The following is a 144,179-nucleotide window of genomic DNA, read 5'->3' as shown; positions in this document are numbered from 1 at the left end:
AAAAAGATAAAAATGTGAATACAACTGAGAGCATCACTAGACTAAACTTTGGATAATGTAAAGTATACGTAAGCAACGTGCAGCCGCTGAATCCACTCTTGCAATGCCAACGAAGCAGTATAAAGTTGATGCAATTTCTTGCGATCAGCCAATTTTCTTGAGTGGATCCTAGCAACAGGAGCGGTCTAACAAATCTTTTCTTTTTCCCTTAAACTACGCCTGGAAGTCATAGCTTAGAGGTGCAACGTCGCACACCTCGCTTACCACGTTTCTTTAATCTTACTTTGACTAAGTCACTCTTCGTTGAACCAACTTGACTGCGTTCGCTAGCATAGGAAATTTGGCGATGATAGTTGCCAAATGCACACAAGCTACAGTTAAAAAAGTTTTGTGCTTGCAAAGAAGAATGTGGCCTTTTGCGACCGAAGTAGTAGTGACATTGTACAAATACGGATAGAACAAATGAAAGTTATGATTGTGAAAATAACGAAAAGTTAAGTGCTTGCGGCGTTCATTTTCGTGTAAGAAGGTTCTGCAAAAATACTACAATTACTTTGAAACTTTTTAACGAATTATCTAAATTTTTATTTAACCATTACTTTTCTCGACAATGTTTTATACTCTACCCAACAAACCTTAATAAGTTGAAAAGTCAAACGAGTTGTAGAATACTTTTTTTGTTCACTTTGAAGCTTGGACAGTGTTAATTGTCTTCAATAAGCAAAGCGTTACAAACAAAACTCTGCGAACTTCGCAGGGTATCTAACTGAGATTTCAACAATACTGCAATAAGACTCATTACGTGTATTTTCGAACATGGAAAGGAACTTGATGAACTTATCCGAAGTGTTTTTATAATGCGATTGAAGGTGTATTAAAATTTATTTCGTTGTAATTTGAAAAAAAAATCGGAATTTATTTCCAACTGAATAAGGACATAAAAATCTCTCAAAAGTGGAGAAAAGCCCAAGAAATAATATTACAGCAAGTTACAAGTTAAATTAACGCAGTATGAAATATAGGAAACTCGCACAGCTTACTTTATGAAACGCAAAACACGGACTAACTCACCTCGAATCAGCGAACTGTCAAAGCAGTCCCCTAGTCGCCGCCACTGCGGGGTGACATTCATTGGGCCCTGTTCATTGGTCCCTGTATTCCGCTCACAATTGGCCACGCCCATCAATTTTCCGCCTTTTCTCTCTCATTTACTCTCTCGTTTGGTTTAGTTTATCGACCTAGAACTGCCTTTTCCCTAACTCTATCCGTACCTAGACAATCACCCAAAATCCGGAAGCGTACTTCTTGCGGGATCTGACAGCCTCCTGAAGCCTCCAAGAGCAGGATAGTGTCTATGCGCTCGTGCACGTTTAAACGTCGAGCTTCGAGAGATAAAGGCCAATCATAAACCTCGCCCACTGATAACTTTTACATTGTATAAGAGCGCACGCATATATTTTATGATCGCACGAAGAAAATCCAAGACGAGCTAACCACATATATGTATGTGTGTGTGTGTGTGTATGTACATTACGACACAAGTGTGGGAAAATAGATTCTTGTCTCGTTTACATTTCTACCCTCGCTTCGCTCAAGCGTAAACACCACACGAGACAAGAATCTACTTTCCTGCACTTGTATCGTAATATACTATTTTTTTCTATTACTCCCGAACACGTTTGCAGCACACATGTGCCACATCGGGCTTTTCTCAGTCGGTCATAGAGATAGATTTTCCCGGCAGCCGACAGCGTGTCGGCACCGGTCCAACAGACCCTTTTTTCGACGCACAAGCCTAAGCTACCTGCTTTTCGACGTTCGGAACAAAAACGTCAATGCAAATTGATGTCAATTTAAAAATAGGAATTTTCCTTAAAAAAATGAAATTCGTTATCTATAATGCATTTAAAAACTTTTCAGAACAGATTGTAAACGTCAATCATGATTTTACATATTAATGATTTTTGTAAAATTTATATAAAGTAATAAAAACTGTGTATTGAAACTTAAAATAGTGATTTTCATTAATTATTGTATAAATATATTCTGATTCTGGTGGTTTGGAACACACTTGAAACTGTAGGTCTAGTCATAAAGTATATTCTTGTCCCAAACCCTTCCGAAAGTGGTAGGGGATTCTGGTTGTATATCTCCTATGACTATAGGAAACCAAGAGTTATCCACCTAGCGTGGGAGAGTAACGGTCAAGGCGGACGCCCCGATGTATCTAGGGATGAGTCGTAGCAGCATATTCTCTATGATAAAAGCATACAAATTCAGTTTGAACGCCACACCCGCAGCGATAACAGCAAGTGTAAATCACCTTTGTTTGTTTTTGTCGGCCGGTTTACGACTTTCTACATGTAAGAAAATGTATCGATTTTCTGGTCTAATATTTGAAATATTTTGAAAATAGTATAGAGCTACTATATTAGTCAGTAGTTAATTAATCTATTGTCTAAACTAGTGGTTAATTTTTTAACACTTGTTACACGCAAGGCGGACACCACTTAAAATCAATTTTTTGTTTAAATGTTCATTTTTCTTTAAGTTTCAATAGTTTTATGTACAATTTCGAAATATAATTTGTTTGTCAGCTTTTTATTGTTTAAAATGGTGGACAAATGTTTTTTTTATTGATTTCCCGCAATATATCAATTACTTTCGGTAATTTTTTAAAAATTTCAGAATTTAATTAAAAACAAACTTTTTTACTTTATCGACTATTTTTTAGTGTAATAATTGCATCCTATTTGATAATTTGTACGTTTACTTTGCACTAGAAATAAAATAGATTTTTTTTATTGGCATTTAGAACATATTTTCATGGGGTGACCGTCTAGTCCGACGATTTTTGGAGCACTTAAAATTTCATTACACTATTTATCGAACTTATTGTACTAGATAAAATAATTTTTCAGAGTTATAACTATATACACATGTTGGTTTTCATGCTAACTTTGCATTACCCATATAATTTTATGGATATTTTGTTATGTAGAACCTGATTGTTGTATTGTTCCTTAAAGTGTCCGTCTTGCCCGAGTCTCCCCTACATTTGCAGCGTTAAAAATGAGTAAGGTCTTGAAATAACAATTATAAAACAAATAAAAACAATTAAGTTATATCTTGAGCTATATAATTCAAAGTAAATTCAAAATAAAATTTAAAAAATTATCATCGCCACTTCTATTAACCCTTTCAGGGGCAGTGTATCATATATGATACACCTAAATTTTTTCGGTTTTTTATCTATACCGCGACCGATTTGAGCTCCATCCCTCTCGAATAAACTTCTATACCATCATTAATACTTCGGCTTCGTAATGCTTTGATTAAAAATTTGAAAATTTATTTATTCAACTATATATAAATGATTAAAGACGGAATATTTTCAGTTTTTTCGAATAAATTTGGTCTTGGACAGGGTTTTCAAGATAATTATATGAAAATTTGTATAAAAGGGCTTTTGAAGGCACTGATCACCAATCTGGTATCAGAATTTGAAAAATCCAATATGGTGGCTATTTTAGGTTAGAATTGCGGTTTTCTGAATATTTCACTTGAAAGATGGTATAAGGGTATTTATAGGCTTACTCAATATGAATATAAATTCGGAATTGAAAAATTTCAAATGGCGGACCTAACATGGTGACTAATTTCGGTCATGAAAACCCAAGTATACAAATTTTAATTCATATAAGCTTCAGTTTGAAATTTATGTCTACCATATTGGATTCGCTATTTTAAATTTTGAAAATCGGACTTCAGATTCGTAAACAGTGACTCCGGAAACCTTTATATACACTTTCGGGTTCGGGATAAGTGCAGCAAAAAAAATGCCTCTGAAAGGGTTAAACATACAGATTGACTATAATTTTGTTTAAAGCTGTAGAAGTGCAAGTGAACGTTACTGTAATCATATATACACGTACGGCTGATTCAAACAAACGAGATCATCTTTGTCAAGGGCTATATATACGGAGAGGGATAAAGAGGTTCCGTATCTTGTGTGTACCATACAGAGCTGTAGAACATTGAACTGTCTAACGATGTGAGCTTTGCCTCTTCGTCAATCACAACGTGGAGAATATGTAATTTCCAACCCAGTAAATATGTATTATACGTATTCAAGTGCGAGAAATGCGACTAAATTGTTTTGCTGTGGAATGCTGTAGGTTTGTTTTACGTGATTTGCTTTTGTTTAAGTTGAACAATACCTGTTCATTACCAGAATGTTATTCTAGATAAATCACGCTGTTAATAGGAGTTCATCACCTAACTAGTGCAGGAAGGTAGATTATTGAAAAAGCAGACGAGATGAGAATCTCTTTCCTGAACATGTTAGATACGTTATTTTTCGATACTCATGCGCAGTCTTTCCCACATGCTCGGAATAAATAGTACATTACGATACGAGTGCGGGAAAGTAAATTCTTGTTTCGTGTGGCGTTTACGGCCGAGCGAAGCGAGGGTGGAAAGGTACACTTCGCTCAGGTATAAACGCCACACGAGACCAGAATCTACTTTCGCACACTTGTATCGCAATGTGCTATTTTGAATGCACGTTTTTGGCCAAGTGTGCGGAAAGTACATACTTAAAATTAAATTACTTATGTAGCTATTATTATATACGATTTTTTATACTATAATTGATTCTTTTTTTCATAAACTCGAATAAAGTAGTTTCGAATTTATTACTGTATTTACTTATTGTTGAATAACCTATTATGGAAACATTTGTATTCTTAATTCAATTTAACTAGATATATTAAATATCCCGTTAATAAATAATATAACAGTAATCAAAATAATCAAACTTGCTTTTGTTTAATTCATAAATGAATCAAAATTATTAATTAAAATTTTAATTAGTAATCATTTAATTACATTACACACTTATATTTACCTTGATATAATTCTAATTTGCTAAATAATTTAACTCTCAATTCCTATGTCAAAATTGTCTTTATTGATCAGATGTAATATAACTCTTATAAATGAGACGGCATTTAATGGTGTGTTGCAGCCTTTCTCATTTGAACCAAGATGTTACCAAGCTCCTCACGCTTCCTCTTGGCACGAATGTGAGTTCCCAACTATAAAATAAAAGAATATTAATGAATTAATAATCAAATTGTTTGGAATCTCTTTAGCTGACAAATAATATCAAAATAATTTTAAGAATAAAATTTAAGTTTATTCATCTGTTATAACATGTATTTCAACCTACCCTCCTTTTCAAGAATTTCAAAGCACGCTTATCTTTCGATACTTTTAATAATTCCATTGCCCTCTTTTCGTATGGAGCATGACCAGTGACTTCACGGATTAAATCACGTATAAATTTACTATGTTTTGTTTGGCGCTAAAATAAAATGATATTAAATTACTATCATTGAGCATTGAGATAACTTTAAATAATTATTCTATTTATGTTTAGTCAGCTTTTTAATATGGATTTAAAAATAATTTACATATTATAAATAATTAATTAATAAAATATTGAAACTTATAAAGTTATTAAAACATCAAACATAAATAATATTTGATGACAAAAAATAAAACGGAAAAATTTACTTAATATCTTAATAACAAAGTAACAATATTTAATTAATTTTTCAAGCTTATTTTTATGTTAAGTGATAAATAAAGAATAACAGAACGAAATAAATGTAAAAAAAGCAAAATAATTCATAAGATTACACTATACTGTTATTAACTACTGTTCTTCGTTGACTTACCCCTTTCAACCTAGCGGGCCTAAGAGCAACAGTCTTATCCTTTTCGGTCTTGTTCTTTGCCACGCGAATTTTGGTCGTTTTATGACCCTTATTGAGGCCGACGGCCAACTCGTACCTCGGTGCCATCCTGGACGAAAAAGAATTAGAAGTGAAATTGGAGGTTATGTTTTCCACTTATTTTTGAAAACAATAACAAATTAAAGAATGTTTAACGATAAAAACTATACGTGTAAATAAGAACTCCGGTAATAAACAAACAATATTCGAAGAAATGACGTATTAATTTATCGCAGATTTTTTAGATTTTTTTGGATCTTTGGAATTTGACAAACCTGTAACGCTGAGAACACGCGAAAAAAGGATAGTGTCGATGGTGGCTGCTGGGTAGCCGATAACTTTTATAACCGCATGCGCGGTACACAAACGCCATCTTTAATAAACGCGGGATTTCGATTAATTTTGAAATTTTGAAAATACGTACTTCACTCGTTTTAGAAGAAATTACACTTTCATTCTAAATAAACTTGTTTTTTTATCGAATATTTTGTACAAAATATAACAATAAAAATATTTATTTGCCAATACAAAAATTCTTAAAAATTGTGTCTAATACTTCTTCTGTACTAATATGTCCAGTAATTTTACCAACTTCTCGAGCTGCCTTACGAATTTCTTGACTAGCTAAAACAATGTCGTATTCTTCTCTAGATATTATGTCAAAATAATTCAATAGGCATTCGTGGCAACGCTCCAAGTGGTTTCTATGCCTCTCTTGACTTATTGTTGGATTTTCTGCACTAGGATTGCCACATCTACAAAACGAAAATATAAATTATAATTGTAATAACATTAATATCATTAACGGTCATTATTTTTGAATTATTAATATGATCATTCAACATACATTACTTCAAAACGTTCTCCCATTACCTCTAGTAAATTTTGAAAACCCTCCTCATCAATACATGAAATTGCAACAACGTTTTCCTTGTTTAAAGTCCATTTTTCCTCTTCAGTTAATAAATCTGTCTTATTTACAACAACTATACAATTACCACCAAGCTCTCCATCCACTAAAATTAAATCTTTTAATTCCAAATTCTTTATATAATCATTTAGATATTCAGAAAACTTTTTTCTACTTCTAGTATATTCTAGTGAATTAATAACTAGTACTACAAAATCAGCTTTGCTAGTTTGATCCCTAGCTCTTTTAATGCCTTCAATTTCAACAATATCATTAGGATTTTTATTCAAACCAGCTGTATCAGCCAATAATATAGGATAACCAGCAATGTTAGCAGTCAACTCAACAACATCTCTAGTTGTACCAGGTATTGGCGTAACAATTGCCGCATTTCTTTGAACTAAACGATTCAGTAAGCTACTTTTTCCTACATTAGGTTCTCCTATAATCACAGTCCTTATTCCATTTCTTAAAATTTCTCCTTTTCTCCCATCTCTCAAATGTTTGTTGATGTTTTCAGCTAATTGTTTTAAATTAATATTAGACTGTTCAAAAACATCAGTTTCAATATTCTCTTCTTCTCCAAAATCTATGTAAGCTTCAATATGAGCTAAACTTTTCAACAGCTTTGCTCTCCAACTACTGTACAGAGAACTCAAATTGCCATGAGCTTGAAGTAGAGCTTGTTTTCTTTGTTGCTCAGTTTCAGCATGAATCAGATCAGCTAAGCCTTCAATTTCAGTCAGATCCAATTTATCATGGAAAAAAGCTCGTCTAGTGAATTCTCCTGGTAATGCAGGACGAAATTTTAATTTTGACAATGCAGACATTAGTGCAGAAAGTATTGCTGTTCCACCATGAATTTGGAATTCTACACTGTCTTCTCCAGTAAATGAATTTGGTCCTAAAGGAATTTTTCTTTTAATGTAATTTTATGATTTGATTTTGCTTAAAAACTTAAGATTTAATAATTATATCATGATAATATTCAAACAAGCTTACCTGGAAACCAAAGGCATAAGCCTTTATCAATAATATCACCAGTTTCAGAATTTCGAATATTCCTTAAATAGGCTTTTCGAGGTTCCAGTTTGGATATATTGGTCATTTTATCCAGAGCTAATTTAGCTTCACTACCTGATATTCTTACTACCGCAACTCCACATTTCCCTTGACCTGGGAAGCACAATATTATTTTTGTATAAAATAAAATTTTATTAATAGATTGAATAATTCTCATTACCAGATGAAAGAGCATAAATTGTTGAACCTTCTTTTAATTCACTACATAACAATCTTTGGTGTACTTTGATAAAACTTTGCAAAACACTTTTTCTTTTTATACAAAACTGAATAAAAACCATTTTTATTTATAGTATATTATTTTCATATTATATCTATCTTCCTTATTTAATTTACCTGGAACACATAACTTTGTGTTATCAATAATTATATATTTTATTAATATTTTATTTAAAACTTTGAAATCATTATAAAAAAACTTATTTTAATTTTTCAGAACTCTTCATACTTACATAAATAAAATAACTATTTTTAAAAGATTTCAAAATAATATAAAATAACGAATATTGTGTATATATTCATTACAGCGTAAGAGTATTTAATAATTACATTCGATTCAGATGGGTTATGTATTACAAAGTCATGCGTATTTTTTTGGAAAAAGGGATGAATGAACTCTAGATCATGTACGCAGAGGATAATTGAAGCGTAAACTGCGCAAGTGCGCCTGCGGCAAGTACACAAAACAAAAGAAATACGCCCGTGCCGTGCATGAAAATGACACATGCAGTAGTGTATCAGTAACAGTTTGAACTTTGTAGTAAGTTGTTACGGAGATTTTCATATTTTTCAAATGTTACAATCACAACGACTATCAATATCTGTTTGGTTTCCATTTGTTACTACCAATCATCATCAATTTAGGTAATAATTAATTAAAATATTAACGCTTACAGCAGGCAAGTGATAACAAATAACCCCACTCAAGTGTTTACATTCATATCCTCTTCATGATACTTTTATTGCTCTCTGCTGTCTTTGGAATGACAGTCTCGATCGGGTTATGCAGTTGATAAGAACTTATAAATTTCCATGAGAAATTATTTCTGGAATTGTTAGTTAGTTAAGTAGCACAAATTTACAGAAATGGTGAACTATGTGGAATTGATACAAAGCAGTATTTTATTATGGCTCTACTTACAAACAGCCTGGGTTTTCTTCATTAATTTTCTATACTTTACTATACCATGGCTTATATGGGGGGCTATTATTATTTTCTTCGTTATGAGATTTGGAATCAGAGTTCCTCCTCCTAATGATAGTGCTGTGAAGAAGGTACTTGGAGTTAATCCAATGGATATTGAAGAAAAGCATGATTTCATTTTAAGCAAAGAAGAACCTGAAGAAAATAAACAGTATTGTATGAAAGTTGTAGCACATAGAGGAGGGGGATTTGATTATCCTGAAAATAGTATGTCTGCTTTCCGTAATGTATGTATAATTTCAATTTATCAAGTTAATACAAGTCAGCTTTTTTTATTTGATTAAATATATTAATAATTTATACTATTACAGAGCTATAACAGAGGCTGTGATGCAATCGAATTTGATTTGGCTATGACAAAAGACAATATTCCTATTTTATTTCATGATGTAACTATTGATAGACTAACTGGACTGAATGGCAAAATCAAAGACATGACATGGAACGAATTAAAGGATTATGATATTTCAACAACTCATCCTCTTCGGTAAGTATTATTTCAATTTAAGCGAGTTATTTCCTATGAAAACAAAGTTTATATGAAATATTTTTTTCTTAATAGACCTATGTTCAATAATGAAAGTGAAAAAATTGCATTATTTGAAGAGGTATTAGTAGAAACATTGAAAAGAAGTCAACGTATGTTTATTGACATTAAAGCAACAGGCAATGAAGTAGTCGAAGTAGTTTTAGATGCATATAAAAGACACCCACAACTTTATGAAAAGGCTGTCATAACAAGTTTTAATCCTATCACTATTTATATGGTATATTTTTAATAAAAATTATATTATAAATATCAATCAACTTTCAAATTAAACTTGAAGTTACTTTTCTCAGATAAGAAGACAAAATCCTCGTATTGTAGCAGGTATGGCATGGAGACCTCAATTTTTGACCATGATAAACTATAACGGAAATAAAGGACCACACAAACCTCGTTTTAGAAATATTTTCAAACACATTCTTGCTATGATAGTGGATGGTTTTCACGATTGGGCCTTAGGAAGAATAACTTATTATATCCTTGGATTATCTTTCATATTACTACAAAAAGATGTCATCAGTCCGTAAGTAAAAGTTAATTTTTTTTATTTAAATTTCATTTTAGACTTAAAAAAAAGGTAAACCCCAAGTTCAATTTTGTATTAGAAATTTTTAATTCCATAAAAATTACGAAGTTTTCTACATCTTTTCTGGGAACATCGAAAACTTTATCTATCAATTGTTTGTTGGGATACTTCTATAACTATTTACAGGTTCGTTACAAAGATGGATTTGTCAAATCATAATTTTTTAATAACTCTAAATAATTTGGGAAATGATTTTCATAATAGCTTCTTTTATATTGAAAATTAATATATATTTTGAAGCTTAATTAATAATAACAATTATGAAAATTGAATTACTATTATATTTTACAGTGTGAGAGTATATTTTGAAACTAAAGTATATTTTAATCATTTTTATTATATTTTACTAATGTATATAATCCCTTAGATTGCATGTCTTAAGATAAAATATTTAATCAAAATAGAGTTTATTTTGTATTTTTCTAATGCACATAAGTTTTAATTATTTTTAAAATTATTTAATTTCTAGTAGAGTACAAAGTTTTTAATTCTAATTAAAAACATCTGATCTTAATTTCAGTGATGTAATACGAGAATGGAATGAAAGAAATGTTCGAGTTATTGCTTGGACAGTCAATTTACCAACAGAAAAAGTACATTTTACAAAAAATCTAAAAATTACATATTTGACTGACACTTTGTTATCTTAAAAAGATAAGATTGCATTATATAAAATAATGAAGCTGCCGAACAATTCTTGTGCATAAAGAACAAATATTTAAAGCTATTTATATTGCCCAGTATCTTTTACAAAGCTTTTATAATCAATATTTGACATTCAATGTAAAAATATATTAGTCAGTATTTTATAAGAAACATAATAACACTGAGAACTTGAATCATCTACCAAATTTTCATAAAAATAGGAGAAAAGAAACAATCTTTGAACTAACAATAGTAAATCTTATTTCGAAAAAATGTAAATATATACAAATTTTTATATAGAATATGAGATTATCATTTTATTAATAGTTTTAGTTGCAAATACATGCAAGTCACACGTTTATATATTTATATATTTAAAAAATGTAAGATGTATAATGTATTCTTATCATTAACTCAACATGGAAAAAACCACCAACACTTTTTACACGATCGTGGTCAATTTTCCTTTACGAGATTCCATGCCCTCTATCAAACCAGTTAACAAATCTTCCATTTCTGTAGCCGCTCGTTTGAGTTCACAATTGTTATCAGCACTAAATGTATCTGCAATCATTTCAAAATTTCAAAACCGATATAAATATAATAAAATTTATATTTGGTAAATCCTAATAATCAAGATACTGATTCTAACAAATCAAAATGTGATGAAAACTTACCTTCTAGCAAACAGTCGTTAGCTACCATATTTTGTAATCTATCTAAGATATCATTCAAATCGCCTTGAATATTTTGTAGACTACTGTGCTCTGAATGCTTATCAGTGCGCCGCAAAGAGGGTAGCACATTATCTCTACTTATTGATGAATAAGTGGAATAAGTAGAATTATCCACTTCAACATTCTCATAGTCATTATTTTTTTCTTTATTTTTACACAAACTATCTCGTGCATTTAACCATTCAGAAAATTCACTTTCACGTGACGTAAAATGAGTTTTATGGCCTACAATTTATAGAGGATGCATCAATAAACTGTTATAAAATGACTTTTAAAAAAGTTATTTATTTTCTTTTCGTTGTTATCAATATATTACCTCCTATCCATGTACTCAGTTCAATCTGAGTACTTGTAGGTATACTGAAATTATCAGTTGAAAACAATCTTTCAACACTCGTTTTATTTGTAGTATTATTTTTGGCATCAGTCGTTTCACTAATATCTAAAGTGTTTGAATTCTTATAATCTTGACTATTTTGATGAATAATTGGACTTAGTTGAAATGCCATTGGTAAAGCTGATATTCGAGAAACACCAGGACGTACCATGGGTGTACTTTGAATAACATTGACATCGCGAGATCCTTGGGATCCTTGCGTAAATAAGTAATTCTATAAAAAATTTATTTAATTAGTAAAATATTATTACAACAATAATATTAAGGTAGTGTGATATACTTTTAAAATTTTTAACCGGTCTAGTTGAGATTCAATGACAACTCTGTGCTGTTGTAATTTTTCAACCTTACTATCACTAATTTGTCTTAATTCTATTTGCAAATGTTTATTTTCTTCTTCAAGATGACTTATAATACTTTGTAATTCTTTTTGAGGGTCATTTAAAATTCGTCTTTTGATTGTACTTCTTACAGATATTGTATCTAAATGTTTCGTTTGTTCACTAGAAATAAAAAAAATTATTTTATAAACTATTATATTATTTGAATCATATTAATATCTATTATATCTTACAGCTTAGTTGTTAAAGACGAATCATCCAAAGAATTATTTATATTTCTTGCGGGACATAATCTAAGTTTATTGCGTAAAAGTTCAATTAGAAGTTTTGTTATTTCCTTATTATTTGTCTAAAAAATAAAAAATAAATTCATGTAATTTGAACTGACAACTGCTATTTATGAATAAAATAGCGATCATACCTTCATGCAATACTCTCGAACTGGATGTTTTAATTTATGTTTTGCCGATATCTTACCATACAAAAAACATGCTTGACATTGATTGTAATTTGTACATTTCAAACAAGAATATTTTGGTCCTTTTATCGACGTTATTTTACACGAAGAACATTTAATATTATGCGTAACTGAAAATTATATAATTATATTGTTAATGTGTTTAATGTTCAATATAAAGTTTACAATAATGTCAGTGCAAAATTACTTTGTTCTCCCGATTTCATACGATTTAGAGTTGTAATCCACATTAATAAAGGAGGCTCTTGCATAAGCCAAGCAGCAAATTCAGCTTCAGTCACTCCAAGACATCCTTGAGACTGAAACAATTCATATGAAAAATATAAATACTCAAAGCCAATAATAATCATACATAAATTACCCAAATATTGAAATAAACTTACTACACTGAAACAATTGCCAATGCTTGTTTGTATCAAATGCTTTCCATAAGCAACATTTTCTCCTAACATTTCAGTTATTTTACAAATATTTGTTAACAATGTGCTTAGAGCAGCCTTGGTTAGACATGCATTATGATCAGCTAATTGATGAAATAAATAACCATATTTTTCTTCCAATCTGCCACAACATATTAAAGTTAAAGCTACCTTTACAGACAACACTGAAATATTATCATCTATTTTTCTGAAAAATGTATAAGATAATAATTTCATGTAATTATGACTTGACAAATAAATTATACTGTAGTATTAATTATACTTGTTGAAGGTTTTAAAAATGTAACTTAAAGCTAGCTTTGTAGATTGTTCAACATCAAAATTAACATTATTTTCTTTTTGGGCTGCAAAATAAATATCTGACAATACATCTTCAATTTCATTAATATCCAAGTTAACAGAATTTTCTGTTACTGATAATCTGTGTCTTTCAAATATTCCAGCCACAAGTTCTATTTGAACATAGTGCACTAAAATAAAATGTAACATAGTATTATATTTTTCTGAGTAAAGCAAACATTACTTATTTTTATAAAATGAAAGGAAAACTTACTGTTTAAAACTTTATGAAAAAGTTGCATTTTTGATGCAGTCCTATATGAGGCATACCTAATTGTATTGCACTCATTTACTGACTTCATTATATCTTCCATTGTGGATTTCACAATTGTTTGACTGAAACAACGATTTTTATTTAATATTGACAATGTTTTACTAGAATATAACACAAGATAAATAATCTATTTTGTTAAATTTATTATTAGTAGTAAACATAATAATAAAATAAATTAAAATTAAACTGCTAATTAGAACATAAGTACACATTTTCTTGTAATTACATTAAGAAATTTCACATTTATTTAAACTAAAAGAAACTAGTACTTATATTATTCTCCAAGCTCTTTTCTTGGCAACTTTCTAAATTATTTAAAATACTCACTCAAAAAAACGTGATCTATTTTGACTAGCATTACATGTGTCACTTGTAGGATCTGGAATGAATGTGATAAACAGCATAAAATAAATATATTTTGCATACATTTTACTGACGCTTAGGTAAGTACTAAAAACTAAATAAAACTTGCCTTCTGCCATTTTAAATCTGAACGCAACGAAATTACTCTTGTAAAGAAAGGCTACAAACTACAGAATCTGATCGCTGATACTATCATCTACAACGCCCACTACATACATAGGTACATAACTCATGAAATTGTAGCGTGTACGCTAATTTTTGCAGTGATAATTTCAAATTTCACATGGTACTAACGTTAATTAGTCCATGAATTACGCGATTCTATGATACGTTAAAAGTACTCAGATTCCAAGGATATTTCATCATCAGAACTCTTAGTAAATGATGCCGATAGCTGTTTCGTTCAAACGTCGTTTTTTTTAAATACAATGGACGCCACCACAGAATGACGCGCTATGTTATAAACATAACCTATAAATCAACTTCCAGTCAGGAAGTTCGCACAACGAATGAGTACTGGCCGCTATAGTGTTGCACAGTACGCGAAACCATGATGCACAGGTTGCTGCAGGTGCGATATAGGCGCTATACTACAGTAGCACTAGCCGTTTTTTTCATACTGCAGGTATACTGGTGTGTAGCGCTATTAGTGGACGAATGCACGGTAGAAAAAAACCTTATGGCAGCATATGTAAACCGGCCCAGCTTGTTATACCTTCTGCCTGCAAAACCGGCGGGAAATGCAACTGCCGTTATATTAATATAGATCGCCATAATTCGAAGTAAGAAAATGCTAATTAAATTAAGATGAATCAGTTTGTACAATAAAAGAAAACTTAATATACGTACCTAATATTTTACTGTCATTACATATTCTTTTAATTGATTTAAAAGTTTTATTGCATAATTTTCCTAAATTGTTATTTCAGCAACTATCATATAAGAACACGTTTAACAATGAATTAGATACAATTACGCAGCTAACGTAAGACCCAAATGTGTATGGAAATTTAGTAAAATAATTGAAAATGTTGAATATTACGAAGTTCTTCAAAAGACATGTGTAGTTATATAAAAAGCAGGACAAAATGTTCGTAGATTTGTAATTGTATTGCATATTGTAAAATGCGTTCCATGATTATTTTCAAAAATTGCTTCGATAAGGTAATCATATAAGGATATCATTTTTAAGTAATTTGTGATGGCAGGTAAATATTTGTGGAAAATTTTATTTTTAGAATATTATTAGAGGAGAGAATCTTTTATTTTTATTCAAATCTAAATTTCATCGCGAATTTGCGTAGACTTTGCGGCCATCTTAGGGTCAATCTTAATTTTAAGCAGTTTCATGGGAGACGTAGCTGTGCGATGACAGGGAATTGCTCTAAATTTTCCATCGTTACAATATCTCTAGCCTTGAACCTGCAATATTAGACATCCAGCATTTGAGCCTTATATTAACATTGAACCTATAGCATTACAGCTCCAGTGCAGGCGCTCCAGCGTTGAAACTTTGGTGTTGGAATTAAACTAGATTAGATTAGACTTTGTTTTCATCCTTGAGGTAAAATCCCGTGTGATTACAGTACTGTAAATATAGCCTACGAAATACATAGTATAAGAGAGCGAATGATATCTTAACGACGCATAAACAATTGAACGACGGAAATAGTAAAGCAAATAACAAAATTATAAACGAATATACCACAAGTAGACAAAAATAAAATAAATAAATAATGAAACAGACGCAGCAACGGATCAGTGATTATAACGCACGCTAGTAATACGGAAGGTAAGAAGTAGATAAAATAAAAAAATACAGATACAAAAATGCAGGTGCATATAACAAGGAGAAGAGATGAGGAGACGAGAGAGGCTTGAGCATTCAAAAAATCTGAGCAAGCTTTTATAAATTTTCTTTGATATGCGTATAATGAATGCTATAATGAACGACATTGAACGAGTGATGCACACTGCAGAGAGAAGTGTAAACGCGTCAGAGTTTGCAAATAACGCTTAAGCACAAACCTGGGCTCGAGTTGTGCAGTCTTCAGTAAATTAAAGAGAGAGAAAGAGAGTAGAGGTACGATTTGAGTTCCCAAGTCTGCCCAGGAAGAAGTCCTAAACAGACAACTAATTTAAGAGATCTACACCATGTACGACGAATGAGCGCTTCCAGGCCTAAATCCAGAAGGCACGGATGTGGAAGGCAATTGGAGAGTTTCTTACGAATCTGCGTGCCACAACGTTCCTCAAGAGCAGAGATTCGTAGGCAGGTAGGAGAAAATACCGATATCTATAGACAGCTTTGTAGAGGAGAATAGTCGGCGTAAGGTGCCTACAAGAGTTTAAGGTTAGTAAACCCAGTTTTAGTCGGTGAAAGAAGATATAAGTAGTAAGGTTATTGCTTGGGATGAAGGTGATGAAGCCGTCCATGAAATTGAAGCAGGCGTTATGAATAAATTGTAGCTCACCGAGATGAGTCCTGTCAACATCCATGTAGATGATTGAAGTATAATTATTATGAGGCAGAACCAACATCTGAACAAGGTATTTATTAGCTAGGTAGAGAGAGCCTTGCTATAAAATTTTAATGACGGTGGACTTCCAGATCACCTCAACAATGTGTTGTTTTCACTGCAGGGTAGCTGACAGCATGATTTCCAGACTTTTAACGATGGTCAAGTACGGGGTCCCTCTTGAAAATATTCAGTAAGTTCTTATATAAGAATTTACTCGATAAGGTGAACAAAGAATTTCGTAGGTAATATCTTACGTAAAAACTTACTCAACGAGGTAAACGAATAATTGCGTAAGGAATTTTTTAAATAAGTTATTGCTTAAGAACTTATTCGATCGATAAGGAAAGGTCAAATTTTTTAAAAATACAATATCTTCGGTTAAAAATTGGACATCGCACTTAATTTATCAGTTGATTATATAAAAAAAGTTGTTTTTACTTCAGTTTTCTTTAATAATTTCTTACTTACCTAAAAAATTACCTACACAATTTTTCGGATACACGAAAATAAGTAAGTTCATACGTAAAAACTGTATCGAAATACATACATAAGGAGTTACGTAAGAACTTATTACTTATGTTATTACGTATGAACATGAAATTTTCAGGATGAGTGAAACTTCCTTTGATCATAATCCTTAGAATGGTGCCGAGGTTAGTTGAGGAAATGTAGAGTTCGCAGTCCAGGATGATGACCTTCGTCTTCGTAAGGTTAAACGCCGTAGTCCATTCGACGTCAGCTAAACAGCCACGCTTTGAGCATACCGTTGCGCCCTATCGATGCCATCAAGAATATCATAGGGGAAACTATGAACGTATATTTGAGTATCATTAGCATAAATCATATGTTTAGAATATAATGGAGGACATTTAAGAGGTCTTTGATGTATATGACGAATAAGAGGGGACCAAGGACGTTGCCCTAAGCCCCTCAGCCACTAGGAAATGGTACTTGCCCCATCAATGATTGTCTAAAACCTACCCACTAGATAGTTAAAGAATCAAAGAGAGAAAGAGAGAGAGAGAGAGAGAGAGAGAGAGAGAGAGAGAGAAGAAAACTTCGTGGAAATAACCAATCGTAGCAGCTGTACGTACCAGCAATTTATTTTCTCGTACTTTGGTACCAAAGTGGGTACGGTCAGAAATTGTGTCGGATAAAGGCTCGGGTAATGTCCCTCAAAGTAGCAATAATATCGTTTTCAAAACGCTCTACAAGAATAACCTAGAGGGTTGGGTTGCTGGTACGTTGTTGGATTCGAACTTTAGTAACATGCTGTTTGTTCATCAGCTGGTACAATTTAAAAAATTAATTTAATAAAATAATTTTCATTGAAAATGGTCTAAATTTCTAGAAAGTTCCTATAAGGTTCCGATTAATTTATTCAATAGATGGCACAGTCTTTCTCGCAAGTGGTAGGAAATTATTATAATTAGTATATGTACAGTTTTCAAACGATATATTGTAAAAAGAAATGCGAAGAAGTTAAATATTTACAGTTACACTAGGAACTATAAATATCTTTTCATATACGTAGGTTTATTAAAAAAATATTTTATTTACTAATTATATTTTGATATATACCCGCATAGTTCCAGCTATGTACCTAACACATTTCCAAAATTTGAATCTGGCAACGTACGGACAACCGTTTAGGCAATTATTGCACAATGTTCCGGCATCTTTTTGCTACTTCAGAAGACATTGTTTGCTGTTACTGTTATATTGCTCATACATTGCTCATACTGTTACATATATAGGAAAATTTCTGACCATACCTATTTTGGTACTAAAGTACCAGAAAAAATATTGCCGGTACATAGCACTGAGACTGAGACGCTATAGAGCTCAACTTACTTTGTTAGATCATATTATAATTAGTTGAATTATATGTCTTGAATAGGAATCACCCGTAACCCACTGATAAGTTCTAACGATTGAAGATGGGTTCGCAAAGACTTGAGCGATAATGACTGATAAATACGCTTAAATCATTGCAATGGGAAGGTAGAGTATGTTAACTTTATCATTAGAGCACGTGTACATTAAGAATTGAAAAAGAATCGGCGCACAGGAAAAAATGTAATGTTGCAGTCTTAGTATTAGATTTCCAGCATTGAAACTGTGAAGTCAAATTAAAAGGCTAAACGTTATTTTCATGCAGTTTTATACTCTTGCCTCTATCCAAATTTTACTTAAAAAAAAACCCTGAAGAAAAAGAAGACAAGTTTCTATTATTACATTATTGTAGCACCAAAGATTAGAGAGACTTAAAAACTTGTCGCATATGAATAACGTCGGCTTTTCGCCTTGACTTTATAAGTAACCAGTACACGTGCATTCCAATGCTACAGCTCTAACGCCGAAGCTATAATGCTATTCATTCAATGTTCGATCAAATGATAACATTTAATCCTGTAATGCTGCAAGTTCTGTAGAAAACATCTTCGGCGTAGACTCTCATTCTCGACGCGAACCGAAAGCGTAAGTAGCGAGACGAAATATAGTTCACTGCCGGTCACGTACTTTTAAACCCCCAATCCCTAGGCAAAATCAGACAAATTTGTAGTTTTTTTATCTCTGGAATGACATAACTTACAGAAATGAGCCAGGATTTGTTTGAAAGATGTTTCCAAGAGCTTTCAAAATATGTACTTCACCACTGCATAAAATTGTTAATTTAATTTTTACAAGCGATGTTTTGATATTGCAATTTGAAAAATTTTGTTTTTATCTTTGAAATTATGTCGGACGTGGGATAAAAGTGATAACAAAATTTGACAAAGTGCATTTTATAACTCATTCCAAGCTCTATCCGAAACATTCATTACAAAATTTTTTTCATAACATTTCCGTTTTTTTAAATAAATATCTTAAGTGAATTTACAACGTCTACTTATTGTTTTCTGCGAAGTAATAAAGTTTTCCACGTCAAAATTTGTTTATATTTTGTAATTTTAATTATAAAAATTTTTATTTCAGAAAATAAGCAAAAATTGTTTTTTCCAAACTGTAACATTTACGATGCATTATTGTAAGAATAAAAAAAAATATTTTATATAATTTTGAAAAAAATTTTTTGCGCACCGGATGGAGGAAAAAAGTTAAAAAAATTTTTTTAAACAAAATCTGAAAAAATTTAGCAGCATTTTACATGAAAAAACAAACATTTTCTCTTATATAAATTTTTTTCTATTATTGGAATTCATGGAAATATAGTATGTTGAAAAAAACTGTCAATGTAAGGAAAAAATGCTCGTACGCGCGTCACAGTTGATGAAAAAAATTTCTTAATAAATGATTCGGATAAGGCTTGGAATGAGTTACAAAATGCACTTTGCCAAATTATTTTATCACTTCTATATCACGTCCGACATCATTTTAAAGATAAAAAAAATTTTTCAATTTACAATGTCAAAAAATCGCTTGTAAAAATTAAATAAATAATTTTATGCAGTGGTAAAGTACATCTTTTCAAAGCTCTTGGAAAGATTTATATTATATAAATAATATAAATTATATAAATATAAATTATATAAATTCTACAGCTCCAATGCTGGAGCTACTTCAAAGCTACATTTGTAACACTGCAGGTTCGATTTCGTTTTTTCCATCGGTTTTTCCTTGCAAGCAACAACTTCTTTCTTGCAATAAAAAGAATCTTTAAATGTATAGTCTCTTTCTGTCTTACTGTTTTTGCTCAACAAGAATCCACATATACAAAAGAATACTTCATCTTTTTCTTGAGCATTTTACTCGTCTTCTCGTTAAGCACATCTTTCTAAATATCTCATTTCCTTGGACAACCGTCTTTTCTTGAAACCATCATTTTCTATAAGCTTCAGCTAGTGCTCTAACCGAACCATTGAGTTCAATTTTATTCACATTTTGAGGATGCCATATTGTATGCTACATAGTTTACCTAACTTTTTTATGAATACAAAAACTCAAAAATTAGAAGATTAACAACTTTTGTCGATGCCAGCTATTCTTCAGTTGTCAAATCATACATCAGAACGGAAAAGACTCGAATTTAGTTTTCCAAAATATTTATAAAATTTCCCTAACTTACTCTAAATCATTCTTCGTTTGATCTCTGAGAAAAACATACAACAAATCGTCCACTCAATAAAGTACACGATGGCATCCAACTCGGAAAATCCCTCATGGGAATTATATATATAGGATATATATAATTATATGGGATCTCAAACAGAATTCCATATAAGATTTCAAAATTCTAATATAATTCTCGAATATTTTACTCAAATTTACTCGTTGCAGTGTAATACACACTTATATCATTTTTGAAATATGTCATTCTAAAATAAAATATTTTTTATTTGAAATAGCATATACATTCATAACACCATCCTTACATAAATAATACAAGGAAGATTACTTAACGTAAGCGGGATTCATTTATTATTTAAAGAAATAGAATTTATAATATATAATATGTAATTTGCTTTTGTAAATTTACATTTTTAATTAGTGACGGAAAATATGTATCTTTAATGTATATATCTATCTAATAGAACCAAAACTTACTTATTATGCTTAAATACAAATATATAAACTTAATATTATTTAAACAAGATATTAATAATTCAAGTTATTTGGTACAGAAGTAATGTATTAGATTTTTTTACCGACAATTACAATGCAGATTTTGTTAAGACTCGCCGTTGTCGTTATTCTAACTTTTGTACAAATCTTATTTATTTCATTTAGTAAAGAACATATTTCAAAAGTAGTTATATCTATGCGTTTATACAGGGTCAGTTTCTTTTTTGAAATTGGGCTAACTAAAAATAAAATGGATTTCGATGAATCTTTTGTTGTCCAATTGCGCATAGTGATTAATTGAACACATATTATATATTTTGTTAGATGTGTATAATTTATGATTTTAACAACTCGAAACTATTTTAAGGCAGTATCTCTATTCAATTGTAATTTTGTTGAAATAGTTATTCCTGGGTAGGTTATAGATGAAATTCTAAGACCATTTAGTAATTTAGTGTTTTCAACATCACAAAAAATTTTTTAAATTTGAGATGTTTTATTATAAATATAATTAGATAAAATATTTTTACCTGGACAAAAATTTACAATAACGTATAATTTGTTGATTTATACCATTAGCAAAGTGTACTGCATGAAGCAAAGCATGATTAATTACTTCAAATGCGTATGCCGAATGAGCCCACAAGACCTTCAATCTTTAATACTCATTACCAGGTGTAAAAGTTGATAGATATTGAAGGTCATAGCATTTTTTGAATACCACTCTTCTGTTTTAAATAAACATTACATGGGTAATTTTGCTGTTTTCTTAATTTGATCCACTGTTATGATTTCTTGATTGAGTAATTAGATACTTTCCACAAATAGAGACTAGTATTGGTAGAAAAATGGATTTTATGCCATGCAGCGGTAAATCATTGCACATTTATGTAAAGTAACACTCCATCATTAGCACATCGATGCCCGTTGCTCCAGGATCCATCTGACGGAAAACAATAAGACGAGAAAGTGCCGCTCTCTTATTTTCACTTATAGCTTTCTTTTATAGGGCTTGTAGAATAATCGGTATTGATGCGCTAATGATGGGCTATTGCTTTACATCGAAGGGTCGACAGACTGGCGTTGATGCATTTAAAATTATTATAATACGTATATTATTATAATTATACACGTTGATTAATGTACACCAATTAATAAGTTCAGTATTTTGTACACGTGGTTGCATTAATCGTGTACTAATTTTTTAACAGACAAAAAATTTACAAATCCGATAAATCGTCATGAACGTACACACGTTAATTAATTTGTATTCATAAATACGTCCAGTATTTCGTACAGGACTATATATCGTGTATATCGTGCACAAAAAAAAAGTTAGCTCATTTATTACATTTCCAGTGAGTACAAGGGTGGTCCGATAAGTACTTAGCCTCACCGCCCGATGGCGCCACTCTCGCAAAAGAAATATTCTATCACGTACTACAACCTTCTCGATGGTTACTGTCAAGATTTCACCCGGATCGGAGTTGTAGTTTATTTTTGAGAGCGTGTGAAAGCAAGTGTGTTCGTTGATTTTTGAAAAATGGTAAAAGAGCAGTATCGGTCGGTGATTCGATTCTTGTTTTTGGAAGGTAAATCGCGCAGCGAAATCAAAAAGCGCTTGGATGCTGTGTACGGTGACTCTTCTCCTTCGATGGCGACCGTCAAAAATCGGTTTAACGAGTTTCAACGTGGTCGCACGTCGATTTTTGAAGAGCCACGTCCAGGTGCTCCGAAAACGGCTACCACGGAGGATAACGTGACAAAAATTCACGATCTCGTATTGGCAGATCGACGATTGAAGGTGCGCGAGATAGCTAAGATCGTAGGCATCTCAAAAGACCGCGTGGGTCATGTCCTGCATGAAATTTTGGGCATAAGAAAGCTGTCGGCGCGATGGGTGCCGCGTTCGCTCACTCCGGACAACAAGCGCAACCGTGAGACAACTTCAGAGCAATGTCTGACGCTGTTTAAGCGCAATCCGAAGGAGTTTCTGCGTCGTTTCGTGACAGTCGACGAAACATGGATCCACTGGTATACACCAGAGACCAAGGAACAGTCGAAACAGTGGACTTTACCCGGCGAAAGTGCTCCGAAGAAGGCGAAGACTTCCCCATCGGCCGGAAAGGTGAAAAAGGTGAAAGGCCAGAAAAAACGGCCCCATTTGGCGAAGAAAAAAGTGCTCTTCCACCATGACAACGCACCGGCTCATACTTCCGCCGTCGCCATGGCCAAATTGGTCGAATTAGGCTACGAACTGCTGCCCCATCCACCGTATTCTCCAGATTTAGCCCCGTGCAACTTCTTTTTGTTTCCAAACTTGAAAAAGTCACTCGCCGGGCAGAAATTTGAGTCAAATGAGGAGGTAATCGCTGCCACGGAAGCCTACTTTTCAGACCTCGAGGAAACGTATTTTTCAGACGGGTTAAAGAAGTTGGAGCATCGCTGGGCCAAGTGTATCGAACTAAAAGGAGACTATGTTGAAAAATAAAATGCCACTTTTCCAAAATTTTCGTATTTCTTTTGTAGGCTAAGTACTCATCGGACCACCCTCATATATTTCTTCTGTCGATACTTGTTCTATCACAGAGTTTATAACTTTTAACAATTTTATTGAGAAACCTGAGTCTTCTGCGTATTTTTTTTAATATGATAAACACATGCTTTCTTGCTAGTAGTCAACTTGCTTTCATATAGCTGTTCATTCCTCATTCAAAATACAATCTTCATCTCCAATTCGAGAATTCAATTTTAATGCTTTGAAATTTTTAAATATTTCTAACTAATCCGGTATTATAATTATTTATTTGATAAGTTTATTATTAATTATAAACTTTTACAAATATTTAGATTTTATTGTATACAATCGAGATGTTTATGTATAATTCATTTTCTCTCCCAGATAAAAATATTGCAGGTATTAATATTAGGTATGAATAATAAAATAAAAATAACATTATATATAATAATTATATGTTTTTTTCAGGACATGAAAAATATATTTTTTATATAGATGTCCTGAAAGTTATAACTAATCCGGTTATTATGATTGTTTACATGATAAGTTTGTTATTTTGCGACCATTTTTCGTCTTGCCGGATATAGGGGACGAAGCGGGCAATGTATTAAAATTCGTTCATAAGACATTTATTAAAAATGATTCCATATTCGTCATGTTATTAATTATAAGCCATGAATAATTGCTTAACGAAACTCGTGACCATTTTTCGGCATACCGGAATTCGTAGACGCGATAGGGCATATTACTGAAATTTGCATTTGCGATGTTACTCAATGTATCAATCGTTTTATAGTCCTACTTTAATTAATTATATGCTATTAGATGCTATTTATTGGCTACTTTTTTCATTTTTCGTTTTACCGGATTTAGAGGACGAGACGGGCAATGTATTAAAATTCGTTCATAAGATAACTCAAAAATACTGATTGTTTTATAGTAGTAGTGTTTGTAATTATAAGTCGTCAATGGCTGCTCAATGACACTTGTGACCATTTTGGACTAGTCTTTTCTTCATCGTTGCCTTACTTGTCTGCTGGAGCACACGAGCAGTGTCCAAGGAGCGGCACAAAGTCGCACACAAAAGACTTTTGTCGCGAAACGCACCGGAAGTTAACTAACTGTAATGAGCCGCTATCCCCCACCATGGCTAGCCGTCTCTCTCTCTTTCTTAAACTACTGTTGCCCTTCTTTTTGTCACTTTTTGCTAAACAAACCCAAAGTCGAGCATAAGCAACACCCCGTTTTGTTCGACTCTGGCTATTGGCATATGCGTCGGACTTATGAGAAAGAAAGAGGCATCAATAAGGCTGGCTGCTGTAAGCCGTGGCTCTTATCACAATTTGAAGCAAGGGTACCGTGTGCACAATATACAGCACGCGATAAGGAATTTCGAAAAACAGAAAAGATTGAGATCATACTTTTAATTGTCATTCAACTAAAATATGCCATATATGTTAATGCGCCATTCTTTTTTAGAATACCAACTTTGCTATGGAATTTCAAAAATCTAGAACCTGAAACCATGCAGTCATCACTTCTGCATAACATATGTGCAGAGCTTAATACCTCGTTATTGTCCCTTTTTCCGAAAATACATCCAATCATATTTATTATTCCACTCTCCAAATGTAACATATAAGTTGTAAATAAATAAACTAACTAACATATTTATTATTTTAATTAATGGGTGGTGAGAAAAGGAACAATCGTATTCTAGAACAGCTTGATTTTGAGTTTAATTAGATCTTACTGAGAGAGCTACTGAATAGGCAGCGAGAAGATTGTCAAGTGGAGACGAACTAAATTAGATATAAGAAAATATTAATCTTATTCTTAAAAATCTTCAGCAAGTCTATGGTTAATTACAGTCACATCTATACATATATTATTTATTTAAATAATATAAGTATCATATTATCCAGGCTAGGTTAGTTTGACGCAGTAATTGAATTTTTCAAGGTTCACTTTCACAATATGTCAATATTGATTCATTTGAGTTGAATATTAGCAATATGCGATAAATAATATGTGCTAGAATAGTTTGATTACTTCATTGATTGATTGATTCAAAATAAGTTTGGCTGGATACCACTTTATGCCTATAAAGGGTGAGGCTGAACAGGATAAAAAATTAAACTGACAAAGTAAATCAAACAAAATTGAAACGTTTCCCTTTATTATGCACACACAGACAAACTTGAAAGAAAACAAAAATTGTAAACGCTAACTTAAAGTACAGGCTAAGTCGCAGCGCTTGAGGAACAAATGCGGACTCGCCAGCGCTAAATAGCCTTTTCTATCGCGGCGATCAGGTGGATCACTTGCGAGTTAGTTTTACGAATCCGCCGTTAGTTACATACAGAGGATTTAGCATAGTCGAAAGCGTCATCTTTTGTACACAGCGCACACCTCGACATTCAGCTCATTACACACATGTTTTATTGGATGAAGTATGAATGATTTTCTTCAACTTGTCTTTTATAAGTTTTTCTATCTTTCATCTTCCATACTTTATTTCCAGTCCTCTTTACTACATCAAATTCTTCTTTCCAAAAATGAGTGCACAATGTATTTGGAATAAACAAATTTTGTATCAAAACTCTATCTCCAGGACGAATATCAGAAAATCTTGATCCTTTCGTAATATCTTCTCTCTTTTTCCTTTTTTGTTTTCGCATCAAATCATTATCTCTAGCTTCTTCATCCACAGTATCCAAAATAAGATCGTTGATTGACGGAATTCCATCTCTTATATTTCTTCCAAATATTAGAGTTCTGATGGAGATTTACCATTCGTACCGTGTGGTGTGACGCTGTACATTAGAAGAAATTTTTTAATTTTATCATATAAAATTAGTGTTGGGGTGAGGTGCACAAGAAATAACAATTTTTTTTTTTTTTATTAAGCATTTCAAACCATTACAAGGGTTGCCTCTTAAGGCTTATTTCTGCTAAACATATTGAAATAATTAGATTACATTGAATATTTAGATATATTGTTACAGAGTTTCTTTTTTTTTCTTTCCTTGTTAATACCCTCTTTTTTTTTTATTTTTTTATAGGTAGACTAAAGTTACAATTTCAGGTTACATTTTTTTTACAAATTCTAAGATATATTGACAGACATCAATGTGCGGTTCCGTAATGAAAATTTCTATGCAGAAAGGAGGATCATAATGTAGTTTCTTTAATTTTCTATAAAGAGTGCACCTATGTTTTTCAAATAGGTCGTATTGCCACAAAATATGATTAATGTTTTCATTTTCCTTTCCGCATTGGCATTCAGGTGAGTTGACCACGTTAATTTTATTTAAAGATTCTGCCATATGGTAGTGTCCTGATCTGACACGGTTGATTGAAACTATTGACTTTCTAGGTAATTTGATGTTATAAAACCAGGGCTTGGATTGGCTCGCCGACCGTCGTACCGAGTAGACGTATTTGTAAACGCGCTCCAGACCTACGAAGTGTAGTGAGTTAGTGTTGAATAACGCGTGTAAATTTCTGACGATGGAACTTTGGGCAGTGAAGAAAAAAAAATAAACTTACAAATAAACAACATCTAAATACTTTTTGTGCTCGCGTTCAGTCTCTGCGCGGGTGCAACCTCAAGAAAATGAATGAAACCGTAAATATGAATAAGCCAAACACATCGTACTCTGCGTCGTTAACGACGAAACATGAAAAAGTTCTATCTAGAGAACAAGCAATTATTGTTGACTATAGAAGAAAACACCGTTGAAACATACGCTCTCGAATTAACAAAAATCGTAAATGCAAAAGACATCTTATACGCCTCTCGCATCAACAAGAACCGTATATGCTTCTACCTCAGCAACAAAGAAATTGTAGATAAGCTTATCGAAGAAAACACTGTGCTAGTAATAGATCAGCAAAAACTAAATGTTAGGCCACTTGTCTCAAAAGTGAAAAGAGTTTTAATCTCTAATGTGCAACCTTGTGTACCCAAGTCATTGATAATCGAAGAGCTGAAAAAAATTGGAGTAACTCCAGTCTCACAGATCACCACGGTCAAAGTAGGCACACAACACCAGTCGCTAAGTCATTTGTTAAGCTTCAGGAAACAAATGTATGTAGATCCGGATGACATTCCCAAAATTCCTAGCAATCTACGCGTCACGCACGAAGGCATCAACTTTTGGATATACTTCTCGACTGGGAAGCTTATATGCTTTGAGTGTAAACAAGAGGGCCACATTGCTAAACACTGTAGAAACTTGGACAACGACAACAACATATACGCCGTGCCTGCAAATACCGACACCACAAGCAGTCAAGAAAATGCTGAGCAGATAGAAATGATTCAAGAGAATAACGGGATAGAAGAGGATAACAACGCAATCATCGATATAACTGCAGAGCCACAAGACTTCCCGCCTCTGGAAAAACCACCCTCTTTCAAAAGACCTCACCCACCCAGCGTGGGCTCGACTGCTTCCAGCATAGAAGAAAATTCATGTAAAATAACAACTAAAAAAACGAAAAGGAAAAAAGAAGCACCAAAGGTACAAATTGATTTTGAAAACGAGTTAGAAAGCGCAAAGAAAACTGTTGATGATCCGAAAAACAAATACCCGGTCAATCACGATCAGCTGATCGCATTTCTAAAAAGCTTAGATGAAAACCCAAATGTTTTTGAAGCAGCGAGAGTCTATACGGCTGATTTGTCTACGCTCTCGACTTTGTTTGGTGACGTGTATAAATTTGCGAAAGGAAGAAACGCAAAGACACGCCTTACCCGCACTCGCAATATTAAATGGTCCGGAAGACGCACCCAACACGAAAAAGTTTATTGACACTAGTGAAGACTCCAGTTCTTCTGACTTTAACGAGAAATAATATGTATCGATCTAATATCTTGTTACAAAAAAAAAAGAGAAAAAAAAATATGCAAACAAAAATAAATAATAATAGTCTCAACTCAAACAACTGTAACGATAACTCGAATATTAAGATCTTGTATTGGAATGCACGTAGCATCACGCAGCGCAAGAGTGACTTACACGATATGCTAGCAAATGTAGATGTATTTGTGTGTGTGGAAACATGGCTAAAACCGAAAGATCAAATTAAAATGACAGGATTTGTAACGATTAGACAAGACAGAAACCACACTAGGGGTGGCGGCATTCTTTTTATGGTAAGAAAAAACCTACAATTTACGGAATTAAAACACATTAGTAAATCAACAGCAGAAATAGAAATAGCAGGTATACGAATTGAAAATGCGAATCCTCCAATAAATGTTATAGCCTGTTATAGAATCCCGGGAAACACTAGTGTTAGTACAAACGGACTGGAATAACATAATCGACCTCGGCACTCAAAATCTAAATACAATTCTACTTGGCGATTTTAACGCTCACAATATCAAATGGAACTGTAAAAACACGGATGTCAATGGAGATCGTATAGATCATAGTATAGAAATTAAAGACATGTTTCTACATAACACAAATACAGTCACACATATAAATTCGAAATATAAAACCGAAACTAACATAGACCTTGTACTATGTCTTTATCAGATAAAATTAATTGCGAAGTATATGATGAACCATTCGGTTCTGATCATTTTCCTATTTTTCTTAATGTAGATGCAAAGAAACAACAATATCAACGGAAAACTTTTAAAATAACTTCGCTAAAAACTGAATGGTCTCTTTTCGAGAATTATTTAAACAGCGACTTTGAGAACTTTTTTACCTGGGAATATGACCTCTTATCGGCGACACAGAAATACGAACTATTTGTAAAAACTGTTACAGAAGCAGTCCAAAGAGCTACTCCACGAAAAAAAATCTATAATAAAAAGAAAATTAAGAACCTAGCTCCTCGGTGGGACGCTGAGTGTAATAAAATCAAACGCCTTAGGCGCGCTGCATACAAAAAGTGGGAGTTTACCCGAAATTTATCAGATTATATTGAATACAAAAAAAATTGTGCGATAGCTAAAAAGTTCTTCAAAGGAAAAAAAAAGACTACTTTCGACTATTCGCGGAGACCATTAACTTTCAAACGAACCGAACATATGTCTGGAATAAATGCAAAATTCTAAATAAGAGTTGGATAAAAGTAACTAACCCTCTAGACCCTAACAAAATCAAAGAACAATCGGTCCACTGCATAAACAAATTATGCCCCCCCCCCCCTGGGTTAGCACCGATTCAAAATAGATACCGTCTTGTAATGAAAATGACATTCTTGACAATCACTTTTCTTTCGCCGAATTTAATAAAGTCGCAGACTCGTGCAAAATGAAAGCTTCACCAGGACTAGATGCCATTGATAATGAAATAATTTGAAAAATTCCGCTAAAACATAAGCTTATTCTCCTTGACATCTTTAATGAAATGTACCAATTAAGCGAATTTCCTGACGATTGACAACATTCATATGTCCACATGATAAACAAACCCGATGGCAAATCTGTCAGACCAATAGCACTTACATCTTGCTTATGCAAAATTTTTGAAAAACTAGTTAAAAACAGGCTAGAGTGGTGGCTCGAATATAATAACTATTTACCTGTAGGTCAATCGGGGTTCCGCAAGGGCAGATCTTCCTATGATAACTTAGCTTACTTGACATCGCAAATTGATGAAGTCTTTTCGCAAAAAAAGGAAGTTCTCGCTGCTTTTCTTGACGTATCAGACGCATTTAATAATGTACTATCCGATCGCTTCCTCGACAAACTCGCCAAGCTCAAATGTTCAAAACAAGTAATACAATTTGTAAAATTTTTAATGTATGAAAGATATGTACACACTAACATCGAAGGTTTTGAATGTATGCGCACAAACAAAGGCGTCCCACAGGGAGGGGTTCTTAGCCCTCTTTTATACTTAATCTATATATCGAATATCACCGAAAATATCAAACAAGAAGTAACAGTTCTACAATTCGCAGACGACATAGTCATGTTCTCTAAAGGTCACTCGGCTAAAGAATGCACCAGAATCTTACAAGAATCGGTAAATATAATGCATGCAAATCTTCTATCTCTCGGCCTAGAATTGGCTCCCAGTAAAACTATTGTAGTTCACTTTAATAATAAAAAAATATTACCAGGATTAGCAAAAGTGATACTCAATGGCACTGAAATTACATCCAGTGAAACCGTGCGGTTCTTAGGTCTTATATTTAACTATAAAATGACATTTACTTCACACACCAACATGGTTCTTACCAAATGCAACTCAGCCTTAAACATCATAAAGTATTTATGTGGCACGTGGTGGGGGGCCGACCCATCGACCCTCATCACGCTGTACAAAAGCTTTGTGCGATCGATTATGGAATACGGATGCTTCATCTACTTCCCTACTCTTAAAAAGCTCAAAACAAAACTAGAAAAAATACAGTATGCAGCTATAAGACACGCACTGGGATATAGAAAGAGTACTCCAACAAATGTCTTAATTGCAGAATCAAAACTACCGTACATCCAAGATCGTGCCAAACTTTTAGGCTCTAAATACTTAACTAAGATTCTATCACTAAAAAACAACATAATGTATGGCCAAATAATTTACTCAAAAGAATCTAAGAAAAAAAGAAAGAAATTACTGACAGAATGTATAGAAAATGCATCTTCCTTCTCTGATCATATTGCAGAGCTAGAATCATGCGTAAACTACTGTCATGAGTATAGCACTAACACAATATCGATCCCATTTAACAAAGATTTAGGGCAACAGCTAAAGAATGAAAGAGATCCTAATAGCGAGCTTCACCGATTTTTAAAAGATGCAAACTCATTAAACATATATACAGATGGTAGTAAAATAGCAAACAATAATCATGTAGGGACAAGTTGCGTAGTACCTACCCTTGATATAAAAATTTACAAAAGTATAAATAAAAACGCTTCCGTCTACACAGGAGAATGCATAGCTTTGAACCTAGCAATGGATATAGCTCTGCAATATGATAATCAAGACATTTTCATTTTCACCGATTCTCTGAGTGCTCTCCAAAGCCTCCAATCGAAAGATGACAGTCCCTCTATAAATCCTCATATTTTTTATATAAAACAAAAATATGAATTATTTAAACGTAGAAATAATGACTTCAATGTGAAATTCTTTTGGATCCCAGCTTATATAGGCATCGAAGGAAATGAAAGTGCAGACGAAACAGCGAGACTCGCCACCGATAAACCTTATATAAACTTTCTCAAAGTACCTTATACGGATATGTTTAAAAATCTTAAAAAAGAGGCTACCGAAAGAACCAGTACTTTAATACGAGAATCAGGTCTTACAAAAGGGAAGATATATTTTCAACAATACCACAGTAAGAGTAATAAACCTTGGTTTCATGGGAAAAACTTGCCGAGACAACTTATCGTCTCAATTAACCGCATAAGGGCTGGTCACTATCACATGGCCGAATCTCTCAAAAAAATAAATGTAATTACAACAGACATATGCGTTTGTGGAAAAGAAAAAGAGAACATCAATCACGTATTATGGCAATGTGAACTTTTCGAAAAACAAAGACTTCTATTGTATAAAAAACTAGCTAAACTACAACTGTACCGCCCACTCTGCGTCGAAATGATTATTTCCAAACCGGATATCGAAGGTTGTAAATGTATTTTTGACTTTGTTAAGAACTGTGGCTTTAAGATGTAACAAAAGAAAACACTGTAACAAAAACATTTTGTAACTGTTATGTATGTATAGCAGAAATAAACCTATAAGGTAATCCTTTGTACAGGTTTCAAATGCTAATAAAAAAAAAAAAAAAAAAACCAGGGCTTAATTCTTTCATTAAAGAATATTTGACAGTATTGTCTCCCTTTTGTTTGTCCTAGTTCCAGGGTCGTGGCATTTGTTTTTTCTATAGCCTTTTTTTATATATTCAAACATATCAGAGAAAGGAACTTTTTGTATATTAACGTATGGTTTATTAGTTGCTTTTCGCGCTAGAATATCAGCTCGTTCATTGCCTTCAATACCTATGTATGAAGGTAACCAGAAAAAGAAAACATTAAAGTTTTTGTTTTTGGTCTTAAATAATTCGTATTTTTGTTTTATGAGAAGTATATAAGGGTTTATGTTAAATTTATCATCTCTGGACTTTAGACTTTGAAGGACACTTAAGGAGTCAGTAAAAATAAAGATGTTATGATCATCATAGTGGAGCGCAATGTCCATTGCTAAGTTAAGGGCAATGCATTCACCTGTGAAGACAAATGCATTTTTAATGACACTCTTGTATATTTCGATAATGAGTGCTGGAACTACGCAAGCCGCACCTACGTTGTTATTATTTACAGTTTTACTACCGTCAGTGTATATATTCAAGGAGTTGTAGTTAGTCAAGAATTCATTCAATGCATTATTAGGATTGTTTTCTTATTTCAATTGGTAAACTGGAGTTTTATTGTACGGAATCGAAATCATATTAGTTTTGTAGTCATGGCTATAAATGGGACAATTGTTGTGCTCAATTATATGAAAAGCATAGTCTGCAACATTTTCAATGCATTCGACCAAAAGTCTTTTTTTTCCTTTTGTTATTTACTTTTGAATAAATAATGTGGCTGTGCATTACATTGTTCTTGCGTGATAGGGCTTGCGTCAGGTACTTTTCTCCTAAAAGTCTGGCACGATCCTTTATATATGGCAGTTTCGATTCTGCTATTAGAATATTTGTTGGAGTACTTTTTCTAAAGCCAAGAGCTGCCCTTATTGCTGCATACTGAATTTGTTCCAGTTTTGTCATATATTTTTTTAGTGTTGGATAGTATATGAAAATGCCATATTCTAAAGTCGATTGCACAAAGCTTTTATATAGTGTAATGAGGGTTGATGGATCAGCACCCCACCACGTGCCACACAAGAACTTAACTATGTTTAGAGCCGAGTTACATTTGGTGAGAACGATATTGACATGTGGAACAAAAGAAATTTTGTAATCAAGTATAAGTCTTAATAAGCGGACCGATTCGGTAGATTTAATGCTGACACCGTTTAGTGAAATTTCAACAAGCCCTGGCATTATTTTTTTATTATTAAAGTGAATAAAAGAAGTTTTGACTGAGGACAGTTCCAGGCCTAGAGAGATTAGATTTTTGTGTATAATATTGAGCGAATCTTGTAGAATTCTGCTACATTCTTTGGTAGTATGCCCTTTAACGAACATGACTATGTCATCCGCGAATTGAAGTATTTTGACTTCAGGAAGAACACCACTGGTAATATTCATTACATAAATTATATACAGGAGAGGGCTAAGTACTCCTCCTTGAGGGACTCCCTTATTATGTCCTCCTTCAATGTCAGTGTGTAAAAATCTTTCGTACGTTAGAAATTTTACGAATTTAATGAGATGTGCTGAGCAATTTAATTTAGAGAGTTTTTCGAGAAGACAATCAGAAAGTACGTTATTAAATGCGTCCGAAACATCTAAAAAGGCAGCTAATACCTCTAATTTTTGAGAGAAGGCTTCATCAATTTGAGAAGTCAAATATGCCAGGTTATCGTAGGAAGATCTACCTTTGCGGAAACCCGATTGAGCATTCGGAAGGAGATTATTTTGCTCGAGCCACCATTGTAGTCTGAATTTTATGAGTTTTTCGAGAATTTTACACAGACAAGGCGTTAAAGCAATAGGTCTAACGGTTTTTCCATCAGGTTTGGTTATCATGTGAGTAAAGGAGTGTTGCCAGGCTTGGGGAAATTCACTTTTTTGATACATTTCATTATATACATCTAGCAATAGTAGCCTATATTTAACCGGTAACTTTTGAATGATCTCGTTGTCTATGCTATCTATGCCCGGGGAGGCTTTTACATTGCAAGAGCTCAGTACTTTGTTAAGTTTAGCAAGGCAGAAATAATTGTCAAGAATCTCATTGCTTTTGCACGACGGCAGCCAGTCTGAATCAGTGCTGACCCACGAAGGGCATAGCTTGTTTATACAATTAATTGATTGAGCTTTAATTTTTTCTGGATCTAATAGATTTCCGTTGCTAATTTTCACCCAACTATTGTTCAAAATTTTACATTTGTTCCAGACGTATGATCTATTAGTATTAAAGTTCAAGGTTTCAGCAAAGGTTCGGAAGTATTCTTTTTTTTTCTTTTAAAGAGTTTTTTCGCGAGAGCACAATTTTTTTTGTATTCAATATGGTCATTTGAATTTTGTGTGAACTGCCATTTTTTATATGCTGCTCGTTTTAAGCATTTAGTTTTATTGCATTCTGAGTCCTACCACGGAGCTGGATTTTTTGCATCTTTCTTTTCATAATTTCTTTTTCAGGGGGTGGGTGAGTGAACTGATTCCGTTATAGTGTTAACAAAAAAATCGTATTTTTCAGACGGGCTGAGTTGATCGTACTCATGAGATAAGAAAAGATCTAATCTATTTTCGAGCAGGGTTTCGAAACGTCCCCAGTTAGTTTTTAGTGATGTGATTTTGAACGTTTTACGCTGGTAACTTTGTTTGCTCGCATCTACATTCAGTAATATAGGGAAATGGTCAGAGCTGTATGGCTCGTCATATACATCAAGTGTTATTTTGTCAGCTAGAGACATTGTTGATATAACAAGATCTATGTTAGATTTTGTTTTGTATTCTGTGCTTATGTGAGTTGTTGTATTTGTGTTATGTAGAAACATGTTATTTAAGGACGTTTCCCTGTTTATGTAAATAATAATAGATCTGCCTGAAACTTAGGATTATGATAGTTTAAAGTATTCTGAACTCACACACGTTTTTTGAGCATACGTTATAATGCTAAATACAGAGAAATAAACAAAAATCAAAATGCATTTTAACACGTGGCCTTATGGGACCGCACTTAAAACGGTTAACCCTTAAACACCCAAAACGCCACTACCGGTACACTGCTCTTCGACGGCCAATAACTAATACTATTCGTAACTAGAAAAAATTGAGATACATACATTTTTATTGCTAAAGATCTCCTCTATCCGATAGTGTGAATAAAATTTCCCCCAAAAATGATTATTTATTGAAAAATGCAGTTTAAACAAAAAAAAACGTGATTTTTTGTGCGTATTTTTTTTTTTGTGATCGCTTTTTGAAAGGTTTCCCAGTCTGCAGAATACCTAGGACCTCACTAACCGGTGGAGTAAATGTCTAAACTTTAAGAATCCATGATTCAAAAATCGATTTTTCGTTTTCCTATTTCCAAAATGGCCCCTTAACGGCAATTTTTTTTCAAAATATTCATAAATTTTTTTGCTAAATTGGGTGCACTTTTCGAAAAAACTCTCAAGAGTAAAAAGTTCTTAGAATCAGCTGAAAAATACGTCTGAATTTTTTCAAAGAATTTATAGCAAATTTTTTAATTTTGCATATAACTAATTTTTGCAAAATTTAAAAAATTGCACAAAACGCTTCGGGAAAATTCGGGCGTGTTTCTTGGCTGATTCTAAGAACTTTTTACTCTTGAGAGTTTTTTCGGAAAGTTCATCGTTTTTTAGTAAAATATTCCCAATGATTCAATAACCTTTATCTCACTCTGACATCCACATCACACCTTCACCGGATTTTCATCCTAAAATTTTTCGAACACATCGAAAAAAAAATGCCTAAGCGCAGGGCCACAGAAATTTCAACAAATGTTGAATCCGAATCGGATTCAGATGAAAATGATGAATGTACCATCATACCAAATCCTGATGACTCTGGCTCTGATGGAGACTCCTCGTCGGATGACGAGAATGAGGCCTTGGAATATTCCATACCAAATGTTTCATATAGATCTACTTTTCATAATTACTCAGAATCTGAAAAACAATTGGAACCAGATCACGTTTTTTCTTGGAAGGCCGGGGAAAAAGTTCGCTCTGGTAATGTAGATGATCAAATCTTTCTGACAGATGCAACAAGGAAAAAAATATCATCTATGACACCTGTGGAAATATTCGAAATGTTTTTCTCCAGAGAAATAAAAGACTATATCATTGAAGCTAGCCGAGAAAATGGCTTAGAAATATCCATACAAGAACTCAACACTTTTATCGGTATATTAGTGCTGTCATCATACAATATCCGAAGTAATCAATCAGAGTATTGGGAAACTGACCCTCTTGTAAAATGTTCTCCTGTAGCTTCAGCCATGAGCCGTAATAGATTTTGTGAAATCAAATCACAAATAAAATTTTCAAAAACTCAAGATAGAAATGATAAAGATTAGGCATGGAGAGTGCGTCAATTATTAAATTTATTCAGGAAAAACATTCAACAATTTGGTTTTTTCTCAACAGTTCTTTCAGTTGATGAAATGATGGTTCGATTTTTTGGTCGTACCAGCCTAAAACAGTATCTGCTTTGTAAACCTGATAGATACGGGATAAAGCTCTGGGGTTTATGTGCAGCCAATGGATATCTTTTCAATGTAGATGTTTATTGTGGCAAAAATGATACAAGTATTGGAATAAAGTTAATGGCATGTGCACTTGGCTCGAGAGTTGTCGTGCAAATGATCAATCCCCTTCTGAATGGCCTGTCAATAAGAAAGTTATCTGATTATCATATCTACTTTGATAATTTTTTTACCAGCCCAGACTTACTCATTCATCTGAATAAATATGGTTTACGATCAACAGGAACTGTTCGTAAGGATAGAGTGAAAGAAAAACATGAATTTGAAAAAAAAGATCCGCGAGGATCGTACAAAGTAAGTCATGATAGCAACAGTGGTATGAATTTTATCAGTGTCATAGACTCAAAACAAGTCTCTATTCTTTCCACAGCTGTTGGTGTCACTCCCATAACACCCGTGAAAAGATTTTCACGAACTGCTCAAGAGAGAGTAGAACTAGGATTTCCTCATGCTTTTTCTTTGTACAACAAATACATGGGAGGGGTAGATTTACACGATTTCCGTTGTAAAAAAGCTTCTCCATCTATCAGTTCGAAGAAATAGACTTTTAAAATTTTTTCAAGAATAATAGAATCATCAATCACAAATGCTACAGTAATTTGGAAAATTTGCAATAAGAGTACTAAAAATAAATTGAAAACAAAAGATTTTTGTAGAGACATTAGCAGGAAATATTTGTTGCAATCGAAATTAGGCGATTTTAAAACTCATAGATTCGAGTCAAGAACAAGATTATTATGTAATTTTGAAAAATGTCGTCAAAGGACTACAAGATTTTGCATTGATTGCGATATGTATTATTGCTTGCTGAAACAGCAGGATCAAATTGATTTCAATTGACGAATACTTGAAATTTTCAAAAATCTCTAAAAAAAATATTAAAAAAAAATTAAAAAAATATAAAAATAATAAAAAAAAAGAAAAAAAAAGAAACTATCGAGATTCGTCGACCTCCACGTTGGTGATAGTTGGGCAACGTAAACTCTGTTTGCGGCAGACAGACGATAGATATACATATGCACATCAATCATCTTCAACACCTTTAGATGATACCAGAAACCGCGGGAATTTTTTGCTAAATTGGGTGCACTTTTCGAAAAAACACTCAAGAGTAAAAATTTCTTAGAATCAGCCAAGAAATACGCCTGAATTTTTCCGGAGCGTTTCGTGCAATTTTTTGAATTTTGCAAAAATTAGTTATACAGGGTGAGTCATTTTAATTTCCCCAGTCTAATAACTTTTGAAACAAGCAAATTACGCAAAAATGTTTCAGACCAAAGTTGTAGGGGTTCAAGGGGGACATCTAGGGGTGACTTTGAAATTGACCTTGAGCTTGACCTTGACGGCTTTCTCAAGGTCAAGTCTATTTTTTTATTGGGAACCCCTATTTCTGACCTCGGAATCGGAAAGAGCGGGAAATTTTACATCCAGATAACATCTTTTAACATGGGTCAAAATAAACCCTTAAGGTCATGCTAAGGTCAAAACTATCCTGGAACAAGAATCGAACAATGTAAGCAAAATACGAAAAAATGACTCAGAAAAAAGTTGTAGGAGTTCAAGGGGGACGTCTAGGGGTGACTTTGAAATTGACCTTGAGCTTGACCTTGACGGCTTTCTCAAGGTCAAGTCTATTTTTTTATTGGGAACCCTTATTTCTGACCTCGGAATCGGAAAGAGCAGGAAATTTTACAAGATTTAAATTTTTTAAATTTAAAAATTTTTTAAATTTAATTTTTTTAAATTTTACGGGACTATTCTTGTTTCCGTTCCCTATCCTTTTTTATTTTTCACCGGACTGTATGATTATTATTAATAAATTTCAAATATTGGAAGTTGTTGCTAATAATTTGCTATTACAAGTCTATTAAATTAATGAAACTATTTCATGTTCAATGAAGAATCTATTACATTTGGAAGTCGTTTAGAAAGTAATCGCAATACGTTCAGTCGTGATTTCAATTTTGAAAAAGCTTTAAATATTACTTTTGTTTTAACCATGCTTGTGTTCATTGTATCACTATCATTATTTCTTCATATTTGAATAAGAGACCTTTCTTATTGCCATCGATCATATGAAATCTAATTTGGACAATATTGCCTCTGTTTTCAGTAATATTTAATTTGTATCATCTTTCTATGATCTTTGCCTTTGTTGATTTGTATTGAGGTTTTTTGAAAAAATCTTTTAAATATGGCTGATTTTACCCCAACAGAGATAGTTGATATGATTTGGATTTTAGGAGAATGTAGAGGTAATTACCGTGAAGCGTCAAGGTTGTATCGAATTCGATACCCACAAAGGCGCCATCCTGATCACCGTACCATTCATCGTCTTGAAGAAAGAGCTCGACAAGGGCATCTATGAAGAAGTCGACCAAGACATGAGTATGATGATAGAGATGCTAGGGTTTTGGTTGTCTTAGGATTGGTTCACCTAAATCCTCATATCAGCAGCCGACAAATAGAGAGAGAAACAGGAATACCTCAGAGAACCGTTATTAGAATTTTAAGAAGTAATAGATATCATCCGTATCATATTACCTTAACGCAAGCATTAAACGCTAATGATATGAGAAACAGAGTAAATTTCTGTCGGTGGGCTCTACAGATGATTTTGCAGGATCCGAATTTTTTTAATTATGTCCTTTTTCCTGATGAAGCTACGTTTCATAGTACTGGCCAATTGAATCGTCACAACAGTCATTATTGGTCTGATCAGAATCCTCACTGGTACAGACCAGTCGATAATCAACATCGTTGGAGTGTAAATGTATGGTGTGGTTAATGGTCATCTCATCGGGCCATTCTTTTTTGAAGAAAACGTCAACGGCAATGCTATTTTAGAACTTTTAAGGGATCATCTCCCACTTTTACTTGAAGACGTAGATCTTGAGACTAGACGTCGAATGTGGATACAACTGGATGGTGCAGGACCGCATTTCGCTTTAATTGTACGAGAGTTTTTAAATAGAAATTTCCAACAAAGGTGGATTGGAAGAGGTGGTCCAGTTGCTTGGCCTGCACGATCACCGGACTTAACTTCCCCAGATTTCTTCCATTGGGGATACTTAAAAAATACTGTGTTCGCCGAAGCGCCCACAACAAGGGAGAATATGATAGAAAGGATTAGAGTTGCGTGTAGACAAATCTCTAGAGATATCTTACTGCGCACTATTGAAAGCTTCGAACAGAGGCTCAGGCAATGCATCGACGTAAATGGTAATAATTTCGAGCAAAACCGATAGGAAATAAGTTTATTCTAGTTTCATCACGAATTGTGAGAGGCAAGGGGACTCACATTAATAAAGCACCCCAAATCGTGAGAGGCAAGGGGATTCACGTTAATAAAGCACCCCGAATCATGAGAGGCAAGAGGACTCACGTTAATAAAGCACCCCAGAGGGAACATAATCCTATTACGTCCACGTCGTTGTTCCTGGGTAGTGCTAAAGATAGGAAGTTTATGATCTTAAACATCAGCATCGTTAGTACATGGCCAGTCCCTTATTCTTTGGAAGTTTATTTAACAACGGTCATATGCGATAAAAGCTTCGCCTCGAAATGTAACAAAAATAAGAGAATTTTCAAGAATTTGACCTTTGCTTCACATTGAGAATAGAAGTACGACAAAGGTCTTCGATGCTCGTTAAACCTTTTGATGTTTGAAAGCGGCTTCAATTTCTTAAGTAAAAACTGAAATATTGTTTATGTTCTTATGAAAAAAAACTAAATAGATACTTGAACGTAAAATTTCCCGCTCTTTCTGATCCTGAGATCAGAAATAGGGGTTTCCATTAAAAAAATAGAAATGACCTTGAGAAAACCGTCAAGGTCAAGCTCAAGGTCAATTTCAAAATCACCCCTAGATGTCCCCCTTGAACCCCTACAACTTTGGTCTGAAACATTTTTGCGTAATTTGCTTGTTTCAAAAGTTATTAGACTGGGGAAATTAAAATGACTCACCCTGTATGCAAAATTAAAAAATTTGCTATAAATTCTTTGAAAAAATTCAGACGTATTTTTCAGTTGATTCTAAGAACTTTTTACTCTTGAGAGTTTTTTCGAAAAGTACACCCAATTTAGCAAAGAAATTTATGAATATTTTGAAAAAAAATTGCCGTTAAGGGGCCATTTTGGAAATAGGAAAACGAAAATTCGATTTTTGAATCATGGATTCTTAAAGTTTAGACATTTACTCCACCGGTTAGTGAGGTCCCAGGTATACTGCAGACTGGGAAACCTTTCAAAAAGCGATCACAAAAAAAAAATACGCACGAAAAATCACGTTTTTTTTTGTTTAAACTGCATTTTGCAATAAATAATCATTTTTGGGGGAAATTTTATTCACACTATCGGATAGAGGAGATCTTTAGCAATAAAAATGTATGTATCTCAATTTTTTCTAGTTACGAATAGTATTAGTTATTGGCCGTCGAAGAGCAGTGTACCGGTAGTGGCGTTTTGGGTGTTTAAGGGTTAATTGGACCTGTTACAAATAACACATGCAGACAGTTTTTTGATTATAAACAAAAAGATTTTTTTATGATGCAACCCTCAAAGTTTTGACCCATGTTATAAGGCTTTTCATTAAGATATTAAATAAAATAATAGCAAAATAATGCATGATAAATAAACATGGCAACACCGCATCATATAGTGGTTATGAAAGCGGTCATGCGCACGCGCACCCATCGGCGCTGTTACCACTGTTTATTTACATGGTGTGCTCAAGCGCGACGTTGCCAAGTTTCAAGAAACCGTCGGTAATATAGGTTACTTCACATAGAAAAAAGAAACAGGGAAACGTCCTTAAGTCGATGCTATGATCCATTCTGTCGCCGTTTACATCTGTGTCAGGAAAATTCCATTTTTTGTTGTGTGCGTTGAAATCACCAAGTAAAATTGCGTTCGGATTTGATGAGCAACAACCAATAGTGTTGTTCCAATCTATTTGTGAAAGTGTGGAACCCGGGATTCTATAGCACGCTACGATATCAATTGGTGGTAATGTGTTTTCAATTCGAATGCCCGCTGTTTCTAGTTTAGTTGTTTGTTTGGTGATATCTTTTATTTTATAATCTATTTTATTTTCCTTCGAAATATTACTAATCTCATATACAGTGCCGGTCAGCCACTTTTACCCCCCCCCCCTGGGCAAAATCAGTCTAACTTCAAAGTTTTATATCTCTGGTAGAAATTAACGTACAGAGACGCGCGTGGGTGCGTTTGAAAGGTCTTTCGGAGAGCTTTCAAATGATATGACTCACGGTTGCCATCGATTGTTTTTTTAAATTTTGCAACAATTATGCAAAATTGAAAATTCCGAAATTTTTTTATTATTTTTGACAATTAGCCAATTTTGGAAAAAAAATCGTACGAAAATTTGAAGTACACCATTTTTTAGCTATTACCAAGCCCTATCTGAATCACTCATCAAAAATTTATTTTCGTCAAATATGACGCGCGCACGGGCATTTTTTCCTGGAAGTGACAGTTTTTTTCAACATTTTTTATCTCCGTCAAATTGTAACAATCGAAAAAAATTTATAGGAGAAAAAATGTTTGTTTTTTCACGTAGAATACTGCAATAATTTTTTTTTCGGTTTTTCGAAAAATTTTTTTTTTTCGGTTTAAATTATTTTTCAAGGTCGAAAAAAAAAGATTTTTTTTTTATGTAATTTACGATACTTGTTATGTAGTATTATTGAATGGGTGGAAAAAAATTTTTTTTTGTGGTTTCTCATCTTTTTAGCGTACCGACTGTGAGAAAAAAAAAATTGAAAAAAACCGAAAAAAAAAAATTTTTCGAAAAACCGACAAAAAATTTATTGCGGTATTCTACGTGAAAAAACAAACATTTTTTCTCCTATAAAATTTTTTTTGATTGTTACAATTGGACGGAGATAAAAAATGTTGAAAAAAACTGTCACTTCCAGGAAAAAATGCCCGAGCGCGCGTCATATTTGACGAAAATAAATTTTTGATGAGTGATTCAGATAGGGCTTGGTAATAGCTAAAAAATGGTGTACTTCAAATTTTCGTACGATTTTTTTTCCAAAATTGGCTAATTGTCAAAAATAATAAAAAAATTTCGGAATTTTCAATTTTGCATAATTGTTGCAAAATTTAAAAAAACAATCGATGGCAACCGTGAGTCATATCATTTGAAAGCTCTCCGAAAGACCTTTCAAACGCACCCACGCGCGTCTCTGTACGTTAATTTCTACCAGAGATATAAAACTTTGAAGTTAGACTGATTTTTTCCCGTGGGGGGGTAAAAGTGGCTGACCGGCACTGTACAACGATGGTTAAGGAAAATCCCTCATGTAATTAAAACAACAATCTTGAAATTTCAACGTTTCGCCATAAATTCATGGTCTCTTCAGGAAAACTTTATGAAAAATTATAAACAATTAAAAACTTTTTTAAACAATCGACATGATCATAACACTACAGTACACATCAAACAATAATAACAAAATCATTCGTACTCATAATTATAGAAAACTTAAGTCATAGTAATGTAAATTTATAAAATATTTACTATTCAAAACAACCTGAAAATTCAGAGATATAAAATGAACTGTGAATTTCAAAGTGTTACTCATCATGGTACAACTGTCTATACTAGAACTGTCAATATAGTAAGCAATTAAACATCCAATCAGAGTCAAGCACGAAACGGAGATGCCCGAACTATTCGAACAACACAAACAAAAATTCAATGACAAGAGCGCATCCCTTTTACAATATTTACAATCTGACAGTATTGTTTATTGAGAAGCTTCACATCTTCTTTTCTGTTAATCGTGTTATCACTAATATTAATATTAATCATCTCAGATGTAATTCTTTTTTTGTAATTTGATTCTCTATCCAAAATAACTGTGTTTTCCCAATCAAATTCATGGTTAGGAAAATTCTCTATATGAGAAGATACTGGTAACTTATTTTTTCCTATTGAATCTTTGTGTTTTTTAATTCTCTTTTTTAAACTACGTTTTGTTTCACCTACATAATTCGCTAGGCATGATTTGCAATTGAATTTGTAGACGACTCCAGTTTTTTTTTTTTTTATTTAAGCATTTGAACTGTCGTGAGACAGTTATTTGGCTTTACATAGATATATTACATATATTTATACATACATAAATAACTTTAAATCTGTAGTTTACATTTTTTTAGATAGTATAAATAGCTTTACATATACGTGTATTTGGGTTCGCTAAAAGTGTGGCGCAAGATGTAGGAAGGCTGAATTTAAGTTTTTGCAGTTTTCTAATGAATGGTTGACGTTCTTGATCGTATAAGGAACAATTCCATAGAATGTGATTGATCGTTTGATTTTCGTCGCCGCATTCGCAATGAGAGTTATCTTTGACTCCTATTCGTGCTAAGGAAAAGGCAAGGTTGTAGTGACCAGCTCTACATCTGTTGATGGTAGATATAATTTCCCGTGGTAGATTGATTTTGAAGTACCAAGGCTTAGAACTGTCTTTGTAGTAGTTTTTGAAGTATTCAGTGCCTTTGATTTGTCCTTGAGATTTGACTGAGTCAAATGTATTTTCTATTGATTTCTTTTTTGCTATTTCTTTGAAATCTGTAAATGGGATCTTATAAATGTCAGTAGATGCAGAGTTGGCAGCTTCCTTGGCGAGTTGGTCTGCTTTTTCATTTCCATTTATTCCTAGGTGAGCTGGTATCCATACAAGAACAATTTCGCAATCTTTGTGTGCTTTCTTTTGAAATTCATAAATTTTTTCTCGAATTTCTAGGAGGAGGGGATTAGTTTTGACGTTATTTTTGTAATTTTTGAGTGACAGAAGAGCACTAAGTGAGTCGGAGAATATAAAGCATCTTTGGTTAGGATACTCGAGCGCGATGTCTACGGCATCGTTAATGGCAAGGCATTCGGCGGTGAATATGGAAGCGACTTTATCGATGCTTCTTACAATAAATTTATTTTTATTTACGTGGAAGCAGGCACTACCCACTGATATTGAATCAGCTGATTTACTACCGTCGGTAAATATGATATTTGCGTTCCGATTTTCACTTATTATTTTGTTGAGTACTGAGTTAGGGTCGTTGCTTTTTTTTAGTTTTTGTCCTATTTCCGTATTTACATTTACATTGATTGTTTGTACTGCATAGTTTGTTGTATATATTGGAAAATTATTTTTGGAGTAAATTTTATTTTTGGAAGGGTAGGTGTTTTCAATGCAGGTTTGGAAAATTCTATTACTAAATTTACGATGACTGGTGTCTTTATTTGTTAATAATCTATTGAAGTTGGTAATTGTCTGGTTAAGTGAAAGTTCCTTATTTGAATATATTTTGTTTAGATAACTATGACATAAGTATTTAGAACGCTCTATTAAAAGGGGTAGTTTTGATTCAGCTAACAGAATATTTGTGGGAGTGCTTGCTCTGTATCCTAAAGCTAATCTAATTGACTTGTATTGTATTCGTTCAAGCTTTAGCAGGGCGTCAGCTTGAGTGGGGAAGTAAATAAAACATCCATAATCAATGATAGATCTTACAAAACTTTTATAAAATAGGGTTAGTATGTTGGGATGAGCGCCCCACCAAGTACCTCGAAGGAATTTAACGATGTTTAAGGCTCTAGAGGCTCTGTTAATAATTAAGTTGGTCTGTTGTTTGAAAGACAGTGTATAGTCAAAAGTGATACCCAGGAATCGGGCCGTTTCACTAGATTTTATGGGTGTGTTATTTACCGTTATTTCAGTTTCGCCTGGTTTTATGTTACGACGGTTGAAATGAATGAAAATAGTTTTATGTGCAGAGAGTTCAAGTCCTAAATTGTTTAGGTTTTGGTTAACTTTTTCAATAGCTTTTTCGAGTAGACGTTTGCTAGTGCTAGTGGATCCTCTTTTGCAATACAGGGCGATATCGTCAGCAAATTGAGAGACAGTGACAGTTTTAGGTAGATTTTCGCAAACTTGGGCAACATATATGTTGAACAAAAGAGGACTGAGGACGCCGCCTTGTGGAACTCCCTTGTAGATAATATTAAACTTTTTTCCATTAATTTCAGTAAAAATGTACCTTTCTTGTGTTAGGAATTTGATAAATTTGACCAATTTAAGATGGCAGCCAATTGTTGCCAATTGTTGCAAGAGAATATTAATATTCACGTTGTCAAATGCGCCTTGTACATCCAGAAATGCAGCAAGGAGGTCTTTTTTATTACTAAAAGAATCCTCTACATTTAAGGTTAAACCGGTCAAATTGTCTGTAGTAGATTGCCCTTTTCGAAATCCAGTTTGGCTCTTGGGAAGGATGTTATTAAATTCGAGCCACCATTGCATCTTGTTTTTTACCATAGTTTCAAAAAGTTTACAACAGCATGACGAAAGACTGATCGGCCTGACATTTTGGCCGTCTGCTTTTTTAATGAAATGAACATAAGATTTAAGCCATTGTTCTGGAAATGAATTAGTTTCGAGTATCTCATTTAATATGTCAAGCATAATTAGTTTATATTTTAGTGGTAATCTTTGAAGTACGTCATAATCTATACCGTCTAGACCGCAGGAAGAATGATGATTTTTTGATTCAAGGGCAACGTTAAATTCTAAAAGGTTGAAGGGGAGTCAAGGAAATCGTTATTATTGCATTCTGGGAGCCAATCTGGGTTTGTCATACACCACGGGGGGCTGATTTTATTTAAGGCTATGTCAATTTTTTCTCGTTCTTGGTGGTTCTCGGATACGTGTTGAGGCTTATTTTTAATCCATGAATTTTTTAGTATTCGCGATGTTTGCCATACATAATTAGGATCGGTTCTAGCATTGAGTTGTTCTGCAAAGAGTATCAGATTTTCTTTTTTTTTTTCTTTTGAATTCTTTTTTAGCTAGCGCGCATATCTTTTTATATTCAATGTAGTCTTTTTGAGTTTTTGAAAAATTCCATTTCTTAAAAGCGGCTTGGCGTAGTCTTTTAATTTTGTCGCATTCCTGATCCCACCACCTAACTGGATTTCTATGAATTTTTTTGCTAACAATTCTTTTTTCGGGAGTGCTAAATACAAGAGCATTGGAGACTATGTTTGTAAATACTGAGTATTTTTCTTTTGCGATAAGATTTTCGAATTCGAGTGAGAAGAATTGGGAGAAATTATTTTCGAGTTCTTCGTGGAATTTTTCCTAGTTCGTTCTTTTTGATTTTAGGTTAAATGTTTTTTTGTAAAAAAAGTTCTTTTGAATGGATACGTCGATTATAATCGGGTAGTGATCAGAGCTCAGGGTATCTTCCATTACTTTTGTATTTATTTTGTACCCAAAATTGGTTGATGAGAAAATAAGATCTAAATTGGAATATGTACAACTGTGTGGAGTGACGTGGGTAATTGTGTCAAAATTATGTAAGAACATATTTGAGTTGCTTAGACTTTCATGCAGTCTTTCTCCATTAAGATCGGTTTTATTGCAATTCCAAATAGTATTGTGGGCGTTGAAGTCCCCCGAGAAAATGGTAAATTTATTTTTATCAATTTTATCAAATATTTCATCCCATACAGTTTGACTGAGGGTGATGCCCGGAGCTCTGTAACAGACTAAGAGGTCAATTTGAGGTTTGATATTTGTAAGTTTTATACCTGGTAGTTCTATGGATTGTTCAGAGCAGGTAAGCTCTTCTATTTCTTTGTAGGCAATATTGTTGCGTATTAAGATCAGAATTCCTCCTCCTTGTGCGTGTTTCCGATCTTTTCGAAATGTCTTGAAGCCGGGGAAGTGGAGATGGTTTGCTTCTGTCAGCCAAGATTCGACACAAGCAAGAATGTCTACTTGATCGAGTAGGGCGTGGAGATCTTCCTTACGTTGGTTTATGCTACGGCAGTTCCAGAATGCTATTTTAAGATCCTTATTTATTAATTCCTCCATTTTTATTTATTTATTTATTATTATTATTATTATTATTATTATTTTTTTTTTTAATTTATTCAGCGTCAGATTGGCTAGGTGTGTCATTGGGAGTGATAGAGTAAGTGTTGTAGTTGTTTTGGATTTTTTTTAGAAGCAGTGTACATCTTTTTTTAATACTACTATTTTTAACGTTGGCGTGTATGTCGTCTTTTAGGAATTTAGAAAATGCTTTAAAGTCATTGCTGTATCGGGATATAATATCTAATGGATTTTGAGCTTGTTTTATTTCTACTAGTAAAGTTTTAAAATCGTCGTAGTTCAATAATGTATTTCCTTTGTTCAGATATTTTTTAATTGAGGACAGCTGTGTGTCTAGGCTATCTGCGATTTGAGACTTCATTTGGTTGTCTTGATTTGCAGTTGAGTCTTCAGATTGAGTTTTTTTGCCTTTTTTAGCCGTATTTTTGTCAGTTGAGAGTATGAAGCTTGGACTTGGAAAAGTGATTCCTTCTTCCGAATCGGTGGAGCTTATTACTGAATGGTCGCGTTTGGCAGAGCTCCTGGTCTCTCTTGTATGAACCAGGTTGGTATTAGAATTAGTTACGTTGTTAGTCTTTGCATTATGTTGAGTAGACACATCGAATGTTTTTGAGATAGACGGAAAATTTTCTTCTCGATCTATTTGTTGTGGTTGCGCGAGGGCTTGTGTACTAGAGCTTGGGCAGTGTTTCGCCAAGTTACCTTCAAGATTACAGGAGAAACATTTAAGGAATTCGGGACCGGCAAATATGTAGTAGTCTATTTCGTTAAAGTTTATTTTAAATAGCTCTGGAATTTTTAATACGTCGTCTGGATTAACATATACGTGTCTTCTGAAACTACCAACATGTCCGTATCCTTCTTTACTGATAGACGCTTTTAATGTAGAAACAGGAGATTGGCGTTTGACGGCGAGTTGTTCTAAAATATTTTCTAGAATATAGTTAGGAATATCTGGAGACACGTTGGAAAAGATGATTCTTTTACTTTTAGTTATTAGTGGTCTGATGGTTACGTTTTTGTCGTGAATTTTCAAGGAACTATATTTGTTCGTGAATGAGGAAGCGATTTCTTTGTTGATCAAATAGATACATACTCGATTATTTGATATGCGTGAGGCGTAAATGACATTAGAAGGTTGAACTAGATCTCCAACGGCGCAGGTGTAGTCAGTTAAAGTTAATCCTTCCACGCAGTCCAACAAGATGCCTTGATCCTTTTTCAGTAAATTTTGAGTAGCATTGGCGTACGTTTTTTGGTTCGGTATGACAAAGGTAGGTAGATTTTTTACAGTTGATTGAGATTTGTCTTGGTTTTCCATTTTAATTTAGTTGATTTGTACACTATCACGTGCACACAGTTCGCGATACTAATTACACGATACGCGAAGACTTGGGCTAAGCCCGTGAACGATTTTGGAATTCGTGCAGAAGCGGAGCGTTTGTAAACACGTCTGCTCTCTAGCATCTCCCGATTGGAACTGACGACTCCAGTTTCATCCCACTTTAACAACTTGTCTTTGCCTAGTTTAATTATATTATTGAGTTTTTTGCTTAAAATAGGAATACATGTTATTTTAAATTTCTTAAAGATAGAATTATAATTATAATAAAAATTCTCACATAACGGCAATGGTAGTATATTGTCTTGATTATATTGTTTATTATTCTGAATTGATTCAATAATACCTTTGATTTGTTTGTATCTATGTTGTCTTAGTCTACGATTGATATTTGAATTTATGAAATTAATCGGATAATTATTTTGTAATAATATTTTTCTTATTTGTTCAATATTAGCATCATGAAAGGTCGGGTCCGATAAACGTACTGCTCTATAAACTAAATTGGAAATAATATTTTCCTTTTGTTGAATAGTGTGATTAGAATTGAAATTCAATAGTCTGCCTGCCGAAAGTGGTTTCTCATACCAATTAGTATAAATAGAATTGTAATTTCGGCAGATAGTTACATCAAGAAAGTTTATACTGTTATTTTGTTCTATTTCATATGTGAATTTCAAATGTCGGTTATAGCTGTTAAAAGTGTCTAATATTGATTTTACATGTTCTTTTTTTATACACAAAATCGTGTCGTCAACATAACGGTAATAAAAAATTGGAACACAGTCAAAATCCTTTTCAAGTTGATCCAAACAATAAATTTCCAAGTCATCCATGACTAGATCTGCAAATAATGGCGATATTGGGGATCCCATTGGAGAACCAAACATCTGTTTATATATTTTATTATTTAAACAAAAATAAGTATTATCAAATATGAATTTGGTAATGTTAATTATTATATTGAATAGAATTTTTGAGTGTGATTTAATTCTATTGTAACGTTTGTCTAAACTCTTGATAACCAAATCACAGGGAATGTTCGTAAAAAGGGAACTTACATCGAGCGAAAGTAAAATATAATCATCCGGAATATATACTTTTTTAATCTTATCTATCAATGAAAAACTATTTTTAATATATGATTTGGGTGGCTCAATACATTTTTTCAAATTTTTATCTAATACTTTTGAAAGAAAATAAGTGGGGCTATTTATTAGTGAAATAACTGGTCTAAGTGGACAACCACTTTTATGTATTTTAGGTAACCCATACGCTCTCGCTAAAGATGTATTAGTTTGTGTGAGACTGAGTCTATTATATCTCTGATCCAAGAATTCTTCCTCATTTAATTGTGATAATATCTGATAAACGTTAGATTGAAGAATTTTTAACGGATTTTTTGCAACTATTTTATATGTATCTTTATTGACCAACAATAATTCCATATTTCTCATGTAGTCATCCTTATTCAAACATACCGAAACATTACCCTTATCTGATCGTGTGAAAAATAAATTATTATTATTTTTTTTAAATTCTTGAGTTTTTTTGTAATTTTAGTAATTTTTTTCTCGTATGTACTAATATGATTTGTTTGTCTACAAGCGAATTCAATATTCTTAATTAGAATGTTTCTCAATTTTGAAATGTTATTTGGTTCTATGTCTACGTTCTCATCTATTATCAAATCAGAATTATTATTTCTTTTACTAAATTTACTAACTGCATATTCGAAATTTTTTATACTATTTATAATGTCTTTTCCCGATAATCTATTTTTCAAATTATGTCTCTCACCTAAAGAAACAATATTTGTAACTTCTTGTGGAAGGCTAACTTTTGACAAATTAATTACCCATTTTTTATTGTTTTGGGGATATACAACTAAATTTTGTTTATTAATTAATTTATTTAATTTATTATCTAACCTCTTTTTTTGTATTATTAAATATTTTTGTACTTTTGTTTTCTATGTATTTTCGAAATTAAATTATCATGTACGAATAACTGTTAAATTCTTTGAAAAGAGAAGCCAATGCATTGAGACGTTTTCTAAGAAAATTAATATGTATGAACAAGTTCGTGATTTCTAGCTTAAGTACACTATTCGAGTGTGAACGAATGAAATTTTCATGATGTTTAAAACTAGAATTACTGTGATATGAATGCATCCTTCTAAACATGTTACTTATGTGTGAAGGCGTTACGTCATTCTGACGGCAACTAATAAGAAACTGTAATCTTGCGTTAGAATTGGCCAAATCATATCGAAACTTAGTCCACCTTTTTATAATATTAGCCTGTTGATAACCATATCTAATGTTACATATTTGAAAAAATTAACTCTCCCCTGTGGAGACTAATTATAATTCCATTGTAAGTCGTAATACATTATAATCTATTTTATTTTCCTTCGAAATATTACTAATCTCATATACAACAATGGTTAAGGAAAATCCCTCATGTAATTAAAACAACAATCTTGAAATTTCAACGTTTCGCCATAAATTCAAGATGTTGTTTTTTTAACAAAATTTTTAGCTGAGATTTACTGTTACAATTGATAGAGTTTTGAGTGTTTTTATTTGGATCCAGTGACATTGTGGAAATAGAGAGAATAATTATTCTACAGTAGAGTCAGTTAAAATTGATTCGTCACTAAATCCGAGTAAGTTGTTCTGAGTCTCGAGAGACTTTGTCAACGCATTGCGAATTTTCGTAAGACAAATCTTAGTGTTGCGGTTCGGTGCGTAAACATATACATCAGATAGTAGAGAGACTAAGTCTGTAAAGTTGTGAGTAAACAGTTTCGCAGTTTCTAGTACATTCTCATTTTCTTGTACGCTTTCTAAGAACTCTATAAGCTACTCATATTTGATCGGATATTTTTCGTTATTATCGGAGTTAAATAGTTCTTTGGCTTGATCTAGTTGCTGTGTAAAGTCAATTTTAGGAGCCTCTTTCTTTTTTTTGTTGTTTGTTTACCTTCTTTATTTTCCGAAGTTGTTGAATTTGAATCCGTGCTGGGAGGATGAGGTCTCTTGAAAGTTAGTGATTTATTCAAGGTTGGGAACTCTTGATTGTTAGGCGTAGAGCTGAAGCAAGAGTTTTGTTCATGTTCATCTATTGGTTCTTCATCGCTCGAGACCATTTTTTCTTGTGATGCATTTGGCTTATGAGTGATGTTGATACTATCTTCTATTGAGCATGAGACAGTGCTTGCTGTGTTGTTTTTGTTCTGTTGGCAGTTTTTGGCTAAGTGACCTTCTTGGTTACATTGAAAGCACGTAAGTTTGTCGGCGGAGAAGTAAATGTTGAAGTTGATGTTTTCGTGAGTGACTTTTAGACTACTTGGAATTTTAGGAATGTCGTCAGGCTGTATGTACATTTGCTTTCTAAAGCTTAGAAGATGACTGAGTGCGGCATGTTGCGTTCCCATTTTGACAGTCGTTATTTGCGAGACTGGTGAAATGCCGAATTTTTTTAATTCTTGAAGTATAAGGGTTGTGGGTATGCAAGGTTGAACGTTGGCGATAAGGGCCCTTTTAGCTTTAGAGATGAGTAACCTGATATTCAGTTTTTTTTCGCCAATTTGTATAGTTGCCTTTTCTTCGATAAGTTTATTGACAAGTTCTTTGCTGCTCAGATAGAAGCACACACGGTTTTGATTAATACGGGATGCGTATAGAATTTCTTTTGCGTTCATAATTTTGGTAAGTTCGATGGCATATTCTTCCACGGTGTGTTTGTCAATTGAGTCGATAATTATTGCTTGTTCTCTAGACAGGACTTTTTCTTGTTGCGTGATTTGCGAGTACGTTTCTTTATTCTGAGGGGTGTCAACGATTGGATTCATGTTTAAATGCACTCGCGCAGAGACTGAACGCGAGAACAAAAATAATGATTGAGTGTCACATGTATTTATTTAATTTTCACTGCTCCAGTAGCCATCATTTCACAATTCAACTGACACGTGTTATTCACTATCACGAACTAACGACACTTCGTATGCTTGAAGAGAGCGTTTGTAAACACGTCTTACCAGCACAACGGTTCGTGAGCGAGTCCAAATAACAAATTTGAAAAGAGGATCGGTTAAATAAACTGAATCCACTTTACAATATAAACTTTATGTTACAATTTTTAATTTACTTCGATAATGTACGCTCGCAAGAAGTTAAAACTAACGCAGGAGTTACAGATTAAAAACGTTCTGATAAATGCGCGAGACCGTCCGACCTGTTCAAGTGTCGAAGGCAGACTGACTTGATCTTTTCTAGGGTACACCCCCTTGCTTCAGGCCCGGTTGGCCGTGAGCGTCCCTTTTCTCTTTTTTTTTTTTTTTTTTTTATTTACTACGACTTAGCCTTAATAGTGGTCTAAAGGTGCGAGTTGAGGGAAACTCTCACCTCACGGTTGCTCGCGGGTGCGAATGAGGGAAACTCTCACCTCTTCGCTTGCGATGGTGACCCGCGGGCGCAAATGAGGGAAACTCTCACCCCTTCGTTCTCAATGGTGACCCGTGGACGCGAATGAGGGAAACTCTCACCTCTTCGCTTTCGATGGCGGGTTGTGAGTACGATTGAGGGGAACTCTCACCTCAATCATGCTTTAAATTGCAAGGCGCCTCGCGTTTCTTGCACCCGCGTTCGAAAACCGTTAGGACAAACAACTTGTCCTTTTTTGACGGTTCAGGAGGAGGGATAATATACGCACATGCAATTCCAGGCAATTTTTCGCTTACCTTCACAACTTAAACTAATGACGCTCGCTTTACAAATTTTATGGCCTTTTACTACTTGGCCGCTGCGCGTGCAGCTTACAATGGACACCGCTTGGGCTCTTTTTTTATTTGGAGAACCAAGCGGTTCGGGTGGACAACGCGCACGTGTACTTCATCTGGTTAGTTATTGCTCACGCCCCGGCGCGTATTACCGATCATCAAATTTCTTTTCCCTTTTTTTTTACAAATTTTACTGCGCTAGACCTTTAGCTTTCTCGCTTGCTGAGCGTTCGTAACAATTAGACCATTAGCTTGAGCAATTATGAGCCGTTTCTTGAGTGACTTATTCATGTTTTCTATTTCCCCGTTAGCTTGTGGCCAATAAGGTATTGTAATATGCGTTCAATATTATTTTTTTTCGCAAAATTCTATGAATTCGTCGCTTCTAAATTGTAGTCCCTTATCTGTTTGAATACTTTTTGGGAAACCTAGTCATGAAAATAATTCATTTAAAAATTTCACTATAACTGCAGAAGTTGTGCTTTTAAGAAATTTTATTTCTTGATATCTTGAGTAATAATCAATTACTACAAGAACCATTTCACCATTCGTTACTGGTCCTGTTAAATCAAGTGGTAAACATTGCTAAGGGCCATCTGGAAATCTATGCCTTGACGTTTGTGATGGTTTATTTGGCTGTGATAACAACAAACAATCTCTACAATTTTTTACATGTTGTTCAGTTTGTTTATCAACTGTTAGCCAGCCAACTTTTGCACGTATACGTCGTTTCATAATGGTTTCTTCTGGATGACCTTCATGAGCTAATGCCAATATTTGTTTTTTTAATGACTCTGGAATAACAATTTTATTGCCTTTCAGTAAAATATGACTAAAAGTAATTAGTTCCATTCTAAATGGATAGTAAATATTTTTGTCAGCTGTTGACTATGATTGGTTATTAACTTTAGACACTGTATTAGTTGTATTGTAATCTTTTTGACTTTCTATCACAATCTGAGATATCTTCAAAGCTTGTGGAGTATTTTGTTCTATAATTCTAAAAGTATGGAATTCAGCTTCTGAATGAAATGAATTTTGTTTTTCAAAAATGCGTAGTCTTGATAATGGATCAGTAATATTATTTTTACTAGATTTATAAATCACTTTGAATTTGAAAGCTTTGTAACCGTAGAAGCCATCTCTCTATTCGAGCTGGTAGTTTGGATGAAGGTTTGAATATTGCTTCTAACGGTTGGTGGTCAGTTTCTAATTCAAATTCTAATCCATATAAATAGTAATAAAATCTTTCAACCCCCACACCAAGGTCAAGCTTCCTTTTTCAGTTTGTGAGTAATGACGTTCTACATCTGTGAAGCTATTACTTGCAAATGTAATTACTTTTGGATTTGATACCTCATCAAATTACAACAATACAGCTCCAAAAGCAACTGGACTGGCATCCGCTATAAGTCTCTTGCGTTTTGTTGGATCAAAATAAGATAAAGTAGGAAGATTTGCTGAACATTTCTTTAACTTGTGAAAATGTTTCTCGTGTTCTTCTCTCCATTCAAATTTAACATCTATTTTCGTTAATTTTCTTAACATATGGTAACGTTTAAGAAGGATATTAGTAAAACAAGTTGATATATAGACAAATAATGATTACTTGGAAAGAGGCTTATCCCTTTATTTATTCTTAAGATCGTGACGCAATATCAATTAGTCTGACGGTAAACAAGAATTCTAAACATTTCGAATTCGGAGTTGGACGCTCGATAATCGAAATAACACGAAAGGATGTATATTAATTCAACAATGCGCGTTGCAGCCCGAAGCCCGTTTATCGGTACTTATCTCCCAGACGCAGGGAAGGTGTACGTTAGCTCCTCGCTGGGGGCTTCCTCGTTTTGGCTCCCCCTGAACCAAGGCGTGGGGCGTGCTGACCCACAATCTCCTTTGCCGGTCGTCAGGACGAGGAAGTACCTGTTACTTCACCTGGCCGCGCGGGAAGTCGAAGTTGAGCTGCCCGTGGCGAAGCTGAGAGCACGGCGACATCAGGCAAGGTGTTTGCGTAGGACGTAATAAACAAATTAATTTAATGATGATGAAATTAGGTGAGGTAAGGCAGCGTGTATGGGTTGTGCGAAATAATAGGATAAAATTTTAGTAAATTGATTTTGTTTAATGGCATAAAAAACCTCCTCGAAGTGAGAAGGAAAAAAGCCGCAAAGGCGAAGCAAATTATAAATACAGTAATTGATAAGAGATTGGAATTACAAAATAATGCACTATTATTATTACTATGATGAGTGAGTAAAGCAAATTGATTACGCTGATGCGAAGTGATAAGGCTCGCAGAGCCTTTACAAACGTTGCGGTGGAATGGCCATTCACTTATTAGAATTCGAGAGCTCTTTTACCTTTGGACGACGCACACGCACACAATGATTGAGCGAGCGAAGGGAGAAGGTGCTGCCAGGTATGAAAGGTGCATGCAGCTCCAATGCCTTGGACACGGGTACAGCCCTTACTGCGATGTCACCGAGTTGCCGATCTGAGGGCGCGGGGTTTGACAGCACCCCAGAGGAAACTGAAGTCACCTCTACTAGCGCAGCGAGTTGATTCGTCGCTAGTCTCTTTGCGGTGGTCGTCAAAGGGGTACACACACTGCGGTACAACACACGCGTTTTGCTCGAAGCACGCGAGCACACACAAGAATATAAGCGGTCGAAGACGGTGCGACACAAATGTGTTAGCGATCGCGCGTCGGTATAACTGCAGAAAAAGAGATGCGCACGAGAAGGAGCGTAATAGTTGGCTACCGTTCCGGTCGAACTCTTTTTCCAGACTAAGTTCTGACGTGGCGTCTTCTTGGGGATGCCACTATGGCGAAAAGCGCGGAAAGGCGGGAAAACTACCCTCTCTCTTTGGGTCCCTTTCGCAGGATCCAATCAGAGATTAGCGGGAGCGTAGCGAAGAGAGTCCGCGCGGAGTTAGGCTACTCGAGGGCCAGCGGCGAGCGAGAGAGAGAGTCCCCTTTTTTTATTGCCCAACGCTGCGGGCGGAGCGGCCCGGGCAATTAGGGAAAACCCGGACGTGCCGAACTCGTTTATGATGGGATTAGCGTAACGGTACGATGGAAACAATGAACACATGTAGAGAAGACTCAACACGTTTATTTTTGGAAATACCCAACACGTTTTTAGGGTTGGAAGGCGCACTTCAAGGCTTGGAGAACGTGCTCAACTTTTTCGACGACATACTACTCTTTACTAGTAATTTTGAAGATTTATTCATTATAATTGATGCAGTTCTGACAAAATTACAACACAGACTTCGTCTCAATCGAGGAAAATGTATTTTCATAGCTCGTTCTGTCGAATTTCTAGGTCACAAGAGCAATGCTTTTGGTATACATAAGTCAGATAAACTCATCAAAGTTCTTCGTGACCCACCAAAGTCATCCACTGCTGAAGAATTAGAGCTTTTCATCGGAAAAGCTACTTATTACACAGCCTTATTCCAGATCTCGCCATAATCGCTCGTCCGCTCCGAAACTTGCTTCTTATCGAGCCGCTCTAATGGACTCCTGAGACTGACGAGGCACATGCTCAACTCAAAAGTGTACTGATATTGCCACAAATACTGATGTCATAAGATCCATCTCTGCCGCTACTTCTCGCTGTTGGTGCAAGTAAAACAGGTCTTGGCGCTGTATTATCATACAAGATAAAAATGGACAAGAACGTCCTATTGCTTATGCTAGCATCACGCTGACAGCAACTGAACAGCACTACCCCCAAATAGATAAAGAAGCTCTGACTATCGTTTGGGGCGTACAGAAATTCTTCCATTATCTTTACGCTAGAAAATTCACACTAATTACAGATCACAAACCGCTTACACAAATTTTGCACCCAGAGAAATCTTTGCTGACTCTTTGTATCAGTCGAATGTCCAACTATGCTGATTACTTAGCATATTTCAACTACACTATTGAATTCAAACCAATAAATGCAAATAAGAACGCTAGCTATTGTTTTCGAGCTCCGTTACCAACCTCATACGACTCTGTTGACAAGATATTATTGCTCAATAAGAAAGAAACCGTAAAGAGCGATTCATCTTTTGGCGAACTCGACGGGTTTGATATTTTCATCCTAAATCAAATGAATCAGCTTCCAATTAATGCTGCTGCTATTGCGAGAGATACTCGAAAAGATTATCTACATTTGAGGGTTCGGATAAGATGGTACAATTACTCGAAGAAGGAAAAAATCTATCAAATTACGGCTACAAAGCTCCAGAAGCTAATTACATTCTCTTTTCCAATTGTCTTACTTTTGAGCATCGAGTCGTTATTCCCCCGACTTTCAGACAGAACATCTTGAAAGACTTGCATACAGCTCATTTGGGAATTGTCAAAATGAAGGGCATCGCAAGATTATTTGTCTACTGGCCAGGAATAAATACCGATATTGAAACTAAAGCCAGATCTTGCACTGCATGCGCAAAAACTGTTCACCTACCAGCTCTGTTCTGCCAATATCATTGGGAGTATCTAAAAGGACCGTGGGAGAGAGTGCACACCACTGCACATAGATTATGCCGGTCCAGTAACAGGATCAATGCTCCTAGTTGTTGTCGACGCATACAATAAATAGGTTAAAGTTAAGATAACCAATTCTACTACAAGTTTCTGCGACCATTGCGCTGCTTGAGGATTTGTTCTCTAATTATGGTACACCAACAGCAATCGTTTCTGATAACTGTAAATAGTTTGTTTCAGATGACTTTGAAACCTTTCTGAAGACAAGTAGAGTCAAGTACCACAAACTGATTGCCCCGTATCACCCGTCAACGAATGGACAAGCCAAACGTAATGTTGGGACAATGAAAGACGCGCTGAGCAAAATGAAAACAAGGCTAAGCACTTTGCATCACGACTTAAACGTATTTTTACAGCATTACCGGAAAGCTCCACACTCAATGACTGGGTACACTCCTGCACAGCTATTTTTAGGTCGGAATATTCGCACGCGACTCGACCTTATTCGACCAGACTCCCCGCATCAGAAAATTATTGAAAAGCAGAAGAACTGTTTCAACTCAACTTTCCGAACGCTCTCACCCTTTCAGAAAGTGTACTTTCTTTCTCGTAATCCTGGGATGGAGAAGTGAATTCTGGGAACGATTATTACCCGCCTAGGAAATCTCCATTATGACATCAATCATAATAATAAAACCTTTAAGCGACACAGTAATCAAATTGTTTCAGACAAATCTCAAAAAGAAACTCACGATAAAGTCCCTTCGGTTCAATCTCAGCAACTAAAAGAAAAAGGCCATTAACGAGTTCATTTTTATGAAACTGAGATTGCTCCCCCTGTTATTCTATTAATTCCGGTCATAATCCCGTCGACTCCAAGATATCAACTTCGTTCATAAGCTACGACTCCGTAAATACTACCTTCTTTTAACCAGTTGAAATTCGTCCCTCATTGTGTTTACCAGATGTTTTCAGCACGTCTCCAACTAAACAAATGACACAAAATTCACCTGTTCAACTGCCACGTTCCTGTAAACCCAAGAAGCCAAGAAAGCTCGATTTTCCTTAAAGGAGGAAGAAGATATCATGTGTTTAGTCGAAAACGACTAAAAATGAAAGCCGTTTATTTTCAATATTTATATAGAGTTTCACTTAACTCTATATAACTTGTAACGGAGAATTCCGGCCGTACCCGACTGGGTTGCTCGCGACCGTCCGCACAAATTATTTATTCGGGGATTCGGGAAGCAAAAGACGTACCCACGACTGAATAACGTGTCGAGCATGACCACGTTACACGCACAGATTCGAGATCGGGATGAGGAGTGATACAGCGGCGAATTAACACAACAGTGGATTAACACACTAGTTTTTTAATTGTCAACAAACAATTACAATACGGCGACCTCGGACTTATACACTACGAGCGGCACAATAACAAACGCGAACGCGAAGATGAATCAGTGGCTGGTCAGCCTGCCGATTCCCTTGTGAAAACTAAATATTATAATCAATGCCCGACAAACACTTTCCGTCGATAGACTACCAACGGGTAGCCAGCAGATTTGCCGTGCTACCAGCCATAAGCTGGCGCCCAAACATGCAAGAGAGAGAGAGAGAGAGAGAGAGAGAGAGAGACAAGAAAAAAACACGGCACCGACCTCGACCTTCTGTCTCTCCGATGGTTAGAGCGCTCTGCACCGTGACGTCACTGGTGTGCTCCCCGCTGACCGTCTCGCTGACGTTTATTGTCGTCGCTATTTTCCTCCTTCTCGTTCCCTCGTTCGCTCCACAATACTGCTACCTCAACTCGTAACTCGCTCGTTGATTGTTATTGCTGTTGTCTCCGCCGCCTCTTTATTGTTCGGTACTGCAGCACGTCAAAACTACACGCGCGCGCACCCGCGCACCTCGCCGGTTACCCACACGCACCGGGTCGCGTGTCGGAAGGGGGATAAAGGTTGGGTTTACTTCAGTTCAATTTCAGTACCGAGCATTTTCGGACTTGTTATATTCGCTCTCGAATATATTTCGTAATCAACCAGCAGTTTTCACTGCTATTGTAAACGACGGTCGAATATCGCTTCATATCTCTCTCTCTCCCTCTCTCTTTCAATCTTTAAGAAAGGGAAAGGAAACCTAATGGCAAGACAACGAGCGGGCGAGCGCGAGTAAAAAAATGGTTCCGGCGTTCCGCCGTTAGCCGTACGAGAGGGTTGGCGGGCCGCATCTGTACTACATGTGTGCCGCATCAACGCTGACCGAACCAATCGAATAAATTACTTTGCATCTACTCTCGCCTTTTGTCGGTTTATTCTGTTCTGCTCGTCGCAAAAAGAGGAGCAAAGAAAGCCGCGGAAATTGTAAACATGTACGACAGATACCGAACACATGTAAACTAAATTGCCGGAAATTGTCCGTTTGGGCCTTCTTATTTCAGCACGTCTTTATAAATCTCACTCTCGTCAATAACCGCGGGCGTACGCAAGGTCTGTGTATCGTCGCCGGACGCCATTATACCACTCCGAGGGATGAGTCCCTGGAGGTCGTTAGACCCCACGGGAAACCGATAGTCTTGCCAGAGGTTTTCGGGTATTGTCGGGTCGTCATAAAACAGACAGAAAGGGCCAGCACAGAGGCTCCCCTAGGCTAACAGGCTGGCGAGAGAGAGAGAGAAAGACAGAATATGAACGAGAGGAAAACAACAAGAAAGCGGAAGACAGAACGAGGGAAGAAGGGGAAACGGGGGCGTGAACCATGCTGCGTCAACCAGGCATTGACGGTCAGAAAAAGATTTGGATTCGAACGAGCAAGTCGCTCTGCAACCGCTGCTAGCCACGCCAAAATCTAATTGTTAATTCGAATTCAAATATATACAAGTCTGTACAAATATCGAGTCTAACACATAATTATTATTGTTCCTCATACTCACCCCTAATAGCTATTATCGTTCCACCGCATTTAAATTTTCCTTTATACGTGAGTGCAGTATTGTTGTGTCGTGCAGTTTTCACCAAATCATATAATTTCAAATAAATCCAAAGAAGTATGTATATGCGTGAATTGTCTGCGTGCGCGGTCATGATACGTACATTTCCCAATTCGCGAAATCTTCTCAAACCTCTTCATCTCGATCTTTCTATCGCTATTTCATTCATTCCTAAAGCTATTTTCTTCTTTAACTTCTAGCGTGGCGTGCTAACATTCACTGCATCAACCCGTTTAAACGCTGCCTGGCAGCCTATACCTAACATTCACTGCATCAACCCGTTTAACCGCTGCCTTGCAGCCTATACCTAACATTCACTACATCAATCGATTCAACCGCTGCCTCACAGCCTATACCTAACATTCACTGCATCAACCCATTCAACCGCTGCCTTGCAGCCTATAGGAATAGACGCAACAAATACAAAATCACAAACACAGCACTATCACATAATATTATCTGTAATCTTTTTTTTTTTTCGAGGGAGTTTTCCCTGGCGACAGGCTTTCTTCCTTCGAGTCAAAATTATATTTAATTTGGTTCCTAAATGGTTTTTTATTTGTTACTTCCTCTGTCGTTCCTTCATTTTTTATTAAGTCCTAAATATAATTTATGCACAAAATTCAAAAAAGAAAGAGTTCTTTCTCCTTTGCGTTGAAGCGAAAGAACAAGGGACAGGGCTTTCGGGTCATACAAACATCATGTATTGAATTTGTTTCGAATCCAACATAAATTTTTTTCAGGGTCTGCTAACAAACTTTCAACTTTTTCTATCTATTTAACCTATTCGACCCGAACCTAAAACTGTCATATTGTCATCAACTAGCAAACTAAATAAACCAATCTTTCTAATATAAAGTCTTTCTCTCTGTAAACCTACTTATACAACAAATTCTATTAATATCATACAGGCTAGAATAGAAGCAGAGAATTTGGCAAGACGACATGCTATGTGGCAAGAAATAAATCAAAACGATATCATAGAATTCCCTCAATATGATTTTGATTTTCTTCATCGAATAACATTGGGTGTTTATCAGATGGAAATAGCACCTTCGTATGTTCAGGATTATTTAGACTATGAAAGTACTGATATTTTTCAGTTTGATAGAAATCGGCTTGAGCAAGGATTTTTACATTTTAGAATCTTTTCAAGATTTAGAAACGCTACTCGATATCAGCTTTAAATAAGCTTTACAGCAAATGATGAAAAATTGTTGACCAGGGAATTCGAAGATGGGCCGATATTATTTAAGATTTTTTTTAAGAATTTTTTTCGATCTTTTTTAAGTTTGCTCTTAAAAGACTCTCAAACACCTATAAAACAATATTAAAGTGATCTTAAATGATAAAAACTAAAAATATCTATTTCAGCAATCTAAAAAACATTATTCTTTTTTAACGATCTCAACAACATACTATACATCATATTTTTCATATTTTTCCGACTGTTTTCCAAGTTTGACCTTTAAATGTACCTATAACTACCTTGAGGTAACCGTTTGAATTAAAACAATTACATAATCATATTTAGCAACTGTTCGCGATAAGAGTAGTGTGAATAAAAACAATTATTACAAAATTATATCTAATTTATTATTATGACAAATAAAATTATTAGTATTTATTAATTATAAGTAAACAAATGAAATCAAATTGTAAAATAAATAATGTCTTTAGACGATCGGAAATTATAAGTGCGCTTAAGTCGAGTTAATAACGAAAAGACAACTTGCCTCGCTGATAGCCAAGAGCTTTCTGACCAATGCTTGAATTATGCCTGCCGAACGAGCCGAGAAACCAAAGCATTATTCTCCTCCATCCTTTTCTTCCCCTTAAAGGGATCTAGAGGTGGAAGGCGTCAGTTTTCGTTTTTAGCTTATCATTTAGACTATACGCGTAGCTAAGCGCACCATACTGCTCGCGCTCTATCAATTGATCGTGTGCCTTTGCACGGCCTTTTAAACGTTCAAATGATGGTGTAATGTTACACGCTAAAAATGCTCAAATGAGAGTGTGCCTTTGCACGATAAATATTCAAAGGTGGTGTGCCTTTGCACGATAAATGTTCAAGGTCGCATATATTGCGGTATGCATGGCTCCCATCCGATCTATGGATGTGCATGCGATTCGAATTGTGAGCTTGAGAGCAGGTGGCAGTAGCTTTTTGTATTTTTTTGTTTAAACATGACATGTGGCAATTGTACGGTTCTCCTTTCGATCAAATTCTACTCTATGTTTGTTATAATTCAGCTCGCGTCGGCTGGTATCATTCTGCATAGCTTTCATCGCTCGGTTTACAATAATTTTCGCCAATAAAATTATGATTGCGTTCACTCATTCAGCTTATATCTAGATGATTAATACTACGAAGGTTACAAGTTACAATCGCAGAGAAAACGTGAAACGGTTTAAAATTAAATAAAACTTAAATAAATGGCCGGCATAAAAAACCTCGCCGTCTGAGAGGAAAAAGCCTGTCATTTTACAAGCCAAACTTAATCTAAAAAAGCACAGAGACAATATTAAAAGATGGCATAATCGCGTACATTTCGTTGCAATTTCTTTTTCTTCTCCGAAGAATTTTTCGAGTGTCGGCTCGGCAACACTTGATTGTACGGTCGTATATTCGAGAGCGAAGGCTTTATCGGATTTTGTATATGTATACAAGTTGTATTGTATATCGGCTGTTGCGGATGGCATTGTCATAAGAAACCAAAGAGAGAGCGAAGCATGGGTCGCGTGCTTCCCATCTGCCAAACAAATGCGGCCGCGATAATCATGGCAGGAAACCTTTCGGTTTCTAGCTAAACGACGATCCTTGTCGGTCGTAAACTGGCGGGCAGAGGTATCAGACGTGCCCGTCAGGAGGTCGACATATGTACGTGACAAACGGTCGAGACTTCTCGGGTTACTTAGTTTTTAAAAAAAGAAACAACGTGCTATACGCACAAGATATTGAGGGTCTCCTCGCAAACTCGGGCAAAAGTTTAATTGGAATATGTTTAATAAAATTAGAAAAATTATAAGGAAAATTGAATGTTGCGTGCGGCTTGCCTGGCAGAGTAAAGTAGGGTCTGATTAAAACATCGTCTGGTCGGGAGTCTGGGGTCAGCTGGTGATTCGCCCTTCAAATTGTTTGTATCGAGGGGCAATTGTTGTCGCCAGCGTCGTGACCGTGATGGCACCTTTAGCCATGGGCACCTCGGCGCGCGAGATCTCTAATCTACTCTCTGCTTGACTCGTCGAACGTGCCTGGTTGATGCTTCGCAGTAGCCAGGGCCGTACACGCTAGCAGCTCAAAACAATTGTTGTTTTGAGGCTGTTATAAGACTACTACAGATGGAAATTCAGTCTAACGGCTCGGACATAACACGTGGGTTAATCCGAGGCTATTCAGCGCCCCGCGAGTAAAAGCAGAGAGAAAGAGAAAGAGATAGAACAAAAAATGAGACACCGAGATTTAGCAACGGACCCTATAGGTCGCACCTACTTCCGACCGCACGGAAAAGCGTGGGAGAAGGGGTAGGGGCGCGGCCTCTACTAGAAAATTTTTAAGCAACGTCAAACGGACCTCAGGGCTTGACCAGGCAAGTCATTAGCTTTGGCTAATTAGCGCGCGTGCGATTTAAAGATTACCCGAGTTTTTTGTATCGTTCGTTGTTTGTAAAACAAAGTGTATGCATGTGTGAATGTTTACTTTTTATTGTTTAATTTTTTGTATTGGTAATTTGTGTTTGTTATCATCTATCTACAATTAAAATGTGTTTGATATATAAATTTGTATTTAAATTCAATTCCTCGTTACTTTGCTCATCTGTCCCCAACATCGGCTATGAATCATGGGACAAAGAGAGAAATTTGAAATAGAAACACACTATGACAATTAAGACGTTCAGGTACACGTCATCGTCGGCACGAGTTTCGATTTTGACACAAGCATCTTGATTTCATTGCAAGCAAACCACGGTTAAATTATACTCGGTCGTACGGAACAGCGACCTAAAAAAAAATTAATGTAATTTTTTCTTTCTGCATTGCTGGAATTACCAAGCCAATAATCTTTAATAAATGTTTGTCTTTTCTTAAATGATCTATTTCCTTCTGGGCTATTTCTTGGTTTTTTATTTAGCACTATTTTTCATTTTGTTGTTTCTTTACTTGTTTTCTCTATATAATTTTTTGCTGGTGTTATTTGCACTAATTGAGTATTTGTAGCCATGTTGGCTGGGTTTAATTTAAGTATGTGTTATGTATGTTATTTTCTTGTTATTATTTAAACTGCGTAAAAAGTTTACTTAGAAATACTGGGATTTTCAACAGCATTTCATCAAACGTCTGTACAGGATGAGCTTAACAGAACGATATGAGCGCACGTTTTTCGTAATCGTCTAGGTTTTGTTCGTAGGTCGCGCTAACAGAACATGTTCTGAATCTCCATTAATTCGAATTCTCATCAGTTTATCAGTTTGGAATCATCGCTGCTAAATGTTCGAATTTAAATCTTATCCATTTAAATATCGGAAATTTCAAAAATCGAACAACGAAAATTCGAATTATAGAGATCCGAGTTCGAATTATCGGATTTTATTACATGCATAAATGTAGGAATGACAAAGAACCGACACATGAGTTCGAATAATCAAGAAATTCGAATTATTCGTGTTCGAATTATCGAGGTTCGACTGTATACTTTTGATCTTTAGCGTACTCGAGTCAACATACACGACCGTCAAGATATTGAGCTGCTTACCGTTCGTACCTACCTACCTATACCGCCTAGCTTTACACGCATACAACACACACACGCGCACATATATATATATATATAATGTGCAAGCGGGTGCGCGTGTATGTACTACTGTCCCTGTGCTTATTTCGCTCTCCCCACTCCGTCGAAAATAAAGCGACTTTAAATGAAAAATAAATCCCAAGTTAGTCAATTTCAAGCGAATTTTATATGATATTTATTAATACTGTTAATTATACCTGAGAATTCTACTGTATATGTAGAAACTTCCAAACATAACATCAATAAAGTAGAAAGCTTACATTCATAAATTAAATGTTATACTAAATTGCTCGTCCATTTCTCGATAGGAAAAGTTACCAGAGTACTTTATGAAATACTACAAAAAAATTAACTACATTCCGATATCCATTGGAGAACCAACATACTGGCCTACAGATATAAACAAGCTTCTGGATTTGATTGAATTTGCTGTAGTAAAAGGTATAAACAAAAATTATTTTGAAGTGTCACCAGGCTTAGATTTATCATCAGATCATTCGCCGGTACTAATTACTCTATACCACCAAGTATTTAATAAAATAACAATAACAATAACATCGACTGGAAAGATTATGCTCTTTACATAGAGGAACGCATAATGTGCAACGTTCCTCTTAGAACGGCTTGTAACAGTCGGGTAGACCGACTTGGGATTTGACAGAAGAGAGGGGATGACAAAGGCGGATACCCTCTCCACTGGAGGAACCTGGACCGAACAACACCACGCGCCTCATGTGAATTGCGAACTTGGCACGGCACTCTCGCTTGGTCCTCCTATCTGGTCGGACCTTGGAAATCTCCGTGGATATCTATACTGTACTGAGACTCCAACGGGACCAAGATTCTGACAAAATCCCAATTCCCTCCCTTGACCAAACGAGAGTTCGCTAGAGAACTGAGTTCCGCGAGAATAGGCAATGCGCCTATCTCTTCAACGAGCGACATTGATTGAATCTTAAAAATTTCTCACCTAAATGATTGTCGAACTCATTTTCGAATCGAGTACGCAAGGCGGGTGCTCAATGCACGAAAGAGACAACAATTTCCTTTCTACAACTCCAACGAGAACTTTTCCGCGAGAGCGTCGAGTCTACGAACTCGACACTAAACCAACGTGCCACAAGCTAATAATGTAGAAAGTATCATCAACTCACTCAACGTAATTCTAACTGAAACTACTAACAAATGCTCTACTACAATAAGTATAATAGAAATAGAACACAGCAAATCACATCCACTAAAATAGCCTACAAAATAAAAAAGAGATTATTAAGAATAAGGTATCAGGTTTTAATATCTACACCCGTGTAAGAAACGCCGAGAGTTCGTGCACGGTTGTTTAAAATTAAGGAACCGTGATGCTTGGATGCACGTGCCTCGTCTTTTTGCCGCTCCTTGTCTTGCTCATGGACGTGCGCGAGCGCTTTGAAGGCGTACTCGTGGCCGTGATGCCCCATCAGCTATGAGGAGTTATCTCCTGGAGGCTGAAGAGTTGAGCATAATCAGCGTTACGTAAGTTGCGTAAATACGGAAGAAACTCGCGTCCGGATTGAGTGTAGAAGGGTAGAAGGTTTCCGCGGTTGTTTTCAAAAATCTTTCGTTCGGTAAGCGTGCTGCGACCCAAGCGACAACCATATGCGCGACACATGAACCAGGGTATTAGATAAGATATTTAGTGAAGTAAATTATGTAAAAAATTGAGCGACATGTGTGACTGCTGGCAGATCTTATCATCTGTTAGTTTCCCCAACATTTCCTGCCGAAGACCTGTAGCGCCTCTAGCGGAAGGATTCCGCCGTGCGAGGCAGAGCATGAAAGAACCAACACTGTTGGTCCAGCCAGCAAGCGCGCAAGTCGTTCATTCTTGCTCTCGGGAGTTGATGCTTGTAAACCGAAATAAAAAAAAAAAAAAACTATGAAAATTTATACCATTATTTTCTGCTCACCTCACCCCTTTCAACCCGATAAAGAACCAGAACCGGTAACTTCACATAGACCAATTAACCTTTTATCAGCACTTTCTAAAATCTTTGAAAAACCAATCCTAGCTGGAATTAACCAAAGAATAATAAATAGAAAACTTATCCCTGACCATTAATTCGGTTTCAGGTGTAACCACGTCATGATTGAGCAAGTAAACAGAACGGTATCTGTTGCAAGAAAAACCATCGAAGATAAAAAATACTGCACTGGTACATTTCTGGATCACGCCCTGGCTTTTAACAAGGTTTGGCATAAAGAGATACTGCACAAGCTCAAGAAATTTTTTCCTCAACTCCACTACGAATTGTTACAGTCTTATTTACACCATAAAGCCTGTCAAGTTAAAATAATAAAAACGTATCAAAACTTCAGTTAAAAGGTAACACCACGCTAGGATTTTCAAAAAATCGATTTCTTTTTTGGCTTAAACTATAGTTTAGATCCTTAAAAACCATATTCAATTAGGTTTATGCAGAAATAAAATTTAAAAGAGGTGTTAAAAGGGGCGAGGGTGAGGGAATGGAGTAATAGTTTTTCTAGTTGATTTATATCTTTTTGTCTTTATTGAGCTTACTTATATCGTAACAAAATCGAGGGAAAAGCCTCACAGACAAGTTTACAAGAAATCAGCGTGTTCTTAATGACACAGAAAGACTTTCGCGGATATTCGGTCTTACTTAAACGGCAAGCCAAGCCAAACTGACGTGTTACTCTGTTTCTTCGAGCCCCCGATCGCAATGCATCGCTCAGAGCCAGTCGCATGCGTAACATATTTTTCCGGGCGTGTTTTACCCTTATCCCTTCTCCCCCCTCTCTACCCTCTCAGCTCGCCAGTCAACCGGTCCAAGGAAGGATTCATCAACCCTCCTTTCCGTACATATCTAACCTGCATTACCCGGGTGTAAATTACTCTCCGTGAGGTCGAATGGCTACCAGGGTTCAGCCCTCGATGCAAATAAGGTAGTGCGACTTCATCGCAACGGATACGTCTAATGCGCCCGACCACGTTAATAGGTCGAGACACGTCGAGAAGGAGAAAGAGAGAGAGAGAGAGAGAGATTAAATTAGATTAGTTCGTTTATTGCGCCATTGAGGTGGAACCCCGTCTGGCAGTTTGGAAAATGTACATAACAAAATAATAACAAAATTTAAACATGAAAAAAGAGGAGATACAAGGATGAATAGTAACGCATTTAACTATTTGAAAAAGATGAATTACGTGAAAATGCGTGAGTAGTATATACGGTGAGCAGCGAATTTCCAATGGCATTAACAGTAAACTCTAAGAGTATATATGTAAAAATAAAAATAGAATAAAATATGTAAAATATAGTAAAATAAAATATATAAAGAACAATATAAATGAGTTATCAGATAAAACAACAAAATTAACAATAATAAAAGATGAAAAATAATACTAAAATAATAAAGACAATAAAGGTAATAGAGAATAATAAAAATAATAAGAACAACAAAATACTAAAAGTAGTAAAAAATAATAAAAGTAGCAAGAGTAGTAAAGACGCGAATGGCACCTGTTTTACAGAAGGACGGTCTGAAAAGAGGAAAGGTATAAAGGTGGATCGACGTGAGTTTGGCTAGAAAATAACCATTCAATTAGCTATTTCATGAACCATAGGTCGATAGAGGGGTAAGTGTGGGACGACGGATAATTTTGGGAGAGAGAGAGAGAGAGAGAGAAATTAAACTGTAATCGTTGTACAAATCGCAATCGCATCGTCTTGCGCAATCGCTGCGCACATGGGCCAATACGTCTGTCATTATAAGGTCCCTACAATCGACCGCGTCGGCGCTGGGGAAAATCCATATTTGGGCGTCGCGCGCATATGTTTCGCAGCTAGGAATTGCGTCCTCGTTCCTAATCTCAAAAACAGGTCGATTAGTGGAATTACGTTTTCGACATTCCGTGCGGAAAGTGCGTTTTTCCCGCACGCCCGGCAAAATACATGCGTTGAAAATCGCACTTTCCACACGTCGTATCAAAAAATACGGTACGGCACATGTTCGGGAAAGAGTTTCTCGTCTCGTGTACCTTTCCACCCTCGCTTCGCTCGGCCGTAAACGCCACACGAGACAAGAATATATTTTCCCGCACTTGTATCGTAATGTAATATTCCAACAAAAGGTTCAATTCTCCAGTTCAGAAGAGGTGTGTGTGTGTAAGCTAGTACAGTTACTAAGCAACACCGTGCAGACGCTTTATTTTCTTTCTGAACATTTTCGTTCAAATATTAATAACGTGTTTTGTTATTGTACAAATTTTCGAATAAGCAACATGAGTTTGAGAAAAGTCGCGTATCTGCTTACGCGTTGTTTAGGTGACTTCACACAAAATAGCAACGAAAGTTTCAATGTAACTATCTGGTCTGTGTCTCCTAAATATTTCTCCAGTGGCAAAGACGTGCTCGATACCTCAGTATATATTGTTACAAGTATCTACAATGATATTTTTTCAAGTGTCATGAAGCTGATGCAATACTTGGGCTTGACAATCGAATCGAACTGCTATAATTTTTGCGTGAAGGCGGGCGGGCATCGTATCAAGTTTTTCGAAAGATCCTTAATAGACAATGCCAGAGAGGCCCGGATATCCTTTAAATCAGCCAGAAAGGACAAAGAGGGATCAGACATTCTTAAATTAGCGAAATGTATGGTACAGGCATCGCAAATTAGAGGTATATAAAAATTTCAAGGATTTAAATGCTCCGAAAACTTTAAACGCGTTTTTCTCGAAATGGAATTTTTCGAACTTGGCGCTTTCATAGCTTCAATATCATTGCATGGATCGACTTGTAATTTTGACAGTAGCTTCATAAATATATTCTCCATCGAAGTACGTAGCCGTCTTTTGACATTCTTAAAATTACTTGTTTTATTAACAATTTACTATTATTTTTTTGTCGAACATTCATACGTTTTGTTCAGAAGTGTACAGTTTCTAAAAAAATTGGAATAAAATAAAACATCCTATGTACTTCGATAGCTATTTTTTTGTTCCAGCTCTCACGGTTTTCGAAGAATTGGTGCGCCTGCGGTGCACTTTCAAAAAAATTTTTTTCCGCAGATCTGCTGTAGCACCGCCATTTTCTACAAAAATCATAATAAAAAATTTTGTTTTCATACATCAATATGTGTTAAATAAACTATCTAAATATGAATAGTATTCCTTTTCCCATAATCCCGAAAGAATTTCTTTCTGTTTTGGTGTAATTTATTCTCGTATTTTTCGATATATCTATTTTTCAAGAATCGTATCGCGTTTGTCATGATCCAAGTGCTTTAAATAATAACGATTCTTCTATGTCAGTGGTTTGATATACAATCTCAATCCTCCAATGGATTTGTTTTGTAGGAAAAAATGTTATTCCACACGTTTGATTAAAATTTCGTCCACTTGACTAAACTAAATAACTAAACTTCACTCAAAAGTCAACAACTGCTTATGCCTATTTTCTGTTGTTAATGGTGAGATATGTATATTTCTGCTGTTATAAATCTGTGACGGTTGGTATCCGATCGGTGCCATCATCTGGACATAAGGTGCGACCAGTGCCTTTGATTTAAACAATCGGTTTAGGGCGAAGGACGAAGTTAATCCGCCCCTCCTAAGCTGCCCTAAGGTATGAGCTGCGGCGAAGGCTCGAGCCTAAGCCGTAAATGGGGACGACACCACACCGGTAGAGGTGTATAAAAGGAGCGATGGTCCTCACAGAAGCCAGAAGGGAGGATACCGTCGAGCTAGCAACAGTTGCTGTGTTCCGGCCACCGCTTTTCTAAGCAAGTCCAGCTTGCTTGAGCCGGGTGCAGCAGCGCACCATCCGACACCTTCAAGTTGTCAGGCGTTCGACGCCCTCGCTGTAACCTTTGCGCTAATAAAAGCCCATACTCTGACATTAGCATTGAGACGCTTTCTCTCTCCTCCGCCCTTGGTGTCTGCGAGCCTGGCCACACTCCAGAGTTGGCCAAAAATCTATTGACGAATGAATATGTCCTGCTAATTACGATCTTGAAAAACCACGAAGCATGACGTATTCATCTACGGCACCTGTACACATCCCCCATCCCTATCAGTATCTTTCTAACTTCCTTTGAACCGTGATTACTGTTTACTAGTTAATAGCGAGAATGCATTATTTGCACTAATTGCAAAAGTGCATTTCTAAGTTCGCCTAGAGCACTCGAAAAATGTCCTATTGCTTATCACTACTCGGATTCTAACCGAAATAAACTGTCCAAGTCTTTGAAATACTAATACGAAATTTCGTTTTATTGCAGACAAAGACTGCGCCTAAAAAATGCCTTTATCCCAGAAGAGACTCTAAATTGTGAGAATGTGTGGGATTAGGGCAAGCTAAATGAAAATAAACATATACTGTTTAATATAAATCGATCAAATGATTATTCCTAAGCGTATAACACTATTAAAGTTATTGCAATCGTTAATCGAACACAAGTTTGTTCGGTCTGTTCTCGTTCGGAAGTAAAATAATAAAATAAATAAATTATAATATACAATTATACATTGAAATTATTTTGTATGTGAATAGCTCAGCTTAACTGATCAATTTAACAGTAAAAAATTTTGAATGTTAAATACTGTGAGTTGAAAAAGTATGTAAATTGTAAAATATTTATAACTGTAATTTATAGTTTGAGTAAAGGAGTAAAGAAAAGGACTATAAATTAAAACAATTATCAAAGAACGTTTATTTGGCCATTATTATTATTATTCTGATTTTCTTTATAACACATACTCTTACTAACGTGTCAATTAAAACATTTCAGATTTCATTAATTATTTCAAAAATATTTTGCGCAAATATATTATGACGGCCTGAATTAGTCATGAATATGCGTACATATGGTCACGACGAATCGTATATTAATTTTGAAAAAAGTACTAATTTACTTAAAAACGATTTTTAGAGTAAAAATGTACAGTTCATTATATAGATTATTAATTTTATCTATACCTCGTTCACAAAAATTTGATTTACGATTAAAAACTTATTTTGCACTTATATCAAAAATTAGAATTCGATAAATCGGCAGAACAAACAATTTCACTCTCGTGTGATATATCTACATGAGGACAAAATACGTTCTCATTCACAAATATCAAAATATACCAATGTATAAATTTACAGATATCTGGCCATAATTGTCTAGCAGAAAAAATAAAATACATAATTAATTACAATAATTACATTTGCCACATTTAACATTTATTTTTTCTTATAAGCTTTCGTTTTCCGCTTCTTTGTATGTTTTTTCATTTTTAATTGTCTATTTTGTGCTCGTACTTCCTTCAAGGCTTTTTTCCTAGCCTATAATTAAAATCAATAATGAAAATAATATAACAATAAAATAGGATCATATTATTTTAAAAATGTGAAATGTCTACTGATCTGAATATACCTTCTTTTCTTCTTTAGTTTCGTGTTTAGGACGAGCTGAATTTACGAATTTAGATTCTTTTTCGTTTTCACCTTCCTCTCCACTGTTACTTTCAATTCCTTCATAACTATTATCTGAAATACTCTCATCTGAATCTTCATCATTAGTCTCTAAATCATATTCATCATATTTTGGTTCAATAATTCTCTTATAAAATTTCACTCTTTTACCATGAGGTTTTCCAGATAAAATTTCAGGAACTAAAGCTGGCTCTGATAAATCTGCTTTTAATCCAACTAATGTTTTGTAAACAAGATCATGTTTTCCAGATTTTGCCAACTTAATATCTCTTTCAATATTTATTACCTATAAACAGTCATAATGCTATAAATGCAAAAGTAATTTAAAAAAATATACATCATTAATATGTACCTTGTCCAATCTCTGTGGTATGTAAGCATTTTTGAATACTTCTTCATCAATCTGCTGCTCTGGATTCAATTCAATAGATTGGCCTTCCATCATCTGTGACATTTTATCCAGATATTCATCAATATTTTTCTCATTTACAGTTGGATCAGTAATAAAATCAAATAAGGCTTTAACTGACATCACAGCCACTTTATTCTTCTTGAAGAATTCTATAAATATTTTAGTCAAGTTTTATCAATGCACAAGTTTGTATTGGTATATGAAAATCAACATAGCAATGAATACTCACCAGTGATATTTGTACAATCTTTTCTTAAAAATTCAAAAGCCATTGGGTGATCATGCTCAACAGATTGGGATACATCAATTATCACAAGAGATTCTTCATGATAAAGAATATTATATTCACTCAAATCAGCATGGACCAATCTACATTTATTATAAAGTTTCCACATGATTTCCACACATTCTCTGTAAAGTTTTCTAGGTTCTGAAGGCTCTAACAAGACATCTTTTAATTTTGGAGATGGCCAACCCTTGGTACCAATGAAATCCATCAGTAGAACATGACTCTTCAACATAATTGGTTTTGGTGCTTTGATTCCTGCTTGCTGTAGGCGATTCAAATTTCGCATCTCTTTTTCAGCCCATGTGCGAACCATTTTTCTAGGATTACTTCGACAATAACCACGTCGAAAACGAAATTCTCCAGTAACATATTTATCTCTATCTTTGAAAACTAATATGGAGGTCTTGTAGATTTTTATTGCAAATTCTTTTCCATTTTTGGATCTTGCATGATAAACATTAGCTTCTTTTCCACTTGAGATACAACCATTTATTTGACCTATAATACCCTTATTTACCATTTTTGCTAAAATAGCTCTAGTTCGAGGATCCATAACTTGTTCAGCAGTAGCACGATCACTTTTATCTTTCACTCTTATTCTATTATTTTCCATACTTCTAGTTTTTTCATTCAAAACATTTGTAACATTTTGTTTTAGAGATGACTCATAATCTTCTATGTTTATTTTATTTGCATATCTTTGAAATAATTTATCTGATGGCTGAAATGTTGCAACTTTGGTAGAACATCCTTGAAAATTTCTAGTTTGTGAATTGACTTTGAATCTATGTTTCTGTCCAATTCCTTCATCTCTGCTATTCCAATCATACTTATATTCATCATCAGTATCATCAGGTTCATCATCATCAGAATTTAAATTGACTTTGATTAGTTTCTCATGTAATATGTTATGAAAAATTGGTTGACCTTTTCGTGTGTTTGGTCTATGAATATATAAATAAATTAAAACACATTAATCTTATTGGAATGGTCAAATTATGAAATCTTGGATTATTCAATATTTTATTTAGTATTTCAAGAGTTTTCACAATTTATTGTAATATTTTTCACATTTTTGCTTAATGTACTGAAACATGCATTATATTAAATGCATGGAAATAGTAGTAATATTAAATCATGCATACTGTATTAATAACAACAAACTTAATTTTAGTTGTTATTACTTTATTCGAAGAGTTTGCGCTCACGCTTACAGAAAAATTTCATAATACGAAAAATAACACGAGGTAAATAAACAGGGGTTCATATTGGTTTCAGAAAATTATAAATCAACTTACCTTAAGTCATTTTCATCAGCATCGCTGAACTGACCCTCCTCGATTTCTTCCATTTGTCAAAAAGTTTAAAATAGACAATCAAATTATAATTAAATTACAGAAATAAAAACTTTTTGCTGACAATCGTTTAGAGGTTAAGATCAGTCGCCTCCTAAATAAAAGTACACCTAGTAGTTCGCAGTGTCCGCAAGCGCGAACATATGTACAATCACAATACAGACTTATGTATATAGTTGCTGTATGTTTTCATCGCGTGACTTGGATGGTTGCTGGCAAGCGAGTATATAAGCATGACTCTGACCATATAGTTTGCGTAAACTAATATCTTATAGCTCTTTGATGTTTGGCTTAACAACGATAATAAGAATTTCTGAATCATTTGGTACTTATATCTAATACGACACTTTGTAAATGTTTATCAACATTATTAAAGTATTATTGACGAGTTGCTGAGGGCGTGGCCAATTCTTCGACTCTCGCGTATGTCAAATATTGGAGAAGGATAACTTGACTCCAAAAACTAAATATCAAAGTTCAGAAAGAGCCAAAAACTTTTTCCTCCATTTTCATCGGCATTTTTTTCTGGCAAATGATTTCATAAGTAAACTATTGTATAAGGAATTTTATGTAAGAAGATATCGGACGTCAGGCGTATAACAAGATTTTCGAGGAGAATAAATCAATCGTTGTTTAACATCTAGATGTATCGTGGTTGTGTAGAATGTGAGAAAAGATGAAACATATAGGTGTGCTTATTATCATTATAAGCATCTTTTATCACCACACTACAACGGCGACCGCTGATGTGCGCTTATGTCGAAAGTCTTCAAATTACTGTGATAACGCTTAAAAAACCTTTGATATATTTTTGTCAAATACGTGTTTGCACATAATATGTATGTTAGTATAGATTATCCTAACGACAGTCATTGTAGACTTTCGGAAAAGCGGGAAATGAAATAACCACCCTTTTTCCCCTTGAGTAAGTTAAAGTAAAGTATATATACAGTAATAACCGTGTTTGGAATAGGCCGTGTACTCTATATTATACTATATGTAGCAAAATGTTGCAACGTGTGCCATTTGAGTTTTATAATTGTTTGTTTGAGTTTTTAACAAAGATTTTCTACATTTATATTATTAATTGAATCCATTCCTTATTTCTCAGAACATAAACCTTTAAGTCTTTACATTTTGGTGTTACCGAAAATAATGTATTGGATTTATTCAACTTGTATCAACCACTTATTCTTAGATCTTGAATATTACTGGAAATTGTGTAATGTTATAACAATAGTCAATTATACTGATATAATGAATCTTTGAATATGCAGTAATATAAAATTAATTACAAATAAAATAAAATGGCCTATCCATTAACTACACGACAACGGAACTTCTAGCATGTAAAGTTGTAACTTTGTGCTATTATTATGATTGCACAACGAAAAAGCACATGTTCATGAAAAGAAATCTCGTTTCGTGTACCATCATTTTACCTTCACTTCGCTCCGTTAATCGAGAATCTATTTTCCAAAGTACTGCTATTATATTAAGACAAAGAATAGTGCAAACACCAAAAAGTATATGTAGGAATATATTTTTATAAATATTTGTCTCCACTCTGAAAAAAAATACGACTTTCTTCTTGTTTTATAATAATAATGAAAATAAAACAATTGCGATTAGTATATTTTTCACGTATAAATTGTCAATAAGGATTTACGAATATTTGTGCGTACTATCACTGCACACAAACGCTTGGCGGCGTATAAGTCACATTTGCCGCGTACAATATACTAAACATACAATTACTCTGTTTTAATAGTCAATCCTCATATTCACCGTTTTCAAACGATATTATTACATTAAATTTATTTTTTAATATTTTATACGTAATACAAAATACTAGTTCCCGCAACCTCAAAAAAAAAAATGAAGTAGTACGGCAACCTCTTTAACAAGAATTGACCCAATTTTGCTGATTCAAACTCCAATCTCAATAATTAAAAATTTTATATGCTAATAATATAATTAGTTGATGATTAACGTGAAGTTGTAGTGCAAAATTCATACAAACCAAAGTTTATGAAAATTCGGCTTGCATCTTAGCGAAAGAATGCTACGGCAGTTTTAACTTTTAATATTTATACCAGATATTCCTTTTTGTCAACTTCGAAAAAGGGAGGAAGTTCTGTATTCGACATGAATTTTTTTTATGCATGTTCGCGCATATATCTAAAACGGTTATATCGATTTCAATGCGGATAAACTCATTTTAATAGGTGTAAGTTGGTTCCACTTTATTATTAGTTAGATTAACGCATGTATGCAAAATAAAATCACATAATGTTTATTTTTTCGATCGAGAAAAACGAAATCTTGAGTTCTCAACATTTGTCTGAGCGATACTTGCTACATTTGTCTTACGTTCGCCTGGTCGGAAATCGTAATAGGGAAAAGAGAAAACAACAGAAAAAATGTTGATGCCCAATGTGGCTGATTGTCATCAATCGACGTCGAAAGCATTTTGTTACAGGGCTCACTGAAATATGGACTTAAAATACGCCAAGATGTGTTTAGTCTTTGCTAGCATACTAAAAAATAAAAACATAAATTTAACCAGCAGTAAATCAATGCAAGTAAAATTGTACAGGACCAGCGCCCAATCAGCAATCTGACAATCAGCGAAGATATCGATTGAACCACAATATTCAGCGAAATAGACATACGCATGCTCGAGCGCTGGAGTTTCCTAACGTTATGCGTAATTTGAACTTGAAAAAAATAATAAAGTACCATTTAAGATAATGAATCAAAATGGTCCATCGCTGTAACGCCATTGTGTACGGATCGAAACGTAGATGTTTCGATAGTAGAATCGAATTTGGAAGATATTGACAAAATTAGGTTTCTTTTGTACTTACTCACGAATCGGACGGCTGTGGGTCAACTCTGAGGTTAATTATTAAACATGCACTTTATAAAGGACTTGACAAAACTCCAATTTCCTTGTAATGCCTAATTGTGTAGAGAGAAGAGGACAGGTAGCTTATAGTTCCAAAAAAAGAAAATGGATGCTTGCTTCTATATTCGTTGACAGACGTTAGCTTTCGAAGAACCACTAGGTCGTTGGACTGCAAGACGATTCTGATCTGTTCTTAGACAAACATAGAACGAACTGCTCTTAGATTATTAATTATATTTTTCAAGACTCACTAAATAATGGCAATGTGCATTGGTGTATGAATTATCCACATTATATTCGGACGATGTTTTACTTGCGTCAGACCTATAGTCATACTGTTTGAAACAATTTTTAACTACAATCAAACGTAGGTGTTAATGAATTTGTTAGATGAGATCTCAATTGGAATCTCGTTGATTTCAAATTAGTATTGTTTTCAAAAAGTATTATAAGATTTTTTCCAAGATCTCATATTCTTTGGGGCCATGAATACAATATCTGTTGAGATCTCATTAGAGGGTTTTCCGTTTCGTATAAGGTCATAACAGATTTGTCCGAATGTTTCACTCAACGCCAATTTGATGTTCATGAAATTTTAAAATAGAAAACATAAATTTTGCAGATGAAATATTAATTGAGATTTCATCTATTTTTAGTAAGATCAAATACGGAACCCCTGGTTTTTTATAGGCTTTCATTACGACTGCGGAAGTAAAACGTGAATGCTTTAGAATGCAGTAGCACGATGGTTCTCAAGAAAACAAGGTATAGAATACTTTTCCTGACGGGATTGACACAAAAGTGATGGGTCATTCCACGTCCATCTCTAGACCACATTAAGCTAAGACGTAACCAATAAATAATTAGTATAGAATTATTATATGGCGTGCTGGAATAGTTATAACGACACAAAGAATATCTATTTCGTTAATTTTTTTGTACGTAATCAATTGCACTTTATACATATGTCAATTATTAGGAAATTGTATGTAAATATTTTGATCCTGTCAATAATTACGCAGCAAATTAAAAACACTTATTGTTTATTGAAATAACGTTTCTATTAACAATAAATGATAACCAATCGCTCTAAAATGTGATTTTTTATATTCTAACATGTTTAGATAAATGTATCATTGAGCTTTACGGAAAGAATCAGGTATATGTTGTAAGAATTTCATTTGCACGCATCCATATAAAGATATTATGAATTTTGCCTTCGGTTACGTTTCTCCATAGCTATAACCGCACTTTGATGCCCTTTTTCTTTTATTTTATTATTATTAAAAGCACCTTTGGTTCACAGATAATAGATCATAATAGTAAGCACTAACAAAAATAAACTTTTAATTTTCAATTTTGATAGGAACGAATTCGAATATCTCAACTTTGGTGTTCACTGTGTTTCAACTCTTCTATTTTCATTAACTAGTAGAATAGTGGATTTTGAGTAGACCAATAAAACTTTAGTTTTAACAATTACAAGTACCTAGGTGCTAGGTAATACTAACAATTATATAAATAAAAAGGTATCAAATAGCGAATCATGCTCGAAGTCCACCAATAAAAATGCATGAATAGATAACGTCTACTCATGCATTTTTATTTCTTATTTATTTTACTATTAGAAATATATTACGGACTTATTTTAAATAAAGTTTACGATTAATTGATAAATAGTTGTACCAATATGTACCGCTTATTATCTTCAAAAAGTATTTTAACTTTCTCATCTTTGTAAATGAATTTTACGCTTTAGATGGTGGTACCTTAAATGTGTAACCGCAATGTGGATTGGAATGACATTTATTTATCATAATGAACACGTAAGATAACGTAAATGTTTCAAACGAAATTTTGAAACATTTCTTTTTCTTTAGCAACCTAAAATTAGCAAAAGTTCTAAAATCTTGATCCTCTTATGTATGTTCCACACCCCACAATACAAGTGCACGGATTAAATAGACGGATGAAATATAATAACTGGTAGAATGCAAAATTATATTAAATATATAGTTCATAAAGAAATACTATATACGTTTTGTAGAGGCTTTATAACAAATGAACTCACCCTCGACTCCAGGACCAATCTTTCGACTTCAACTGCTCTCCTTTGTCTAACGCTTTCTTTCCTAAATCTCACAAATAGTCATAAATCTTCTTATTCCAGAAGCTACACTCTATATTCTAGATTACAAAGAAATGGTTCAGTTTCTTTTACTTTAGAATCAATTTGAATATTACAATATATGCAAATCTAAAGTAGTGTATTGCCGAGAAGATGTACGAAGAAGCTTTAGTGACGAAATGAAAGTTGTAGAAGACAAGCCGAAGACAAGTTTTGTACTATAAATGAATTGCTTTTGATGCAATTCATTTTTATTAATTTTTATGCATGAATCGATATTATCGTAATCTGATTGTATTAACATGTCATATGTTGAGCTCAGTCAGTTACTTTAGAAAACTATAGATCAAGTGAGTTACAGAATAAGATTTTATTAACTAACGTTTCGAACTGTTTTTCCGTATTTCTGTAAAATTTCATGATTTTTCGAAATAACTGAATGTTGACCAATAAAAATTGATATTAACTACGTCTAATTCTAATATTCCTATTGTCTATTAAACTAATGAAATACTAAAAGATCACTAGCCTGCATCTTCTACTTTTGCGTTTGATAGGAACTTTTACTTGTTCTTCACTTGAGTATAATTTGGATTTGACGTTAAAAACAATAAGGAATTTGAATATCATTAAAATCCATGTAAAAATTAAGATTTAACATCGCTACCGTGCTTATAGTAAATATACATCATAAAATAAAGTTTTCTAAGAACAATCGCTCAAGGGATTTCTCTTGTTTTTTAAACGTCTTTTTAAAATTGTTTAAGAACTCAATTTGAAGTTAATTAAGTCGATTCAATGCATCAAAATGATAAGCTTGTTGTGTCCAAATTATATTGTACACTGATCTTAGTTGTATACCACTGCGTTAAGTTTCGTAGTATATAGCGTTCGAAACTTTTCTAATTTATCACAAATTTATACTAATTTTAGTCCAAAATAATTTTTAACCTTATTAACAATAGGAAAAATCTTCAATTCTTCTATTACCGACTGTCACTTAAGTCGAACTCGGATTTAGGTGCCAACAAATATTTAATTATATCACTTTACAATTAAACAAATTATCAATAATATAAGAATACTAGTAGCATGTACAAGAATCTGATTGATTTAAAATCCCTCTACTGTTGATCTAGAGAAGAGAATGACACATACGTACTTTTACTTTGTACGTGAACGCAAAGCGATGCCGCCCAGCAGTAGTTCTCATGATGACACGATACATCTTTATCTATATACGGATCCCTTTTCCTATAAAGATTAAAAAAAACTCAGTTTTCTCTTTCTCAATTGAACAATAATTACTGTTGTTACAATATTCCAGGCTTGAGGGTATACTGGTTAAATACAGCGTAATGATCAACTGATCAATGATCAAAGATGTTTTGAAAAATATTAAATAAAGTCTCATTCCAGTTTTCTCGATGCATATTATTTCGGATGCTGGTGTATCCATTCCTTACTCTCACTGACAGTGAATTTGCCGATAAGGCATGTATGTTTTATTTTTACGAAACATGATCATCAATTTGGTGTCCATGAGATAATGATCCATTATTGTCGTTCTTTACGGACAATTTATTAAAAATTGTCCATATAAGTAATTTCAACTACTCTAATAGATTTTGTGATTAATTTTAATTATATAAAAATTTTTTTAGGATAGTAATTGATCCTGATAACGGATTATACTTTATACGTATAATGTTTTATGTACAAAAATAATTATCCAAACTAGAAAATGACCCTACATCACGTATCAATTTCCACCGTGAGCTAGCGCTAACTAACGCATGCGCAGTAGTTAACGACCTCTCCCCGAACGTCGCGTGTGGGGAAACGAAACATTTTAATTTCTGGCCTATCTAGTTATGCTACTGATGTGAATTACTATAATATGCAATAGTAAAACGTCTATCCTACTATGGTTTAGAGCCAGCCGAACATTATTTGTTATCGCAAAGAATCAATGTATTTTCACGAAACACCAGAAATGCTCGCGGAGTGGGAGAAACAGGAGAAGGTCAGCATTACGAGCTGGCAACAGCGCATTCTTCATTTATCTTGGATCGCACCGTGTAGGTTGTTCTTCGACGCTGGACGCTGCTGAGCAAAACACGGTGAGTTTTTTCTCTGCTTTTTTTGACTGTTTATACCAGATAAGCAATGAATATTTTGGTATATTTGTTTGTAATTTACTTTTTGTTTGTGACTTGCGTGAAAATTAAGCCGCAAGACTCAAATTGCACCAATTTGATTTTCTTATAAGACCCATTTTTGTAATGAGATTTTTGGTTATGTTATTGATTTTCAACCCATGATAGTGTCCACCTTATCCGTTTTATATCACTAAACTTTATCTAAGATTTAAATATTAATCTGGATATCGAATTTTGCTTTTGTTGAATATATTCAATTTTAAGGTTAAGATTATACTGTCTGTATGCTGACATGACAGGGCGGCCATGTTGTTGAAAAACCCATTTTACTCTAGTTGAAAAAAATATAATTTTCATCTTATTAATTCTAAAATTTCAGGCGGTTTTTAATTGCATCAACCTTTCTAGTTTGGTTCAAATACTCTTATCTTAATCATAAAACTAATTTGCTTATGGGGATTTAATTTTTATTATATCGGATTATTCTTAAATAAGCTCAATTTCTTCCATAACCTAAAAGATAATCATTTGACATAGTTTTATAATATTATTCTTACATAGGAATGGCTAACTAAAAATATGATGTAAATTACAATAAAAGCATCAATTAAATTATTTCCAATTTTTTAAAACTACTAATGACATACAAATAATATAACAGTAGTACAAGTGAAATAAATTCATGAATATATTTTTATAAATAAAATAAGAAACTAATATTTTTTCAACGTTTCTCTTTGTTCTTGTGCTCTCGTCATGAATCTATATCCAGGCATGACGGAATCAAAGGAATCGATTATTAGAAACTTGTTAAACTTATCAATAGGTGGTTGACTATAAATGATTATATTATAGGTTTCCACATGACCCAACAAGTGTTTTATAAATGTAGTTAGAATTTATTTATATAAATTGCATTATGAAACTTAAACTTTGGAGTAGTTATCAATACAGAAACGTTATATAGCTGGATTTGATCTCTTAATCATAAAGAATGAAGTTGATAAATATACATAACTTAGCGGGATATCTCAAAATACAGTCGCAATATATTTCAATATTTTACCATGAAAAATTAAAAAATACAATTAATAATAATATGAATTAAAAACAATTTGTCTTTAACAATTTTATTAATAATTATTAATTGTAAAAACAAATCCATACAATAAATAATGCATTTAGAATTTTTTCTATGTAGTTTGTTAAACATTTGACCAAATGCTACACAATTGTAATTCGTGGTTATAATTATGAACCAAATAATTAGACAAAGGTTTTATAGTTGAAGAACTAAAATACTTTATAAGTACGTGAACAATTTTCAGCGCACGTGGTATTATTATAGAACGTCCACACTTGGCAGGAAAGGCTTCCCAAGTAGTCTGATTCAAGATGGCGGATGCCCCTCTCTAAATGCACTAACTTAGCTGAGTCGTTTATTTATTTTGCTCTTTCATGTTATGCAACTATAATATAATTTCTATGAATTGTTTGGATTAATCTCTTCATTTTTATTTTATATTAATTTAGGAATGGTATTTATTTTGTGTGTGTGTGTGTGTGTGTGTGTGTGTGTGTGTGTGTGTGTGTGTGTGTGTGTGTGTGTGTGTGTGTGTGTGTGTGTGTGTGTGTGTGTGTGTGTGTGTGTGTGTGTGTGTGTGTGTGTGTGTGTGTGTGTGTGTGTGTGTGTGTGTGTGTGTGTGTGTGTGTGTGTGTGTGTGTGTGTGTGTGTGTGTGTGTGTGTGTGTGTGTGTGTGTGTGTGTGTGTGTGTGTGTGTGTGTGTGTGTGTGTGTGTGAATTTTAAATTATTATATTTTTATAATATTACTTGAATTTATTGATGATTAGACATGTGATTAACGTTTCATTTCAACTTGGATTTTTTTAATACAAGTCGGGCAATCACTTTGCGTCACTATTACGTCACAATACATTAAATGTCAGTCGTATTTATTCATTTACATATTTGTATACTCAAACTTATTAGAGGATATCGAAAATGAAAAAATATAATTTTATCATGTAGAGACTTTTATATAAACAAACATAAAAGAGTTTTTTTTCAATCAATATAATAAAATGTTATTTTGGTAAACTTTAATGAATTTAACATTGACACGTTTTTACGGTAACAACAATGTTGTTATTGGTCTGTTTTTATCTTCATTTTGATAAAATACTTATTTAACATACTTTGATAATTTAAATATTAAAATTTAGAAGATATTAGACGTTACAATAGTAGATTTACAATGAACATGATCTATAAAAAGATTTTTGTTTATTTCGCAATATTCGTTATACCGGATGTAAAGTTATATGTGGCAGACTCTTGGTCAAATTAGTTAACTATGTATAGAATCTTGATATAGTTTGCTAAAAGGAAAGAAATACGTACAAATCATGGAGTTTAAAAGTATTTCCATATTTTTATGCAATATATGATTATTAAAAAATAATTTTACAATAAGTTAAATGTTTGAGGAATTGTTTGTAATGTAAATAGGTGATCTTCAGGTTTTATCTGAATAGAAGGACCTCGAGTGATACAGTCATCTATGATAGATATTTTCAAACAATCTAATGAAGTTATACACGTAACTTTTGGTTCAGTACATATTTCACAATATACACTAACTTATAATAACTGATATTTGTTAATACTTTTTCCAAACTAGATCTATTTCTTGATTGAAAAGATAAATTAAAAAAAAAACAGAAACAAAAATGCAATAAATTAAGAAGTAAATGGTAATTTTATATAAAGTTTTAAATTTTAAAGATTTGTAAACAATCGTCTATTTAGTTGTGATAATTATTAAATATAATTTTTTTATTAACATTTTAATACTTTTTCTATCTCTTCATTATTTATTGATTTATATTTACTACTCTGACAATAATATAGCTATACCATTCGATCACCGAAAGGCGCTTCAACTATAAAAAGTATATATCTCAACTTAGACAAGCAAATAACATCGGTCAGGCTTAAAGTGATGGATGATAAGACGGTTCAATTTACCGATAATTTCTTCAATATAATCATTTGATTCTCAGATCTGACTAACTATCTTGTAAAAAAAAGTTTGACATTGGTCAAAATTGGTCTGTTATTTAGAATACATTGTTATTGTAATCGCTATCTATTCAGCAGAAATCTGTTAGTACTTAAGTTAAAACCTAATTCTAACCCTTAAATAGATAGATAATTTGATAGATCTTTCATTCCTAAGGGTTCACAAAGTTATTTCTCAATTAACTCGTATATTTATTTTGGTTGCTAGTTCATGAAATGTATATGTGACAATTTAAGGTATTATAGCATCTTTCTTTCTTAAAAAGAGATTAAATTCTCGTGTATAGAAGTATAAGTTCATAGATGTACAACTGTAAAGTGACTTAAAATTATTAACAATCGTTACAAAATATTTTTAAGATAAAGACTTATCATTACTGGTTTTAATTTTCGTGTAGGTTAAGTAAGTTGTCAGATTCCGGTGAATGCCTCCATTGCTTGCGTTACTGCGTCTGCGTGTATTATCCGTGCAGTACGTCAATACCACAGTTCGACATCAACCCGAACTTTTAGGCCCAGAAATACTTGAATCGGAATTTCAGTGGTAGACATTGGTTTTGTCTATTATTAATCTAATAGAAACGTAAAGCTTAACATGAATTGTTGGAATAGAACTTTGTAATCTCTTACTTTTTATGGAACTTTTAGTTATGGCGTTAAGACAAGTTTTTTTTATTGAAATCTTTTATTCGTGCAATTAGCAACATCTTATAATGGATATTCAACATGCTAAACAAAATTCAATATCTCAACCAAATATTTTCCAAAAAGCAAAATCAATATAGGTTTAGTTATTACTACTTATTATTTATTTGTTAGTCTGATCAATCCAATTGATCAAAATAATTGAGAATTATATAATAAAATAGACTGTCTTGTCGTCATCAGTCAAGTTACACTCTAACAGTAGCAGATGTGCAGCGCTGTTCTCAACCAGAACAGCATATTGTTTCGAATTGTTCTCAACTTGGAAGATATCCTAAACTGTTCCGAGCCACCTATTTATACGTTTCTGACTAAAATATCATCATTCATGACTTAGGTTTTTTATATTGGTTTGATTAATTAATTTATTTTTACAAAAATAGGAACGCCATCTACACTGGTTTTTAAAGGCTGATATACTAAAAATATAATAAAAATTAAAACAAGTAATTTTTATACATGTTTAATACATCTGGATAAGTATCAAACTGATCATAATTTTGATAAGATAAACGTAATAGGAAATTTTCAACGTAATAGGAAAATTGTTTCATGTATCAAAAGATTATCTTAATATTTGCAAAATTTATAAGATAAACACATGCTTTCATAGCTTTCCAATTTTAAGTTAATGAATCAATAAATCTTTTAAATTAAAACTTTTTTTAAAAATTTATTAATGAAAATAATAAACGATTTTGTTATTATTTGTGATATAAAAAATTAAATAATATTAATATATCTGTTATTATTTCTCATTTCTTTACTATTTAAATTATCTAAATTAGCTCACTAAAAATATCAAGTATGTGTTCAAAATCGAAATTAATGAGCCTTATAAAACTATGGCTAATGGTGATAAAATAGGGATCTTATACTAACAAAATTCATGTACATAATTATTGAGTTATTGTATGATTTATAAATTATTCAAGCTATTTAATAAGTCCAAATGTAATAGAACATTATAAAATAAAATTAATATTTATTTCAATAAGTTCACTAAAAATCATTATACTCAGTTAATACATACGTGAACTGGTAGATAAAAGTTCTAGTTCGTAACATGTACAATTTGCCTATCAGCGGTTTGTTCAAGTTTTGAAAAAGCCAGTTTTTCATTCGTTTACAGTCAATGAGAAATTCCACATTTCAATTATAAAACATATTTATTGATCTGAATTCAAAAATCTTAAAAATGTTTTTTTTTTATATTATATATACGAATATTGTCTTGATTCAACACATTATCGGGTATATAAAGAAAATGTCCTCATAAAAAGGCAATTGAAAATCTGTATATTTTTTTACTTAAAAAGCAATAGCTTATATTTTGATACTAATTAACGATATAGCATCAGGTGAATGTCACATATTAACCATTGGAACGTAACCCCAAACTTGTACGGGTTTCACAATTTTCCAGTTTAAGTTTTACTTGTGCGCAGTTGTCAGATTGTCCACCGTCTCATCGTGCGTTCGCTGAACTCGAATCGGGGTAGATACCTCTTACGAATGCGACGTTGCCATTGGTGAATGTTCAACGTGACGGCGAAAATGATGACTTCGTACACAGTATTAACTTAATTGGAAGTTTTTAAACTTCAAAACTTTAGTTCTTCACTTACTGTTACATATATTTGAATGTATATGAACTTGTTATCATAATTTTGCATATTTTCACAAAATCGATATACTATGTTTCAAAACATACATGCGGTTATTTTTTAATAGTAAATCATACATATTACCTACAAGGTATACTGTATGCAATATTACGTTCGGTAATCTAATGAAATTTTTATTCGTAATTAACCAGGTGGCCACAAACGCAAAGTTCTTAATTTAAATCATTCGAAGCCCATCTCTCTATCATTTAACAAATAAGGACAACCATGCAGGAAATTTTTTTGATTTGTATTAATTATATAACTACCTGAAGTCTTAGAACAGCATTAATATGCGTTAAACCACTCATCAACCATCATCAACCAAAACCAATATTATGGGCAATTATCTTTGATCCAAGTTTATGAAAGCATGAAAATAGTGAATTAAATATATCATAAACCTTTAATATCGACAACTAAGTTCCGAACATCTACAATCCTATAAATTTTCTCAAATGAGTTGATACTCAACTCAAGTAAGGGTTGCAAACTCTCAACCGAAAATGTTTGTAAGGTGGTATTTTTCCCTTAGTAAGCAACACATCTCGTCAAACCTGCATGGTATCCAAATCAATAACCGTAGAAAGTAGCGTAAGTTTAATAGTCAAGGTCAGCTTTGTTACATCAGCATGATTTTTTTTCACAAGCTTCATCTGTTTTTGTGTGAAAACAATCGCAAAAATACTTCAACCATTACGTCTCGCTTCGTAAAACTTCGTGAGTCTTCGGTGTGTGGCCGTGCGCTGGCGGGGCCTGGAAGCTTTTAGAGAGCCGGCCTCGTTGTAGGATTGCAGTGCGCGTGAGCGGCCCGCGCCAAGCGCCTAGACTTGTAGAAGGTACGGTGGCGTAGTCTGTCCCGTCCTATCATGCTGGCGCTACCGCTCTAGCTCTCTTTCTCTCTCTATCGACGTTGCCGCCGCCACGGCGGGAGCGAGAGCCTGCGCCACGAGAGAGAGAGAGAGAGAGAGAGAGAGAGAGAGAGAGAGAGAGAGAGAGAGTGAGAGAGAGCGAGAGAGAGAGAGAGACAGAGAAAGAGAGAGAGAGAGAGACAGACAGACATAGCAGCAGCTGTATAGCTGCATGGCGCGTCCGAGGCTCTCGCAACACCGCCCGCCGTCTCGCACCTAGTCTCTCGCTCGCGCGCCATTCCGTCGCGCGTGTGCGTCTTGTCTTCGGGCTGCACCGCGCGTGTTGACGCGAGCCGTGAACCGTCACGGACTTTGTTCATCAACCAGACTGCGATTGATTATCGCAGTGAGGTTAGAATTCGTGCGGGGTCAACGGGACGACTCATTTACACGCAAGGCTCATTTACTGAACATTGGGACAACCAGGCCCATCTAGTGATTTTAGTAGCTGATGCAGCCCAGTCCCCAGTCTCGATTGGTTGGCATCCAGTAGACTTTCCGGTAGGATTTGTTTCATTATTCGTTAAAATTTCTGCTTGATTGCTGAATATTTTTTTTAGGTTTTTTTAAGTCTATTTAAGTGAATGGTTTTTCATGCTAACCTTTTCTGTTTTTCGTTATCAACTGAAAAGTATAGGTTATGTTAGGGGTCTACTAGCAACCTAACTTGTGCTTAGGGTTGACCCCGTTTTCCTAAAGTTCAGTTATTTAGTCGTAATTCACATGCATACTTATAAAGTTATTAATTATGAAAGGCATGTTCATAATTATATAATATTCATTTGACAATATGTGTGATAAGGATTGGATATACACATTTTTACAACAACAATTTTATGTTACCAAATTATTCAGGGATCATCCACAATAATTACCTATACTAAGAATGTATTTTTTCATTGTGTCTGATTTTAACTGAAGGTTCATTACAGGTTTTTTTCTATTTATAATTGTAATTTGATTTGCAATCATGACTTAAAAACATCATCAGCATTCGAAATGTCTGGCTTTTTCCTATTAGGATTTAACTATATTTTAGATATATGAAGTTCAGACAAAATCATCTCTTGCGATTTACTTTGATGAGAATTATTTCAGAATTTTCGTAAAACTTCAAATTAACACATCTTATGCGATAGTCTTATCAGAAAAATTCCATTCGTTACTTTTATTAAAATTTCAGGATAAGTATAATAATCATAATTTTGAAATTGTTTATTTAAAATGTTATAATTTATTATGAAATTAACATGTTACAAAAATTAGTGGGTTAGTTGTGATTTTTCAACTTCACACGCTCACAGTTGTGAAACAAACGGCTACACATCGGGATAGATGCTTGGTATTCCAAGAGCTAAGATCTCCACTAGCAAGCTCCCTCTGCGCATGCGTGATCAAGTTTGTTGCTGACAAAAATTTACCAGATTTACTGTAATTTATATTAATCCTCCAAAGTTGGACAATTATATTTATTATGAAAATCGTTTTAGATGCCTTTCCTAGATATCTATTTTAAAAGTTCTGTGAACATTGTCTAATTATTTTTACATCAACAGATACCAAAGTTTCAACTTTCTTATTTCAATAAAAGAGCATATCACCATTTTTTATCAAATATTTCAACAATTTATATGGAAATTCAATTTTAAAATCTAGTTAAGGTTGCATAAAAGTTGCAGGAATTTATATGTGTTAAAAATTAATTTTCATCTCGTTTTTGCGATGTCACGAAAAATTATTTAACACTATAACAACTATAAATGATTTTTATTTAATACAAATATGTGCAAGTTATCGTGATATTTATTGGAGACAACAGTGAATGCGGAAGATTTATTGTATGGGAAAAACAAATAGCATTTATTTATGTTGAAGAATGTATTTATTATGTTCTGGAATGGCTTTAACATCCAAAAACTTATCTTTCTCATTGCTTTCATTGAAAAATGTCGACAATTATTCAATTATTTAACTAGGTTATTACACTTCATGCTATTTGTTCTTCAAAGTCACATAACTGTATTATTATTTTACATCAATTTTTTAATCTCTCAACTGTAAATGTTAAAATAAAATATTAAACAGATTTAGATATCATAAATCTCTTTTTTTATTATATAAAAAATTCTTTATATTTTTACAATTTTTAAGTAAAAAGCGTGTACATAATATATTTTTTATATATTAAACTTATAAATATCAAAATCAATTGATGAAAATTAGGAAAATGATTTCCTTTACTCTGTTGTTTATTAATTATTTTTTGCATTTATTAAGAAGTTTTTTGCATAATATTTTTAATAATCACTTTGACCCTTTTCATTACCATTGCGATTAACATACAACATTCGTTATCTGCATAAAGTAACACCATCTCAAATAACCAATATTTCTAAACTTCTGTATATACCTTCGTGTAAATAAAAAATTTAGCTTTCATTTCCGAGATGTGGGACCTAAAAGAACAACATGGCTGCCGCTTCACCTAGAATTTCCCCTCCATTTATTTACGTAAAAGGTTATACATTGTAGTTTAACTCTGTGTAACCATGATAAACTATAACGTTTTCTCATAGAATTTCCATGAAAGATGAAAAAGTTCAATGCCAACTGAATTGGTCAACAGAAATCTTCAAAGTTTAAAAATGAAAATCAATATGCGCATTAGCTCGCACAAGGTGCTTTGCGAAACGAAGAGAGAGGAAAGCGGAGGCAAAATAGATTGAGTACCACTGCATCGTACGCGCATGCTCCCGCGCGTTTGACGTGTTCTGAATCCCCCACTAAATGGCTACGATTTTATGATATTCTTGCACTCGAAAAGATCCAAATTATTCAATGTGCATGTGTTAAATTTTCTGTTTTTCTTTGCTTTATTACTTACGGTTTTTCAATTTATGCTATAAAATTTTTTTGTGTCATCATTATGTTTTCTGCTCTATTAATTTTTATATTTATTATCTTATTATACTCTTTATTCAGAGTAAATGTGTGAATCGAAAGAAATTATTTTTTTAGAATTCTTAAAGGTTCTGTTTATGACGAACTGGAAGTGGGAGTTGATATTGTAAATCTTATGGTTAGTTCGTAAATCCCATGGTTAAAGCGATTATTTAAAGTACGTTATAATATAACTAATTTTTTAAATTAGTCTAAGATTAATTTCCGGTCGCTTACACTTATCATAGACAATATAAATATATATTCTCTAAATTTATGCAATTACTTCTAAATTGAATATTAATCGATGACCGTCATTACAATGTTAAAATTATATCAGAGTCCTTTCATGTGCAATAAATATGTTTAATAGAACCTTAACTTTATTATAAATGTCAAATCGATTACTAAATTTTATCGAATTGTTATTATTAATCGATTATTAAATTTGCATTTTCCTAATGAATAAGTTTTTTACCAACAAATCTTTTATAAGATATTTGCCTTTTTGAAAAACAAAATTAAAATATAATCTTAATATAAAATTTCGTAAAAAAAACTAGTAAAAATAATTTTGATACCAAATCCTATAATTTATCTAAATAGTTTTACTACTTTGTACAAAAGACATCCATACATTTTCTTGACTCAATGAAAATTTGCTCAAAACTCTTATACTTCAAATAACTTCATTAATTTAATGCCTATGATAATAAGACAACCATATACTATCAATTTAAATGTATTTAAAAGCATAGAGTTTTAACCAAAATCATTTTGGTTATTGACAGAATGCAAGCAATTATTAATCAGTGAACCTAATGGGATTCTCGACAACATTACTGATGTCTTATGATGATGGATGCAGTCAAAATAGGAACAGTGCCTACTACGAAGCCGTTGTTGATTAATAAAATAATTGAAACTACTGATAGTTCAAAGGAAAAAATCGATGATATTTCGTTTACTGAGGATAATGAAGATGATGAGATGAGATTAAGATTGTCTGATGAAGAAGAAAACGAACAGGATAATATATTTAGTAATATTCAAAATCATCAACCAAATTCACTTCTAAAAAAAGATGGTAAGAAGCTATCATTGGTACAACTAGATGAACAAGTATGCTGCTGGAATATGTCAAAAATAACATAAGATTTTCTTCTCTTCACTCAAATCTATTTTTATATATTTCATGCAAGACTTTGATTATAGAAATTACAATGCTTAATGATTGTCAATGTTTTCAAAAAATGTAAAAAAAAAAATAGTAGTGTATGTTTTTAAAAGCATCAATAAAATGTATGGTTATTGTTCCTATGACATTCCGAATAATACCTGTAGGCAATTTATAGAAAAATCGAAGTTCAATTTAGGATAAAAAATTAACCAGAAAAGATTATAAGAATTGTGTGACATCTTAAAAATGAATCAGTTAATTAAATTATATAAATGTACTTTACTGAAATACAATTTGGTGTCAATTATCATTAATATCCGCACGGTCGATATTTTTTTACGAAAAGTTACCAATTCTAAAAAAGCACGTTACCGTTCTTTGTGTTAAATTTTTTTTACATATTCAATCATTCATAGTTCACATACATTTAGACGTACAATGCTTTTTAAAATAAATTTGAAACAATAACATATGCACATTGAATTTATAACTATTTGAATACTTTCATTGTTGCAAATGGTTCACTAATTTATTATATTTGATCCCTCAACTATCTCAGTTCGAATGGGATACAAGTTTATATATCTAAGCTGCTATTTCTAATTTTTCAAAGTATAAAAAAAGTTTCTTAACTAAATAGATTTTTATGCTTTTCAGGAGCTCATATTATAATTGTAAATTATAATGCTTCATACGAACTAATGTTGCTATTTTAAGGTTTTTTCTGATTGCAGATTTCGAGTTAGACGCTTCTACTACTGTCAATTCCGAAGAGACATCTGAAGTCTGCCAGGAAAAATTGAAAAATACCGACACAAGTGATAAAAAAGTAAATACTCCTTCTACTGTTGATTCCAAAGACTCCTCTAAAGTTTGTCAACAAATATCGAAAGGATCAGAAACAAGTGTTAAACAAACTGATACTCTTGCTCCTGTTGACAACGAAAATAAATCTGGAGCTTGTCAGCAAAGGTTAATAGATTCAGAAGAAAGCACTGAAAAAGAAAATTGTAAGTCCATTCAACCTGAAGAAGCATCTATCAATCTTGAACAAGTAGTAAAATATTTGGATTCTGCTATCGAAGAAGGTGATTATACTAATTATCCAAGTGACGGTGATTTAGATGAAGAGAGGGTTACTGAAAACGGTAATTTGAGTGACGAGGAAACTGGTATGAGCGACAGGATGCCGCACAATCCCACGAAATATTGGTCAAGCTTCGACCCACGCCCATGGAAAGGATCACGAAAACGTTCAAGTTTTCCTCATCGTGGGTCTAACAGTTGGTATCATCAACAGTATCCAGATAGGGACAAGTTGAAGAAAAATAATCTTCATCATAGCAATAGCCATTTTATTAGAACAAGTCGTTCACGAGGAAGTTTCAGTAGTTCAGCTAGAGAAAGTTGGACTAGAGATGCGAAGAAAGACGAAGTCAATGCATCCTTGAGATTAAGGGATAAAAAGATTTCCAAAGATGTTACTACTGGTAAAGATCTTTTGGTTAAACAGAACGGCATTATCGCAAATGGCCTAGATCACAAAGAAAATAATTCTTCCGGCCAAAATGATAAGTTGATTACCGTTATGAATAAAACAGATAAAGTAGGGATTAAAACTATTTCTGCCGTACAGAATAAACGCACGTTAGATTCAAAGTTATCAACAGATCAAAGCAGTAAAATGAATGGTAATGAAAGTGGTGGTGTTAAACTGTTGAATGGAGTTGTATATGTCGATGATCGTCCAAGTAGTATAGCTAGTGCATCAATAACCAAAAACTGTGAATTATCATTGATTGACAAGGATAAAGGAAAATTTGAATCTTCATCACAAAGTACCGCAACAGAAACGATAAAAACTCCAAAAATTAGTGAGGTGCTCAGCGAAGCCCAAATACAAATTAAAGATGTGACATCACAAAACAATAGCATGAATAATAAATTCAAAGATTTAATGGATGTTGATGAGAATGTTAACGACAAACCTGATAGTACTAGTGATTTAATTTGCATACAAGCTAATATTAGAGACGCTGGTGAGAAAATCGGTAAAAACGATGATTTCAGCTGTGTTTCCATTGTACAAGAAAAAACAAATGGAACATTAGAAAAGAAAAAATTAGATGATAGTGTTCAAAGAAATGACTATCAAACTTTGGAAAGTGGCAAATCCATAACTTTCACCGAAATCGGGCAAAGAGATGACGGTATTAAGAACTACCTGTCCATGGATGTTGATTTAAACACGGAAACATCTCAAAACAATGAAGATGATTGGAGAGACTCTGAATCCGGTTCGCTGATCATTGATGAAAGTGCCCCTAAAGAAAATAAATCTAATGATAAATTGAACGGAGATACCGAAGATGGTAAAACCCTAAAAGAAGGTGACAAGTCAGGCGCTGCAAAGAACAAAGATCAAAATGGATTGAATAATGTGATAGAAGAAGTTGATTTGATTGATGATGATTCACAAGAGGCAATTCTCAAATCTAATAATACAGACACTAATATATCGCATTCAGTTTCTCTTGATACTACAAATGGTGATAAAATAGAAGAAAGCAGTCAAGATGGCCGAGCTGCTGTTCATAAAAGACGTCGAAGAAAAAAACTTGTAGAAACCATGCAAGAGGAACTGCTAATTAGCGAAGCTGGTAAGTTTTCTGGTACTCTTTAGAATATATTTTTTTAAATTATAAACGTAATCATTGAAAACGTTTTTGACGGCTTATGAACATTTTTACACGATTCTCAAACATCATGAACCATTCTTATGCGTGAAATGTAAATATACAGGATGAAAATATTAATTAATCACTGTACCTTGATTGAGAAAAACTTGATTGTTCTCCAGGATAATGTTTATAGCGTGGGATAGTTGAAGGCTAAGGTAGCTGAACTAGAAAAGATAAATTTTATCGTAGATGGCCGTACTTAGGTATTTGAACTTCTACGAGCAAAGGACACTCAATCGGTAAATAGGTGTCTTACATACTAAGAGCACTTCGGTTGACGTTCGGACTGGCAGTAGCAATACAAGTAGATAGGAATGTATATCGAGCATAGGGAGCTGATCTAGTTTTTGACTACAATGTTAATTTGTAGACCATTATGAAACTTTTAGAAAGAAAAACTTGTCTGTCTTAATTCTTTTTATTTCTTTGATATTTTTTCGTCGCAAGAAAGATACAAAAATTTTATTCTATGGGTGATAAAAAAAAAGAAAAATTTGTTGGTATGCGATGAAAAAAATCTAAAAAAATAAGTCGAAAAAATATCTCTGCCTGAAATTTTCATAATGGCTCAGAACTTAAAATACAGTCGAAAAATACATAAGATCTCTAAAATCGCAATGTATTTCTACATAATTGAAATTTCACACACAACCGTCAATACTAATAGTTGCCATTCGCGATCAAGTTGACTATAACGCCTGTAATTTAGCATTAAGAAATGCTGCGGTGGAACTCCGAAGATGCTTAAAGGAAAAACAAATATACTGCTAGTATTTCGCTGTAATCGCCAATTGTAGCTTGAATCACTGGTACCCTCTACTTTCTTCCGCTTTATTAAATTTACCATTGTTCAGGATGAATTGGTGCCAGAAATTTTTATTGCTAACTACGCAGAGTATACGATAACAAACCAAGTACTACAGTAGTTGCTTTGTAAGCCATCGTATTTACCGATTGATTGTCAATTACATGTAAAACTTTACTAAAACCTTACCGAGAAAGAAATATTATTTAAGTACTATGCCCGATTCTAAAGGGGGGGATGTACTCGAGGATATTGTTTTTCACTTGCTGCTTCGGCCTTATACTATCCAGAGCTACAGATTGCGTAAATAACTATTAATAGCAAATTTTTTTTAATTTTTTAATCGTGATAACTATTACATTATCATTTGCGCAGTCACTGTTCGAATCAATTATTTCATTGTTTTTTATATTCGTTTTGCACTAATAAATACTGACATCGACTTAACCACTCATATACTGAACCTACCATTACACTAAAACTCATGTTATATTTCATGCAAGTTCTGAACACAAATACACTAAATTAATATGGCGGTATATAACGGTGTTTGAAACCTAAATGTTTATTATCAAGGCATAATAGTATTCCAGCCTAAATATACATAACAGTGTTTCTAGTATTAAAGGTTTAGTCTCAAACCGAATTAAATCTTGAAACACAACGTTTATAATATAAACAGAATGCGAATCATAAGAAAATACGAAGAAGATTAAGATCTATGTATAGTTATATTTCAATATTGAATACAATTATAAAACTTGTTGCTACTGCCTTTTAAAAATTAATTAAGTTTGCGGATAAACTCTCAGTATAGTAACGCTATTAGGAGCTGGGAATTATATTGCCGGCTTCAATAATTTGCACATTTAACAGAAATTGAGGTAAATGCAACTGACGCATTTTCTGGCTTTGATCAGTTTAATCATTGTTGAATTTAATTTTAAACTCTAACTTCTGGTGTCTTATTTCATTAAACATCTACATTATTGCACAGTTCCAATGACCAACATCCTTATCCAATCGATGACACATCTTATCTTCGTTTCACGAAAACTTAGATTTCTATAACAATAAATAAAATCAAGTAATAATAACACGTTAAAATATAGCACACCTTTTCCTTCTCATTCTCTTTTTATGCTAACAATATTGCTGAATTCCTGAAACAATGTTTGATGTGAATCATAATATCATCCTCCATTAAATTGTAAAAACATTTAAACATAAAAATTCACTTTTCGGATTCGGTGAGACCTTAGTTATGACTTTTTTAGTTTACAACTTTTATAAAGTTAACCAACGAAACATTCAATCACACACTTATGCCTAAATGAACATCAATTAGATCTTTATTTGTTATTCTGTCGCCTATCATTTGTCATAACCACAAACGCATTGAAACTATCCGAAAAACATTCATAAGAATGTAAGATTTTCCCGCAAAAACGCCCGACCGAATGACCGAAGTTTGTTATCAACCGCATCACAATGATCGACGAGTTTTTCAACTACGTTAAACTGTTGATAGAAAGTGGAGGTCGTCAGAAGCGGCGTTCGGCACGAAATGCTGAGGAGATGATACGCAAAGAAATCCTCAAAGGTGACAACGACGATGAGGATTCGAGTGACGATGTCGATAAACTCGTAAAGGTCAATTATCGTAAATCGTTGACGCCAAACATCATCACGCGCACTCTTTCACCGCCAACTCTTAAACGGACACTGGACGAAGTCTCCGATGAAAAGGACAATGCGGCATCGACGGGACTCAAGAGAATCAGGCCCAATGTAGAGGATACTTCGGTATCGGTAGCGCAAAAACAAAGGAACGAATTTTTGTCTCCGAGAAAGTCTCAAGAAAGCGTCATCGCAACAGGTCAACTCATGAGAAAGATATCGCAAGATGATATCAGAGGAAAGTTGAAGAAACTAACACAAGAGGTGCAGTAATTTCAATAATTCAATTTTTAAACATTTTATAAATATTGGTTAGTAACGGTTGAAAAATTCAATTTTTTTTAAATTACCAACTGTAAAAAAATGATCAATTCGTTAGAATTAAGGTGATTAATCGAATCCACTTTTTAATTATAAGTTTTTAATTTAAATAATTTTATTAAACAATTCTATCATTAATCTTTGTGAATAGATAATTCGAAGAATTCAACAAAATCTTCATTATATATTTATTTTAATGTGTACAAATTCCTGTACAGTGAGTTTACCGGTTATTTTATCGTACGCGCGTGTGTGTATAAGTGAGTATGTGTGTGTGTTGGGTTATTGATATTTTTGGCTTTCGGCTGGTAATTCGGTAGAAGGAAAAAGAAATATTCACAAAGCAATGCCTTGTATGATTCTAGAATCTAGAATGACGTATAATTTGGGATCATTTATATCGGTTAAAAATGTATTAACATTTCAAAAATTTCTCGGGAAAAGAAATAAATTTGTTCAAGGTAGTAAAATAAAACATTCATTTACCACCATATTGCTAAAGTGAAAACATTATAATATGAAAGCTATTTTGTTTTGGTTATATCCGAAATGGTTAAGTTTAACCTTCTATTTATAAGACGGAAGTGAAGGCATTGACAGTTGAATGTTTTTATTTTATTCTGTAGCAATACGTCTATCAATACATAATATATATTCATTTATTTATTTTGCAAATAATTCGATTTTAAGAATTAACAAACAAATACTTCAATAAAAATCTTAAAAGTATTTGTTTACTTAGGGTTTTTATTATTAGAAATCGTCGATAGTTTCTAAAACAATCATTCGATTAAAATGTGTAACTTTTCTAAATAGGAATTAGAGGCTCTGCTTCTACAAAAGATTGTCGAGTGCATAACCGTGCGCGGCGAAATGGGCAAGCTTCGAGAGCAGGCTCGCGCTTCGAAAAAGTGTCAGGAAAGTCTTCGAAACAAGAACCAGCAGCTTCAGAAGCAAGTTGAGGGTTTCGAGATGGTCCTGAAGCGAATCAATTATGATAAGAACAGCAATGGTGATAAGTACGTGCCACCAATCAAGATCAATCGGTCTGTCGGCTTACAAGTGAACTTCTTATCTGTAAGTATTGATCAAAAATTGAAAAAAAAATTTTTTCTTCACAATTACAAAAATTATTTATATATTGCAAGTGAGCTACATAACGTTTAATCTATATCGTTATTCAAGCAACATGTATCTCTCACTCTATCTTTCTCCTCTTTCTCTACCGAAGAAATTATGCAACAAGGAAAATAAGTCATATATTACTATCCATTTGTATTCACTACAGGGTCGAAAGAAGTGAAGTAAATCGCCTAAAAGATCTTCGATTGTAGGATTGATTACTGGCTCATTACTGACAAAATACTTTAATTTGAAATGTGGAGGCCTGATAAATAACATTTGTTCTCATATGATCTACTTATAAATAATATTTTCATAAAAATAACCGTAATGTGTCCATGGCGATGAAAAAGACTAGTATAATGAATGTATTTAGAAAAAATTTAATTTATTGTTTTGTCCTCACTTTTCAGCTTTATAAAGTTGGTATGACTGTTGAATGAAGAATAGAAAGTCAAAAATTGAATACCCTTTTGTCAATAGATTCACTATTTAGTTTACTTATTTTAAAATTTTATAGTCAAAATCAATGAAATAATGGTCGTCATTAGATTTCTGACATTACCAACTATTCTTGGAGCAAATCACAATGATGGCCTTACTAGCTCTGATCATACAGTAGGCTTATCCTTATAAGAATAACCTTCAACTTGATTTCCTCGTTGCATAATGTACTATATTCCATTATGGAAAGTCGGTTCAATTTTAAAAAGTTATTAGTGTAGTAACCCGTTGCATTAAGAATATAGTGTGACCTTGTTTACTATTTTGAAAGGTATTTTATGCAGTTTAAAACGCTTTTCAATCGAAATTGCTGCAAACATATTGTCACGATCAAATTGAATTTCTTGGACAATGCTTGAAAAAACGGCGGTCAACTGTTTCAATGAGTAGCATCATTCTTCAGCAAAATCCAAACTTACGTAATGTGTACGAACGCTATTTTATAGCAGGAGCACGGAATCCAAAGTCTGAAACAAATTCAAGCTCTCCGAACGGGAGCAAACAGTGCCAATACACCGAAACAGGTATCAGCGCAAGCGCTGATCCCGGACAACCAGAGTCCTCGTAAAATGATGAAAACACGATCGCCACGCAGACCAGATATGACACCAACGATAGTTCAGGTACCAACTCCGACCTCCGTTGGCGTTCAGGCGAACAGCGCAACTCCTGCTCTCGTAATGACAGCGAAACCGACTGATCCCAATGCCAAACGTAACGGTAATGTCCTGCAGATCGTTGCGCCATCAGGTAATCAACAACAGACCGTTACCACAAGACCTACGCTTACAATACAAAGGACGACATGTACCAACCCTAGCAAAGCTAGTGATCTCATCGACTTGACTGACGAAGAGGACAAATCCAAAGGTTGGTTTTCTACCTGCTAGAGATATGAACTTAGAACCTAAAGTGTAAATTATTATCACGACTGCATTTCTATTGTTTGACTATTAGAATGCAATAGTAACTGATCAGATATAAAAGAATGCGTTGGTTAGTTTAATTTATAGGTGCTTCAATATGAAATCTTAGATACGGAAATTCATTGCATTGCCTAATATATCCAACAGTCAGAAAAATCTTGAAAACCGCAAAATAGTCGAAATGATCAGCAAAGTTCATGTATTTTTTATCAAGAATTTTTACAAATTAGTTTAAATTGTCAATCGTTAAATTAGATAGTAAATACAAGTATACGTCTTACAAAATATTTGTGAAACTATCTCTTACGAGTTTCGGAGTTGTCAAACTCGAAAAAAATATTTACCCGAAACAACGTGGTAACGTATTCCAAAATAATACTCAAGCCCAAGTGGTTGAATAAACTCGATCGACATGGCTGCGCAGTAAGCATGCAAGCACATATCCATTTTTAACATCACTACCAGCAAGTGTATTTCTTTCTTAGAATATATTTAATTGATTATTGCTATTTGAAATTTATTTGAATTGAACATCACATCGGGAATTACGGCCCTAATTTATACCATGGAAAACCCATAGGAATAAAGAATTTTATTGATGGATTTCCTATAAATGTACTTCATGAAATATGCTGGTCAAAGTAATACTTATTGGAAAATAATTTGATCAGTGATATCAGTATTGAATTTTTAACCTTATTATTTACAAATTAGATTTGTTACGTATCTTACCCACCCTGTACAAACAGAACTTACGAAATGAATTATTGAACGATAATTATTCAGTAATTATAATGAGAAATTTATGTTATTTTTTTATAGTAACAGCTATTGCAACTACTGGTGGACTACCGGCTAGATTACCACGAGTATTACAAGCTGTACCAGCTAGTAGCGTGGCTTTAAATAATGCAACCAACCTGAGACTATTACCAGCAGCTAATTCGACTGCTGCAATGGTAAGCTATTATATACAGCTTTCCAATAACAAGCTCGACCAAATATATTCAGTTTATTAATTTAACAATCACAACTTTTAGGGGACCAACGTACCAAGACTAGCATACGTGATGCAAAGTGGTCCAAATGGTGTACCGACAAGGCAGTTAGTTTTAACAAGTAATAATTCAGTAAAAACTGTAACAAGTTTAACCACAACAGGAACGCTTAATTATAAACGAAGTAAATATTATCTCGGAGCTCAATTGAATATTGTACTAAACTGATTTCTTATCAATAAATTATCTTTGCAGGCGTAACTGCATTGCCAAATGGAGCTGTAAGATTAGTGACAACGCAAGCTGCCCAAATACCGATTTCAAAGGTAAACGACGAAGAACTCAATTCAATGACTGCATTCTTTGTACTATACTTATTGAGTTATTATAATAGCATCCAGCGCCTTTGCCGGAATCACCTATGCCACCATCGGAGCCTTCGTGGAAATTAGCGCCACCAGCACCGTCGCTGAAGATATCCAAAGTTGCTACTGGTAATATAAATGCTATTACTTTTTCATTGCAAAATTACCTCTATGGTTGTATACTTAATAAAACTTGTAATCATTCACAGGCATCGTACTATCGTGGAATATGTCGCTGACGGATAAGTATGCAGACATAGTTAGTTATCAATTATACGCTTATCAAGAGGTCGCAGGGACGCCTCCTAGTGCAAATTTGTGGAAAAAAGTGGGTGATGTTCGAGCGTTACCATTGCCCATGGCTTGTACTTTAACTCAGGTATGCTTCATTTGCAATAGCGTTCTAGTTAGTAATTAATATTTTTTGTATTTGTTATTGACAATAATTTTTCTTCTCTAGTTTACGGAAGGAAATAATTATTACTTTGCTGTCAGAGCTGTTGATGCACATTCCAGATTCGGCCAGTACAGCAAACCTGGCAACATTTCTCTGTAAGAGAAATGTAAATTAAAATTAACTATTGAACTAGGAACATATATTTGCCTGTTTTCTTTTCACTGCTCCGGACTTATATGAAGTAAGGTTTTAATACGCGTTTCGATACGAAAGATTACTTTTAATACATTATTTGTAATATAACATCGTATAGTTAGGTAAACAAACTTAAAAGTTTTCATGCGTTTAACATATGTAAGTGTGTGTAATATCATGTAAAGATGCTCAGTTTTACTAGATTTCCATTAGTAGCACCTAAGTTCTTGTTTTATAAGCTTTGATGATAAAGGAAAAAAAATAGAATTTTTTGTGCGGATATTTTAAGTTTGAATTTCATTAACTACTTTTTAGTTTTAGCACTGTGTTCAGCAACGGATTGATACTGTTCAAAATTTATTTTTCTTGTTAGAATGTCGAAATCGACCTGCCAAGTTACTATTTTGAAAAGTTAGGAAGAATCGAAACTTACTGCTTATAACTGTTAATATGGATTTATAATAATTCCGAAAAGAAACCTTTCAATGATTACTTTTTCAATCAATATTGAATTTTTTTTTACATGTTTGTTATATTACTTGTGAGCTCTAAATTATTTGTTATGTGAAAATGTAAAAATATACCAGCTGTGAATGAGCTTGATAATTGATTTAACTTAATGTCAGTCAAGACGGAGTAAAGAAATGATTGCACTGGTCATTTCTGTGAAAAGAGTTAAAAAGGCTTGAAGTGGTGGTATTTAATCCAATTTGTATCCTTGAAGTAACAATTAAAGGTGTACTAAAAAGTAATAGCTTTAAGAAAGTTTTGTATATAAAACAGTATATAAGAATAAGTTAGAAGTTTTCCTGAGTGACCTTGAACATGTTTCTGAACTAGCCGCTTTATACAAATAAATACTTGGATGTTTTCAATCAAGCGAAAGTTATTATTTATTTAATTCCAAGTTAATGTAAACGGGGGTGAAATAAGATGTTCTTTTTCATTTGTTTTACAACGACTTCATTTATATAATCTTTATTTTTATCCTGTCCTTTTAACACTCTGTTATATATAATTATTATCATTATTATTATTACATAACTATTATGATTTATTTTAAATCACTATACAAGACTAATGCAAAACCAATAACTAGATAATTAGTATTTACAAATGGAACTTTATATCGGTACATACGACGGAGCTTCATTATTCCACATTTATGCAAACGAGTTTACAGTCCTGCGAGTCTTCATTTCATATATATATGTGTATATATATATATATTTTTTATTAATTTAGAATTCAAAAAGTATCAATACACTCAATAAGTTGTTCAAAAAATTAAAATATCTGTAACAGACAGTACTATATAGAGATTTTTAAGTAGGAAATATTTTTTGAGGCATATTTGGCACTAGGCAAATTGCTAGTAGCTTTTCACAACATAATCTTGGAAAATATGGTTGACTTTTATTTATTTTCACCTTATCTTAGATGAATTATTCAACTTATGTATAAAGGTATTTTGAGTTACAATCTAATTGCTGTTGACTAGTACTCTGTGCCGTAATCTTTTAGTTTCACAACTTTATTAATTAGATGAAAATTTTTATTTCTTGTATACTTAATACGTTGAAATCACCATAGAGATTAAAACCTTTTCTTTCTAAATCACATCGAGATAAATCCTTCAGAACACGTATAAAAATAATTTTAAAAAAATTTGAAAAAAAGTACGGGTTTGTTATTCACACTTTCAAGTCTATATATATATATATATATATGTGTGTGTGTGTGTCAAAGATTGAGTTTTAAGTATATTTGATGCACTGCATTTACAACGAAAAATTGTTGTTTAAAAAAGACTGGAAAAGTAACAAAAAATGGTTCTTTATAAGTGGGTTATGAAAGTAAGAAGAGGCAATCATTATTTTGCAAGCTTAACTATTCTATACATTAAAAAAATGCATCGTTGTGTTTAAATGATACGTGTGAAATTATTTCATTAACAACGAAATGAAGAAAAAATATTACGTAAACTTTACAATCTTCTCTATAATGTACAGCATCTGCCATATTAATAACAAAAAAGTATTACTAATCACTGTTAACCATTGGTTACAATATATTTATATACAATCACACGCGTCAAAATTAATGGAAAGTTAATACTATTTTTTAACTTATACACAAATATCAAATAAAAATTTTTCTTGTTTAGTTAATTGTATAGATAGCATATACAGTTGCCTACCCCTATAACATTAACGTTGAAACGTAATTTTAAATACCTTTCTAGACACTGGGCCTATAACAAAAAAAATAATAAAAAAATTTAATAAACAACGTAAGCTTTTGTCAAAATTCTTAGTTGAAACTGCGTCGTCAAATACATTACAAACGATGCGAAAACGCGACTCTTTATATTTTTCTCTTAAAATATTTAAAAGCCATCTTTTTACAGAATCCTAGATTCATTTTTTAAGGAATGTTATTTGATCTTTTTTTGTGTCACAACATTTTCGGTAACTCAACAACCAATTACTATTACTCTTAATATTTTACATCTAATTTTTATCAACAAATAAGGAAGGCAATAAGTAGTGTGTATATATTATGTATTATAAGAACGTCAACTTCTATTGGCCGTTCTTCTCACTTGGTTCAACCTCTTAAAACTAGCGAGGACTCGGTCGCTTACACTTGACTGTCAGAACAAGATAAAACATCTCGTGAAAAAAAAATAGCGTCAAAATCGTTGATTCTCTAAGACAATATGTCTTCGTGCATATTTCATTTATCTCACAATTAAGAAAAAGTATATTCTGCGAGTTGGCGGCAGAATTTGTCGGCAGATTCAATCAATTATCATATCAACAAATGAGTTTTCTCACAATACATGAGTAAAACGGAAAATACACACTAATTACATGAAAAATGTTCTAAGTGACTAATCGCCGAGTGAACATTATGAACAATGATGAGTGAGAATCCACTTATTTTCAAGCAAGTCAAATAAAACGTCTCATCAAAAATATCTCCGTTTTTTTTGTAATACCATCGATTGTTAAAAACAAGTAGATTCCACGTTATTACAAGCATACACGCGTTCACTACTGATAAGTTTCGCGCTTACAAACTGAACCGTTGCGTCGACAAAAAATTACGAACCAACATCATCCTGGCTATTTGTAGCAACATCAGTCGTATTGACTGTTGTACTCCTAGCGGGATTAACCACAGCCGCTGCAGTTTCGTCTTGATCTAGTCGTGACGAACCACATACTCGACACTTGCAACAAACAATGCAAGGTGCCGCAAGTAGGAGTAAGGGCGAAGCTACGAGGAGCAAGAGACCAAATCCTGCGAAGATACCGATCACCTGTGTCCGATGCCATATCACTGAGGCACGCGAGTGACCCAACTTGTTTTTGCATGGTCCCTTGTCATAGTGTCGTAACAGGAAGTCATCCTGAAATGGAAAAACATCGTCGACAATGGTCTCGTAGATAAATCTAATCAGCTTATCTTTTTAACGTGAGACAAAAAATGGTGCAACGAATGAGGTTATATTTTTATTTCTTGAGATGAGTCGTCTTCGTATTTTATGTTATTTTTAAAATGTGTAAAATTATGCCGTGTAAAAAGAAAACGCAAACATAATCACGTGACTTCGTGAATACAAAAAAAACGAAATATGAATAACCGTGTGTATATTATCACCTTTCAACTGTAAACATCATTATTAATTCTCATGCGTTCACGTAAGTGTTTTTGCATTATTGTCCAAATAATTAATAATTACACGGAATACAAACTTTTTCAATATAGCAATGTATACGTATCCGTTTTTCTGTTCGCTATTTTGAAAACTAAAATTCTTTAATAACAGTATATTTTTAAAGACTATCACTGACAATCCCATTTGATTGTCGTCGCTATTGCACATATTCGACTGTAATCGCTTTAAAAAAGAAATAAAATAAGAGAATAATTTCATCTTGGTTTTCCTGATTTCACAACAATGAGCAATTTTCCTCGTACATTTATGAATGTTTATCCTAAACGAATCAATTAGAATCATAAGCTTACCAATTAGAAAGAAAATAAAAAGAGTTATGGTAAAAGTTCTATCTAAGGCGACGATTTTTTCACCATAACTCTAATCAATATACACTCGCTGCTCATTAATATCAAGCAACTTACATCAAGAGAAGCCAAGCAGTACCAGCAGAATACGTGCTTGCATCGCTTGCACATCATTTGCGCACAACCCTCGTCTTTTTCGATAGGTACCGAGCACATTGGACAACATTTGATGTGATCACTGTCAAATGGTATACCCATTAGTAATTCAGGACAAGGACCAACGTGCCACGGTTCTCGACATATCGAGCAAAAATCTGTCGAACAATTCGGACAATGAACGGGTCCTGGTTGACCTGGCGAACCACCATCAGAACCATTGAGTGAACATATTGTGTCACAACCTGCACGTGGACACCATGCTCTTTCTTTGTCCATTGACACATCTAAAAATGGAACAATGGTATTATTAATGAGTATACGAAGTTGTAACAACGTTTACCCTTGCTGACAATGAATTTATATAATGGTAAAATATTGTACGGACTCCCCTCCTGATCCACCCTTCATCCATGAAAAGTTCATTACATAAATGTTATATCGCGCGGGTGCTTTGCATGTACAGATTTATATAATTATCGATTCAATTTGCTGCCATTTCAGCTTTATATTGGGTTATCTAAGCGCTCCTTTCAATTAGCATTTACGAGTTAATTGTAGATTTTAGAAAATTTGATTGACGAGCAAATTTACCTTACTGTTTTTCTGCAGTACAGTTGCCAAGAGTCGCTTCGAGCTATACGTACTCTTATTTAATGAATTTACAGAGGTATTAATGAATACTGCATGGCACAAGTTCATTAGATAATAAATTACAAGATATAAAATAAACACGAAAGAAAGTATTTTTGGATTACGTTGAACTATTGAGTAAATTTCATTTTCGAATCAGTAAAAAGGGATGTATTGAACATATACAAAAACAAAATGTGATTAGCGATGCTTTGACCTTTTCGAGAGCCTTGCTCAATCAAAAAATATTGCGTGCAATACAGCCGGCCGTTTGCTTACGTTATCTAAATTATTTTCAACAGAAATTTTGATTGATTATCGCACAAGAGTAAAGATAAGAATATACGAATTTAGATAAGGAAAAATTCAACGCAGGATCGATTAAAAAGCCGCTTATGCTTACCTCTATTCAGACGGAATTTGTGGTGTTTTTCGATGAGCTCCTGATTCACAAGTGTGCCAATTTCCTTGAGAGAAAGCATCCCGTCTTGATCGCATTTCGCATCAGGACAGCTGATGTCATACGCTCCTTCTTCAATTTCAAACTCCACGTAAGCGCGCATGCACTAGAAAAACATTAAACATGATTCATCATTCTTATCACAATCACTTCCTCTGAGGATGTTTGGGATGGCTAAGGCTCAATGTTACGAATATATGTAGAACGTCACACCGAACTATGTCAACGTTTATACATTTCTTATTAATACGACTCCGTGCCAAGCTAATTGAACTGCTCTATACATTACGTACAAACATTAACCATTCACTCGTTATTTAAGAACATCTATAGAAGATAAGTAGTAAATGTGCAATCTATACAAACGGATACGTACGTCCTTACAGTAAGAGCATCCACAGTCTTCGATGCTGAACGTTTGGGAGAGAGTCACGTCAGATAAACAAAGTTTGCACAATAAACGACCAATCTGCTGCTGCGAGGTGGCCGCCGGTACGAAATTACCAGCAGCCAAGCTATACCTTGAGCTCGAGGCAAGTGACAGCAGACTGGAGCATCGCGAACAAACTCGACTACGGTTCACCGGTCGACCTTCTAGGGCCAAAGTACTTAAACCCACTGCAGTCTCACACTTTCTTAATGCTGTAGGTCCTAAGTTTATCCAACTATTCCCTCGTGCCTCCAAGCTTGCACTACTCTCTGGCCTTAACAATGGTGCTTCGCCACTTCTTTTATTCATTGACCTTTCAGTCAGGGACAAATTGATAGCACTGGATTCCTTACGTAGCAGGGGTAGTCTTATACCGCTCAGTTTGCTGTTGCTTTTGTCCATTTTCTTCTGACTTGAGCTGCAACTGTTGATGGCTTTCGATGAGGGGTTCATTGTAGATACTGAACTTGCAGCAGTACCCATATCCATGGGAGCAGCTCGTCGTATGACGAGCGAGTATAGGCTAGGCATCCCCTAATCAACTTGGACTATTTCATCTTTGGCTCTTAAGCCAGTGGCTAGGATCACCTTTCTATCATAGAGTACATCTGTCCTTAAATGAGATCTGAAAAGACAATTGTATGACTGTTATAAAATGTAAATAGATATTTTTTTCATTTTACTGATCAAATTTTTAATATTCATTGATTCTGAAGAAAACTTTTGAGTGTTTTAAGAAGGGCTATATAATTGGTTAATTGCTGACAGAGTCAAATAAAAATATTGAAAATATTCTGAAACAAGGAAACAACACTGTGAACTATGGATACTATGATAAATTCTAATTTTTATTTACAAGGTTCAAGAAAAAAAAAGTGAAATGAGAAGATAAGAAGTTTAAAGTTGGTATACAAGCATGAAAATAGAAGTATTAAAAGCTTTAAATAAATATTGTGCAATGTTATTATACTGAAGTAATATGTAAATACAATGAGAAAGAATGAAGATTGTTTAAAATAGATATGAATAAGTTATAATGTTTTTCAAAGATTTTCATATTTTTTCTTATACTATAGCAAAGTAAAAATTATTCAATAAACTGCATATCCCAGTATGGATGTGGCAATAAAAAAAGTAGTTCTATTTTCAACTTTACTCTTCTATTAAAATCAATATTTCAGCAAATAAATTGAGTACCTGTACATAGACACTTACTGTATAGTTATAGATATAATGTGAAAGTAACATGGTATTACAGCAATTGTAAAAAGTAAGAAACAGCTGTAGATTTTACAAAGGTAACCAATACTTATAATTAAATTAAGTAGTATGAAAAGATTATCAAGAAACAATATTAAGATTCATGGGTTAAGAGTTAATATAATTTTTTGCAGATGGAAATATGTTAGAAATAATCAAGTGTAGTAATAAATATAGTGTATTTAAATATTTTTAATGACAGCTTGTACTCAAAAACATTAACCACAGCAGTAGTGACATTGAAAATTTTATGTACAAGCGGTCAATGACTGAGTTCAAAATATTTCTCCTTTATTAGTGAGTCATATTACTCTAAAACAATAACTCTTTAAAGAAAGAGATCCGTAAGAAATAATTTCAAAATGTAGAAATACCAATAGTATGAAAAATAGATTGCATGCTTAAATAAATCACAGTGAAAACCAGTACTAAAGTTGCTCTAGCAATCTACAAGCCTTTTTAAAAATAAATCCAACAAAATTCGTGGTAGTACTGTTACAAATTTAAAGCCCAGCATAGAAAGCAGCATGTGCAGAATGGAACATTCAATACCTAACAAAATTGTACATGAGCAAATAATCCTAACCAGGTAATCTACCTTGTGGAAGCTTCCAGCAGCCAGTGCAAAAGCTGGTCAATGGAAAGCATGAAGAGCCTCACTCACTGGAGCTCAAGATACGATCACACATTCGATAGTTTGTGCACCCACACTCTCTTCCTGTCTCTTTCGAGAGAGGCGTTGAATAAACAAAGGTATAAGCCCACTAAACCCACTAAAAACTGGAAGCTCTCGCGCAGCAGGAAGACGGTGAGGATATACACACCACGACGACAACGACGACGACAACGACGACGACAACGACGACGACGTCGACGACAACGATGACGACGACGACGCTGCTCCTCGACACATTCACGGCTGAGAAGTCGTCTCCGTGTGCTGGCTGCTTCGCTTGAAGTATCCCAAGTATATATCGTTGCGTTTCGCTCACTGTGTTCGCTTCTCTGTGTTTGACACACACCGAGTTGCGCCGCCGCTAGTGGCGCTGCCGATGCCGCAGCCCCGTACTTTCACCGACAACGATTCGCTCTGCAGCGACTGGCAGCGACTGAGAACGTCGGGCAACAGTATAGTAACAGCAGCCGACTGAGCTGATGATGACGATGATGATGACAATGATGACGACGGTGATGATGATGATGATGATGATGATGATGATGATGATGATAAGGATGATGATAAGGATGAGGATGACGATGACAACGACGACGACGAGGACGATGAGAACGACGAGGACGATGAGGACGACGACGATGACGACGACGACGAAGACGACGACGACGATGACGACGACGACGACGACGAAGACGACGACGAAGACGACGACGACGACGACGACAAGGATTTTGAGGCTCTCAACGTCTCCCTCTCTCTCTCTTTTTTTCTCTTTCTTTCTGTACAAGTTTATGAATTTTGAGACAGGCCAAGACTCTTTTTATTTCAATTTTTTTTTTTATTTACCGCTTTGATTTGATTTTTTTTTGTTAGCGGTGATATCATACTATAGTAGTATAAGCTCGCAAGTCGCACGCGCTCCTCTGAAAAGCCAGGCACGTTATTATCGTAATAATGATAATGACGCCTTTTCTGCTCTCGCCTCCACGCGGCGCAGCTGCAGTGATTCACGTTCTTATACGTGCCAGACGCGCGACTACTCCATTCCTTTTTTATCTTCTTTCCGTCGTTCGTGTGTATGCGTGTTTATGTGTATGTATGCGTGAGTGTGTGTATGTGTATGTGTGTGTGAGCGCGCGCGTGCATGTGGTGTGCATGTGTTATAAAGTAGGATCCAGTTTTTTTTTGCAGTTGAGAGTGCAGGTATCTCTGCGAGAGCATGACGACAGCGGCAGCGAATGCCTTTTCTTTTTTCTTGCACCCGCATGGATTAGCTTTGACTATTTTTGAAACCGAGATTCTCCAGAAGTATATTCATTATCGCTATTTTCACGCTCAAACGCGCGGACATATCTCATTATAAGACAAAGCTCGCTGTTTTGGTAAATGTATTGATTTATCGAATTTATTTAGAAGTCAGTCCACTCTACTCCTTTTTTTCTGTGGTCTTAATATGTTCTTGTTTTTTTGGATGTGGGAGTAACGGTAAAAACGAATTTGTTTTCCCCAAGGTCTCGTTTAGGAAATACCGTGTTGTGCTAACGCTCCATAATACTACTGTTTTTTATTAAGGCATTTTTTTAAATATTAATCCAGAATTTTTTTGATTCGATCGACAATTTAAAAAATTTTGACTTCCGCGGAAACATCTATGTCGTTATAAATTTATTGTATTTGAAGTTAAATTCTAAAAATAAAAATTATGATAGTGATTCTCTGAACGAATAATAATTCAAATTTTGGCGGAGGCAGAGTGTCAAAATAAATTCTTCAGAAGCTCCGAATAAGAATTTTATTTAGTTTTAGCTAAAAAAAGTTTTAATAGATTCTTCGTTTCAATTTAAATGAACGTGGCGGGTCACATTTAAACTTGTAAAAACACGCGCGACAAAATAATGTAATTATTCATTCATTAAATATTATAAATTAAACTGTAAATCACTAGTTTATTGTAAAATATGTTTTTTGGACATTCTTTTGTAATTTTGGTACTCTATTCTCAAATATAATTCAAGCGAAATTCTATAGGCTTTTATTTTATATGTATCGGCGAAGAAAATATCTTTTAAAATATAATTAAATACATGCGGAAAATGACATTGGTCGCAATAAAAAAATTCAGTACAAAAACATTATTTTTACAAGATCTTTTTTTTGAAAAATGTATCAGATCAAGGTTTCCGTCCTTGCATTTGTTGAAAAAGTGGCCATGTTCATTACTCGCATCATTCTTCGAAATCGATTGTTGGATATAGCTTACCTACAGTCAGACGGAGACACAAAAATTGGCAAAGTTACAGTTAGAACCGGAAGCCAAACAAAATTTCAGAGTCGCCACGTACGAATGCGGAGTGAATTAAGAAGCGCAATCAGAGAGGCGTAAAAACATTTTTCCGCGGCGAGAGTACGGGACGTTCTTTCACGAAATTATCGATCGAAAAACAAATTTTTCGCAAACGCACGAAGTGTTTGTGTCAACGCGACGAGCTTACATCATGTGTGCGCGAGTGTGTATGCGTGAAAGCTTGAAATTGCGCACAGCGACAAGTGCACGGCCAAACGAATACTTTCGCTTGTTTACTTTCTTTTTCTATTTTAAAAATGTGCCTCCCGATTTGACGGAATTCTTTCGATATACTATATAAGCGTCACCTGTCGCTACGAGCGTGTTACGTCGAAATTCACGTTAGCAGATTCTTTTGACACAGGATAAGCTCTCTCTCTCTCTCTCTCTCTCTCTCTCTCTCTCTCTCTCTCTCTCTCTCTCTCTCTACCATTCAGATCAGCGAAAAAAAATTCAAGCGCTCTCCCGACGGTTAAGTGCGCCGTGCGCGATAATAGCGACAATTTTCTAATGAATTCATTGTTGTTTCCTGCTCAACATACCCTCCCGAATTCGTCGACCTAAATTCGATCTTGGGAAAAGTTTGCCGGCTTGGCAACACATTCGCGACCTTTCCATATGTACATACCTCTGCCATACGTTATTCCTTCTTTTTCCATTCGTTAAGATTAGATTTCGCATCGCGCAACTGCTTCGTAATTATTTATAATCGAAATCTACCGATGGTCGTGCACTTCGATTAGCGTCGGAATTTTCAACGTCGCTGATCAAATTTTTCGAGTAACACTTCGCAATCCAAGTTTGTGATACGTCCACTAAAAATATTCAAACGATCTTAAAATAATTATCATCGAAAGTGCGGATGATTCTAAGCTCATTGGTAAATTTGCGATAGCGTTCGCGCAAATCCGAACGAGCTTGTATTGATTTTTCGATAAAAGTCGAAGAGAAAAAAGCCTGGGAGGCACGAGTACTTAACTTTTTCTATTCGTTCTCGCCGCAATCTAATCGCCTTACACAGCTTTGATGCACACAGTCGTACGTTGCGTAGTTTTTTCTTTTTCTAATCAGCATTTCTCTCTTGTAGACTCGTGCACTGTCGTCGCCGCCGCGATGTTTTCAATTTGGGATCGATCTGGTGGGATACGCGTGCGAGCGATTATCGGAGGGAAAGGCCTCCGCGAGAAGAGCGATCCTCGCTCCAGCTTTCACGTGCACGTCGTCACGAGTCAAATTGCCGAATCAAACTTTGCTCGTGCACTGTGCAGCTCGAGGAACAAAAGGAGAAGCTCTGGGGGTCAAAAATTAGTACTTTTGGTTCGCACAGCGAGAAGTAATAGCCTTTTTTTTCTTTCGCGTACCTTTCTTCGTTCCTTCTTCCTGTTTACAAAAAAATAAATCGCTGACTGATATGTTCATCCTCAGATATTAGTACATAACGATGATGATATTTATGTTTTAATCCAGCTGCAATTGGATGATTATATATCATTTTGGTTACATCAAGCTGCTTACTTACAATGTGCAACTTCACATATTAAGACACATTGTGTATATAATAATAACACATCAAAGTTTAATTATAAATCATTGTCAAGTGGTCGAGGCTCGTCGCAAACAACTCTGGCACCGATGGCATTTTTGATATACATATATCGTGGCATAACAACGATAATAACGCGCAAACCTAATCGCCGAAAAAATACTATTATCCCGTGGTGACGCGCTAATGTAATCGCGAAAATTGCGTACGGCAATTTCCTTTCTCTCTCCCGCGTGAAAAATCCCTTACGAGTTTCTTCGCGCAAAGTATTGAATGTGTGTAGATAAAATTACCAAAAAATCCGTAAAACCCGTGCACGACCGATAATTGGACGCTCAAGTGAACATAACGCTCATTCATCACTTTGCAAGTGTGTTGTAAACTATTATATCCGAAATAACGCTGAACACGTGCCTTGCGAGTTCTGCAATGCGGGATCGTAAAAAAAGGAGGAGAAAAAGAAGAGTACGTGGGAAGCTGCTGCACGTATATATAAGTATTATAACAAGCTAACTATACACGAAATAATCGATTAGGCGCCTTGACCGCGATGCGTCTGTTTACCTTTTGTCTTTCTCGAACAGTGACCTTGTTGACAAAGAAAACTCGATCTTTCGTATGTACCGCGTGGATGAAAGAGAGAGAGAGAGAGAGAGAGAGAGAGAGAGAGAGAGAGAGAGATCGTGACTGGAGAATCCGTCGTTGTACACGTGATCAGTGACTCGCTTTACATACATGCACGCACACAAGAAAGAAGAGCTTCTATCATTGCGTTGCATGCGGGTGTCGCATTTTTTTCGATGATACAGCACCTGCCACCGGGAATCGTATTTCACGTGCATACAAAAAATGGAAAAATAATAGTGCACTTTGAATAAAGCCTCGGAATTCTTGCCGGCTGGCTTAGCGTTGATAACGTAGATTTTGTACTTGACTAGTATTGGACGAAGAGATTTTCTCGCATGCATTTTTAATCGATAACGATAATAAAATATTATTCGATTATGCTTTCGATAAGTTCCCAAATAAATTGAAAACTGAATCTTGTTGCGTAGATACAATTTGATTTGATATTACGAGTTGTGGAGAAAATTTAAATTTAATGAAAGTTGTGAGCTTTGAAAACAAAGTTTCGAAGTACACTGACAGAAGGCGCTAGCTGTCCTTTTAAATACCCGGCTCACCGGCTATGATTGCTTTAGCCCCGGTACCATAATGGATGCGGACGGATACGGACGCGAATCGCAACTGTAGTAACATCACTAAAAATATCTAGTTCGATTATTTAGTACCAACACTACCAGTAATGAGTAAAAGTGACTGTTGTTTAAAACTGTAGCGCCGAACGTACCACATTTAATGTTCAAATGTCAGGTCTACAATTTACTTTTCAAATTTTCATGAATATTGCTTATTGATGAGTATGCTAATGTAAAAAAAGTTTTTGGGATGATTAATACATATCATTTATATATATTTTCTTCTTCTCATATATTCAAGTACTTCCATAAAATTAAGGCCTAATTCCACTAATTGTAGTTGAAAGTCTATCAATTCTCTATAATTTTCCATCTTATAGACTGCAATAATGTAAAGGTTAGATACGCGTTACATTAAATGTGGTACGTTCGGCGCTACAGTTTTAAACAACAGTCACTTTTGCTCACTACCGGTAGTGTTGGTACTAAATAATCGAACTAGATATTTTTAGTGATGTTACTAGAGTTGCGATTCGCGTCCGTATCCGTCCGCATCCGTACGTAACCTATGGGACCGGGGCCTTTGAGATAGGAGACTTGGTATTTGGGAATTGGAGATTTTAAGAAAAAGCATACTCTACAGTGTACTGCTGTCGGCATCGGCAGTGTCGGCATTCGGGTATATAAGTTGTTTTGTTTTTTCTGCAATATTGATCATAAGGTATTGATTACATTTGATTTTATGTCATCAAGAGTTACACTTCAATTTCCATGATTTTTACAGATTTATTAGAATGCTTGGTATTATAGTTGGTGTGTCAAGGTTACATATCAGAACAACAGCAATTTATGAAAGTTTTAGAGTTGCAAAAATATTCAAACAATCTGTTTTTCAAGAATTTTCACATTGGCGTATTGGCCTGCATAAAATAGAAACTCGTAATCATAGCAATTGGAGGACATTTGGACCAAAGAAATGGAGGTAGGATGTAAACTGAATTTAAAAAATTTGTTAACATGTGCTGTAAATACTTGAACTTTTTTTCTTTTAACAATTACGTTTTAATAATATAAATTTTTTCATTCAAAAAATAATACCAATTGTGGTTTTTAAATTAGAACAAATCATACCCATGGACAGGCTTGCTGCAATCGACAGATTTTATCCACTCCGTGTAGCATTTTTCAATATTTTAGAAGTACAACTACAAATCCAACAGATTTCAATATTAAGGTTAAAAATAATGTGATGTTATACAGATTTGAAAAGCCATATATGTTTAAATTAGCTACAGTATTTGCAGTTTTTGCATTCGTTGGATGTTTTGCAATGGCAGACATTGTTTACAAGGTGTTATGTAAAGATCTTTGGAATTCAGAAAAAGCTTTGCGAACTAGATTAATAGAACACCTACTACCAATTTCTGCTGTCATCACAGGTGTTGCAGGAGGTAGTGCATACTTGATAATTTATTTCCTTTGAAAGTGTTAAAAGAAGATTATTCATCATTTTAATGAATTTATTTTTAGGGCCAATTATTGCTGGATTTATTACCTTTCTGACAATAAAATCAGTTAAATATATTATTCTTCGTAAGGGAGGTCAGGATATTACACTAGTAACTTATCATCCCTTTAAAAGCGAAGTGGTGCATACTATGCCACTGATAAAAGTAAATAGCTTAAATTTTTTTTAAATAATATATGTATCAAGTTTAACATACATTTTTTATTTGTAAGTCAATAATTTTACAGGTGAGCTCTTTAACAACAAGAGATGGATTAAAATCGTATATACCGATAAAAGTTAAGGGATATAGATATAACTTTATGTGTGATAAAAATGGGCATTTTGTAAATCCCGAACTATTTGATAATACTGTAGGTATACAAAGATTTAAATAGAAAATGTAAGATTTTTTAAACTACGTACACTTGATATCAGATCAATGTAAATAAATTCTTTTTTCTAAGTTCAATATTACAGTATAATATTTATATAGAAAACACATTTCATTCTTTATTTCCAAATTCAATATACTTTTTCCCAACGTTTATATGTTAAGACGTAAATTTGCTATTCAGCAAATTAGGACAAGGTAGATAGAAATAAGAAATATGACATTTTACATTGAAAGTTCATTTTTATTCATATGATTTCTTTATTTTTTGATTTAACATAATTACAAGTATTCGATAATTAAAAGTTAAAAAGATTAATCGATTTATATTTACATATATATATGCATATTTATCACATACTTATTTACAATCAAGTGCTTAGAATATGTTCGAAGACTTTTAAAGTTACAATCAAAGAAAACATCGCAGTACACGCATTCGTCGTTCTCTTATAGAAACATTTTGAATTGTATAGCGTTATAGATCGAGCTTCTTCGTTAATAACATTATCACGAGTCAACGCATTATTTTTCCTTCATTCATGACTATTATTACTTTTTTTTTGTTTTTCTTTTGGCAAAAGTGTCCAAGTCGGATCAATTCAGTACCTTTCATATTTCGATAAAGTTGTACTAATGGACGACGAAAGAAACAGCGCTTTGCTTCATTTTTAAGCGACACTTTTTGCGACCTTCGTTTATTTACATTCACACGTAATTGATCGTACTGAAAAGCTTAGAGCAATTCATGATTTTTTCATTATTTTTTGTTTTTTTATGTGAAAGTTCATGAAAAATGATGGTTTTTTGATATTGTTTCAATAGTATACTCAATACGTCTTTCTTCTTTTATAGATCCGAAATTGTTTTTTTTTTTTCGCACTTTACAACATACGCGTCTATTATTTACAGAAAATTGCGAAAGACATCCTTAAGAGATAATTTTGATTTGATAATACATTTTTTTTACATACAGCCCAAGTCTCCCTCACTGACAATCTATATACGTATCTCCGAAATTTGTTGAAATTCGATAAATTTCCAAGACAATTTGTAAAGATGAAAAGCGAAAAGTTATAGATGTCTTTTTTTTGTTATTACCTTAAAATTTTATGATTTAAATTGAATTTTCTAATAAATTTGACAGTACGGAAGATTTGACTGTAGTAGTACATCCAAAAAGTGTACCGCCGAAAGCAATTTTTTTTCTAACAGTCTGGCAAATTTAATTTGCCAATCTATACTCTTTTTATTTATTGCACATGACCGTATTGCCGCGCAGTCATAAAGTTAAAATTTGATTTTGACGAAAGAATTAACGATTTTCGTGAAAAAGTCGTGTAGATTATTCAAGATTTATTTAAAAAAGTCTTTTTTTTTGTATACGTCGCAAATGTTTTTTGTTCTCTTACCTCACACTTATGAAAAGTTTTTTTAGCTTAATATGCTTTTACAAGAGTTTTTATTATGTTTTTTTTTTCGAAAAAACTTAAGTTTTTTTTGCGATCCTCTGCTTATGTCGTCAAACGTTATTTTTTTAGCTTAGTTTAACTTTAGATAAAAGGCCAAGAAATAATTTCCAAAGTTCTCATAGATCAAAATATCTTTTCTTTTGACTCTTGTCAGAATAACAACGATAAAATATTTTAGTATGCCTAAAGAACAATTTTTATCGATAATTTATATAAAACGCTTGACAAAAATTCGCTGAGCATCGCTTTTTAAAATCGTATAATCGATTTTGAATTTTACCTAGAACGAGACACATCTTTTTCTCCATTTTTTTACTTCCTAAAATGTAAAAACATGAAACTTTATAATTATGATATTGAGTACATTACAGCGAAAGTTTGAATTTCATACTTGATAATACACTTCACACTCGCAATTGCATACACTCGCTTTCTTGCGTGTCATTCGTAAGTCCAATCGACGGAATCCAAAGGAAATCTTAAAAACCGTGTTGTTCTAGAAGTCCTTAGATTAAAATTGAATCTTAATCAGACGGTTATTGATTACTATGCTACTTGCTTCATCATAAATTCGTTTATATTTTCGATTACACGGGTAGAAGCTACATTTTTGAAAGTATTAAATTTTTGAAGTAGTTTGTTCTAGCTACCAAATCACGAAATTTGCGAGAAACATGGGAGAAAAAGAGGACGAAATGAAACTTTGGAAGTCCGTCGATGACAACTGAAACATCGTGTAATATATACAATCGTACTTATGAGATAAAGGTTCTGAATGAATCCGCTGCACGAATGCGACATTCGTGCGGAAGTTTATTATTACATAGAAAAATCGCGAAGATTAATTAAAACTTCGTAAAACTGACTCTACGATGACGTTATCCATATTTCTAAATTCACTGGTTTGCAGCTCTTAAAAATGATTTGTTTGTTTGTGCTTATTCATCGATTCAATAACTATTATAAAATTTGTAAATCACGGAAAGTGCATATTTCAATGGTAAAACGGCTTTGCTTTGTTTGTAACTGTAAAATCTGACACTTATTTATTTTATCGGGCTTATTGCAAAAATAAAATTGTTGCCTTATTCATCTTCTTCCATTTTATTTTCTTGTCAATAACATTTGTTACTTTGAGGTTGCGCTTGGAAGGACATGTTTATTGTTTATTGTACGTTAATATACCGCTTCCTGTACTTTCTTGCATACTGTCGGTCAGTTTTTGCTATTGTAACCGTCAATTTTGAAACGAGGATTTTGTCTTTCGGTGAAATTTTGCGTTCGCGTTACGGCCAAACAAACGATACGTCGAAAAATCATTTCTTAAATCTGGCAAAAACCAGCTCCCAACAGTTACATTTCACTCCGTCATATCAATTGTTCACTCCAATCTCTCATTTCTATCAAGTGTAAAAATAGAAAACATTTCAATTACAGACGTGTGCGTGCGATGTACGCACACGTTTATGTTCATGTTTGTTTTATTTAAAAACTGTCCGATGCGGAAACGGGCGTTTGTCATCATTACAAATTGTTCCTAATTATCTTCATCAATATCGCGCGTCGCGCGAACTATTGCATTTAAATAGTAATAATTAATCTCGTTTCATAGCAACATATCAATATTTCCATCTTGTGATAAAAGTTCGCATTATGGGACATTCGGGGGAGCATCATATAAGAAGTATATCATTCATAATTCATTCTCGCTACAAGAGTCGCACAATATTCTATTTTCACGTATAATGCGATTAATAAACCAACCGAAACAAGAGACGAGAAAAAGAAGTCGACCCCCCAACTTGCATCTTTCTATCTTCATTCTCCCCTTACTCATGTTGTATACAATAACGCGTGCACATGTGCATGTCTCTGCACTCTTACGTCATCTGTTAAACAATCGAAGAACTTCTGTGGTACTATGTGGCGTATGAGCTGCCCATTGAGCGACCATATTTGTTTTGTTTATATGATATATTTATTATTAAGTGCACCTGTAGAAAAGAAAAATTATCGCATACGCGAATCTCGTTCATTCGTGTCATCTTTCGACTCGCTTCGCCATATATAACTGCAACATCTCTTCTCTTATCGATTAAGTTTAATGGGCACTTGTTGTTCTGCAAATGAAAAGCGTACGTATCGTATGAGCGTCTCGTAAAATATAAATGATTCGTTATACACATATTATCATTATCATTATTATTATTATTTATTATAGAAAAACCATCACACAGCGAGCGAACGAAGGGCACAATGAACGAGACTCGCCGTCATCATTATCATTTGAACACCTTATGGATATAACTATTATCGTTTATTTAAATTCCTTAAGATCACTATTGCGCTTAGAATCTGTTCTCTCATCAACAACAACAACTATTGTACATTAACGTACGCTGTAATGCCTGTTGAATATATGGTCGCTCAATGGGCCAGTTACATCATTAAAAATTGTGTGTAGCGGCTTTATTATTTTAAAAGTGCAGCGCTCCATGGCGAATTCAATCGACGTTCGATCGCCAACAATTTTTATCATCTTTTCTTTCCTGTACAAAATAAAACCCACTGCGTTCCTGTGGCAAACGAGTTTCGTTAACTATTATTTATATCGATTTATTGCACTCGAGCACTGTATGTTTGCGAGCAAAGTAAAACATTGTTCTGTGGGAAAAAAGGTATATGTGACGTTTTTCATTTTCTTTTCGTTTAATATGGAATTTCGAACAATTTAGAGCTTTCAATTTTGGACAGCACATCACGAAACTTCTTATTTTAGCTTTCATCGCCTCCCGTCGTTCACATGAGCTTGTTCGAGAAGAAGACTTTTTGACGACACCTAAATATACATCATAATTACTACGAGAGAGAAAATTTACTTGCTTACCATTGCTTAATTTCTAAACCACGATTTATGTTTTGTTCACGTAAATACCTTCGATAAATGACAATGATAGTGACTATTATTTATCGTTTACTTTTTTCTTGATACGTTATAAATGCTTGGGTAATACATTAAATTTGCGCGCGCATTTGCGTTCAAATAAGAAAAATGTCTTGTACATTTTTCAGCGGGAATTCGCCATAATAATTAATTCCGAGACTATATGCTCCCTCATCACGTTATAAATCCACCCCCCCCCCCCTCTCCCCTGTTTCCGATCGATCGGCAAACGAAGATTGTCCGTATGGAAATTGCATTCTTGGGATGCACAAACTGACGACGAGAATTCGTATACTCAGGTGCGAATTTACAGAGGTAAACAGCCAATTAGCATACCTCAAAATCACCCAATTTATATAAAAGAAACACACGTGGCGAGAATGCACTCCGAGCGCATTTCGAGCGAAACTCTCTTTCTTTCTTTGAAACTCGTTCGTTTTTGTCATACGCTGTCTCTCCGATGCTTATCGGGATGAGATTGAAATAAATAAATCTCTTCCGCTTTTTAGTCAACATTTTGCATTTTAAATTCTGCTGCAGTTATTTTTCATGCGCGCGCGTGTGCCCCCTCGAGACTCAATGAAATATTTATACGTCTATAAGTTGGTCGTTACCTCCCTTATCTTTTTGTTTTTTTAACTTCAATCCAGCTTCAGCTTTGAAAATCAAATGTCGTAGCTCTCGTGGCTTCCCGGAGGATGCGAATTTAAAATTTATTATCGACACTTGAGCGAATGGCCAATCGTTTACGACAGATCGCGCAGTGAATCGCGCCGCGAAAAATGTCCGTGTTACGTTGGCGAACTAATGATCGCCGATAGACAGACATCGAGCGGAAACGCACGAATGACCCACAGACGGAGAGCGACACATCGGAGAAAAACAACGCGGATGTACAGAGCATCTAGAGCACGCTTGCATTGATTCAATGTAAATGTCTCTCCACTGACCTTTTTTTTGCTTGCCATATAATGTCGCGCGCGGCTTAAGTACGTTGTATAGGCAGCTATGGTATATACGTCTTTTTACTTTTTTTGAGATTATCGCGCGTATGTGCACAGTGTATGGAGTATAGCGAAGAGAGAGAGAGAGAGAGAGAGAGAGAGAGAGAGATAGAGAGAGATGCCTCGTAAATCATTTGCGCCTCGATCGGTTTACACGATAAATTCTCTGTCTCTATCTATATACCTATTCTCTCACCTTTTTTTATTATTTATTTTTTTATTACCCTTATATGCACAGAGAAAGAGAGAGAGGCTCTTGTTTTTGTTTGATTTTTTTCTGTTATTTTTTAAATATAAGTCACACTACAGTACGTATGTTCGTTACGTCCGTTACGAAAAAACGCTATTCGTTACGTATTCCACAATTCTCCTCTTTTTTTTTTTCTTTTTTATTTTTATTTTTTTATTGGTTTTGGCGCATATGGAGTGATTTGTTCGTCACTATGTTATACTTGTTTGTTCCTCACACGCGTACACTGTCATCCCTTTTTTTATTGCATTACAACAGTCCGTGGTACGCGTGCTTTTTCGGTATCCGAACGCGAGAAGCAATTATGTGCGCGACAGTACTATACAGCATTAATATTGTAATTATACATGCGTTTTCCCGTAAAGGGCTCCCATTATATTCATGTGTTTATTATCATAATGTGATGATGAATGTGCAGACGGAGAGTCCCGTGTACATCATTTTGTACGAAGCTTGCAAATAAAACAAGGATGTCGACTATTATTTGCTTTGTTTGCTTTGCTTTTTTGTTCCTTGATTTTACGTATTGTGTTCTAAATGTTAGCATTGTCGCTCGATAGAGAAGAATGAAAAATATGTATAGACTCAATTCATTTATTTTGACCCTTAACATCTTATATGCGCTATGAAGTGTTGAACTTCTTTTATTTTTCTACAGTATATTTCGAAAAATTGAGAGCTTATACCTTTTGGCTACGACTCAGTCAATTCTCTTAAATATATCTCGATAATGCTTGCGGTAATCTGATTAAAATTGATGATTTGTAAAGAAAATATAACGAATCATAATATGATAAACGTCATTTTTGCAGGACGTAAATATTCGATGATTCGATGAGTTTTTGTACCAGAGTTTTAACTGCAAACAGCAGTTTTGCGATTTTTTCTTTTTTTAATCGCAATTAAGGATAATAAATGTTGATAATCAAATATCAAATACCAAATTCACATCCATCAGTTTCTCATGCGACTTCGAGATACTTTGTTTAAATGCAGTAATTATTTTCATTCCAACTCGAAGCTCAATAAACTTTGGAATTCGGTGTTGGTTTCATGTCACATATAAAAATGACTATATATGCACACAAGCAATACGGCAATCGTGTCTCTTTCACTCACTCAGGTGCGTGTAACCTTGAATAATATATACCCTATCGAAGATCTTTGTTTTTCCTCTACGGCTGGTGAGAAGAAGTGATCGCTTAATATTCAAAGGCTGTACTGTTTAAAACATGAATTTGCACGCCGTTGATATCCTAATTCAACGCACGGCCGGAAGAAACGATTGAGGAAAAAAATCCAGACGAAATGCACGTGACGGGTCGATTTGATTTTTGTAATATAGTCGCGCGATGTAGTATATCTCGATCGGATGGTATACATTAACGTCTCGAACGACACGGGATCGGATTTTTTTTGGTCTTGAAAAGCGAAAAAGTGCGTAACGTTCGCGTGTCGATCAAGATTAATTTTTTTCTGTGGTAGCTTGTAAGGAAGGTACGACGTAGCAGTGAGCAGCAGTTTATTTACTCGTTGAGGAATATTGAATTTTTTGGATGCTCGTTAAATTAACGAAAAAAAAAACAATTAGTTGAGATTGTGTATGGAGTTTCAACGTAACCAGAAAAAGAATTACTTAAACATTATTCTAAATCTAAAGATTTTTCTCTTCATTTGAGTAAAAGAAATCAAATTGAAGAGAAATTTTCTTAATTTAAGATACAATGCAACAAATGCAATTAATTATTTTCGTATTGGAAATCCAAACATATTTCTACGCAAGAAAATATCGTCACCTACAATCGCGCCAAAAAGTTTGCATTGGGCAAGGAAAAGTTTTTCGCCAAGATTGTACAGTCACACATAAATAATAAACTCACTGCAGAGGAGAGCGATGAAAAATTTCGTCGCGTGCGCGTCACCCAAAAAGAGAGAGAGAGAGAGAGCGAGAGAGATCGCGACGCGCCGCGACAAGCATGTGTACATTATAAAGTTGTACGAAAGCAAGCGGACGACGACACGAATATCATGTCTTTTCTCTCTCCCTCTCTCTCGCACATCGCGAGTTTTTATGCGAAGTTTACTCGCTTTATATTACTTACATTTTTAGATGCGATGCTTACTAACTTCCGCTTAGAATTGTCATTTGCCGTCGAGCTTTCCTTTCGGAACGATATCGCGACAGTCGCATTCTTCGTTTTTATAATTCATCGTGTTAACTCTGAGTCGATATCGTTGGTAAATCGCAAGCGAGAAATTAGGAACGTTCGGTCAACCTGCGGAATGAATTTACATGCGAGGTCAATGGAGAAACGATTTGTCAACAGGTCGTTACGAATAAATTATGTTTGCGGCAAACGGTACAGTCGTTTATTCGGAATGATTGAAGAAGCCAGGTCGAGAGAACGGAAAGTTGATGACTTATTGATATTTAAATGGCAGCACTTTTGTTAATGAGCATCAGCGCTGAATATCGCAGCGCCAAAGCGAACGCCACGTTCTCTGAAAGCTCACTCGAGCCAAAGATGCATGCTCGTAAACTCTCGTCGCCCGTGTAATTATTATTTATCATGTTTTTTATTCGTTCTTACGCTCGCCGAATAAGTCTTACCCGTCCTCGTCCATTATCGTTTTTATTATTCTCTTCTCCTCTGACGCGCAGCCAAAATCTGTTATCAATAAAAGGCAGTGCGCCGATGATTTACAGCGAGTGCGCCGCGCAAGTTATCATTAAGGCGCATAATGCGGAGATAACGAAACCCCGTGATAAACGCACGGGCTTCTACGCGTTGCCAACAGCTCCCATTCGGCGGATACCAATCCGTTTCTTTATTCGCACCCACTTTTATATACACTCGCCGTATGACCGATGATTCGAGGAGGGAAAAGATTTTTCGTAGTCGTTGCATTTCGAATCGGATACCGCGTGCGCGTGCAGCCCGATTTCTACATTTTCGTTCGTTGCGTGGGCAATGTGTATACGCGTCGAGCCACTCGTCGGCAATTTCGACCAAGAGACGGGAGAAGTGTGTAGCGCGTCTCGAGAACCCGAACCTGCCGCTCGACGGTATCAATCGAGGGTCTATATACATATATGCAAAATAGCACGTTTTCGTTTCGATTTCAGAGCACCTAGCTCGAATTTTTTTTTTTTTTCTTTTAATCTGCGGACGATCGATAGCGAGTTCTCGCATGCTAATCGAATTGGCCGTTGCGCTAAGCTGCACGGTGACTGATGTTCGACGACGAGACGTGAAAAGGAGAAACGCGTGCGCGGTCTACCCCCCACGCATTACGTAACGAGTTTCTTTATTCCCCGCAACCTTTGTTTCTTCCTTTTAGTTGTTCGTCTCTGCTCTTTGCATCGCGCGCTGCCTCCGTCTCTTTCGTTCTCCGCGAGGCCCGTTTCCCGTCTTCGAGCCCAAGGTATCTCGGCCAGTGGGCAATCGACTCGCGCCGCGCGCGCTTTTGTTTCTCTCCCTCTCTTCCTTTCTTTTTTTCGCCAGTTTTTAATTCTTTTGCTTCGGCGAGCCTTTCTTTATTTGGGTTTTAGGGATCTTTCTCTCGCTCGGTTTTTTTTATACTTAGTACGTTGACCTCGACTCGGATAGGCATTCCCGATTACTTTTTTTTTATTCGAGTCGTGACTATGCGTCTGGCTATTTTTTAGCCATCTTTGTGATTATCATTATTTAATGTCTGGCTTGGGCAAACAGCTTATGAATATTCTATGCAATCGCATAGCGGTCGGTTAATCAGATTTACGGTTCGAACGCAATCAAGCTTCAGTCTAGGGTCGAATGAACGAAGTTTTCGCGGAAACAGCGAAGGAATTCGCTGAAAGAAGATGGAAAAACTCGTAAAGCTTGCAGCCCCATTCTAAATCAATAAGGCAAAGGAAAAGAAGGGCAATAAAAGCAGGCTGTGCAGTGACTTAAAGATGACCGTTTCCCAATAGGTAACGCCTCCGTCGACTCGCCATTGAAGAGAGGAGAGAAAGAGAAAAGAAAGCTCGTAAGGTGTGCACGCGCGGTAGGGAAAAAGCTGGAGCCCGGCGCGCGGATAGAAGCGCATCGTCTCCTTCGCGTTTCCCCCCTTTTCGAGCAGGCAACGGCTGCGCGCCACTGGAGTAGTAGGCCAACTGCAAGGATGTTTTCTTCGCTCCCTCTCCGTCGTCTCAACTCCTCTCTAAGCTCACATTTTTATTTATCGCGCTCGCGCGCGATCGTAAACAACGGTTCGCCGTCACTTTACAGTGGACGCTCGACGACTTGCAATTTTTTCCTTTTTTTCTCGCCGCGGCAAGAGCCGATTTGTGCACGCGTGCGCGTACACGAGTGTTAATTTATGTACTCGAATGAGTCATCTCGTTCATTAATCAGCGCGTAATCAGGACAGAGTGCGTTACACGTGAAATGTAAATTTTTTAATTTTTGGGAAGACTGCAGCTGTGGTGCCTCTGTATAATATAAATCTCTTGCTTTTCGACATAGCCTGTTCCTCATTTTTTTCTTTGTCGGATAATTAATTGTATTTTTGTCAAGCTTTTTTTTGACCGCGCATGAATCAACTTTATGGGTGTAATTTACAAACCTGTTTACTTAAAGATCGATATTGGATGGTTTACAAGTTACAAATTTCGCGGAATATCACGGATTTACGATTATTTGCCAAACAGCTATTTTATAATTACAGCTTTCAAGAGTTACCTCATTGTTGATTTTGAAACCAAAACGGTCAGCTATGTTTTACCTCGTTAAAAATTTGCAACCCTCGAGTGTTCAAGCTCGAATAACCTGATCGAGACTTGTCCAAAATTGAAACAACTTAATCCAGGACAAATAGAAAAAATGGAATGAATACACCTTTCTAAAAATTGCGCAAGACGCACTTCCGACACTCCCTCGAAGCTGCGAGAGAGGAGAGTAATTAACTCCCGAAAAAAAGTAGTCGACGAAATTTCCCACACCGACTGGCGGGCGGGCCGAAAAAAAAGGCATAAAGAAACGCGCCGCAATCTCCCTCTCACTTTTGCTCACGCTCTCTTTCGGCTCTGTACGTAAGGGCCAACCCTCTCGCTCCTTTTACTCCGCAAAAGTCTTGGCTCTCATTTCGTTGTGCGATTCTCTTTTATATTTTTTTTTTTTTTTCGGAGCTAAATTAATATTTTGCATTAATTTAGTCCTGCTGCCGTTACTGCTTTGGCTTGAGTGGATTTTTACTTGGCTAAAAAATTTTTAAAACCTTCGACCATTGGCACTCGAGTTTACGACGTTTTTGTTTTTAATTTAATATCAACTTTGTCGTGGAAGGCTTGCGACTAGAAATAAAAATTAGTGTTCTTTCATGCTAATCGTAGCTTAATTACAGCATCATTTAATTAAATGTAGTATTAAAAAACTTGTAAAGAATGTTTTGCCATTATTACAGCACACAAAGCATATCAATAAATTAATTTATTAACGACCCTCTTCAAATTATAATTAATGTATTCAAGATCGGCAAGTTGTGATAGCATTTATAATTATTCTTTCACTTACAAGATAATAACTCAATTTTCACGGTGGAAAGTTGTATATGTCCTTTTGAACTGCGTAATAAAAATCATGTTCATCAGAAGGACATATACCACAGGTGGTCGGTTAATGAAACGCGTGGACGAGAAGAATGACGTCCGATTAAACTCTGCCGATTCTACTTGCAAGTGCAATTAACTCATTTCCAAGACGTGAAATCGAAAAACGTCAAATCGTCGTCGACGCTGCGTTATTATATTCAGAGCGTAATTTCGCGTATGCGTGTCGCAATAAAAGTTGGAATTGACGAGAGGTAAAAAATAAGGCGTGGTGTTGTATTAAATATCGGGTTTGCGCGAAGGACGGGAAAATTATCGATCGCGGGCAGTCAGAAAGTTAACTTGATTATTATTCTCTTGCGCTCGCCGAGATAAAGAGCGAAAGTCAACGGTGTTATTAGTTATCCACGCTCGCTTGTAATGTTTGTAACCCTTCATTTCTTGTTTCACGTCCGGTGAAAAGAATTGAGACGTTTTTGGTTACGCGGTCGGTATGCTAATGTTATTTGTTTTTAAGCGAAACTGTTCGATCACTCTCTCTCTCTCTCTCTCTCTCTCTCTTTCTCACTTTCGTTCTGTTTATCAAAACAGTTGGCACACTTTTTTTTATTAATTCTTGCGCGTATACGTCATATCGAACGTTGTGCATAAGCTTTCCATTGGCAATTTATTTCGTTTCAATTTGTAAGCAACACGATGGTTTTTATTTTTTTTTACTGACTTATTTATCGCCAATCGTTTGGTAGACAAACATTTCTTTTTTTAAATTAATGAATTATCATCGATTTCATTCTAGTGCCAGTGCGCAAATAAGAAAACAGCATAAATTTTCAAATGCAACCTACGAGTTATTTGCTGAAATTCATTAACGGCGATTAAACTTTAAGTGTGAGCTCTTGCTCTCAGACGTAGATGCTTAAATACAAATTTAACGATGATCGATGGCTTGAAATATGTGCTATAAACTGCCAAATTAAAATTCTTGATTTGGATAAATATACATCCAAAACATTTTCTCTCGCTCGTTAACTACATCATGAGATTAACTATACTTTTCAATCTTACCATCGCGATATTTTGCCCAGAAGCCGTGTTTACAACCGTGAAGAGTAAAAAAACGTCAGCTCGTTCGATTACCCCTAAAACGCCGACATTCTTTTTATCTGGGAGAGGCATCAATCAGTTTATAGGAAATAAAAAGTATTTCTCTATACTGCTGCGACAGCTTTACAGATATGAGATCAATTAAAGATGACGTGAAATGACAATTGATTAGAAAATAAAAAGTGAGTTTTTTTTCAATAATCGAATATACTATCTCTCGGGTAACAGGCTTTAAAAAAAATCAAAGTGTCAACGATTTTCTAAATCTATCAATAGCAATTTGAATTCAACCAGAAATTCGTCAGAATTTTTCCAATACATTCTGTTCGCGATTCCAATAAAAAGAGATGACGTCATTCGATAAGCAAGTTCGAGTTTTTTGCACAGGCTTTTATTTGGCGTATAGCCACATCAATGTAATTGCGCGGCATCAAACTAAATCGATCTCGTTGTCGGATGGGAGCTCTTTTTCCTTCGGTCACACCTACTCGCAAAATATGATTCGCGAGTTTTAATGCGCGTAATTACGAACCACGGCGTGGTGTACACACAGGTGAAATATAGAGGAAAGTTCCAAAAATTAGACGAGTAAGTACACGAAAACGGGGTAAACAACAACGTTATTCGCTGCCGATGCATATAATAATAACTTAACCACGCTTGTAATGGTGTATGTCGTTAAATCGAAATTCGATGCTATACATCCCATTGCCACGTACATATACTGACTTACTTATTAAGCTATAAAAACCAATGATTCTTTTTTTTTTTTGCCCTCTCTCGATGTACGTAAACTTTCTCGAGCTTTTATCGGTATTGCAGTAATACGCTTCATTGTCAGTCATACGCCGAGAGGGTCCATAACGAGTCGGCATTTCTTTCAAATAAAGAGAAAGTCTTTTTAGCCAATGTTACGTTACATTACTCGATTAACATTTTTTTTTCTTTTCACATCAAACGTCCGGTTGGACTGACAATGCAAGCGTGCAGGTCAATAGAGTCGAATATCAATACTCTCATTTGTCGTCTATTTCCATTTTCCTGCGCGAGAATTTATTTTCGAACTCACTGTTTATCATACGTTCCCCCTCTCCGTCTCTCTCTCTCTCTCTCTCTCTCTCTCTCTCTGGGTCAAGAGATGTTCGTTCACGGTCGCGTAAAAAAAAGTAATCGCGTAGGAAAAGTATAAATGCTAGGAACGCCTCGCGTGCGATCGTTTATTTATTTATTTGTTTTTTGAGGCAAGCTGCGATCGACGAAGCGGAGATTACTCCCTATGATTGCTTTGGAAAGTAATTACAGTTTATACGCGATGGGACCTCTCTATGGCGTTTCCTTTACATATGTATCTTGCTTTTTATAAGTAATGAGGTTCGTTTTACAGTTACGCGTTGTTCTCCGTGCGTAATTGATAGCTCATTAAAATTCTAGGGAACGGAGCACCTCCGCTCGGAATTATTCATTTGATATCCCCTCGAAATGTCGCGACTGAGTGTTTTACGTTACTTTTTTTTTTTACGGCGGTCACACATCGACTAATCTTTTTCACGCTTTGTGTCATTGTTTTGTCATTTTTCGTTTTGATTTCTCGCTGAACGGCATGCGCATCAAAGTTATCCTCCGAGGAAGAACTGTTGCGACTAAATTATTATAACAGACATTGAAATTTAGTCTCGCGTGTGGCAGGCGCTGGCCATGCAACGTTTTTTGCGTAACACGGCTCTATTAACATTTATTTAAAATGAACGAACCTCCAATGATCTCTGCACCCGAACATATCTATTTATACGCTCGCATGCAGCTTCCACTGGCAGTGTCAGTCCCTCTTCTTTTTCTCTCTTGCCTCTTTGTCCAACAACGACTTGTGCCAAGTTCGTGAACCTTGAACCCGTTCGACGTCGAGTCCGTTGCTCTCCCTCGTCTTTTCTAATCTCACGGGGTAATGATTTATTGTTTGTTTTTGGGAAGGAGCTCATTCATCGATTGGCCCGCTGTGACTTTGGATTATGACTCGCGGAAGACGTTGAGTGGCGCAGCGTATTGCAACCCAGTGCCATGCGAACGAGAGACGAACGAAAGCGCCAGCTTGCAAGATTTAAAGCTAACAATTTCAACCGGAAGATAAGAAACAATTAGTCGCCGTGAAATTAGTCTCGGCAAAGTTCTAAAAGTCACGAGACGACCCTATAAAAATGCTTATCTAGGCGATGAGAGTGCCAGACAACGGCCGGTCGACGAAAATTCCAAGCGTCGTAAAAACAGCAAAAAAAAAAAAAAGAAAAAAAGACAAGCAGCAGCGCGAAACAGCTACTTGTCTTTTCGACTTTTCCCACTGGCTGTCCCCTTCGGCCGTCAGCTCGGATCGCTTCCTTTTCTCGGCTCTTTGATCCTTCTTTCCCTGCTTTTTTACGGTTAATTTTAAATGGCGGGTGCGTATTTTGGCTGTCGCGCGTTACTTCTGTTACTTAATTGATAGCTGACTTTCGTGTCGTTTGATTGAGATACAGCGAGAATTCCATTTGGGCAGCGAGTAATTTATACGACAAATGTCAATTGAATGTTTTTATCTTTCTCGGTAGAGGAATCAATTTGAATGCGCAACAGTTGCGAAATAATTTTATTTTTGCATGAATTATGTGCTCGGCATTCTGCGTAAATTAAGTTCGTTTGTAAAATTCACTTTGTACTTTTTTTTGCACAAATTTCTTATTCGCCTTTCTTTCCTTTTTTTCCTTACGGTCCTTCGGTTCCCGGTGAAATTACACGCTCCATTTTTATTACCAGCATTTCTCAGTTCTTGGTTTTACAAGTTAAAAGAGCAAGAGAGAAAGAGAGAGAGAGGGTGGGGAGAAAATGACGAACTTAACGGGCATTTGGATCGCGCGGAGTGACATTGAAGTACAAAAGTGAATGGACCTTTTGGCTTTTTCGGTAGGCGTACGGGGCATTGATTGATATCATTTTTCATTTTTAACATTTCAAAGTTTACTCCTGAGAGTTCCACGAGCGATTGTAGTCGACTCTCGATACACCCGACGAAGAAAAGAATTTGCGGTATCCTCGCAACCATTTTTTTTCCGTCCCACGGAATTAATTGTAGCGCTGGCTGCTGAGAAAAAACTTTCTTCCTTATCGCCTCAACGTGTATATCGTTTATTCGCGAAATCAGTATAGTTCTTATCTGCTGAATTATGCGACGCTTGCGACATTATTTTGTACTGCACTTCCGATAATATAAGAATTTGTGTGCGTCGCCTTTCGGAAGACACTTTTTTTCATGTATTTATTTGTCGAAACACTGTAGGATGATGGTTACTGCGATAAAAGCACAACTGTTGCTGTGTTGAAGCGTTCATATTTACAAAGCCTGACGTTACAGTGCCGGTATAAATAAAATAAGTGTATTTTTTAGATTCACGTTGCAATTTTGTCTTTCAATTAAATAATGAGAAAAGCAATAGGGGAATCCGCTATCGAAACCTCACTGCAGTACAATAATCTTCGCCTCTGTTTCTCCTTTATAAGCCTGAAGACTCGGTCTCAACATCTCCCTCCCATCTAAATTCGTCTCTCTCTCTCTCTCTCTCTCTCTCTCTCACTCTTTGTCCTACGATCCCCCTCCTCCTTCTCGCATGGCTTTGGGCGTTGCATCTCCGGCTGCTACGCGTATACAGTCAGCGACGTTAATGAAGCTACTACTACTAGCGTACGTGAGAGAGAGAGAGAGAGAGAGAGACTGGCGCGCCAAGAGTTGACCTTGGATGTTGGCTTTAAGCTTGTTGGCGACCGGTTAACGATTTTCCGTTGCCGGCTCGCGTGCATATTCCAAATCCACGGCGCGCGGCCACTTTTGCAAAACTCGAACTGTGGCTCGCGAAGCGACGTTTCTTTTTCGTCCGCTGCGTCTGCCTGAGCAGCGCTCGCGAGCTTGATCCACCGAAAAGCTTTCCTTTCTCGCTCGCCTCTTGGAAATAGCGCGCGCGCTCCAATATTATTGCTGTGATTTCTTTGGATCTGTCATCGAGCGCTTTACGACTTCTGACCGAGTGTACACCTTTTTTTCAAGGGGCTTCTCGGGCTTTATATTTATTGCTACGAACGAACATCAACCACGAGAAATTAATGCCCGAATCCATTTGCGCTTCGAGGAATGATGGAGGTTTTTTAAGCCTCCTTTAATTCTGCAAAACTTTTACTACGCGCGCGTTAAAACAAGGAAGTGCCTGCGTAAATTAATTTGTCCCACGGTAAAAAGGTTTTCATGGCTCCGTAAAAAAAAAAAGAAGAAAAAAGAAGCTTCAATTTGCATGCTGAACAAACGGTCGCTACCGCAGCATTCAACATGGATGTATTTCAATAATCAGCGCGCCGAGCGAAATGTCAAGGTAAAAAATTTCATTCACAAAAGAAGTTTTCGAATGTGCAGAAATGAAAAGATTTAGCGCATAATAATCAAGGTCAACATATAATTCACGATCAAGGAGAATTCACAAGGCACGTCGTTCCGTCTCGTCGTATACTTCCTTTGACTACTTAGAAATGCTGGGAAGACGGTAAGTTTTTTTTTTAAGTTCGTAACCTTGAGACTCGATAAACTCCGGAATGAAAGTTCAAGATCATCGGCTGTCAAAACTGAGTTACTAGTGTGTGTTTACGCGCGTTGGGGTCCGAAACAAAAAACATTTTCAGGTTTGCAATAGCCGCTGATTGAGAAACTCTGTTCAACGGCAGCGACGGCGGCGGCAGCAGCAGCAACAGCAGCAGCCGAGTGCGGTCGGTTGTGTTTCTCTTTCAAGGCCAACTTGCGCGCGTGTGTGTGTAGTAGAGTAGAGGTCCCACTCCCCCGCCATGTTGGCGGCGGCTGTGTCGGCCGAGAGGAGAGTCAAGGGCGTTCTGCAGACCGAAAAGAGGGGCCTCAGCTTCACTCTCGCGCGCGCGCGCACACACACACACACGCTCGCTCGCCGATGCCTAGTAGTAGCCCAGTGTGCCGTTGGTGCTTTTATATTTGTAATAATTCATTTTTGCGTGCAGCAAAGAGTTTTCGCTTCAACCTCCCGCTAATTCTCCTTCTCGCTTTCTTTCCGTCTTTCTTCTTTCTTCCTCCTTTTGCTCCTTTTCGTCTGGCAGGATTCTTCTTTTTCTACTTGCTTCTTTTTCTTTCTATTCCAGCAGCGAAAGCTTTTAATATACGATTTGTGGTATATTATTGCTCTCTTTCTCTTTTATTTTTTATAATTTAATTTCGTCTCTCTCTCTCTCTCTCTCTCTCTCTCTCTCTCTCTCTCTCTCTCTCTCTCTTCTTACTCTCTGGTTTGCGATGGCACACTAATTCTGTTTCTCACCTTGTTTCTCTCCTCTTTTGTCCCTACGTCTTTTATTGCCTCGACACACAAATGCTCTTTATTTTCCCTTTTGGTTGTTTGCTCAGATTCCTTTTTCTCACTTTTTTCTTAGCCTTTTTTGCTCATTCGCATCTCCTTTCACTCTTAATATTTGCATTCTCCTTTGCCGCACATATTTTCTGCTCTTTATATTGACTAATTCCTTTTCCCATGCTTCTGTTCCTTTTTTTTCTCTTCTTCGTTGCGCTTTTGCTCTTTTCGAAGTCTGCCTTAAAACTAATATACGACGATGGTCTTTCTTTACTTGTTTCTCGTGGGCTTTAACCCTCGATTTTTGATCTCCTCGTTGCGTAATCTTGTTCGTAAACTTCTCGTGTTACACATGTAAATTCGTAGCTTTCGATGCTTGTCCTCGAAGAACGAATCGATTTTCTTTTTCAATTACTGTATGTGCAAGCAAATACGGTCATTTTAAACAAGCCCAAATATCAATTTGATGCGGACTCGAATATCACGGGCGCAATTAAGGAAAAAAAAACAAAAATTATAGCAGTCGTCATTTCGATTCTCATTTTCCAAAATGCATAAAAGAAAGAGAGAATCCATTCTGATCTCACTATCTCTTTCTTCGGGCAGCCTCAATTTCGCTCTTGTCCTCCCTTCAGTCTCCTTTGGGCTCCATCCAGGTTGTCTTCGCTGTAACCTGGAATATCACACCCTGTTATTATCATTTCTTCCCGGCAGACATTTTTATTAAAAAAATACTCGTTAAATTTTCATTCGGTTTGCTGAGCGAGATGCATGCCCCCGATGATGGTTGTGACTCGTAGAGTAATATTTTAATCACCGCAAACGCTGTTTTTCATGGGATCACTCGGCCAATGTTCAAAAGCAACTTTATCTCGATGCAAAATTTAATTTGCATCTCACCGCTACGTATATACCTTCTCTTCCAAAGATCGACGCAAATAAGCAACCTCTATGCTTCTTTCTTTTTGGGCCTCCCAGTCGTGGTCTGCCGTTTGTGGCTTACTTTTGCCTGCTGCTACGCGTGTGTGTGTGTACATGGCTTTGTGAAATGTGTAGGTAATGAGGCATATACGACGAGACATAATTTGGCGCGGCTGCGGCGATTTGCTATATAGCAACGAAAAAAGTCCAAGCTCCTTTAAACTTGGCCATCAGAGACACGTCGTAAATCGTAAACACACACACACACACACACTGATGCGATCTTGATTTTATAAGGCTTGCATCTTTCTTCTCCTACCTCCCTGACGATCTGCCGCTTGATTATTCTTCTCCTTCGTTTTTTCTGCCCAAAATGCACGTTGATGGTATTTTAGCCTTTTAATTGATGATTAATTTTGCTGCGCGGAGCTGCTTCTTAGAATTCTTTGACGGCGTACATCAATAAATTATTGCATGACGACTGGATGATACGGCGAATATTCAACTGTCAAACTGTCTATTGCGTGACGCGCAGCGGAAAGATTCTGTTGTTCGATCGCCGTCGAGTTATATAAATAAACATGATTCTTCCGCGGCTCGAACAATTCCAAGTCGATGTAAACGATCTTGCCGGTCGACTGATTGTGCGCGTGTCCGGGACGCCAAAGCAGATTGATAAAAGCCAGAAGCGCTGCCGGCCGCGCCGGGCATCAACGCGCACATATTGAAATTCCGCGCGCAAAGAGGCGCTTGTGCGCGCGCCGCCGGAGCGAGAGAGGCCGCGCGTCGCGAAGGACTTTCGGTGTGCCGTGGCGTGGCTCTCGCGCGAAACCCCCCTCCCGCCGCGTTCTTGTGCATTCCTGAGGCCATACATAAGCTAGAACTTTCGTCCGCCGAGGTGGTTCGGCCGCGCGTTGGGCCAGTTTATCGATAGTCTGGTGCATTTTGTCGCCGGTCGAAGGTTTCTTCCCGTTCTCGCGACGCAGAAGCGTCTCGTCCGCCCGGGCCACGGTAATTGCAGATGTCAACGAAGCGCCAGCCGGACCGTTTGCGTTTTCGGGGGGGGGGGGGGGGCGTCTCTCCGTCTGCAGCTCGCGCATCGCTTAATTTCGCCGTCCGTCCGTTTTCTTTTTCATTTTCTCTCGCCGGCGCGCTCGCCGTCGGCGTCTGTCTGTTTTTGCCCCTGAGAGCCAGAAGCTCTGTTAATTCCAGCTTTCTTCGAGCACCCCGCGACCCCGCGACTAGAGAACCTCGGAAGTTCTCGAGCGATCGCTACCACGGTTAACCGCAGAGGGCACCGCTTCCTTTCCATCTTCCTTGCTTATTACGTCAAGCATTTATATATGAATTTGTGGCCCGAAAGCTTTTTATCGGGAGGACCGTTTACACCGGATTCCCATTTTTCGGCAGCGAGAAAAGTTGTTTGCTCTCGTTAAAAGCCATCTCGGCGCGCGTGTTTTCGACAATTAGGTACTTATGTCCGTTGTGCGACGGCCACACGAACAGTCCAAGTAATCGCAGCGCGCAATTGCAAAAGTTTCAGTGAAATTCATCTCGGCCCGAAAGTGTAAGAAATGACTGCATAATGACGTGGACCACACCCGATACAAACACATTTACCGTTACAAGTCGGAGGCGAATAAGTCGCGCGCTAATAAAGCTACGCGGCATGCCTTTCGATGATTTCGAGCGAAAGCCCACGTCCCTCGCGTCAGCTGATACTCGAATTAAGATCTACCGCGTGCGTATGCATGCTCTTAAAATAAGTATGCAGCAGAATAGAGGTCTAGATTATTCTAACTAAGGGGCTGCAAAAGTGATCTGATAATGAATAGGTATTAGTACTTCGATCAAATTTTTTTAATACAAAAAGATTGCTTCTCATAACTACGATAACCACGCAGAAAGCGAAAAATACCCAAAATCTTCAATTTCTATTGCGTGCTTAAAGACTTTTTCTTTTAGTGTCGCGGCGATTTTCGGAAGAAATTCTGAAATAATATTGGAAATTTTTGAGTTAAAACATGTTACCTTTCATCACAGTCAATCACCGTTTGATCCCGCGACTGCCAAGCAGGTGAAATGCTTTCAGCGAGGGAATAAAAAAACGCCGATTTAATAACCGAAAATTGCGGAAGTCGGAAAGAAAGAGTCCCGAGTTGGCCCGCAAAACTCACTCTCGCGCAGGTGACTTTCGTTCGCGGGCGTGGACAGAGCTGGGACCTTCCTCTTTCGTGATATTTCAAGCTCCGTCCGAAAGGCTTTGTAATTAGCTAAACCCGAGCGCTGCGATTGGGATGTGACGCGCGAAAGCGACTAAAGCTACAGATGGCTATCGCCTTTGAAATTATGAGATTTTCGGAATGAAATTGCCGACGGCGATTGGTCAAGTTGATTTTTTCTGCATACGTCAAAATTGTCTATCTTTACGACGTCTACCGTTTGGTAAAATTAGTCCGCAATGGTTGAAGATGATTATCCTTCGAAGGAAATCACATCCTCGTATTATCAATAGCCTGACTCTTTATATTTAAAAACACATTCAAGCTCGCATCAGCAGTTAATGTACGTGCCGATAATCTCCGTCGTTTTAATCTCAGATCAGAGGAAACCTTCGTTTTTTTTCGATCAAACAACTCGTACCTCTCATCAAACAAAGGCTTCTCTTATTGATCTGAATATGTCAATCGCTGCACTACGCGCGAAAAACTCGCATCTCATTCCTAGCAGCAGCAGCAGCAGCAGCAGCATCAGCGTGAAGGGCAGCAGCGCTTTATATATATATATATATATATATATATATATATATATATATATGTAATGTACGAGGCCATCGTCCATTCGATCTGAATGCTTTCTCGCGTATATATGATGCGGCGGCAGGTAGCCGCACGTCTTGCCCACTTTAATTGGAGATTTCTCGTTAGATACACCGCGAGAGAGTATATAGGGATGACGTGCGTGCTGCTGCTGCTGCTGCTGCTGCCGCTGCCGCTGCCGCTGCCGCTGCCGCTGCCGCTGCTGGCTGCTGCAGTGGCTACCGCGCCCGCATTCTTCCATGCCAAGGGGGAGGGAGAGACAGAAAACGAACCAAGATATCGTCTCTCTACCTTATAAGAGAGAGAATCATTTGCATCGTCGAGTGCTTTTATAAGTTTCGGGTTATGTTTTCCTGTTTTTTTCTTTTTTCTTTTCTCGTTTGAAAACTAAAAAACGGTCAGCAATTTGCAGATTTAGAGGATGCTCTTCGCACGACAACGAAGCCAATGATTTCCGATTGTACATCAAAGCAGCTCAATTCGTAGATTTTATCAGTGTAGGTTCGTTCGCTTGTGAGTAAGCAGTTGACTCATGATATTAGACGAAGCGTGTGCGACGCATCCAAAATTTCATCGCAAAATATGCAATGAAATTTTGGATTATGCACAATTGGAATTCAACAGACGCACAAATCAAAAGCGAAGGCGTATCGCGAGGACGAGAAATGACAATCCAAGTGCAAGATCGCGCGTATCAAATTCTTCGAGCGTCAAGGTATATCCTTCCATCTAGGAGACAAATACCAACCACAATACAAGTTCGATCGCGAGAGAAAGATGCATCTGTGTGAGGTAGGCAGCAGCGGCCGCAGGTGATCCATCTATGGTACCGATCGATCATGCACTAGAGCGATTTTCTCTCTTCAGCAGTCCTACCTCTGCATACTCTCTCTCTCTCTCTCTCTCTCTTTCTCTTTCTCTCTCTCTCTCTCTCTCTCTCTCTCTCTCTCTCTCTCTCTCTCTCTCTCTCTCTCTCTCTCTCTCTCTCTCTCTCTCTCTCTCTCTCTCTCTCTCTCTGATAGCCCCATCGCGACTTGCTCAAAGCCTTTGGCCTTATCTTATGCTTCCACGAAGCCAGCGCTGGCGTTTCAATTTGAAAAAAAATTGAAATCAATGAATGCCGACCGGTAGCTCGACTCGCGTTATAATCTCGATCTAACTATCTTCCTCTTGTGCCGTGCCGTGATTGTTTAAGGCTTTGCGATAATCTGCTATTGAGAGCATGGAGAAGAATGTTACCGAGATTTGATTGTTAATTGGCAGTTTCGTTTCCGGCTACAACAGCAAAAAATCGTAAGAGTGTGTGTGGGTGTATATGCGCGACAAAAGAATTTTTTTTTTCATGATATTTTTAGTGCGCACGCTGCGGCTTTGGAACGTGCCAATTTTTTTTCGACTGTACGCATTATAAATCTTTTTATGGGTTGAGTTTTATATTGGAGCGCGGGAAAGGGCGGCGCGTTATTGTTTCGTCTAAAGTGGAAATTAATAGCTTTGTTGAATATTAGACTTATGATCGTAAATTAAATTATTGAGATTTATATTGAAATTTACGTTTCGTTACTTTTTCAACTTTGAAGGCTTAGTTGATCATTTTTGCAAACAATTCTATTTCAACTACGGTGCAATTTGCGAAATAGATAATTTCACGCCAAAGTGCAAATGAATATCTCAATCGCGAATGTATTCTGTAACAGTGGACGGAAAGTTGCGTATGTGCATCCGAAAAAGTGCGACGTGCACTCAAGCTGGCTACGTGTGTCGTGCAGCATGTTTTTCTTCGATTTTTTTCTCTTTTTTTCGTGGGGAAGACGGATTTAGAAATTGACATCTCCCGGCTCGCACATCTCCGACGCCGCATATAACGTTGAGAGCGAAGATTCCGAGAGTCGCGTGTGACAGAGACAAGCTGAATAGAAGTGATGTGTCGCGTACGAGAGAAAAAGAGCTTAAGGAGCTAATGAAATGTTGCAGCGAAAAAAAGGTCCAATTTTGGAATTTTAACTTTATTTTTAGTATATTTCGGATGAATATTTTAGTGATATTTTATGTGTGACCGATTCTTGCAAGGTTTATTCTTGCGATAGTACCTAAAAAAATCATTACTCATCATGCGAATTGAATTTAACCATTACTCTTCTTATATGATAAGAAATATTAGTTGTTGCACACTTTTGCCATCAATACAATCGACAAATAATTGAATGACGTGTTTAAATGTTTGGTGAGATGCATCACAACTATTCACAGCCACAACCGAATTAAAAAAAAAAACAAAGCGAAAAAACCAATATCCGCAACAACAATCTGAATAAAAGAAGAGAAGGCGAATATTCGGCCGAATAATCGGAGCCGACACGAAAAAGCCGCAAACTATTAGACATCGAAAGCAAGAGAGAGCGAGCGAGAGAGAGAGAGAGAGGGAGAGAGAGATCCGGCCGATGTCAGCTATATATACATATACACAGATCCGTCGCATCGTAGCCGCCGCTGTGCACTCGTGACGCATAAATTCCCCGGGCGGTGCGCCGCCAGAGCTCCCTCGCTGGTTCTCAACCCATAACGATGATTTAAGCGCAAGAGAGGACTCGCGCTTATTATTTTTTACCGAGACTCTTTTTTTCTTTTTAGTTCTGCTCGCACGCGTGCTTTAATTTTATTATTTTTTTTTTTTTTTATGTTTTGAAAAATCCGAAAGTTCTGGATGAAAATTCAGGGCTCGAGTCAAGCGTCAAATGGGCAATTTTTTCTTTTGACTCGATATTCGATATTGAACCGCGATCGTCGTTATCATCGTTATTATCGAGCACATATCGAGCGTGCGTGCGTCATTGTCACCGAGGGCGTGTCATTTATATGCGTTCTTTAACTGGCTTTTTTCTCTCATCGATACAATCCTTATCGCGCGGGGACCATTAAATAATCAAATTTCTCACACGCGGTCATCTTCGAATTTCATTACTTTATTTATTTATTTTTTTTTTCGTACATCTACACGTAATGGGCTTGTAACGTGATTAGTCTTTATTTATTTTTATAAAAAGTTTTTGTTTATCGACGCTTTCATTATAAAACGAGCAGAAGAACGGGTAGTTTACGTGAAAAATCTGTAGGAGTGTTTACTTTTTATGTTAATTCTTTTCTCGATAAATACTCGAAAACTCGCGATTGCGGCTTTGATCCAAATATTATTTACGTATCTTTTTATATGCATATATTCTCTTTATCTCGCAAAACTCCGCACTGCGTCATCGTTAAAAATCGTTATATTTATTACGCAGCTGCAATTAATGCGTATCAAAAATGCAAAGGTTATAAATAATGGATTCTTCTTTTTTTCCACGTGTAAAATAAACGACGAGGCAGTGCAAAAGACAAAAAAAAAGAAAGAAAGAAAAAAAAAAAGAGGAATTCTAGGAAAAGAAGCGAAGCGGGTCATCTTCTCTCTCGGCTTGTGTATGTATGTGTATACTCGCACCACGCACAGGCGAAATTTATCGTCGGATGCAGCAAAAGCTTCGATCGCGCCGGCGAGCGCGGGTATAGCGCATATCCGCAGACGCGCTGATAAAATCCACCGGTGCAGACGCGAAGCCCACAGAGGCTTTTCTCTCTCTCTCTCGCACGCTCTTTCTTTTCACGATTGCTCTACGTTAATACTATTGTGGAGCCTCCGTCACGTTAATTATATTCTCAATTTTGGAATGCGGTTTGCTTGAATTTGAGGGCGAACGTTTGTTCAACTCTATTGAAATGCAACGGGCAAACGAGTTGATTAATCTTGTATCTCACAGGGAACGTGGTGACGATCACCCAAATTGAACTTTTCTGTGAAGATTCGAACGAAAACGCTCGGCGGTATTGAAACAATGAAAATCGTGTCGGCAACGACAAGATAGCAAGTGAAAAGATTATTCACCGCCAACAATCGAATGATTTTTATTTTTACGGCTTCAACTCCAACATGAAGGTTGAGTGTCCTAATAAAAATTCCCTCTCGCGTTCCCGTAAAAGTCGAAGCTGATTTACAGCTGCTGAATTTCAATAAAAAAAAGCGTGTAACGCATCCAGTGTAAAAATATTTTCGATTATCCGTGCGACGCAATCGAAGAATTTGGCGATGCGAAGCGGCAACAAAAGGCAGCGTCTATCGACGAAAGTGAATATACGCGGACGCAGAGAGTTGCGGATCACCTTGAAGCAATAAGAGAACAAGGGGGAGGTCTGGCCGCGCGGATCTTACTCTCACGTAGAATTTTACAAGCGCGCGCATGCATGTACGCGCGCGCAGCTGAAATCGCACGGACACACGGATGAAACAACA

General features: G+C 35.1%; 10 protein-coding genes and 1 long non-coding RNA gene across 21 annotated transcripts; 5 read left to right on the top strand and 6 right to left on the bottom strand.

Moving 5' to 3' along the window:
- Window positions 1–4,949: 4,949 nt before the first annotated feature.
- Window positions 4,950–6,122, bottom strand: LOC131673530 (large ribosomal subunit protein eL36). 2 transcript variants are annotated; one of them, XM_058951576.1, is made up of 4 exons: window positions 6,077–6,122; window positions 5,745–5,871; window positions 5,234–5,368; window positions 4,950–5,099 (listed from the first exon to the last, which is right to left on the bottom strand). In XM_058951576.1, the coding sequence occupies exons 2-4, from the start codon at window positions 5,868–5,870 to the stop codon at window positions 5,013–5,015; spliced, it is 348 nt and encodes a 115-aa protein (XP_058807559.1). In that variant the 5' UTR covers window position 5,871; window positions 6,077–6,122; the 3' UTR covers window positions 4,950–5,012. The 2 variants fall into 2 exon arrangements, with proteins under 2 accessions (XP_058807559.1, XP_058807560.1); XM_058951577.1 differs by lacking the exon at window positions 6,077–6,122 and adding an exon at window positions 5,972–5,993.
- Window positions 6,123–6,276: 154 nt separating this feature from the next.
- On the bottom strand, window positions 6,277–8,089 carry LOC131673529 (tRNA modification GTPase GTPBP3, mitochondrial). 2 transcript variants are annotated; one of them, XM_058951574.1, is made up of 4 exons: window positions 7,955–8,089; window positions 7,714–7,887; window positions 6,649–7,615; window positions 6,277–6,556 (listed from the first exon to the last, which is right to left on the bottom strand). In XM_058951574.1, the coding sequence occupies exons 1-4, from the start codon at window positions 8,073–8,075 to the stop codon at window positions 6,316–6,318; spliced, it is 1,503 nt and encodes a 500-aa protein (XP_058807557.1). In that variant the 5' UTR covers window positions 8,076–8,089; the 3' UTR covers window positions 6,277–6,315. The 2 variants fall into 2 exon arrangements, with proteins under 2 accessions (XP_058807557.1, XP_058807558.1); XM_058951575.1 differs by having other exon boundaries at window positions 6,394–6,556; window positions 6,675–7,615.
- Window positions 8,090–8,509: 420 nt separating this feature from the next.
- Window positions 8,510–11,121, top strand: LOC131673534 (glycerophosphodiester phosphodiesterase 1). 3 transcript variants are annotated; one of them, XM_058951582.1, is made up of 6 exons: window positions 8,510–8,554; window positions 8,691–9,225; window positions 9,310–9,485; window positions 9,561–9,765; window positions 9,839–10,068; window positions 10,652–11,121. In XM_058951582.1, exons 2-6 carry the CDS (start codon window positions 8,881–8,883, stop codon window positions 10,779–10,781), a joined length of 1,086 nt encoding a protein of 361 aa, XP_058807565.1. In that variant the 5' UTR covers window positions 8,510–8,554; window positions 8,691–8,880; the 3' UTR covers window positions 10,782–11,121. The 3 variants fall into 3 exon arrangements, with proteins under 3 accessions (XP_058807565.1, XP_058807567.1, XP_058807566.1); XM_058951584.1 differs by having other exon boundaries at window positions 8,516–8,658; window positions 9,123–9,225; XM_058951583.1 differs by having other exon boundaries at window positions 8,541–8,658; window positions 8,879–9,225.
- Window positions 11,122–11,199: 78 nt separating this feature from the next.
- On the bottom strand, window positions 11,200–14,900 carry LOC131673533 (dystrophin-like). Its single transcript, XM_058951581.1, has 12 exons — window positions 14,255–14,900; window positions 14,110–14,161; window positions 13,723–13,844; window positions 13,432–13,639; window positions 13,113–13,356; window positions 12,917–13,028; window positions 12,673–12,839; window positions 12,485–12,600; window positions 12,191–12,413; window positions 11,830–12,124; window positions 11,454–11,738; window positions 11,200–11,340 (listed from the first exon to the last, which is right to left on the bottom strand). The coding sequence occupies exons 1-12, from the start codon at window positions 14,262–14,264 to the stop codon at window positions 11,219–11,221; spliced, it is 1,956 nt and encodes a 651-aa protein (XP_058807564.1). The 5' UTR covers window positions 14,265–14,900; the 3' UTR covers window positions 11,200–11,218.
- Window positions 14,901–15,669: 769 nt separating this feature from the next.
- LOC131673536 (uncharacterized) lies at window positions 15,670–19,284 on the top strand. Of its 2 annotated transcripts, XR_009302718.1 has the most exons (4): window positions 15,670–15,816; window positions 15,891–16,695; window positions 16,789–16,909; window positions 17,275–19,284. It is a non-coding gene; the product is annotated as an uncharacterized LOC131673536 (long non-coding RNA). The 2 variants fall into 2 exon arrangements; XR_009302717.1 differs by having other exon boundaries at window positions 15,670–16,695.
- Window positions 19,285–37,045: 17,761 nt separating this feature from the next.
- LOC131673538 (piggyBac transposable element-derived protein 3-like) lies at window positions 37,046–37,687 on the top strand. The gene has a single exon (XM_058951586.1). The coding sequence runs from the start codon at window positions 37,046–37,048 to the stop codon at window positions 37,685–37,687; it is 642 nt and encodes a 213-aa protein (XP_058807569.1).
- A 6,641-nt stretch (window positions 37,688–44,328) lies between these two features.
- Window positions 44,329–46,494, bottom strand: LOC131673537 (uncharacterized). The gene has a single exon (XM_058951585.1). It carries the CDS (start codon window positions 46,492–46,494, stop codon window positions 44,329–44,331), a length of 2,166 nt encoding a protein of 721 aa, XP_058807568.1.
- Window positions 46,495–73,182: 26,688 nt separating this feature from the next.
- Window positions 73,183–76,261, bottom strand: LOC131673531 (serine/threonine-protein kinase RIO1). The gene is made up of 5 exons (XM_058951578.1): window positions 75,957–76,261; window positions 74,599–75,602; window positions 74,310–74,518; window positions 73,899–74,243; window positions 73,183–73,807 (listed from the first exon to the last, which is right to left on the bottom strand). Exons 1-5 carry the CDS (start codon window positions 76,007–76,009, stop codon window positions 73,706–73,708), a joined length of 1,713 nt encoding a protein of 570 aa, XP_058807561.1. The 5' UTR covers window positions 76,010–76,261; the 3' UTR covers window positions 73,183–73,705.
- Window positions 76,262–82,968: 6,707 nt separating this feature from the next.
- Window positions 82,969–104,643, top strand: LOC131673525 (dentin sialophosphoprotein). 3 transcript variants are annotated; one of them, XM_058951565.1, is made up of 12 exons: window positions 82,969–83,175; window positions 93,312–93,607; window positions 94,435–96,360; window positions 98,778–99,190; window positions 100,064–100,324; window positions 101,320–101,743; window positions 102,622–102,758; window positions 102,840–102,981; window positions 103,053–103,123; window positions 103,192–103,291; window positions 103,372–103,541; window positions 103,623–104,641. In XM_058951565.1, exons 2-12 carry the CDS (start codon window positions 93,373–93,375, stop codon window positions 103,716–103,718), a joined length of 3,975 nt encoding a protein of 1,324 aa, XP_058807548.1. In that variant the 5' UTR covers window positions 82,969–83,175; window positions 93,312–93,372; the 3' UTR covers window positions 103,719–104,641. The 3 variants fall into 3 exon arrangements, with proteins under 3 accessions (XP_058807548.1, XP_058807549.1, XP_058807547.1); XM_058951566.1 differs by lacking the exon at window positions 82,969–83,175 and adding an exon at window positions 89,732–90,081 and having other exon boundaries at window positions 101,320–101,623; window positions 103,623–104,643; XM_058951564.1 differs by lacking the exon at window positions 82,969–83,175 and adding an exon at window positions 89,735–90,081.
- Window positions 104,644–104,811: 168 nt separating this feature from the next.
- On the bottom strand, window positions 104,812–111,808 carry LOC131673526 (probable E3 ubiquitin-protein ligase RNF144A). 3 transcript variants are annotated; one of them, XM_058951568.1, is made up of 5 exons: window positions 111,315–111,808; window positions 109,415–110,093; window positions 108,982–109,144; window positions 107,907–108,232; window positions 104,812–107,172 (listed from the first exon to the last, which is right to left on the bottom strand). In XM_058951568.1, the coding sequence occupies exons 2-5, from the start codon at window positions 109,997–109,999 to the stop codon at window positions 106,864–106,866; spliced, it is 1,383 nt and encodes a 460-aa protein (XP_058807551.1). In that variant the 5' UTR covers window positions 110,000–110,093; window positions 111,315–111,808; the 3' UTR covers window positions 104,812–106,863. The 3 variants fall into 3 exon arrangements, with proteins under 3 accessions (XP_058807551.1, XP_058807552.1, XP_058807550.1); XM_058951569.1 differs by having other exon boundaries at window positions 111,553–111,808; XM_058951567.1 differs by having other exon boundaries at window positions 104,813–107,172; window positions 111,327–111,807.
- Window positions 111,809–116,527: 4,719 nt separating this feature from the next.
- LOC131673532 (transmembrane protein 223) lies at window positions 116,528–118,454 on the top strand. Of its 2 annotated transcripts, none has more exons than XM_058951580.1 (6): window positions 116,528–116,541; window positions 117,017–117,169; window positions 117,275–117,472; window positions 117,610–117,941; window positions 118,021–118,163; window positions 118,246–118,454. In XM_058951580.1, the coding sequence occupies exons 3-6, from the start codon at window positions 117,285–117,287 to the stop codon at window positions 118,393–118,395; spliced, it is 813 nt and encodes a 270-aa protein (XP_058807563.1). In that variant the 5' UTR covers window positions 116,528–116,541; window positions 117,017–117,169; window positions 117,275–117,284; the 3' UTR covers window positions 118,396–118,454. The 2 variants fall into 2 exon arrangements, with proteins under 2 accessions (XP_058807563.1, XP_058807562.1); XM_058951579.1 differs by having other exon boundaries at window positions 117,017–117,211.
- The last annotated feature ends 25,725 nt before the right edge of the window (window positions 118,455–144,179 follow it).

This window comes from Phymastichus coffea, unplaced genomic scaffold (assembly GCF_024137745.1).
Source record: "Phymastichus coffea isolate CEN01 unplaced genomic scaffold, Cenicafe_Pcof_1.1 PCOF00183, whole genome shotgun sequence".
NCBI classification, from domain to species: Eukaryota; Metazoa; Arthropoda; class Insecta; order Hymenoptera; family Eulophidae; genus Phymastichus; species Phymastichus coffea.
The sequence above is the reverse complement of the archived record's forward strand: the minus strand, read 5'-3'. Positions and strand labels throughout refer to the sequence as shown.

What these genes read in the sequence shown, in the direction of transcription:
- LOC131673530 (XM_058951576.1), bottom strand. Translation starts at nt 5,870, where the DNA reads ATGGCACCGAGGTACGAGTTGGCCGTCGGCCTCAATAAGGGTCATAAA. An exon ending in GGCCCGCTAGGTTGAAAGGG is followed by an intron (nt 5,369 to 5,744) that starts GTAAGTCAACGA and finishes ATTTTATTTTAG; the next exon opens with CGCCAAACAAAACATAGTAA. An exon ending in TGAAATTCTTGAAAAGGAGG is followed by an intron (nt 5,100 to 5,233) that starts GTAGGTTGAAAT and finishes TTTATTTTATAG; the next exon opens with TTGGGAACTCACATTCGTGC.
- LOC131673529 (XM_058951574.1), bottom strand. Translation starts at nt 8,075, where the DNA reads ATGGTTTTTATTCAGTTTTGTATAAAAAGAAAAAGTGTTTTGCAAAGT. An exon ending in AATTTATGCTCTTTCATCTG is followed by an intron (nt 7,888 to 7,954) that starts GTAATGAGAATT and finishes TGTGCTTCCCAG; the next exon opens with GTCAAGGGAAATGTGGAGTT. An exon ending in CTTATGCCTTTGGTTTCCAG is followed by an intron (nt 7,616 to 7,713) that starts GTAAGCTTGTTT and finishes AAATTCCTTTAG; the next exon opens with GACCAAATTCATTTACTGGA.
- LOC131673534 (XM_058951582.1), top strand. Translation starts at nt 8,881, where the DNA reads ATGGTGAACTATGTGGAATTGATACAAAGCAGTATTTTATTATGGCTC. An exon ending in GTATGTCTGCTTTCCGTAAT is followed by an intron (nt 9,226 to 9,309) that starts GTATGTATAATT and finishes ATACTATTACAG; the next exon opens with AGCTATAACAGAGGCTGTGA. An exon ending in ATCCTATCACTATTTATATG is followed by an intron (nt 9,766 to 9,838) that starts GTATATTTTTAA and finishes TACTTTTCTCAG; the next exon opens with ATAAGAAGACAAAATCCTCG.
- LOC131673533 (XM_058951581.1), bottom strand. An exon ending in ACTGAGTACATGGATAGGAG is followed by an intron (nt 11,739 to 11,829) that starts GTAATATATTGA and finishes TATAAATTGTAG; the next exon opens with GCCATAAAACTCATTTTACG. An exon ending in TAACGACTGTTTGCTAGAAG is followed by an intron (nt 11,341 to 11,453) that starts GTAAGTTTTCAT and finishes AAATGATTGCAG; the next exon opens with ATACATTTAGTGCTGATAAC.
- LOC131673538 (XM_058951586.1), top strand. Translation starts at nt 37,046, where the DNA reads ATGGTTCGATTTTTTGGTCGTACCAGCCTAAAACAGTATCTGCTTTGT.
- LOC131673537 (XM_058951585.1), bottom strand. Translation starts at nt 46,494, where the DNA reads ATGGTAAAAAACAAGATGCAATGGTGGCTCGAATTTAATAACATCCTT.
- LOC131673531 (XM_058951578.1), bottom strand. Translation starts at nt 76,009, where the DNA reads ATGGAAGAAATCGAGGAGGGTCAGTTCAGCGATGCTGATGAAAATGAC. An exon ending in GCTGATGAAAATGACTTAAG is followed by an intron (nt 75,603 to 75,956) that starts GTAAGTTGATTT and finishes ATATATTCATAG; the next exon opens with ACCAAACACACGAAAAGGTC. An exon ending in TACCACAGAGATTGGACAAG is followed by an intron (nt 74,244 to 74,309) that starts GTACATATTAAT and finishes GACTGTTTATAG; the next exon opens with GTAATAAATATTGAAAGAGA.
- LOC131673525 (XM_058951565.1), top strand. Translation starts at nt 93,373, where the DNA reads ATGATGATGGATGCAGTCAAAATAGGAACAGTGCCTACTACGAAGCCG. An exon ending in TGAAGAAACTAACACAAGAG is followed by an intron (nt 99,191 to 100,063) that starts GTGCAGTAATTT and finishes TTTTCTAAATAG; the next exon opens with GAATTAGAGGCTCTGCTTCT. An exon ending in TGGCTTGTACTTTAACTCAG is followed by an intron (nt 103,542 to 103,622) that starts GTATGCTTCATT and finishes TTTCTTCTCTAG; the next exon opens with TTTACGGAAGGAAATAATTA.
- LOC131673526 (XM_058951568.1), bottom strand. Translation starts at nt 109,999, where the DNA reads ATGCCTAGCCTATACTCGCTCGTCATACGACGAGCTGCTCCCATGGAT. An exon ending in GATGCTCTTACTGTAAGGAC is followed by an intron (nt 109,145 to 109,414) that starts GTACGTATCCGT and finishes ATGTTTTTCTAG; the next exon opens with TGCATGCGCGCTTACGTGGA. An exon ending in ACTGCTTGGCTTCTCTTGAT is followed by an intron (nt 107,173 to 107,906) that starts GTAAGTTGCTTG and finishes TTTCCATTTCAG; the next exon opens with GATGACTTCCTGTTACGACA.
- LOC131673532 (XM_058951580.1), top strand. Translation starts at nt 117,285, where the DNA reads ATGCTTGGTATTATAGTTGGTGTGTCAAGGTTACATATCAGAACAACA. An exon ending in TTTGGACCAAAGAAATGGAG is followed by an intron (nt 117,473 to 117,609) that starts GTAGGATGTAAA and finishes TTTTTAAATTAG; the next exon opens with AACAAATCATACCCATGGAC. An exon ending in ATACTATGCCACTGATAAAA is followed by an intron (nt 118,164 to 118,245) that starts GTAAATAGCTTA and finishes ATAATTTTACAG; the next exon opens with GTGAGCTCTTTAACAACAAG.